Source organism: Brachionichthys hirsutus, chromosome 7 (assembly GCF_040956055.1).
Source record: "Brachionichthys hirsutus isolate HB-005 chromosome 7, CSIRO-AGI_Bhir_v1, whole genome shotgun sequence".
In the NCBI taxonomy this organism is placed as follows: domain Eukaryota; kingdom Metazoa; phylum Chordata; class Actinopteri; order Lophiiformes; family Brachionichthyidae; genus Brachionichthys; species Brachionichthys hirsutus.
The window spans coordinates 4,184,805-4,298,145 of record NC_090903.1 but is presented as its reverse complement, the minus strand read 5'-3'; the positions used below and the strand labels follow the sequence as shown (position 1 = coordinate 4,298,145).

Below are 113,341 nucleotides of genomic sequence, written 5' to 3'. Positions count from 1 at the left end.
GGGCTTACATGTCGGCGTGCGCAGCTGCACCTTTCGCTCTTCTCTGAGACGAGTGTCTTTGTGAACACCACTTAGTGAAGCTGCGATTGTACCCAAATCGAGTTTAGTTACTGTGTTGATGCAAACAGGAACTCAGCCAAGATTCAGCCGTCCAGCTTCACAGGAAAATCCTTCGGTGTTGAAGTGCAGGCCGAGCCCGACATCTCCAGGCCGAAAGGATAGTTTGTGCATTTACCTCAATGAAGAATCCATTTTAGAGGGTGAGACTAGATAGCTTCTGTGTGTGTGTGTGTGTGTGTGGCATTCCTGAACCACGCCGCTTTCATTTGGTTCAAAACGTATCAGAGCCCAACAGAGACGAGCACGTCTCTGACTCCTGAAGACATTCTTTGGAGAAACAGACCAACCTGAAAATAGCTAAAACCTCACAGCAAGCCTTCTTATCAATCTTCTTACAAACTCTGACACCGAATGGTTTCAGCGCCAAAGCAGTCCTGGGATATTTTATTTTGACGGATCCCGCTGATGATTATAAACAGGCGAGGGGATTTGTTGGATGCCGGGATGAGCTTGTTGGTTGTCGACCTTGTGAAAGACTGGCAGACTCCCGAGGCAACCTACCCTGAAAGAATGTTTGGGGGGGGGGGGGTCACCGGGATGCTGCGTCTGTATATCCATCTGTGCGATCATGTAAACGGCACATCCAGGTGATATTAACCCTCAAAGGTTGAATCAAAAGCAGGTGAACTTCTATTTAAAGGTTTGAACCCCGAGAGGCGGGACACACCCTGGACAAGCCGCCAGTTCATCGCAGGGCAACACAGTCAGAGACCTCCTTGCTGTGAGGGAACAGCGCTTACCACTGCGCCACCAGGACGCCCAAGACGGCCTCCTTGTGCCCCGCTAAAAATCCCGTTGATAACCAAAGTCAAAAAAGTAGAATTCATCCTCTCATGTCAAAAGACTTTTCAGATGTGATAGTTGACGACCTCTTGGAGAGTGACTCCTCCTGTGCATCGGGCCGGCCTGATGCAGAACTACCTAACCACACCCAGGAGGCTCCACGTCAGCCGTAAGCTGCTTAAGGCTCCGAGCTCGTCTGGGCTGAAGACACTCTCGGTGTAAGCTCCTCTCCGTGCTCCTCGCTCTGCTCCACCTGCAGCAGACTGCTTAGTCATCTCTGCTCTGCCATGTAGCACCTCCGCATGAAGGTGGACGTCAGCTCTCCTCCACCTCAGATCTGAGGTACCGAAAGGAGGACACATAACAGGATGAGCTGCTGTGAAGCTGGATTTCAACCTCGAGCTTCTCTGCTTGTGTCTTCTACGCCTGTAAACACGTCAACGTGCTCGATGTCCAAAGGCGACTGGACTGCAGAAGGCGTTTGAACCGGATCCTGCCAGACGTCTACCTTCTCTGTGGGGACAGCTTAAGGGGGGCCGGTGCGCCATGCCCACCCTGCCCAATCTCAACAGCCTGGGGAAGCTGTGCAACTCCAGCCGCAGCCACAGCATCAGCCGCGTCAGGGTGAAGCGCAAGACCTCCGTCAAGCGTATGTCCATCATCGAGGACGGCCACGTGGCTGAGGTCCTGTACCTCATTCCTAAGCAGTACATGGAGCAAATACCGCACCTCAACCCCAACGATTATTACTTAAGTGAGAGGCTGAACGATGATGCTCCAGGTAGGACATCTCTCGGTGCCTCTAAAAACGAAACGATCGCTTAATAAAGAAGCAACAAGCTCTGACTGCGTTAATGGAGCTACTCTTAGACACTTTTAATTGCTGCTGCATCTCTCTCCTTCCCGTTCCTCTGCTCCTCCTTCAACACTCGTTTGTCACACGACTGCAAGTCGTGTGGCTGCTTTGCTTTTTATTGAGTCTGCGCCAAAGGTGTTTGATCAATTGATTAGTTGTTGCTCAGAGACAACTGTTTTAATTGGATGCTATTGAGTAATTACGCCTCGCAAGAGTTTTCTATTCTGACCTGTGCACGGCGTGCAGCTGGACCATTTGCATCGGTTACAGCGGCCAAAGGACTGTATCGGTAGAAGGATGCTGAGGATGGAGCTGCCAGGGAACAGGGCTAGAGGACGACCCAGGAGACGATACATGGACGTAGTGAGGGAGGACATGAGAGTGGCTGGTGTTGGGGAGGACGATGCAAAGGACAGGGTGAGGTGGACAACTTTGATTTGCTGTGGCGACCCCTCAGGGGACAAGCCGAATGTCCAGTAGTAGTAGTAGTAGTAGTAGTAGTACTAGGAGTAGTACAGAGGCCAAAGGATGCAAAGAAAAGTTAATAAAAGAAAGTACTGACGTTTCTCTGCACAGTTATATAATTCAAACCCGTTTACAGGGCATCTGAACTGACTGCATTTCGCTAAGCAACAGTACATGAAGAAGGAACGCGGCTTACATCAGGATTACAACATGGGCATGTGGACAAATTGACATTTCCAGACTTATGCATTCGCTGACAGGGAGCCAGGGACAGTAGTAAAATCAGCATTTGCACACGCCACCGAAAGCAGCAAATCGTTTTCCAAATTAATTCTGATTTTGACTGGAAAGTGACCCTGAAACATTATTTTAATTTAATATTGTAATTATTACACAAGCTGAGTGTCTGACGACAGCAGCTAAAGATTCCTGTGGATTGTACATTGAAAATGGTGATTCTTTTTTTTAATGATTGGATATTGGAGAAAGAAATAAACTGTTGAATGTAGCATTTAATGTAGCTAACACATGAATGCCAATGAGGTGTGGCTGAAGTGAATATGGATGCACAGGGGTCCGAGCGTCTCGCAGCCCATTTTCAAACAGAGAGAAAGAAGCAGGTTTCGTCATGCCCATCCAGGGGGGCGCGTTGTGTTGAGGTGTTCATGCTGCTCATTAATATTTCATGTTCCGTGCTGTGTGTCGGCTGGATTTGTGCAAATCTGAAGTTCGCCAACCAGTGGGTAGTGCATGCTGCTCAGTGTGTGTGTGTGTGTGTGTGTATCATCCTACGGTTCTTAATCCCGGGGATAACAGCGTAGGATTCACGCAATCCGCCGTTGGTTTCCATAAATATGACCTCTTGTATTACAGACAAACATCAGTCGGGGCAATGTTCTCTCAATTCAAATTGTTTAGCATTTATCGTCAATGAATGGCGTATAATTGCTGTGCGAGCTGAGTCTGACGTGACTGTGCACGTTGTAGGTCCCTCACCAGGTTATTTATGGCCAGTCATTCTATAGGTGAGCCAAATACAGACGGGACCTTTCTTCCGCGGATAATAGGCTTTAACTGCTGGTAAACCTTCAGGATGAATGTCCAGCAGCTTCAACAGCGATCAATCCAATCAATGGAAGATGTCAACAGGCCCAATAGGACACAGCGATGGTAACAGCATCCTCGTCCTTCATTATTATTATTATTATTATGTGACCGCCGGCGTTGGTTTGTCCGTCCGTCCGTTAGCAAAATAACATTCTGGATGGATCTTGATGAAATTCAGGAAATGTTGGGAATGTTACCAGGAACCTCCTTTTCTCCTCACCACTCCTCTGTTGTGTGTCTGAGCACGAATCCAGTCACTTCCAGACGATGATAATGAAGCTTCTGGTCCCAGTTCACTGCTGACAGATGCTCTGTTACCTCTCAAATGTGTCTGCAGTGACTCTCTCTCTCTCTCTCTCTTTTTTTTTAAACACCCACTGAGTCACTGGTATGCCTCCCATTGCCCCATGAGAAGAAAATACTTTTATACAAACGTGGGCATCCAGCAGGTGGCACAGTTGACCCTGCATTGAATGAATGAATGAATGAATGCGGCCTGCGTCAGCAGTTCCAGAGGTGCTGCTGAAGCAAAGCTCTTCCTCCCCTTTAGGCCTGCAGGAGAGCAGCGACGCTCCAGCATGACGGGCGGCTCGGAGGCCGTGTGGCCTCGCATGGCTGGCCGGATGCTGGCGTGACAGAGCTGAGTTACAGCTGAATCCATATTATAAATCGTATTCATGAATAATTACGTGCGTTTTGTAGACGTGGGTAGATAATAGAGGAGGTCTAACCAAGCCGTGGAGATGCAAAGACCGACTGCGTTATAATTTACACTGCAGGTAATATGAAGGCTCGGGCGTTGGTTAGACGGGAGCGTCCTCAGCCTCTCTGTAACTGGATACACTGCTCATGGTAGAGATCAAAGTAAATCACAATCAGAATACTTTATTAATCCCAGAGGGAAATTCTATCAGCAGCAGCGCTCCACCCAACAGGACACAGCAATACGGAATTGACAGTATGCACGTAGAGCATTAATAGAAATAGTAATGTAAATATGAAGAAATCTAAAAATAAAAGCAATAGATAAATAAATCTGACCTTCTTCCTGAATTGGCCACTCCCACAAACAGAACACAATCTACTCGACGAAAAAAGGTGTGATTATTAATAACTCAAGGTGAGCCTGGTAATGATTACGTTAGGTTTATTGGCTCTAACTAGGTAACCCGTGTGTATGTGTAGTGTGTACTTATATATGTTTATATACATTTATGTATATACACACACATATACAGTATATGTATATACACATTGATACACATATACACATGTGGACAAAATCGTTGGGACGCCTCTGTTAATGAAAGAAAAACCCACAATGGTCACTGAAATAACTAAAATATAAAAAGTAATAATGAAACCTGGGATAGGCGCTCGGCTTTAAGCTTTTGAATTGTGGCTCAAGAGAATCAAGTTGAAATTGAAATCTCTAGACTGTAAAGGTATTCTGGAGAGAAATGTTCTGCCTGGTGTCAGAAAGCTTGTTGTCCTACAGGATAATGACCCAAAACACACAGCTGAAGACACCCAACGGGTAAAATCAAAACATTGGACTCTTCTGAAGTGGCCTTTTACGAGCCCTGACCTAAATCCTATTGGACATTTGTAGAGGGAGCTGAAACGCCGCGTCTGGAGAAGGCGCCCTTCATACCCGAGACAACTGGAGCAGTTTGCTCACGAGGCGTGGCCCCAAAATACCTGCAGACAGGTGCAGAGGTCTCAGTGACCGTTGCATAAATCATTTGATTGCAGTGATTACTCCAAAAGGCCGTGCAACAAAATGTTAAGATCAGGGCCTGTTTCAGTCAATGTTTTTTAATGAATATATAGATTTAGTTTTTTATTATTATTACTTTTATTAAGTTTTTCACCATAATATGTGTGGGATTATATATATATATATATACAGGTTGAGTAGATTGGAGGAGCAGCAGCAGCCACCTGGGTGCTGCAATGAGGAGGTGGCTGACACAACACGGCTGAGAGAGGGAGCAGGAGGAGGAGGAGGAGGAGGAGGAGGAGGAGGAGGAGTCAGGAGGCAAACACCATGCTGTAGCGGCGTTTTTGGGGTGGAGCACTTCTAAGCGCCTATACCTCTCTCTCTCTCTCTCTCTCTCTCTCTGGCTCTCTCTCTTCCTGCTCCTCAGTCTTGACTGGAAAGAGGAGCTAGCCACTGCTGTGTTTCTGGTGATCAATACCCAGTACGTCTGGTGCAGATGTGCCTGGACTCCAATGGTCATGGTCAAGGAAAAAGGTATTTATTTATGTGTGATGAGTGTTTGCTTTTATGACGGATGGGATTGGCTTTGCTCGTCATGCCTTTGACTGTCTGCAGTGTCTCTGGTAGGTTTAGTGTTTCATCATAAGACAGTGATCTGATCTGGATTTCTTTTTACGCGTGTCGCTTGTAAAAGAAGCCCGACTAATGACCCAGCTTGAATGTGCATCTTCAGCATAGCAGCATATTGTCTGTAGTGAAAGGCGGCTGCGCCCGTCTCACGGCCGATGGTGGGTTTGAGCCTGCTCTATTTGACAGTCAGTGTTTGTGTGAATGGATGTGGAGACACCTGCCTGCTGTAAAGGTGCATGACACCAGGTGGGTGATGATGCACATCCAGATAGCGGGTTCAAGCGGTCCAGCGTTCTGTTCATGCTGATGGAAAAGGTAACATGCAGAGAGAAGTGTAGGGAGCCACACTGCGCAGAGCTATGGTCCTGCTCTCCCTCGCTCTCTTTCTCGCTCGCTGTCTGCAGCCGTTGCCATGGCGACCATCTAAAAGGTACGCTCCATTGTTGTCAGCTGTGGCCTCATTCATGTTGTCCTGCTCAAAGGAAATAGACGATATTGTTTCCACCAGTAAGGGGTCGCCCAGTTGCGTGCGCTGGGATGAGCTGGGTGAAGTCAGGAGGCCGCGTTCCCGAGACGTTAACATTCCTGGCCATTCACACGGGCACCCGGCCGTGAGGTTTACCACTCTTTGGCAGTATGACTCATACGAAGAGGCTACGTTCTCACGTTTGTTTGTAACAAAGACTAGAAATGTCAAGAATTCTCTGCCTTTTGAGGCTTTAGTAAAGAGGATGGCAAATAGTGAGAATTTGCTTTTCATAGACTGGCTCTGTAAATATGATAGGGATCGTAAAAGGAAACTATCGCGTCATATTTTCCCATATTGGCTTCAACCGGACAGGAAATGAAAATGAAAAGTATTGATTCATAATGATTTAGGAGTTCTGTTCCTGCCGGCGCTGACCAGCAGCTTGTGTTCTATGTGTGGGCATAAAAGTATTTATATCTTTTGTCTGGAAGTATTTCTGTAATTGAAAGAACATATTCTTTGACGATATGTGTGTAGGTTTGTTTGTGTGTCTGAGAGCACACTGGTGGTTGGAGGCGGCGTCCGGCTGTGGATGAATTCTCTTGATGTGGATTCGAATGGCCACAAAGAAAAGGCCTTGGCCATCGAGTGCCCACGCTGGCAGAACATGCGTAACCTACGGCTGCCGCGTTTTCCATCTCCCACAATCCTTTTGGAAGTTTTGTGTTTACTTAACCCTCCGCTTTGCCTTGCCGACTCCTGTCTGGCTCCAAATTTGGAGGCCTTGACTTTTTCCATTCCTCTGTTAGCAGAAAGCTATGGGACTGTCTTTGACCTCAGATTCCCAGAGACCTCATCAGAAACCGGGAGGCACAGCTGAGCAAAGACTGAATTACACTTTATACACAGAATGATGAATCATAATGATGGGATTGCAGTGTTTGCATTTTGTCTACTTGCAGGTGGACGCCCTATTTTCCAAGACAGTTGGTAATTTATTGTTGCCATCTGTTAGCAAGGCAGTCTCATCTTTTCTTTTCTTTTTACGCCGTGATCTACACATGCTTCTGAGATGTGTATGCATTTCTCCAACTAGCCGGTTAATAAAGCTCCCTGTGTTAACTTTCATCAGAAAGCCTGCTGATTCTGTGTAGATGAGGCACTCAGACACACTCGTCCCACCAACCTCCAGAGTCCAGAATGGAACTCTTTCTATTGAGGCGGAGGCCTGGAGTCCTGTGCCTTGTCTTTGAAGCTCACTTACCACCCTAAAGACCAGCTAAAGCCTTTTCACAGACACGACTGTAACACACGCACACACACACACACACACACACACACACACTCATAGGCACACACTGTATGTACAGCTGGAGTGAAGGACCAGAACATACAGAGGAGCTAAACGTGGTTGTCCAGTCGTCCGTATCGGTGGTGTGAAATCTACAGACTTAAAAAACAAGAGCGAAGTGAGATTCACACGATACACATTCTGCAGCCACGCATGGCACCAGTCGGCAAACGCCCCCCCCCAACCTGGGGTCAATCAGTTTGATTATCGCTGGGAAATAAGACAGGAATGTGGGGTTCCCAAGACTTTTGTATGCGCCGCTTCTACCATCACAACAACTTCAGCAGTTCATGAAGCCCCCCCCCGCATTGTCTCCTTTGAGATAAGGGCTTGGACTGGAGGCCTGTGTTTATCAGTATTATTGTGTGCCTACCCAACAACAAGCGTGCAGCACTGTATCGTTCAGCCATTCAGAACAGATCATTGTTATAAGCCTGGGTCCCCGGGGATGAGTTATTCAAGGTCGGGGGGCCTGGTGGAAGCTGATAGCCCCCCCCCCCCCCACAATTTGTGCCCATGTTTGAAGTGCTTTGTCTGGGACGATGGCAGCGGGGCGGGACTTCATATATATTCATGAAGGGGAATGTTAAGAGCTTCTTATTATGTCTGAGTGATGAAGTGCTCCTCACACCTTCCCCCAAGCACACGCACACACACACACACACACACACACACACACCTCCAGTCACACATTAGCATGTCATGGTCGCCATGTTTTATGCTGTTTGTTCGTCATGGGTCAAACCTCCATGGAATATTTCATCCCAAACTGGTTGATCAGAATGCATTGATCTGAATGCGTTGATCTGAATGCGTTGGTCTGAATGCGTTGATCTGAATGCGTTGCGGACTGAGATGCGTCTGCGTGTCCGTTGCCCGTGAAGCAGACACATCTGCATTAAAAGAATTGCTGTGGACTTCACAGGAGTGCAGACAACTGCTTTCGCCTGCTGCCTTTCCATACAGGAAACCCTTCTGTGAGCAACTGAATATTTCATTAGATCCTTTCATTTCTCTTCTATTGTTTAATCGAAGTCATCCAATCATTGAAAGTAAGACATGTAAGGCACCAAACTCTGCAGCTTCCATAGCGAGTCCCACTCTCTCTGCCAATGGCCTGACTTTAGTCTTATTTACCAGCATGTTATGGTGAAAATCTATCCTCAGGGGATTTGAGATGGGCCTCTTCACTTCCCTCCCCCTGTATCATCTGCAGCCTTTATTATTGCCAACGCAGCTATGCTTAACCGGGTGGGGGGTGGTTGGGTTGTAAGGGCGGAGAGAGCAGCCCCCTGTCCCTTGTGCCTGGCTTTGGGATGCTCTGCTGGTTATTGTTCCCTCAGCACCATGGTTGTATATGTGTGTGTGTGTGTGTGTGTGTGTGTGCAGGCTCATCTCAGTCGCTTTATCCCCCGGTGATGAGGCAGGACAGATCACTCTGTCAGCACAGCCAACACGTCCAGCGCAGAACGAGGAATGTGAGCAGGACTCAGAAAGACTGTACGACTGTGTGTTTGACAGTATATTGCTCTGTATATATGTATATACAAATACATGCTTACCTATTTATTGCAATACGTGGCATACATTCTAAGAGCGCACAAGAGCCCCTGAAGACTCACTAATGGATTTATTTTCAATCTGCATTTTGGAAGTAAAATGACTTTGTGCTTTGTGTATTTCAGCCAGTGTACACATGATGAAGCAGAGACTCTAAGCAGAAAATATCTTACCGTGCATGAATATTAATGTTTCCAAGATAAGTGTTTAACATCAGCCCCTTTTTATGCCAAGAACAGGGATGCAACAAAGACCCTCTTCTACACCCTTTTGTTGTTTATACTTAAACGGTGGCATAACAGTGATTTAAATAATGAGTCGGTGTTCCATAAGGAAAAGAGGCATAATGTATAACCCAGCATCATCAGCATAGAACAATACTGTTAATGATGAAATGATCATTCTGGTTTTGTGGCTGATCTTAGCTTCTTTGGAGGGTTAGGGGCTTCCAGACCTCGTACTGTCTCGCCAGAACACATCTTTCAGCCGTGCCCTTTTTCCCTTAAACGGTTTGTGGAGACCAAAGAAGAGCTAAAACAGGGATCAATGCAGAACTTCCATAGCCCAGACTGATGGACACAAGTCCTAAAGCAATGCTGTGCAACGTAAATTAGATGTTTTTCTGCTTTTCAACAATGAAAAGTTTCCAGTTACAACTTGAAAGCCAGTAATCCCATTACTGCTACTGCTCCAATAGTGTGATGGACGGTTCAGTGTACAGACTGGCCTGGGTCGTGTTAGCGTAGTTCAGGTGCTTCTACACTGCGGCTAAACTTATTTAAGTACTAAAACAATTTTTGTTAATCGAAAACAATGGAACTTTGTTTTAAATCTCTCAAGGAAATACCGGCTATTACTGATCCGTCCAGGACTCTCTTATCAGTAACAGAGACCGGCTGATTGAATCTGGGGATGTGGTCATCCTGGCAGAAGGAGCAAGATGGCAGGTTGACAACAGACTTTCAACTCATTTGAAAAGAATGCATAAAAATGAAAGGTAAAACTACTTTACAACTCAAACTGTTTCAATCGATTTAAATCAGATTTACAATTTAATCTGCCATACTTACCATAGTAGTGATTATACACAATTTGATCATACTAGGTAAGTTCTGGTTTTACCACCAAATACATATGAATCTGACGATCTGACCACTTATTATTATTAAGGTCTGACCATGTCAGACCTTAAAAGTGATGCCTGTCATCTTATTGGTTGCCTGATTTAGAGTATAAAGGCCCACTTGTAGAGAGCAGTTACGCAGATGGTCTGCGTTTTTGCACGGGGGTGTGATGTCAAGCACCGAGCTGCTGAGACATCATCACAGTAGTGTGGTTCATCCAGAACTGACTCATTGTCCTGCTGAGTGTAAATCAGATCACGGACACAAGGAGACATATCTGCAGACCCACATATGACCATCTGCTTACCCTGTATCTATCGACGTTCCTTTGAAAAGCTGTATACCATACTAACGCGCAATCTAGAATACTCTGAGTGTGTATAGCACGGTCCTGGTCAGTAGATTGTTATCTGAACTCTCAGAGTTTTTAATCAAGTTTAGTCCTCCAAAGAGATAAAGGAATTGTTGTTGGATGGTTTTAGTTTTCATGTGAACTTCTGTCAGGTAAACCTCAGTGCAGTTTTACTGACACCCTTCTAGTTCTGAATTACGGCATTGCAATGGAACACTTTACACAACTAGAGAAGCCCTCGGAGAGCACAGACCTCCGCCGAGCAGCTCAGTCCCCCCATATTGGGATTTACACCAAAAATAATGGCCTACATTTATTTTATCTATATTTTAAACCATGAAAACAAACCTTTAACAATTTGATTCACATTGATGTCATTACTAGTTTAGAAGTTATTCACAAACGCAGACTTTCAGTAATGGCGGATTCTTCTGTAATGGTAGCTCTATCTTAGATGGTGTCAGATATGTTTCTAGCTTTGTCCTCGCTTTAATGGATTTCAAGGACTGCCTTTTTTCCATCTGTGTAACATCAGCTGTACGAAAATCAGGCACAAATCCCATTCAGGCAACGCATTTGTTGCACGCAAGCTGCATCGTTGCGACTCTCTGTTAGCAGACTGATCCAATAAGCCATTAAAGACGCCCAAGAGGATTCAGAATGCTGCTGCAAATTTAAACCCCAGTTCACTTTCTCACAAGTCATTAATGGTCAGACCCTGCCATGTATTAATTACTTCCAACCACTTACCCAACTCACTCTGCTCCCATGAGGCCAGGTTTCTTGAGGTCGAATGAATGTTTGATTTCATTTGGAAAGTGTCGTGAGGTAACCTTTATGGCGATTTGGCCAACTGGACTACTTCTTCTAATCTTTATGACAACTTCACTCAGTTGCTGTTCAAACAAATTATAAGTAAACTGATGCTCTGCGAAAGCTGTCCATTAAAAGCTGGCATGGACGTTTTGGAAGTTGCTTTAAGGATGAAAAAGTAACTGTTGAACTAAGTTCTCTCGGTGATTCCATTTCACTGCAATTAAGCCGCCTCTCTCTCAGCGACTGCAACTGTGGAAGTGGGATTTCAAGGTAGGCCAAGTCATCAATAATCCACAGCGAGGTCTTTCGTTGGAGACATCGATTGGCCGTGATGCTATTTCTGTGCCTGTGGTGGGCATTTTATTTTAGCCTTGCAGACTAGTGATTCATCGCAGAGCAAAAAGAGCAAAGACCTTTTCATGCGTACTCTTAGTGTGTGTGTGCGTGGCGAGTTAATGCTCCTGAATGAGGAATAATCCACTGTTTTCAGAATGGCTGATAAATGCTGCAGCATTTCCGTCCTGCATGGTGGCGGTACCGTACTGGACTCATGTCTGTCTGTGTCAGCCAGGATAAAGAGCATATGATAGCGTATAGAGATAGAGCCAGTTAATGATGGTTTATCTGTCTCGTAGAATTATGATTATGTGACATTAAGAAAATGATGTCTGAATATTTACTCAGATTAAGATCTATTCATGCGTGTCCAACCAATTTAAAATTGTCACAGAAATATCTTATATTGTGTACAGATAAGGGAATGATGCCCATGTTTTATTTATTTATTACATTAAACTTTATGCTAATAGACTGAAAAAATATTGCTAATGCATTTAAAAACACCTTCACCATGTTAACATTGTCATAGTGCGTATATATATTAGCATGTTAGCATTCGCTTTCACCTCAAAGCACATCGCCTGACTACGGACGTATAAAGCGCATTCATTTAACACCACCTTTACTGTTATCGTGACCTTTACGTGACCTTTAACATTAGCATCCCTTTACCTTTATCTGTACTTACAGCGCCATGTGACATTTAGTTATTCTGTCTCTGTTTCCTTTGAGAATGAAACTTAATAGTGAAATGGATTTAATCAATATCCTTTTAGCGGGCCATATCACCTGCCCCTTCCACCCTCGACTGATCAAGACAGACTATATTTAGGTCATTGCTCATTATCTGGGCCCTTAACCCAAAGTTGTCCTGCCCCACTAAATGCTGTTCTTTTTTTAACCTGACAGGCTCTCAGCAGTCGGTCTTTATCTCTGGTGTTTGAGTGATGCTGCAGATTTAGATCCTTGTGCAGCGCATGTCCTCAGATGCAATGTAACCCCCCCCTCCCCCCCTCCCAGTGTTATTAAATGCCATCTACCACATCCAGCAGCTCGAGTGACTCATCAGCATTGCAGTTGAATCCTAAGGGTAAAATCTCTTCCCTCTCTTGCAGTGGCTCATGCGCAGGACACACGCCATCACTCCAAAGAGAAGCCCTTGATTCAGTGCTACAAGTGTGGAGAGCCATGCAAGGGAGAGGTGCTGCGAGTACAGAACAAACACTTCCACCTCAAGTGCTTCACCTGCAAAGGTACGCTAACACAAATCCTGCAGGGAATTCAGCTGGTTGTATTTAAGGTGATGTGATGACAGCAGTAACGTGTACAGGAGGAGTGACTTTGGAGTGACAAGGATTTCTCCCTCACAGTGTCTTTGTCTATATAGTATCGCTCTATAATACTGTTAGAGACTTTATCCCTAACGTTAGGGATAAAGTCTCTAACAAATACACACTGAAATCTTTTCTTCGTTTTTTCTAAAAGTTCTTTGTTCACAAAAATCCTTATGCACAGACATACACACACATTAAACAGGTAATTTGGTTAAGAGAACAGATCGCCGCTGTCATTCCATGACTCATACACACGTTACAGGTCAGGAGTTCAGCCTGTGACGACACAGACCAGGGTTGGTTTTCTCCACGAGCTAACAGTCACCAACAGTGAAATGTGCAGTCAGAGCAACAGGGGAGTTTAGGTTAGAGGTTGGAGTGCACCAGGGATCAGCTCTGAGGCTCTTTTTGTTTGCTATGGTGATGGATAGACTAACAAATGAGGCGAAACAGGAAGTCCCTTGGAATATGATGTTTGCAGATGACATTGTGATCTGCAGGTAGAGGAGAATTTAGAGAAGTGGAGGTCTGCTCTAGAAAAGAGAGGAATGATTGTGAGCAGGAGTAAAACAGAGTACATGTGTGTAAATGAGAAGATCCCAGGGGGAAGAGTGAGGTTACAAGGGATAGAGGTAAAGAAGGTCGAGGACTTCAGGAACCTCGGATCAACAGTGGAGAGTGATGGAGAGAATGGGGACAGGAAGTGAAGAATCGTGTGCAAGCAGGCTGGAACGGGTGGTTTAATGACAAATTAATTAATATCAGAAGCCCATTTGAGCAGGTGAACCTTGAGTAGGGATTTAAATGTGTAAAATAAAGTTCTAGTATGAGTATAGAGGAGTCATATTGCATGTCTGACTGCACTGTAGGTAAAAAGATAACATTGCAGTTGAGAATTATTTTTTATCCCAATCAGACGGAGTTGGATAGGAGTAGTTCAAGTCCCTGAGGACTACAAAGTCCTTTTCATCGTCCGTTAATGAGGGGGACACATGGTAGCATGACTCATGTTCACGTCTCATACATGCGTCCTACAATTAAAGGAGCATCTAGCACTGTTAGTCCTGGAATTCCTTCTGCTCTCCGATTCATTCGTCAGCTTTCTGTTGCTACCCTCAGCGATCTCAGTCTCGCCTCCTGAACCTGTCCCGTTTAATCCCTTGCAGCTAATCCATGACTGTTGGGCCGTTATAGAGTTATCTTACTTCACCAAAGGCCCATAATAACACAAGCAAACTCCTCGATTAGTACCTAATTGTGACCTTTACAAAGTGGATATACATATGCCGTTTATAGAGCTGATGGTGCTAAAATTGTATATGCGTGTGTGCGTACACACGTGTGTGTGTGTGTTCATGCGCACAAGATGACAATTGTCAGAATACACACTGTCTTAGTCTTTGGTCTAAATTTATGTGTGCTGCCGTCAGTCTTTAATCTGTATGAGGATAAAACCCAGTCCTGCCAGGTTGACTGAGATTACTGACACTCAAAGATTATTAACAAATATTATTCTTTGGAATAAAAAAAAAATCACAAACAGCAGCTTTATTTTGTTTGTTTATATCATTCTGCGAAACACACAAAAACTGGAGCATTTCAGTTTCACCAAATCCACTTTCGGTTCCATTCCATTTTGTGAAGTGGCACGCATCTGCCGAAAAGCCGAGGCAGGTGGACGCCACAGTCAAAGGCCATCAAATCTCCACTGCTGCTTCTCTCCCGACTCAACCCTGAGCCCTAATACAATTAAAACTGATCCCCCCCCCCCCTCACCCGCTCCCATTCAACCCCAGGATTTAGTGTGATTTTGTTGCATAAGAATGATTGCAGTCATAACAAACATCAAAACATCGCCCCACAAAGCTTTCCAAAAGTCTATTACAATCCCAGACGGTCTGGAGTACATGGGTCACATGATCGTTGTGTGGTTGAAATACTGTACATCGGAATGAACGTACTCGTGATCAGAGTTTAGACAACATAATCTATACGTGTAAGGTGATTAGACGTGATCGGGTTGATTCATTGCCAAAGAAATTTATGTATTTGACAATCATCTTGCTTGTCCTGTAGGTCTAGTAGAGCTGTGACATGGTTGTTGTTGTTGTTGTTGTTGTTTTAGAAATGTTGCCAAATTTTCCAATAATCATCATTTTAGCTTGTTAGTCTGCTTGACATCTCCAACCATATCTTCCACATCATAATCGAAGACGGCCCACAGAAAGGACTGAGATTCATTCTCATGTACTGGAAATACTCCATTTGGTTTAGGCAAGAGGCGATGGTTGGGTGGAAGAAGAGCAGGACTCCTCTGTAATCATTCTAATCAATACTGCATAGATGCAAAATCAATGAAAGAGTCTGCAGCCAAGAAGAAAAGCATGGGCGCTGTCACCAACGTTGTCAACAACGACCTACGCTATTCATATGAGGGTTCAGTGCAATGTCAGACAGGCCATGTGCTATGGAACTCAATCAGGTAAAGTCATTTCATGTTTGCGTAGATGACAAGGTTACATTTGAATGGAAGGAAACGGAACCATGTAGCATGAAGAAGTTATCTTTAGAAGCAGATCAAGGCCATTTCCTGGATTGAACAATCAACAATCAACCCACTGACAGTAAAGAAGAAAGAAACGAACCCGGAGCACTAATTATTCCACAGCCCTCAATGCTCTTCGTAAAGGAGAAGGTTTCCCTGTGACTGTGAACATGCTGAAGGGTTTTACTTCATGCTCTGTTGTACTGGAAGGAGCTGTTAAAGTCAAACTTTCACTGATCTGCAGTCAGCATCCATTTCACACAGTCAGCGCGCCTCTCAGAGGGGCAGTTCTCTACATGGCCACCGGTGGGGCAGTTCACTGGTTGGATGCTGTTTTGTGTTCTATGAAGAGCACTAAAGTTGCCGATGTGTGCGTCCCACAGTTTGTGGCTGCGACCTCGCCCAGGGGGGCTTCTTCATGAAGAATGGCGAGTATCTGTGCACGCTTGACTACCAGCGCATGCACGGCACCCGCTGCAATGGCTGCGGGGACTTTGTGGAGGGAGAGGTGGTCACCGCCCTGGGCAAGACCTACCACCCCGCATGCTTCGTCTGCACCATCTGCAAGTAAGACATGCTGACCCCGCTTCATATCTGATCATGCCAGAGACCTAAAGAGTAAAAATTACATTTATGTTCGGATACTTACATTCTATGTGTTGCCAACAATGTTGATAGTGAGATACATTTGTTCAGTGGTGTGCTTCATCTGGTTGCCTGTTACAACAATGTCAGGCACTGTAGATATGGGATGCAGCCATTCAAAAAGGAACTTTAAAAATTTAATGGGACACAAGGCACGGAAGCATCTCGGTCTTCCTGACTGCTTTTGCGTTTGAAGTTGTAGTGTACATTTTGCTAAGACAAAGGGTTTCAGGTTACCCTTTCTGCTGGATGCCACTAATCGGACACACTGGCCATTTCCTTAAGCGGAACTTGATCTAAATCAGGCATGGGCAAACCATATACGGCCCGTTGGGCTATTTAATCTGGCCCGCCAATCTTGTCCAAATTGTATCATTAAATTACATTTTATTAGAGTTTTTCTTCTTTTTTTTGCCGGCATATGTCTATCATTCTATCTGTTAGCAGCATAAATAAAAAAAAGTTACAGACAGATCTTGATAAAGTTTTCAGGCAATGTTGGGAATGTTACCAGGAACAGATGATTACATTTTGGTGATGATCCAGAAAAGATCCTGGATTCTGGATCACTTTGATGTTTTTTGCTAACATTGCAGTAAATGGAGCTGTAAAATGTGTTCCTCAATATCTCGGTTGATTATTGACTGATGTTTATGGAACTTGATACAATCATGTAGGGTGGGGATCTCTATCTCAGCACCGACTTTCATCCGGATCGGATCCGGATTGCGGATATTATCGAGATTAAAAAACAAATCAAATCAACTTTCACAACAAAACAATTTTGTGTGAATCCAATTGCTAAAGGTTTGTTTTCATGGTTAAGGAATAAATATAGATATATATACAGTATAGGGAGGCTGAGGTGCTTGGCGGAGGTCCGTGCTCTCCCAGTGATTCTCTAGTTTTTCATCACATTTATTATGTTGTCTGTCACATCTGTATCATCTGAATAAATGGCTTCCTGAGGCACACGTGTTGATGGTCCTGTCATCTGAAGTCCCATCAACCAGCCTGGAAGCCAAAGCCAATAAACACTCACCGGTAGTCTTGCCGTCGGGGTGCAGCTCATTCCTCGTTGACTGACTGCTGATGTCATTGTGCTTCTAGACGACCGTTCCCCGCTGGGGACAGGGTGACCTTTAACGGCAAGGACTGCCTGTGTCAGTGCTGTGTCGAGCCCGTGTCTTCGGGACCGAAGGACGTCCTTGGCTCCAGCAGTAAGTAGCACCATTTCTATAAACACACGACCCACAACTTTTAATGCATGCAATCAAATGAGATCTAAAGTTATACAGGTGCAAGCAAAATTATTCAAGCCCCATTGTTTATGACGTTCCACTAGTGGAATAAGCTATTTATGAGCTTTTTCAAGAAACCAAATCGAGACAGCAACAGTTTAAATAGTTCAGTACAACAGCTATTACAGCTATTCCCCTACGTTTAGCACTAAATTTAGTATTGATACTACACAACTGACAGCTGCAATCTCTGAATGCTTCAACACTGATTGACCCTACCAGGGATTTCGTATGGGATTCAAACCAAGCCGCTCTAGAAGGATCCTGGACCTCTTCTGGAACAAATCCTTGGCAGACTCTGCATGGGAATATTGTCAAAGCTAAGCTAAACCAAGTGAAACTAAATCTAATATAAGATAAAAGAAGCTGAGATAAGATACGCTCAGTGATTACTGGTTGTAGCTTCACAGTGAATGGACAGATTAAAAATAAAAATAGGTGTCAGTCTTCTCTAATCCTCAGCGAAGGTTTATATTCCTCAGTCTGTCGAGGGTTAAACTACTAGTTTTAGTTCTTAGTTCTCGTCAGCTGTTCCACACAAAGGCAAAGTGTAGTAGAAAGTAATCACAGACGTCTTCTGTCGTTCAGGCCATTCCTCCGTGTCTCTGTCCTCCCGTCTGTGAATGCAGCGGTGTGAATGCAGCGGTGTTCCTTTATGAATAAGAGCAGCACAGGCTTTGCTAAATAATACATCACCCTACATTTCCTTTGCTCTGAAAAGGGTACGTGCAGCCCCTAAACCCCTCCCCTCGTTACGTGTTTCATTCTCCCTCTTTCCCTTTCCTCTCATCCTCATTCTTTCTTCCTCCTTCTCTCCCCCCCATCAGTGTCTCTGTTCACATTTGAAGAGCTTTTAGACAAGGACACCTCTGAATAAGGCATGCGGATTCTCGTCACGTCGTCCTCTCCCCTGTGGTCGCTGGCGGACTCTGTGCAGCTTTCGTCCTCTATTCATTAAAGAAGGGATGAAAGGATGATTTTTCTTTCGCAGACAACTTCTGACACTTTTAGAGCCTCGGGATCCTACGTGAATGTAGATGGAGCTTTTAGAGCCCTGGTGAACGCGATGTCGATGATAGTAGGAGGCGGCTGTCAGAACATTGTTGGGTACCCTCGATCATCATCTAGTGCCTTGGGTCATTACTAAAACATCATTGGATGCAATTATTTGTTTGTTATTATTTGTATAGTTAGTATTGTCTTGTCTTTTCTTAAATGTTTTTTTAAATGATGATATTTGCTTTTCACAGATTGTGCAGGATGTGGCAGAGACATCAAGAACGGACAGGCTCTCCTGGCGTTGGACAGGCAGTGGCATCTGGGTTGCTTCAAGTGTAAGGCCTGCAGCAAAGTGCTCACTGGGGAGTATATCAGCAAGTAAGCAACTCATCTATAATTACAGGCTTCTCCTTTCCTCCACAAGATTCACACACAATGTATTCAGAAACGTGATGCTGGGATGCGGGCATCAGAACCGGGAATCCTTTTTGTTGTTGTAAGGAACATATTTTATATATAGCCTCCTCAAAGCTGTAATTAGTGTTTTTGCCTTAAAATGTTTGACTGTTTTTCTTCTTCTTTCCATTAAAATGTCAATTCTAAGATCATCTTCTTTTGTAGCTTGTATCAAAAGCACTGTCAGCTTCTCTGGCCTCAACAGGAGAATGTAGACGTCTCATACAGATGGATTTGTTGCATTCTGTTTTGGGGGATGTTAGGTGTGTGTGTGTGGGGGGGGGGGGGGGGGGATTCGTCATCTTCTTGGTATCTGTTGTTCAGATTTGTCCTCCTCTTACAGGGATGGCGCCCCCTACTGTGAAAAAGACTACCAGATCCATTTTGGAGTCCAGTGTGAAGCGTGTCACCAGTTCATCACAGGGAAAGTGCTAGAGGTGACACACACACACACACACACACACACACACACACACACTCACACACACGCATGTAGTTTGATAATCTCCCGTATAATCCCTTCTCAGAGGCGAGCAGACTCTACATGTCTGTGGTTCTAAGACTTTTAGACCTTTCAATCCAAAATTCTATAAATATTACATAAAATAGTTATGTTGACTTTACATGGATGAGGTAATCGTTATTCATGCTGCGTGTCAGGCAGCCATTACGAAACACTTGCTTTGTAAACACAACACCTCTATCCTTGGGGCTCTCTGTCCTCCAGCCTTATGGATCTGGAGCTGAAGCCATCTTTTTACATGTCTACAGGCCCTTTGTGTGTGTGTGTGTGTGTGTGTGTGTGGGTGTGCACTCAAGGTGCGTATTTGAGTATTTATCACCCTATTCAAAGCGACACAGTCTATAACGTTGCTCACCATGTACAGAGTGCCACATCAGTGGAGATGGAAATTCAGGTGCCCTGGCAGTCGGATTGATTTTTCGGATTGGCGCTGATCACAAAAAGCAAATCCGATATTTGAAGGCAGCTCGACTGTGTCAAACGGGCAATTTCATGGTGGGTCATGTATGAACAAAAGGATCTCACCTCTTCTCTAAGTTATTTTTAAAAGGAAAACTTGCATAAAATCATCCCCGACTCTCACACAATGTTGAGAAAGACTTCATATGGGGAACGCGGTAACTAAGAGTACCACGATTTCATCAGCAGCTCCTCTCGAAATGAGGAAGAGCATCGACTTAGCACACAGGATCTGATGAAACCGTCCCTTGCACTCAGAGTTTTTGGTGTTAGAGGACAGACATGCAGCGGGGTAGAGGTACGGCACTGGGTTCGCGTCCTTTAAGTTGCAGCTTTACTTGCAGGGCTGCAGGCTTCCTTTATTCATCCTCCTCCTGTGACGTCCGCTCGGTTTTGTGCGCGCTGTGTTTTCCAGGCAGGAGATAAGCATTACCACCCCAGCTGTGCGAGATGCAGCAGGTGCAATCAGATGTTCACCGAAGGAGAGGAGATGTACCTGCAAGGTGAGCAAACCTGCAATGAAAACTCCGCCCCCGTTTAAACGTCGAGCTGAAACTGAGGAGTTGTCAAACACGGAGATGAAAGATTAGCGGTACCCTTTTGACTCACAATCTCACATCACGAGTCCCTGAGATGGAATTTTACATTTATGTATCAATTTTTTAATCTCATTTAAATCAGTGCTGAATTTTTCATAATTACATTTATTTTATAACAAACTTGTTTTTCTCCTGTAATATTAATGCCATAAAAATGTTTTAAGATTTTAAGATCAGCTTTTTTATTTGTCATTATGTTTTCACACATTTTTACCCTAGTACAACACACACATCATGCATATATATATATATATGCATAGGGGCCCCAGAGCATAGGGTGATGATTGGGGCACCCGGAGTAATTGGGGGGGGGGGGGCTTACTCAGGGTCACCTCAGCAGTCCTCTGATGGTAAAACTGGCCCCTCTCCAGCCACCAGCTCACCAGTTGTGCGTTTTTTGAGCAGCGTGGGCTATTGCTGTGAAACGTTGTATTGTGAAGAATTTCCATATTTGTGCCATATATTAATAATCAAGTTAATTAATAATGAATGATCCTGTATTGATATTACATGAACAGGAAATTGAGCACATTTTCTCTTCTTCTTTTTTTATACAGTTTTTGAAGAACAACAATTTATATTTACATAAATCAGATGTCAAATATGCTGTTCTCCTCCATCTTTCTACTTTTGCCGACTGACATGTTTTTCATGTTTGTTCTCCGTGAATTTCTAGTCCTCGTTAAAGCAAAGTCCTTCATTGATGTTTTGCACGACTTCTGCAGAAGTTATGAAGTGTTAACAACATTTTCATGAAGTGTAATCATCGGTGCGTTGTACCGATTGTACTGCAGGACCAGACTTATTGAACTCTCCTTCTCTTGATATTCAGATGTTTCTAAAATTTGAGTTTTCCTTGGAACAATGACTCTGAAGCTTTTCTCTCCTAAAGTATGCAGTCATTACTCGTAAATGTCACAGTTATCTTCAGAGGACTGATAGTGGAACGTTCCTTCTGTCATACATGCTAGCAAACAAAGATATTTCCTGATTCTTCTGATTGTGCTTCTTCTCGGCCTCCTCAGGATCGACAGTCTGGCATCCTGGCTGCAAAAACGCCACCGGAACAGAGGACAGGCACAGGGAGCGGGTAGGAGCTCCGGCATCGCTGACTCCGTTGGCCGTGACTTTGTCCTCACTGAAAGTGTCTCTCTGTTCACGCCTAAAAAAATGATAAAAAATGCGGAATATTTAACCAAGCTCAGGCTATTCCTGTTTCCTGGAGGTGTTAAACCTTGACCTGCACTTTAAGTATTTGCCTCCTGAGGCAATGCTGTGTGTGTGTGTGCGCCTTTGCATGTGTGTTTATTGTTTTTATGTATATCCACATGTTGACATGCTCACTTTGGTGTGTGTCTGAAATGTGAGTCGGGCTGGAGACGCACAAACCCCTGTGTGACGTCCTGTGAATCCCCTTTCCCTTCCTCCACAGCTATTGCCTCCGTCCCTATTTTTCCTCCAAAAAACAGAAAGGCAGGTACTGTATTCGCTATTGCCGATGACATGGCATCGACCTATGTTCCGCCACATGCATAGGACACGATGCACTCTATGCTGCCATCTGCTGGGGGGCAGCCTGCCGTGCCCGCTCATTCGCGTCATACGGAGGCCATTCTGTCCCTGTCTTCTAAAACCTTAAGAATAACACTCATCAAAAGTGCATGATGTTAAACGAACAAATTCACAGATGACTAATTTATCTTTTCTAGATCTGCATTCACCCGTTAGGTGAAAACCTCCTTTTAATTACGCCGCATTCAGACCCACAGCTGCCAGCCAAACTGTTCGTTTCCTATAAACAAGCATGAGGCTCTCAAGAGCATAAAGTCGCAGCACGAAAGCGCTCGTTCACTTTGCTCAGTTGCAAATGAATGGCCTAATCATGTTGGCATGTCATAAAACGTCATGTCATTTCAGTAACATGTAAATACAGGGCTTGCAATTCCTTTTCATCGTTCATACAGTACAGAAGCCGACTGTTAGGTGTGGAGTGTTTTGGGTGACGTGCAGGAGGCAGGAGGCAGGAGGCAGGAGGCAGGAGGCAGGAGGCAGGAGGCTGGAGGCTGGAGGCAGGAGGCTGGAGGCAGGAGGCAGGAGGCAGGAGGCTGACTGACCAACAGCTTTTTCCGTGTTTCTCCTTACAGCCTACAAGGTCATCGTCTGAGAGTATTTGTTCCAGACCCGGTTCAAGCATTCCTGGCTCACCAGGTCACACAATCTATGTAAGATGTTTTCATGGAGTTATATGTTAACTGGATTATTGTAATGCATGCTGCTGATGTAACCGGTAATAGAACCCCTGTGTGAGTGTGCATGTTTGTCTTGATTTGTTTCCCTAGGCAAAGGTAGACAATGAGATCCTTGATTACAGAGATCTCGCCGCCATTCCAAAAGTGAAAGCCATTTATGACATCGAGCGCCCTGATCTTATTACGTACGAACCTTTGTACACCACTTCCCTCGATGAGAGAGACGAGAGACGAGAGAGTGTTGGAGAGGTAAACGCAAAGACCACCATTTTTATCCTTCTACAGTACTGTGCATTAACTCTTTCAGTGCCAGCCATTTTCAGCTCAGCTATATGCTGAGTGCCAGATTTTCCAATTCCCACAGAATATTCTTTACCATGACAAAGCAAACACAGAGCATATCAAACGAAAAGATCAAAGTCTCTTCTCTCATCAGTAAAAAGAGTGTGTTCCTACCATTTTCGGTTCTGGAGTTATTGGCCGTTGAAGAGAGGCAGATTTCAATGTCAGGGTTGGCAGTGAATGTTTGGGTTATAAAAAATGCTTTAGACATTATTGGCACTGAAAGAGTTAAGAGAAGAAACAGACGATATATAGGACATATGTAAAAAAAATACAAAAAAAAACATTTGCCTTAGTTTTTCTCTAGTGGAAAGAATGCAAATAAAGCCTAATAATACATGTTGCTGATTGCATGAGATTTTCCACGTTAAAGCGAACGTTTGGTGATTGCTGAATGAACCTGTGTCCCTCACAGCTCCACACCGCCAGGCGAGAGCGTTCTCCATTGCCTGATGACAAGGTAAGACATGATGATGACAAATGATCCTGAATGGCAAAAGGAGAGAACAGAGGCTCTGTCACACAGCTTGTAAAAAGATGTCTGGGTACGGGGGGGGGGGGGGGTCTATTTAAAGCCTGTTAATGCTGTGATAATCTGTTATTTATATCTGACTGTCTGGGAACCTTTCCCTCCGTGGAGCAATCAAAGATGATCAAAATAAACTGTCTGACAAACAGAGTTATAATTAAGAATTGTTTCTTTCTAGTCCTTAAGAAACATGTCGCCAACCCCCCCCAGTGAGGTGAGCATCATTATCATCATCCGCTCTATGCAGTGTATTTCCTAGCGGTTAACGTGAGAACATGTGTGTGTGTGTGTGTGTGTGTCAGGGCTCTTATGACAGGAGGGAGCGTATCCTCCAAAGGTCCACAAGTCAGGGCTCCATAGGATCACCAGTTTATAATCGCCATGGTTACACCCCCACCTTGTTGCGATCACCGCAGCATTTTCACAGGCCGGGTGAGTCAAGAGAAACCGGTGCGTTTGTTCCTATATGGCTGCGATTGTCATTCATGATTCATGATATGTTCAGCGGTCTGTAAAAATGACTGGCGTGGTGAGTTCAGGGACCCTCCGCTCTGGCATTCTCAAGTCTGGAACTTCACCAGAAATTATTTCTGGTTTGACGTGAACGGCAGTCCGAGCTCTTGCCAGGCAGCGACCTCAAAAGTCAATTTCTGCCTTTAACAAAATCCTCCCGAGTTTGCTATTTTTTTTTCCCTTCCAAAAAACTTTCGATTTCTTGCTGTTTCTTACGATTACATCTTACACTTGATTTCTGTGTACCTTCCTTTTCTTTTGACCCTCATCTTCTATCCCCTCCCCATGCGCTTGGGCTCCTGTACCCTGCCTCGTACCCTTCCTTCCTGCAGAGGCTCTGACAGGCATGCAGAAGCTCTGCTCCTCCTTGTGCAGTAACAGTGCGGGCTCCAGAAATAGTGACTCTCGCCCCACCTCCCCTTTCAGACACCACTTCCTCCCCCATAGCCAAGGTAAGGGGCCCCAATCTACCTCCGGTCTGCTGTCCCCCAAGGCGTTGCCACCTGGGGTGTCATCTCCATCAGTGTCCCTTCCACAAGCATCTCATCAGACATCTTTGACGGACTCGTGCAGTAAAGCTCTGATTCATCCCCGTGTCGCTGCTGAAAGAGCTGAAGGCTCTTGGTGTTTGCGTTTTGCAGCTTTGCATGCACTTTACTCGTAATCCGGCATCCATCATCCAACCTGACAGCTCGGATGATGGATGCCTTTTTGGTATTATCTGAATGCTGGGATGAAATTTTATAATGTGATTTAATTTTAACATGCTGGGAGGTATTTACCTCCTTAAGGACAAGCTCTGATTGGACCCTGAACTTATTTCGACATAGCAAACATGATATAACGCTCATAATGCATTCTGTACAGCATTTCATCTCACCGCTCTAAACTCTGCTACCTTGATCTACCAAAACCAACCAGAACGTCCTCCATTCACGCAACATGCCTTTGAGACTGGTCCCGTTGGTCCCTGTGTGTCGCACCGTACCGCCTGTGGTGCCCTTTAGTGTCCCTGCTTATGTTCTGTTCTTGGTTCTTCCCCCCCCCCCCCGGAGGCACCGATCCGCCGAGCGGCCGGAGTTCTCCCCTCCCGCTTAGGCCCGACAGCCGACCGGTCACCCCACCTCTCTGTCAGACCCCTAAACATTTCCACCTCCCAGGTAGGAGCTGGAGCGCACCCTGTCACTGCTCATCCCCACCGTCTGTCTGTCGGTCTGTCTGTCTGTCTGTCTTCCATCTTTTTTTCTTTTCTCGACCACATCGAATCAGAAATAGTCTTTTACTGGAAAGAGGGTAGAAGCCCCTTTGCATTTGCTCAGTGTTGAGATGTGGACTGAATACATTTGTGTTTCATGGACACTGTTTACTCCACGAATAACTTTTCTGTCTGTATTTGACTGTTTTCAGATCAGGGGAGCAACATCTACAGGAAGCCGCCCATCTACAAGCTGCACGGTACATTTCCTCTCACAGTAGAGCCTGTTTCACTGCAAGAAGCTCAGAGAGTACTCGTAATGCTTTTCATTTTCATTGTGTTTCATTGCGTTACTGATTTCCTCACCGATAATACTTGAATTAATCAGCGTCGTCATCTGGCCATGTACTGCAGTCCCCCCGTCCCCCCCCAGTGTCAGCGTATGACGTCTGTCTCCAACCCTCGCCTGTCAGTCCTGTAGCCTGTTTTACACTTTTTCCATCTTGTCACACTTGTAATTTTACAGTCTGTCTTCTCTTAAAGTAAAACTATGTAAGTACTGGTGTCCAACACTCGGGCGTTAAAGGCAGCCTGACTGAGACATAGAAGGATGATGCACCAGTCGTTAGCTAGCCAGGATACGGGTACCTCATGTTTGGGTTTAAAGTCAGGGTCTGACTCTCGCTGGCATCGTTCGCTAACATTAGCCACTCGTTCCAAATCAAGTCAGACACTGCGGCAGCAAGCGAATGAATGAATGCCACCACGGTAACACGAGCCGCCCCATTCTGCCTCTGATTGGCTCGCTGTGATGATTTTCTTCAGATTATGTTTTTGCTGTGTTAAAAGGTTGTGAAACGTCTTTCTGTACGTAGTTGTGGTCGGTTAAGTGTTATAACATTGTCAAATCTACATTTGGCTGGTCCCCCTTTAGACGTTTGTCACAAAAACATGACGAACAAAAAAACAAGGGCGTCCCGTCACAGTTGGATGCAAATCCCAAACTGAGCAAATGAGCGTTAATTAGCCGAATGTAAAATTGTCCTGCTGTATCTATCCAATATTCAGTGACGTGAAAAAGAAAGAAGAAAGAAAATGTTTGGTCTTTTCTTTCCATATATTTAAAAAAGGATTAGATAATATTGATGAAGGATAATTATCTGTGGTTGAGACTATGACCAGACACTCATGGATCAGTTCCCATGGTTACCAACCTAGATACAGCTGCTGTAGCGCGCCAAAGCGAGGCTGCTGATGACATCATCAGATCTGCCACCTTCCCCGCTGCCCATGCTCCCTCTGTGGACGACAGCTCGCGGCGTGAGGGTGACCGTTGGCCCCGCTCTCTCGCCGTATTAGGTACAGTAGGCTCCTGATGGGCATGCTCGCACTACTACCTCCAGCAGTGCAATGAACGCCTAACTGTCCTCAGTTCTCCCTCCTCGCTGGCCCCCAGAGCTCAACTGCATCCCTGCTTAACTCCGAGTGCACGCTGTCAAGGCGCCACACCTTTAAGTTTTGCTTGCACAAAGCAGAGGCGTTCTTTGGCTTCTGTTGCTGCCATATTATTTCATGCTTGAGGTGGCACCAGTTTCACCATTTCCCGTCCATCTCCCGCCCACGACGGGCGCACTAGCGCCTTACCAGTCGTGCCACGACTGACCCGGACAGAGAAAACTGAGACTGACTTCTAACGGACTTCTTGTCCGTGTTTACGCTGCGCGCCGCTCTTTGTATTTGACGTTCCACTTAAATCTCGACATGAACGATGGAGTCATGTCAGCGCGGCCAAATATTCCAACGAGTCCCTCTGTTTTTTCTGTCTCGTCAAATCTGTCTCACATTTGTGTCCCGCCGTCCTCCCGTTGTTCATTCACTGTGTATGTTTTCCTCGCCGCTCTGCAGCCAAGAGAAGCAGCCGCGTCTAGTTCAGAAGTAAAACATTTAGTCTGTGCACATGAAGCATGGTTCCCTTGCAGATTTGTGTGTTGGATCTTCATTTGAGTGTTTTTGTATGATTTAATGAAACATATTTTTTTTGGGGGGGGGGCTGTGTGTGGCAACTGTAGGGCCAGAGGGGAGGAGACGATCCAGAGAAGAGGAGGAGGAAGAAGCCTTGAAAAGGAAGCAGCTCCACGAGGAGCATCTCAGTAGGGTCAGTGAGCAGCTCCCAGTGCGTACACAAACACACGCTATAGTTATCACCTTCATCAAGCGAGCGCTTCCTCACAACCCCTCCAAGCTTTGTATCCTTGTGTTTGTAGATTCAGTCTGGATTGGGAAAGCTCATTCTGAAGGAGGAGATGGAAAAGGAGCAGATCAGGGAGCGTCATGCACGGAGCCTCTCTGCTCAGCGCTATGACTCCAAACAGACCGACTGCGACACAGGTGAGGAGCGACGGCTGTCAGTGACGTAATATAATGCTCTGAAATAAAATTCAGAATCGATGTTAAATTGGACGCGCCTCGGCCAGTTTCTTGGTTTTGACCAAGACTTGACGTTTCAGATCCAACATCGCCCACGAAAACGAACTCTCTCCCCGGCTATGGGAGGAACGGGCTGCATCGGGTGAGAACTCATTCATAGCGTCAGTCAGAAAATGCTTTTTAAAAGATCATAGCCTTGCAGCAATGCTATAAATACTACTTGTGTTCTTTCTGATCCTAAAAAAAAGCAACACATTCTCCATTCATTAACTCCTGACTGTTTCCCCACAGCCCCAATCCACAGACTTCACCCAGTATAACAGCTACGGTGACGTGTGTGGGGGAGGCAGAGGTGAGAGCTGCGCCCAAAACGCCAATTTCACCACAGCGAGTCGGCATCAGTATTCAAAAATGGCTTGCTACGTGTTTGTAAAAAGAATCTGTGCATTTTGAAGTGTTTGCATAATGGTTGACACGACGTGTCGTCAGGGACAACAGCGTCATAGATAATAGCCTTGTAGGGAGATTTGACAGCCAACCCATTAACTGTGAGTCTCATTTTCTGTCCCATGTTGTCCTGCAGAGTTTCAGGTATGTCTCTCATCTGCTTTTTTCTCATGGCATGCTTCCTCCACCTCCCATCTGATATTTGCTTGCTCTTGGGTCGCAAGAGACACATTGCCCGGAATGCACACTGCACACTCCTGCTACCAGCTTACATCCCTGTCAAATTAATGTCTGCTGCGGGACATGTAGTGCAGCGATTTCAAATGCCCGAACATGCAAAAGTGCTGCAAGTGCAATGTCTAGTCATCGCCTCACGTCTTGTTTTGTGTGTGTGATTTACCAATGTTATGACTCAAGCTATATGTCACATTTAAATGTAGTAGAAAAACGACAGAAATATTTGCAGAACATGTAAATAAATGTCCATTCTAGGCGTCAGTGATACTCACCAGTACCCAAGCTACTTGATCCATCCAGTAGAGCTGTGCCCACTGTCATTGGTGGCCATGTTCATTGCCATCATTGCCGTGCAGTCCTCTTCCACCCTATTACATTTGTGTATGCTCTATTCTTTAGCACATTAAGGATGGCCGTGCAGCACTTGCAAGGATGGACAGGGGAGTATCTATGCCTAATATGTTGGAACCAAAAGCAAGTATCTTCTTCTTTTTGCACTGATGACAACATTGCAATCCACATAAGAAAACCGAGTCACTCGTTTAAGTGCATCTTAACATTTAGCATTTAGCAATTAATGACAAATTGACACCGAAGCGGTCCAAAAGACGAGGACGACACGAAACAATCAGCGTGGTGTATTTATCCTCGTGTGGCGGGGACATTGGTGGAAGAAATAAGGAGCTAAAAGAGTTCTTATTTTTTGGAGGTGGTTAGCATGTTGCTTCAGGAGCGTCACTCACGCGCTTAGCATGCTGGCTTCTCCATGCTCATCTGCACTTAGCGCGGACTAAAAGTGGCTGGATACTGTATGCGGCATTAAAGTGGAGGTCATCCGATGCCCAGACTGTCATCCAAACACAACTCATATCACTATATATACGGCAGAGTATATAAGACATTGTGCGTTACCGTGGTGATATGAGTTGGTCAAAGGTCACAAAGAAACGCTAGTTGCTTATTATTGAGCATTTCGCCTAAATTAACCACTTTCATTTTCCATTTTTCTTTTTTTGTACAGATGTGATTAGATATTTAGAATGAATAGCAGCACCCCAGCTTCCCAGGACTCAATCTCATGCAGATTAACATGCCCTTAGTTTGCATTGAATTACTGTAAAAGTACAGTACATAACTCCGTTTTTCATAGTTTTGCCCGTAACTAAGCTATTGCACGTTTCCACACACACACACACACACACAAAAAAAAACTTACACACACCATAGCACCCTTCATTTCCATGACAACCTACTGTACAGATGAGCTCACACAGTTGGCCTTCTGGCACATACCTTTTCTCCCACTCAGTGTTTCCTCTGTCATAATTACTAAAATAGCCCAGTATTTATTGTATTCATTATTTATATTTTTTTCTGGTGAAACATTTGCTTCGATGTTTCGAAGCCTGGCTGGTGGGTTTGACATTTTTGCTAATGAGTGTCTCCTCCCGAAGGTGTATCCCTATGAAATGCTCATGATAACCAGTAGAGGGAGAGCTAAACTGCCCCGGGATGTGGACAGAACCAGACTGGAGGTACCCCCTTTCCACCTGACTGTCCGCCATTGATACTGGATTTCTCTTCTTTGTGTAAATAACACATTACACAAATACAAAGAATGTGCAGTATCCATTGCTTCTAACTTTGTAGTGACCTTTATTATGGTGCTATATTGCTGCTAACCAGAACCCCCCCCACCCCCACCCCCACCCTCACCATCCCCTCCTTTGTTTTCTCCACCTTTGTTCTCAATTCTAGCGCCACTTAGCACCTGAAATGTTCTTTGACATCTTTGGAATGGCGATCCAGGAGTTTGACAGGCTTCCCCTGTGGAAACGTAACGACATGAAAAAGAAGGCCAAGCTCTTCTAGCATTCAGAGCAGCATGCATATACTGTACATTTACCCAGATAGCACACAGCAACTGTAATCCAGATGTAGGTTTGGTTGATTTCCTTTTATTCTGTTGTTTATTTGCTTGTTTTTTTATCCCGGTCGTAATCAAGGAAGCCTTTAAATGGACTCTTCTTTGGGCTTCCTGAGATTTGGACAGCAAACGAGGAATGGAAATCTCTTCCATGTTCAAAAATGACAAAGAATGAATGTGGAACATGGCCGTGCTATTTGGTTTGACTGCGCTTGTTTTACTTCACCTTTTGCTTTCTGTTTTCTTGTTTTTTTTCTTGCTTGTTTCCTCCTACTATTTGTTGCTATTGATTCCCGTGGAACTCTGTAAGTACAGTAGAACCTCATGGCGCCATTACAAAATGCTTGTAGCTTATGTCAGCTTTCCTCTGCTTGGGCTGAAACGGTTTTAGTCCAAACTTCAAGAATTGGCTCAGTGAGTCTTTGAATAAAAATAAAATAAAATAAAATAAAGCCACTGGAAAGCAGTCAGCTGACCCATCAACTGTTTTACTGGATCCACATGGAAAAGAATCCTCCAGGCACCAACACGTCATCAGTCGCCTTCCTCTGCCTCCGGTACATGGATGACAAAAAGGAAATGTCTCTTTCTCAGGCTCTCATAAACATGGCCACACACCTTCCCTTTACATTATATTGGAAGTACAAATATGACTATTTTAATTCCCTATCCAACATACAGCAACCAACAAATGCATACAACACCTGATGTAGAAGGCAACTGTATTTGATTCTTGCTGTTTTATAAAAGAAAACCCACACTGCCATTTGTTGTATTGAACTCTAAGCCAATAAAGCTTTAAATCACCATGAATCACGTGATCCTCGGCTATACAAGAGCAATCGACGCTTGTTTTATTTATTTATTTCTCTTATTTGAATTTCCTGTATTAACAGTGATGTCATGCAGGGTTAGAAGTCGTGTCTGATTGCATTTACTTTCTTTAAAGACTCTGGCTCAGGTCCCAGTAAAGACATTTACACTCTGATACTTACTATGAGAGATTTATGTCTATGCACAAATAAAAGAAACAACCACTTATGATGCAGTCGTTGCCCTCATAGCAGCGATGGCCCTCAGATACCATGGCTCAAAGGCAAGACGCCATAGAAGTGAACATTTCCAAAGAATGCTACCATATGTCTCGATTGATGAGTTTCCTTCATTTCTAGCGACTGTATGTTTTAATTATTGATTTGATGGGACAAAAAACACCTTTTTATTGTATAAGATAATTGATTGTGGTAAACAACATGGCTCTGTTGCCTCACAGCAAGAAGGTTCTGGGTTTGATTCCTTTCTGTGCGGAGTTTGTATGTTCTCCCTGTGTCTGTGCGGGTTCTCTCCAGGTTCTCTGTCTTCCTCCCACCACCAAAAACACACAACTTAGGTGATTTGGTTAGGTGTGAGTGTGAGCATGAGTGGTTGTCTGTCTTCCTTCCATGTAGCTCTGGCGTCTCATCCGGAATGTACCCCGTCTCACGCCCGTAGTCAGCTGGGATCGGCTCCAGCAGACCCGTGACCCGTAACTTTGGATAAGCGATTATGATTGTCTTGTCTTTAAGAAGATGAATGAACACTGTCTGTTAAAGAGCTTGCAAACTGGTTGAACATCTGATTGATGCATTCATGTTTAGTAGGGCCTCTGAGACTTGGCAGAAGCACCATGTTCAATCTAAGAAGGCATTTATTTATTTGTCTTAGGATATCTTCAAATCTTATCCTTATTGTTTTTGGAAGTAGTGCTGCTATGAAATATGAAATATCATCTCACCTGAGAATAACTGAAAAGCAATGCCATGCAAACAAATGTTGATGTTGACCTAATTACCCTAAATTATGTAAATGTAAAAACAGCAATAGAATATTTGAATATGTAGATGTGAATTTGAATGTAAAAACTCAGGCTCCAACCAACTTTAAGTTTCATACAAAACTGACTGCCAGCTGGAGAAACAGTTTGCGACAGAATATTTTTTTTAATATAAAATGCTTTCTTGGATTGATCATCTATATCTCATTTTTTTCTACAAAAAAGGGAAATCATCTTTTTAAAACTTCTTTAAAATGCACCTTCCTTCACTGAAAATTCAAAGATCTGAGGAAATATATCAAACCAGCTGCTGATTGGCTCCGCACTATTTGGTATGTCATAATAACTGCTCACACGTACAGTAAGTACCGGAAAATAGCATTTTAAGGTGAGCATAAAGAGTTTCTTCTTTCACCAGAGCAGCCTTATAAGCTCTAAACCAGGGATCACCAACCTTTTTGAAGCCGAGGGCTACTTTCTGGGCACCGATTCATGCAAAAGGCTACCAGTTTGATACACACTTCTGAAATAAAACATTTGATCAATGTACCATTAATCATTAATGATATTAATCTATGTAAATACACTGATCATGTTTAACGATTACTCACACTAATTATTAACAACGTTTTAACAAGGTAGGGTACTTGTTCAGAAGTCTTTTATTTTATACAAACTCTTGAGAAACCATGGCTCGCGGGCACCTCACAAGGTCCTCACGGGCACCGAGTTGGTGACCCCTGCTCTAAACAGACACCACTCTGCAGGTGTAGTAACAAATAGAGAAAAGGATTGTGGATAGAGAGGCACAACAAGAAAAACATGTCTGGAAAATGTCAGTGGTGGAACAGCGTGCAAAGCGGTTTGAAGTAAAATCTGCACAGACATGCCAGAATGGCCCTGAAATGTGATTACGTCATTCCCTTTGAGCACGTTGGACCCGTATGAACCGCATTCAAAGCGTCATTTTATGGTATCGGGTAATGGATCACGTCATCAGTGCATGGTAATAAGAGCTGCCACGCGGCCTCATTCTGTCACTGGGAGGATTACTGTTGGGGACACCACACAATTCCAACCAAGTAATGTTGACCAATCATTTTCTGCTCAGGTGGCAGAAAGTGAAAACAAACTTTAGAGCTTGTTCAAGAAACAAAACGCATTAAAAAAAAAGAAGATAATTAATGAACAAATAAATTTATTTCAGTTCATGTTGAATGTTGTGCTGAATGTGTGGCAACCCTCTCCACAGGAGACGTTACAAAAGCAGCAAGATCGCCTACAGACGCAAAGGGAAGCAGTGAAACACGGATTGAGAAAGATGGCAGCGCGGCAATCTGAAATTTCAGTAAGTTGTGTTCAAACTGGAGTGTTTACAAAATGTTTGTGCTGTGATGATTAAGCAGTCCTCCAATGGCAGACACCCTAATAATGACGGTGATACCGTGGTAAGGCGGAATGGTAAACTGGTTATGCTTGTCTGATTTAGAGGAAGTCCTCGGTAATAAGGGAGAGCATCATACAGAAATACCAGCAGATCCAGGCCCTCTTGGATGAAGACCTGAGCATTACCCTGTCCCACCTGGAGATGGAGGAGAGGGCTGCTGTCTCAACCCTGGATGGATTGATGGAGAGCAGCTGCTCTCTGATCCGGGAGCTAGAGCAGAACCTGGTCCAACTCACCGTGGCACTGAACCAGACTAACACAGAGCCTGACCCAGAGGTGATAAAAACTTTAACAATGGGCCAACAAATATTTCAAAAGTTTATACTTAAATGTATGCGTTATAAACAAATTTTAGGGGACAAATGCTTTTTTTCACTGACAAGGAAGATTTAACCAGATTTATCTGCTTTTTTTTATTAGTCTTTTATTTCCTCCACTGAGCTACAAACTATAGAGACAATGGACGGGTATGGAAGTACGTCATCGCTTTTATTTATTTTTTTAAAGGCAAACAACAGCTTATGTTTCTCACCGTGCTCTACCAGAGTGGTGGACCTGCTAAAGGGGACAGATCCTATCAGCGTGAGCTTTGACGAAGACAAAGCTGACCAGATCCTCAGCCTCACCAGCAGCATGCTTCAGCAAATCTGCTCGCAGACCCCGACTATCAAGAAGCTCGTCAAGAGCTGTCAGTCAACCAAAGTTTCTATAACCATGATTTTACTTCTTCCACATGTAGAATTGACAGATTATAATCCGTAAATTATGTGTCTCCAGATTCCAGCGAGGTGTGTCTGGATCCAGACACGGCCCACCCAAAACTGCTCATCTCCCCACGACATGATAGCGCCACCTACACAGACACCTGGCAAGAACTCCCTGACCTCCCTGGACGCTTTGACACCACCCTCAATGTCATCAGCTTGCAAGGCTACAGCTTTGGGCGACATTATTGGGAGATCGATGTAACTGGGAAGAGTTATTGGGAGATTGGCGTCACCTATCTCAGCATTCCCCGCAAAGGCACCGCTGAGAACTGCTGGTTGGGTCGGGGGGATGAGTCCTGGTGTGTGGAGTTCTTTGATGGAGCGTACACAGCTTGGCACGGAGGAGTACCCCATCGTTTGCCTTTTACAAAACACTTTTGTCGGATAGGAGTGTTGTGTAATTTTCCTGCAGGATTGGTGACGTTTTTCGAGGCAGCCCACATGGCGCCGCTCTACTCCTTCTGTGTAGGAAGCTTCTCCGACCGCCTCCACTTGGCTTTTTGTCCTGGTCATGAACACGACGGCTCCAATTCCGAGCCCCTTGTAATCTGCAACCCTTTGTCTCCAACCAGTGATCCCGGGATCCAAATTCCTCAGGAAAACCTTTAATATTTCTTTACTAAGACACTTTCTAATAACGTAACACTCATAAAGCCATGGTAGCAGTTCTCTGCTTTCTCAACGTTTAGTTGACGACCAGCAAGACTGAGGAGATGGCGATCGACTTCAGGAGAAGGACACTCAGTGTAAAAGTGCCGTAGCGCTGTGGGGATGAATGAGAAGGAAGTCGTGTCAGTTACCTGTGATAAGTAGCTGGCTCTGAACAACAGATGAAGGGATTATAGCGCATATTTAGTCACACAGCAGTACATATTTCACCACCTTTTTTTATTTTGTTTTTTTTGTTAGGGGTAGCTGAGCTTCCCATGCAGAGCAATCGCACCTGGTAGGCAAGAAAACAACTCATGATAAAACGAGACAAACAGTCTGCCCATTGCACTTCAACCAGAGGGTCACCGGTTCAATTCCCAGACAAAAATACGGAGTGTGGACTGGTGGCTTAACTGGTCTTACACTCTTTATGACTGTCATGCCCAGCTCGTTCAAGAGCACAACCAGGATTTATTTTAACAGAATTTAAGTGGCAGAGACCCCTGGTCTACGTTGACAATGTGTTCATCACAGACAATGCAGAATAAAAATATCTGGCCAGACTGGAAAAGGTGATTGAAAGACTCACGACAGCTGATCTGAAATATAACCTCAAGAAATGCCAGTTTGGTAGAAAGCAATTGAACTAATTGGGTTTCCAAGTTGCAGATGATCTAGGACTGTCTGAAGAGTACAGAGCAAAAGTGGAGCAGCTAGGTCCTCTGAGTTTGATCAAGTGTTTGCAGAAAGTGCTGGGATTGTGCAATCATGTGAGAGATCATTGTCCTGGCAACCAGAAATATGCTTGACTGTTGTATGCAAAGATAAAGAAACCAGAGGATATACCTTCCCAGAAATGGGAATAGACAGCTACTGACCAGGAGCGTCTGGTCTCTTGAACAGCAGCAAGACCAAGGAGATGGTGACCGGCTTCGGGAGAAGGACACTACCACACTCACTGGTGAAGCTCCAGGGGCAGGACATTGAGAGGGTGGATAGTTTTAAGTACCTGGGTGCTCAACTCAACAATAAACTGGACTGGCCCCACAACACCGAGCCAGAGTCGCCTCCACCTTCTGAGCAGACTGAGGCCCTTTGGAGTGTGTAGGACGTTCTCTGACTCTGTGGTAGCCTCTGTTGACCTCTTCTCTGTTTTCTGCTGGGCTTCTCTAAATTACATAAGATACCCTTATTAGTCGATTAGGGTAATGTCTAGCCCTCAAACTATTCCTAGTCATTAACAAGAGCCAGGATTCATAAGCTGCCCAGAGCGACGGATTTCAAGGCCTGACTCGCTCTACTGTGTGGCTTCTCTGCCGAGTCTACTTTGAGAGGAAGCTGGGCAGATGTTGTGCAGTTAGATCTCGGCGAATTGCCTCACTCTCCAGCTGAGTAGTGCTTTGTGGGAAAGACCCGTCTGCATCGAGAGACTGGCTCATTTGGACGAAGAGATGGCGTGAAACACCTCATTGGCTGAGATTGTGGGTCTTTGCACTGGAATCGTAACAACTGAGAGAACAGAGATTATGTGACCCATCTTTCTGTTCATAATACGCATATTAATAGAGCTTTTTTTTATCTTCATTGTTTATGACAAACCCTTGTAAAGTTAAACACATATTAGTTTTACTCAGAAGGGGACAAATTTCCCAAATTATATTAATGCAACAATGTGTTGAATGTATAAAGAGTTTATTTTTTATTTCAAAAAAGCACCTGTTCCTGTATCCTGATATGCACCTAGTGAATGTGGATCCAAAGTCTACATTCAAACAAACAACTGGCTCAACAAATATGCTCTTTGAGCTTTTGTCTTGCATTCGTGTATGCTCATCCTTTTTTGACATTTTGTTCATTTTCATGAATGCCAATAGAAAATGATGGCTATAATTATGAATGTGCGCCATAAATTGGTCCCTCGTTAGCTCAGCATCAGCCGTGTTCTGCATATTAGGACTGTATTGTAATCCAATATGTATGTACAGTTGAATCAATAAATCTGACTCAGCACCAGCTACGGATGCAAGACCTCCTGGTCAATCAAAGGTTAGTGTACAAACGTTTAGAGGGGTGGGAGTGATCTGCCAGACTGTGCACTCTCATTTTAGTGTCCTGGATGACTTCTGAGCCGCTGCCATCATGAACCTGAAGCTCCTCTTACTCTGCCTCTTCTTAGCAGCGCTCCTCTTGCCTGCTGAAGTATGTATATTCACTGTATATGAGATATGTTAATTGTGTACAATACAAAAATAGAGCAGCTCTTATTTACAGTATTGCAATATTTGTTAATGCATCTTACTGGGTATAAAATCAGCCTCTTGTCCAATGCTGCAGTTGAAAAGGGTTTATTTTGTGAATTTTTTGACATGATTCTTTGGAAATGTTAGGAAGATTACTATATTATTTCTTGCAGCCTCATGAGTATTTTTACTTTTTTTTTAACTTGTGTGCTGCTAATTTTTTTACTCAGCTCAAACGAAAAAAGCACAAGGAGCATCGTCGTCACCATCACCATCACCATCACCATCACCATCCCTCGCGTCATGGAGGAGGGCCTCTAAAACACAAGAAAGTCAAGTTTGAGGACATCATCAATGGCAAGTGCTTCTTTGTACTTATTTTATGACATGATAAAAATGTAGATATTAGTAGCGTGTGAATATGCAGTAAGTGAAGAATGGCTCCAGAGGACATCAAGCAACATCAGGTTTTACTGATAGATGAAACTTGTTCAACAGGTTAGGAGAAAAATGATCGCATATGAAAGACACGGGAAAATAATGCTGTTGGAAAAATATGTTTCCAGACATTTTCTTTCAGATCTTTAGAGCAAATGGTGATGACGAAGATGACGAAGAAGATGATGACTCCAACTGGCTTGATGACATTCAGGAGCCAGAAGGTAAAAGACAATGGCTACATTATACTGGAAGGTTCTCATTAACCTCCGACATCACCCCTCCCTCGCCGTCTGCTATTCAGGCCCGTGCCATCCGAACCCTTGCCTTTACAACGGCGTGTGCAAGGAGAAAGGCCCGAGAAAGTTCAAATGTGACTGTCCCAAACCTTTCAAGGGAAAGAAATGTGAAAAAGGTTCGAACAATTATTCCCTTTTAACATGCTGCTGTTTGGACTGCAGACCATTCGCATCCAAGTATGCATGAGGTGAAATGATTGTGTTGTCCTCTCAGGTCCAAAACACTGTAAAAAACACACGTGTGGGCGAGGTGAATGCGTGGTGACTTCAGACCCCCCGTTTTTTGAATGCAAATGCAAGGAGCCATTTCAGCCTCCACGCTGCACGAGCTGTAAGGAGTGTTCGATCATTCAGAGACGATGAAGAAACGCTCTCTTTTAATTGGAGGAATTATTCACTGGGAACTCTTTTCCTCCACAGTTTCAGTGTGTGAGCCCAGTCCTTGTAAGAATGGAGGCTCATGCATCAGGGAAGGTAACAACTTCCACTGCCTGTGCCCTGAAGGGTTCACAGGACGTTTTTGCCACGTTGGTAAATACTACACAACTTATTGTTACTTTCATTTAGCCTGCCCAAAAATGCCCCCCCACCCCTAATTGTGTATGAAATGTATTCTAGGCCCAAATGACTGCAGTGTGGAGGATGGAAGGTCATACCGTGGCAATGTGAGTGAGACAGAAGATGGTGATGAATGCCTCCACTGGAACTCTCAGTTCACCCTGCCCGTACAAGTGAATCCCTTCCAATCCTCAGAGGATGAGGATGGTCTTGGCCCTCATAATTTCTGCAGGTACGGGGATAATAAAGCCGTGCATTAAAATAACACAAAATATATGGCTAAAAACTCACATTTTGTGTGACGCAGAAACCCAGACGGAGACAAAATGCCTTGGTGTTTCTTGAGAAGAGGCCGCAAGTTGTTCTGGAACTACTGTGATGTGGCAGAGTGTCTTGAACCAACAGGTCAGCTTTAAAACGTCAGACTACTTTCACTTTAATCAAGAAAGTAAGGAAAAATGCTACATCTGACAAAGGAGGTTGGTTGGTTGGTTGGTTGGATTACCAAATGTATTATGCAAAAACAAAAGACAGAATCCCTGAAATGTGCCTGAAAGTTTGGGCAAGTTGAGAAAGAGTCACACCAAGACAAGAGACGGCTGCACGGACCAGTCCAGTGATGGCATCCTGGACAACACCCTCCCCCCTCCATCAGCTCCTGGTACACCAAAGGCACACTCAAACAACGCCCCCCCTTAAAAACTGAATGCCATAGAAGGTCTTTTCCTCCTGTGGCAATTAAAATAGACATTTTATCATTGTAACCTTCTATTGCATTTTATATATTTTTACTACTATACTTTTATATTTCTATTCATGCACTATGTGCAAACTGTGCAATTCGTATTTTTGAGTTTTGCTGCATGGAGCAATGTTGCTGATGGAATTTCCCTCTGGACTTGATCAAGTATTCTGATTCTAACGCTGAACCTCAAACGGAGGCACAAACGCTCTCCACTGAACGCCGTTCCACTTTCATGCTTGCTGGTTTGTGATTTACATTCACCAGCATTTAAAAAACCCGGATGAAGCAAACTCCACCAAACCTTCTGGAGGGGTGGGCGTGGTCTTGTGCTCTACCCCATACCAGTATCGTTGTCTTCTATTGTGTTCCTGTTTTCAGATTCGACTGAGACCGAATCCCCCGACCCCACGGTTCCAAAGCCCCAGCCGACAGCCGTTTCCAAACCAGTGACTACGAGACCTCCAGTGACAGAGAAACCTAGCAAGACTCCTCCACTTGCACCCGCTGATGCTACCACCCCCCCCACTGCCACAGTTCCACCAAAACCATTCTCCACCTGCGGGCAGCCTCAGCCACAGAGGACAGTTGCTCGAATTTATGGCGGTCTGAAGGTTGCTTCTGGGGCCATTCCCTGGCAGGTATCTGTCCAAGTGAGGCCAAAGAACTCCAACCAGGCATACATGCACGTGTGTGGAGGGGTTCTTATTGAGAGCTGCTGGGTATTGACAGCTGGACACTGCATGTAAGAGCAATCCTATGACTGCGAGTCTGGGGAAACCCTTTCAGGTGTGCACCTGCCTTTCAGTGACGCATGTCCTCTTTGTGTTTGAGCAGTCAGCCTGGTAAGGATATGCAGGTGGCGATGGGAGGCCTGTCACTGCATGTCGAGGAGCCAGCGACACAAACCATAAGTGTTGAGGAGGCTATTAGACATGAGAACTACAGGGAGACGCCGACATCCATTCGCAATGACATAGGTGATCCAAGACTTTTTATTTAACTTCAGCACTGATATTACTGCAAGTTTAAATCAAAGATTGCCCTCACGGCATCCTAGCTCTGTGCCTTGATCTTTTTTTAGTAAATAATTTGGATCCATTTGAATGAACTGATTTTGTTTTCATTTTTCATCCCTTTTTTTGTGGTACTTTTATGTAACATGCACCCAGCATTGTTGAAATTGAGTGAGACCGATGGAGTCTGTGCCCATGAGACCCAGTTTGTAAAGACAGCCTGTCTTCCTGATGCCCCACTGCCTGATGGAATGGAATGCACCATTTCTGGGTGGGGGGCCACCGAGCAATGTAAGACCACATACAATAAATGCAGATCTTTGGTTTTGCTTTTACTTGATCTCTGAAGGGCTTTTATCTCAAAGAACAATGTGTTCATCTCCTCAGCTGAGTTTGGCGCCATCCACCTGCTGCAGGCCAATGTGCTGTTGATCAACCAGGAAAAATGCTCCGATTCCAAAGTGTATGGCAATATGTTGGATAATTCCATGTTCTGTGCTGGTCATCTGCAAGGAGGGGTGGATTCCTGCCAGGTTGGTAGCAGAAATCTGCCCGTGTGGATCAATGCGTTCTTTGGATCACTGTGTGCACCATCACACGTGCTGCTCTTGTTTCAGGGCGACTCTGGAGGACCTCTGACCTGTAATCAAAATAATGTCAAAGTTGTTTACGGTTTGGTCAGCTGGGGAGACCAGTGTGGGAGGAAAAACAAGCCCGGGGTCTACACACGGGTCTTTCGCTTTCTGGACTGGATCAAGTCAAAGACTCAAGCATCTTCTCCGTAAGGGATCCGCAGTGTTCCCCAGCATGCCGGAGACTCGGTTGACGATGGTGAAAGTTAGCTTTCTTTTGAGGAATTTGCTTTTCTGATCTACAATGTCACTTTAAATTACAAAGTTAAATAATACAACCTCAAAAACACATTTCATCCAGTAACCTTGTCTGTATATGTTTAAATGTCCTGCTTCATTGGCTTTCCCCTGAAGTTTTACTCTTGTTGAAGCCCAGGGAACAAAACCCCCCACAAAAAACCTGATACACTGAGAAAGAAAACATATATATAAATGTGACTGGCCTGTGTCAAAGTGTCATAGTTCTTACTAATTCCATGTTTCCCAGTCATCGCTCAGCAGCTGATCTTCAAGAAGATGAACGACTGAATGTCTGACTGATCGCTCTGTTTCCGTCACCTAAACTAAATCGATAAGACAACACTTATCCAGGGATTGAGGTGTCACAATGATTTATTTCTTAGGAACTAACATGAACTACAAAAAAAACAATATTGTGAAAGAAGAGAGAAATATGAAAAGTAAACACAGGAGAAGAGATGATGGAGGAATGAATACAGAGAAGAATACATGATGAAGAAAGAGAGGGACAAACAATATATCCTCCTGAGACCCAGCCCGCTGACATGCGTCCTCTGTAACGGAGGACACATGTCAGCGGGCTGGGTCTCAGGAGGATATAAACAAGTGTACTAGTATTTCAGTTTAAATGCGAAATGTTTAACAAAAAACTCTGAAATGAAATCGATGAAATGATGTTATTTGTCAACAATTTTAAACTATTTAGAACATAATAATAAATGTTTCTATTCTTTTGAGTCAGTCAAACCAAAGAGAATCACTTCAGTGCTCCAGAAAAGGAGCACATAGCGACCGCAGATTTTGAAAAGAATGAAATGAAATGAAATGAAAAGAAACCTACGGATCATACTCTCATCTCTTACCATCGGTTTCACTCAATGTGGATGATATATGCAATGTGTGGACGCATTACGTTACTGTAATACTACTCAAAAATAAAGTGGGACCGTCCACAGAGTCGAGATGCTGCTGGAAGCAAGACTTTGTAAACCACAACAGACAGCTGGACTCAGATGTCAGAGCCAAACGTGAATCTGTTCAGTCTAAATGATATTTATTTACTAGAAGGACATTAAGACAGCCCATGCTGCACCTCCACAACACATATATGATGTGAAAATCGGCTGTTAAATGTCCACCCATCCATCCATCCATCCATCCTTGTAGATCAGATGATCGGCTCGTCTACAGCCGCTTTATCCACCTTGCGGGTCACGGGTCTGCTCAGCTGACTATGGGCGAGAGGCGGGGTGGCGACACCCGAATGTGTCGCCACCATTATCTATGTGGATATATCTAATATCATGCCAAAATATGGTTGAGGTGTAAACATCACCACACATTGATATAAAAAGAAAATATGATTTTGTTTGAGTTGCAGCTCCCAGCCAATAACAATATACAGGGAGTTAGTTTGGTTTTGGTTTACAAAACAGAAAAGAGGCGTGTGTGTGTGCGTATGTACAGGGATATCTCAGCCGATGGAAACACTCCCTCCGTGCTGATGTGGATAGAATACACCGTATGAATCTGAGCAAACTGACCTGGGGTCAAATGTGCTTGAAATGTGCTCTGAAGAGAAAAATTAAGAGATGCACACATTCTGCCCCCCCCACACACACCTCCCCCCCCCCAACACACACCTCCCCTATGCCCCCCGATGACCCTCAGGGACCCTTGATCCAAAGCAAAGTGAGAGGCTGCCTGTTCATCCCATTCACATCAATACACGGGTTCAAGACGGGGTAGAGAGGCTCTGCGCACCGCACAGAGAAAGAGTGCAGCAGGCTCATGGAATCGGCATCGTAGAAGGACAGCGCCCCCTTCTGCAGGTCTGCCAGTACACCCAGCTTTCTGACTGTCTTCCCGACCGACAGCGGCTTCTCCTGGGCATCATGGCACGCAAGGTATTGTCCATCCCCGTGATAGATGCACCAGGATATGTTGTCCACACTTGGGCCGCCTTTTTTATCAGCAGGCCCGGTACTTACACCGATTAGCCAGTAAGGTTTGTTCTGGACAATAACCTCCCAGTAGTGCTGGCCGGTTGTGAGGCCATCCTTGGTCATCACACTGTACTGGGAGTCGTACGGCTGTGGGTCCAGGTCTTCACAGACAGGCTGCTGTCTCCAGTAGACTTGCTTCTTATCCTGAGACAGTTCCACTTTTGGATGAGCCGTGTTGGAGTCCAGAACTGGAGAACTTAGATCTGCAAATATAGGAATCTACATTGAGTACACGACTACAGACTTAATGGGGTTTATTTTTGTCTGCTTTGTTATACGAACATGACCACGTTCGTGGAAAGTGCTGGGACAGAGCCACTGAGAGGTCGTCCACCAGCCTCTCGGCCGTCCTCAGCCTCTCGTGATCACAAAGGTCTCTGTCTACTTTCTGGATTGGCGCGAAAACCAAAGGGTCACTGTGACCACAATTAAAAACTATTTCAAAGCAAAAATTGCATAATAAAAAAGATTAAAAAATAAATAGAAATAGGCTGGAATGTACTCACCAACGATTCTGTGCTGTGATTTTCTGTTGAAGAGATACACGTTGTGCATTCCATGAGGAATTATTGCACATTTCACACACAGTCATACCAATTTATCATACCGTTAACGCACCTGTAGGAACCGCAGATCATTTGTCTCGTGGAGGAGGGATCTGCTGGATGCTCGGAGCCTGTCAATCTCTTTCATTTGATCCTCCATGATGCCCCTCTGGGCATCCAACCACTCTGTCATGTAAGTCTCCTCTGCGTCGACGATCCGCATCATCAGCCGCTCATCACCATCCAGCACGAAACGGATCCTGCTGTACTTGTCCGAGAGTCTCTCCCTGCAATCTGCAGCAGATTTCTGGGCGACAAAACCAGACACAAATTACGCACGCAACAAGATGGCATCTCTGCACGAGGGAAATATATTATCAAGAGATCTATCGCATTGACTGTATACCACCGTCTGTGTATACAGCGACTCCAAGTCGCTGATGGCGTGCTCCGCTTCCCCTCTCCTCTTCAGCAATTTGTTCATGGTGTTCTCCAACATGTTCTAAAGACAGAAAAACAAAATGCTAAATAAAGAAAGCATCATTCAGAAAGAAAAAGCATGCAAACAAGGTTCACCTTAAAGTCTGCAGAGGCTTCGTGAAGTTGATGAGCTTTGTGGTTTTTGTGCATGCCGACCAGGACACACAAGCAGCACACGGGGACCCTTTCCTCCATACAGAACAGCTTGTGCTCCTCCCGGTGCTCCCTGCACTTCAGAGACAGCGGATCCCCCGTGACCTCCACCACTGTGTGCTCCCTCAGAGCAGACCTCTGCCGGTGCACCAGGGCGTGAGCCTGGCACAGCGAGGCATCACAGGTCAGACAGGTCCTCACGGCCACCGACGGCGCCTCTATGCAGTGGTCACAGTGGATAGTGAGCGCGGATGATTTGGCCGCACTGCTTGGCGATGTCGCCGGCTTGTTAGTCGTCAGGTCTTTTACTTTGCTCTGAAGGCTGCCGTTTATTTGCAGAGTGAGGTCAGAGGCAAGGAATACCTGACACTCTGGACAGAAGAAGGGACCCTTACTGGAACCGTCCGTCTCCCACACGGCCTGGATGCAGGTGAGGCAGAAGTCATGTCCGCATGGCAGCGTCACAGGGTCTGTGAAGAAGTCCTGGCAGACGGGACACTTCAACGTTTCCTCAGCGGTCCCCATAGCTCTGCCTGCATCGGTTTTGGCAGTACCGTCCGGTACCTTGGTCTGCCTGCATGCTCATTAATGTTTCACAGGCCTCTCTTGGCGTGCACACAACACTCATGGGCCTCAGTGTCAGGTTGCTAAGGACGGGATGACAACGATGATGATGATGATGAATATATTTATTAGATAGAATGTTAGAGTACAAGTACAGTCAAACAGTAGCATGTATTACAGTACAAGTACAGTCAAACACCCTGTCTAAGAGGAGCATTTCAAAAAAGCCCTTGCGGTCTTGTTTCCGTTGAAAGTCCTTCGTACATAAATCATCCACAATTAACAATACAAATAAAATAAAAATAAATTACTCCATAGATGCGAAATAACAATAAATTACAATTAAAAAGACACATAAACAACGAAAGTGGACAAAAAAAAAGACAGTCCCACCACCCACCTGCAGGTGGTCGGCCCCTTCATCACTCCGCAGCTAGCCACCTCCGTTACCACCTCCCGCATCAACTTTGTCATCATCATGAGCAGGGGTCCACAAACTCCGGATAAGGCCCAACTCCACATATGGAGTTAGCCGAGTTACAGAACTGTGATGTTCTCAAAGACGCATTTAATCCCAACAGTCCCATTGACCTCTATGCTGTCCTCCCAAATGACCTATAAATACCCTAACGTAAAAAAACAAGCTATGAAGATTTTTGGCTTTTTGATCTGAGTGTCTGTACATTTCATGTTATTTAGTTGTTAGTGGTAAGATAGGACATTGTAGTGATTGTTATTTATTTCTGTTTATTTCAGAAACCACACACAGACACACAATCAGACATTGACACATACACCCCTTCTGCACCCACATATAAATCATCTTAATGACCAAGATCATTTAATTCAAATGAGGGTCCAGATCAACTCCGACGGACTCATCATGTCTTGTGTTCAGGTCTGATCATGTCGTGTGTTCAGGAACCTGTTTGGAGTTAAACAAACAATGAGAAGTTACAATGTCGGCTGGAGAAGAGGAGAAGAAACATCTGCTAATGTTGAAAATGCAAAGTGAGACTTTAGGGGAGAAAGGTTGCAATTATTGAGGGAGAGAAGAAAAAGTAACTTAAAGTAATAAGTAACTAGTTACTTTTGGCAGGGAGTAATAAGTAAAGTAATGTAATTACTTTTCCCAGCAAGTAACTAGTAATAAGTAATATATTACTGATCTTGAGTAACTTGCCCAACACTGGTCCTCAGTGTCCTGAAAATATTGATGTAACTAAGTACAGTATTTTCTCACATATGCTTACATACTTGTATTTTTTTTTTTAATGAATTGATGTTGTGGGTTCATCGATGCCCTGGACCCCATTTTTCCCCCATTAATTAAACATCATTTATAATTCAGTAATTTATAATTTCCATATTTGTATGCATGCATGTAATTCGTTGAAATACAAGTTGGCTAATGCGGGTACGCATTGTAGTAAAGTATGTGTGTTGTTGAGAAGTATTACGCGAGAAGTACCCAGTGACCGCCCATCAAAAATACGATCCGCCCCCTACGTAAAATCTATTCTAAAACCCATCTAATAAGCGAGCGTATCTACATGTCCTACGTACACAGCGTTCGTGAATAGCTCCACTCCGGCACTTTGCAGCCAACGTGGGCTGTGGATGTGGCAGCAGCGTAGCGGCGCCGGTCCGCCCGTCTCCTCCTTTTCTTGCCGTGCGTTCACAAGTGCACGTTGAATTTCCGGTTATCTTTGTCAGGTAATGTATAAAGTTAGCATGAAATTTGTTTTGTACACTTTGGTCGCATTTTCTTTCGTGTGCATTGAGCTAGCTCACGTAGCCCCTGCTAGCTAAAGCCAGCTAAAGCCGGCTAGCCTCGGGGACGTTTTGACAACTAGCTGCAGGCTAACCTGGAAACTCCAAGTTAGAGTTTGTTTTATTAAACACAGCCTCAGATAAGGGATGTTTATCAGTCCACCCCCTTGTCCTCTTCTTTTTCCGCTTATCCGCTAATTTATTGTTATTTTGCATTTGTGGTGTACTTTTTTGTTTTTTTCATTGTTATTTTGCATCAATTGAGTAATTTATAATATTAGTTTTATTGGTATTGTTAAATGTCGATGATTTATGTACTAAGGACTTTCAACGGAAACAAGACCGCAAGGGCTTTTTTGAAATGCTCCTCTTAGACAGGATGTTTGACTGTACTTGTACTGTAATACATGCTACTGTTTGACTGTACTTGTACTCTAACATTCTATCTAACAAATATATTCATCATCATCATCCGGCAAATAATTCCAACATAAAGGAAAGATAAACTCTTTTGTTGGGTCAGTGTGTCCTGATGCAACACCGACCAAACAGGCTCTGCCTCTGGTTTCCTGTCTCCATCGCAGCCCCCCCCGCCCCCCCCCAGCTTTGTGCCATGCTGACCAGACTGGCCTCCTGCTCTCGCCTGCCATCCAGAATCCGGGAAAGAAATGTCTGTCCCCTCTCCATCCGAGCATTTTCCCAGGATAAATGTAAGTAGCCACAAACGCCTCTGTCCTCCTTGATGGCTAAACTCACGGTTATTCCCGTCAGCACTTGTTGCTGCGGTAAACATTTGAGCGTATTGAGCGTATGACCCCAAAGAACACGACTTCCTTTTCCTCTGTAGTGTCCTTCCCACGTCCCCACGGGAAGTCTTTCGCCCACCGCAGCGAGTTGAAGCATGCCAAGCGCATCGTGGTGAAGCTGGGGAGTGCCGTGGTGACGCGGGACGAGTGCGGCCTGGCGCTGGGACGACTGGCCTCCATAGTCGAGCAGGTGATGCCATTGCGGCGTGGTGGATGCAGACTCCCGGAGGAAGACGAGCTTGACTGCTCTCCTCTTCGCCCCCCCCCCCCCCCCCCAATAGGTGGCCATGCTGCAGAACGAAGGCAGGGAGATGATGATCGTCACCAGCGGCGCCGTGGCTTTCGGGAAGCAGCGACTGAGACACGAGATTCTTCTGTCTCAGAGCGTCCGACAGGCCCTGCATTCGGGACAGAACCAACTGAAAGACATGGTGAACGAAACGCTCTCAGGCATGGCTGCTTAAGCTGCTCCGCCCATCTACAAATATTATGGAAATCAGTCCAGTAGTTGTTGTGTGTACTTTGGGAAATATTGAAAATGGCTATTATTCCGTTTCGTGCAGCCGCCGGTCTGTCTGGGTTTACACCAACGTGTAATGGGTTCTTGTCTGATCTCTGATCCATGTTCCGCCCCTCCATGAAGGTTATCGGTGAAGCTGTTTCTACGTAATTCGAGAGAGAAAAAAAGATCTATTTTGAAGTTTTAAAGGAAGTATAAAATCCCTCGATCTGGATCCTCACTAAGAATGGTGAAGATAACTGTAATCTTGAACCCTGGGAATTGTAGTCCACATTGAAATGGTGTATAAATACATCCCCCCCCCTGTCTTTCAGTCACTTCCCGTGTTGGAGGCGAGGGCGTGTGCGGCTGCTGGCCAGAGCGGGTTGATGGCGCTGTATGAAGCCATGTTCACCCAGTACAGCACCTGCACTGCACAAGTACGTCTTCGACTTCGCTCAAAGACCTGGAACTGTCCACACATCAGTCATTTTGGTTCATGGAGCGCCTTTTGCAGATTCTGGTCACCAACCTGGACTTTCACGACGAGCAGAAGCGGCGCAACCTGAACAGCACGCTCCACGAGCTGCTGCGCATGAACATCGTTCCCATCATTAACACCAACGACGCCGTCGTGGCGCCGCCTGTTCCGAGCAGCGACCTGCAGGGACTTAATGTGGGTACTCTGCTTTGAATGTTTTTGACTAAGTAAGGGCGCCTTATTTTTTTTCGCTGTGTGCGGCGTGCGTCGCCTCCTTTGAGGTTGTTTTACACCTGAACGGGACCCTGAAGCTTCTGTTGCGCCGTAGCGATGGATGAACCGTTATTCACACGTTTTGATTCTGTGATTTTCTGCGTCTTACCAAAGCTTCTCTTGGTTTTCCAGGTGATCAGCATCAAAGATAATGACAGCTTAGCTGCGCGGCTGGCTGTTGAAATGAGGGCAGACCTCCTCATCGCCTTGTCTGATGTGGAAGGTAGCGACGAACCGCTTATTGATGATTGTTTGCTTTGACGTTAATTATCTGAATGTGGGTTTTTAAAATGCTTCCAGTGTGTTTTTTTAGGTGGCACATTAAATATTTAATCCAGATTTCAAAATGTATCAAATATACCTCTCATTAATTGGTGTTTATAAATAGCGGATTTTGACTTCAGTCTGTTTTAACAGCTGAATGTTCTGTTCAGTGATCAAATGAACATTTAGTTTTATAACTTGATCCACTGGTCTTATTATATTAAGACTCTTTGGGCTCTGTGATGGATTAAAACCAAATTCTATTCCACAGGTTTATACAACAGCCCTCCAGGAACAGATAACGCCAAGCTCATCGATATATTCTATCCTGGAGACCAGCAGTTGATAACATACGGCAACAAGTCGAGAGTCGGCCTCGGTGGGATGGAGGCCAAGGTCGGATAATGACGGATAATGTTTTTTTTATTTTTTTCTGAAACGTAATGATGACTGATAAACTTATGCGCTGTCCTTCTCTCGGAATCAGGTGAAAGCAGCTCTTTGGGCGCTACAAGGCGGCACGTCTGTTGTCATCGCCAACGGGACGCACCCCAAAGTCACAGGCCACGTTGTTACCGACATTGTTGAAGGGAAGAAACTCGGCACCTTCTTCTCCGAAGTGAAACCCTCGGGTACGCGCTGCACCCGTACCAATGCCTTTCCTGCTTGCTGTGGTTGTTTGCGTGTTTATTGTTGACACACGCACGGCAGGTCCCACCGTGGAGCAGCAGACGGAGATGGCTCGGCATGCGGGCAGGGCTCTGGCCTCCCTGCACCCCGAAAAGGTGAGCTCCTCCCTCCCTCCCTCAGTCTCACCAGCTGAGCTCTTTATCATTCTGTAGTTTGCGAGAACATTTTCCTTATTGCGTTGAAATGACCTTTAGGTTGAGGAACTGCTGTGGCTCGTCCTGGGGGGGGGTAGCATCCACTCTGACAATGAGCAACCAACTGGAACGGCATTTATCATTTGCTTCATTGCAGTAAAATCACAATATAAATCTCCTCACAGCGAAATGACATCAATCACACCCACTATCCAGTACGTCAGCCTCCATTATATATTCCTGTATTAGTTTAAATAAGACGATTAGAATCTGAGGGAATGAGCTTTGTTCTGAGTTCTCGTCTTTGTCCACCATTCCTCAGGTTGTGTGTTTCTTTCTTCCCCAGAGAGAGGAGATCATCTGCTGTCTCGCTGAGCTGCTTACGCTGAAGAAAGATGAAATTCTCAGCGCCAACAAAAAAGACATGGAATCAGCCACAGCATCAGGTACGGAGACGAGACGATGCTTAGCTTAGCGCACGGCTGCATGGAACACCTCCCCAGGGAGCCGTCTAGCGGGCATCTGAAATATGAAATAAATGCGGCCAGCCGCCCTGCGGAGGAAAGTCATTTGGACCGCTTGTATCCGGGATATTGTCCTTTCGGTCACGACCCAGAGCTCATGACCGTAGGTGAGAGCAGGAACGTAGACTGACCGGTAAATCGAGAGCTTTGCCTTTCGGCTCAGCTCCTTCTTTACCACGAGAGATCGATACAACGACTGCGTCGCTGCAGCCGCTGCACCGACCCGAAAAGGGCAGACCACCTTTTCCCGGTGTAGAACCATGGCCTTGGATTTGGAGATGCTGATCCTCTTCCCGTTTGCATCACATTGAGCCCCGCTACAGTTGAATTGAATGACAGCCATGTCCCCCCCCCCCCCCTCCCATAGGTCGTTTTTCCCAGCCTCTCGTCAACCGCTTGAGTCTGTCGACCGCGAAGCTGAACAGCCTTGCCATCGGCCTCCGACAGCTCGCGGCGTCCTCCAGGGACAGCGTGGGACGGGTGCTGAGGAGGACCAGGGTGGCCAACAACTTGGAGCTGGAACAGATTACTGTCCCCATCGGTGTCCTGCTGGTCATCTTTGAGGCGCGTCCCGATTGTCTCCCACAGGTGAGTCCAGCCCGTCTCGTTGGCTTGTGGTCGTGGAGGATTTTGTTTCTGAACTCGGCTTGAACTCGGTTTGAACTCTGCTTGAACTCGTCTCAGGTGTCAGCTCTGGCTATTGCCAGTGGAAATGCGTTGCTGCTGAAAGGCGGTAAAGAGGCGTCCCACACCAATAGAATTCTGCATCAACTGACCCAGGAAGCGCTTTCCATTCATGGAGTGGCCGACGCTGTTCAGCTGGTAAGAACCACAACTGGGGGACATTGTTAAAACTCAGTGGAAGCAGAGTTTTCTTTTTATTATTGATCCCGTGGTGCGCTAAATTTTACTTGTGTAGGTGAGCACACGGGAAGAAGTTGAGGATCTGTGCCGACTAGACAAATTGATCGACCTGATCATTCCACGGGGCTCATCTCAGCTCGTCCGGGATATCCAAAGGGCCGCTAAGGGTATTCCCGTCCTGGGCCACAGCGAAGGCGTTTGTCATGTCTACATAGACAACGATGCCAGCATAGACAAAGCTATTAATGTCGGTAGGTGGCTCCTTCTCAGATTTAATGTACACGTCGCCAAAGAGGTGGGGCTGTTGCGTTGTCTCGGTGAGGCAGAACTGCTGAATTTAATATGCGTGCACTCACTTGTGTCTCATTCAAGTCAGAGACTCCAAATGTGACTACCCTGCAGCCTGCAACGCCATGGAGACCCTCCTCATTCACAGAGATCTGCTGCGAACTCCTATATTTGACCAGATCATCGATATGTTGCGAGCGGAACATGTAAGAAAATGCACTGACACGACATAGTTTTGTGAACAAGCCTCATCTCTTCGCAGTATGTGGACATGTCTGTATCTCACTGCGGTTCATGCACCATTTGCTAAACCCTCAGTTCTTTCTTGTCTCTCTAAGGCAGCTCCTATATACTGTGTGTATATATATATATTTATTTATTGAAAGGATAAAACCCCTTGAGATGAAACCATCTCGTTTTCAAGGGGGTCCTCAATCAAAACAAAACGGAAATAACAAAATTACAGCAGTGCAGATATGCAAAAAATAAAAAAATACTCACTCTTTACACACAAGCACACATCCACACACTCAAACAACACACACACACAAACATGCACACGTAGCTCTCTGTCAAAATAGTAATAATAGACTAAAATTGCAGTTATTACATGAGAAAATATAGATAAGATAGCAACACAAAGTTAAAAGCAATTACAAGCATTTTGAAAATGTAACAATAGGGCATTTTTAAACAGATCATAAAATTGTATAGAGCGGATGGATGATGGTAGACTGTTCCAAAAAAACTGTTATAAAAAAAAGAAAAACAATCCCTCTAAAAAGGATTAAAGATGACAATTTTTGATGGTTGATTGTACCGTTCTTAAAACCATCGTGTCGTCTCTTGGTCTCAGGTGAAGATCCATGCAGGCCCTCGGTTTGCATCCCATTTGACTTTCAGCCCGTCTGAAGTGATGTCTCTGAGGACCGAGTATGGCGACCTGGAGTGCTGCATTGAGGTGGTAGACAGCATGCAGGATGCTGTGGACCACATCCACAAATACGGCAGCTCCCACACTGATGTCATCGTCACAGAAAATGAAGAGTCAGCCGAACAGTTCCTGCAGCAGGTGGATAGTGCTTGTGTATTCTGGAACTCCAGCACTCGCTTTGCCGATGGCTACCGCTTTGGTCTAGGTGTGTACAATAGCTGGCTATCTCTGAACACTGAGAATATTTCTGTCTTTAAAAATGGGTCCGTATTAAGATTCACTTTTATTGCAGGAGCTGAGGTTGGTATAAGCACAGCACGGATACATGCCAGAGGTCCGGTTGGACTGGAGGGGCTTCTGACCACCAAATGGGTCCTCCGTGGGGAAGGGCACACGGTATCTGACTTCTCTGAGCAAGGCAGTATGAAATACCTTCATGAAAACATCCCTGTCCCCCAGGGGGGCTTCAGTTAGGTGACCCACCGAAGAGCCATCAACAGGAGTTTATTTTAAAGGTTTGTGTCTGCCATGAGGACATTAACCTCTCAGGTGCTACTTCATCAACTGTTGGTGCAGAAAACCTCTCTAATAACAGATTGCTGTTATTATTCACATGTATACATATGTGTACATGCGCACACGCAAAACTGCTTTCCTCTGTAACGTCATTTCTAAGGCAGCAGAAAAACATCAATTGCCCTTTTTTAATTTTCTAGCTTTCTTTTTTGCAAACAAACTCTTCTTAAGAATTAACTCTTAATTCTTAAGGATTGTTTTATGCAGGATTTATTTTTCTGACTTTCTTTGCATGATCATTTAATAAATATGCTGTACAGCATTATACTTCTAAATATGTGTTCTGTCTTTAAATTATTTCTGGAAAAATCTGAATCATAATGTTCCTGATCTACAATGGATGATTTTCCTTTTTATAGGCTAAAATACAATTTAATCGGATGTTAAATCTGATTAAATTGTATTTAAATTGTATTTAATCAGATCAGATCTGTTGTTATAAATGAATGCTAGTTCAGGTTCATTTCTGCAGTGGGACTTCCAAGTGCTCAGTTCAGTGCTGTATATTTACTGAAGCGAGGTGGACGACGCGGTGATCGGTTTCACCGTCAAACTCTATGATGGTAGGAATAAGAAATTAATAACATTTATAAAGAATAAATTATATTTTAACACCGATAACACAGCTGTCCAGACCGGAGACGAGCACTGCGTGTGCAGGACGTGTGGAAGTTCGAGTTGCCGGTGAACGCATCATTGATGACGTCTCGCAGTTGGGCGGGGTTTGCCGTGTAGCAGCAGAGAGCTGTACTTGTACTTCGGCTGTCATCTGTTCAGCTATTAAAATGGCAGGAAACTCGTCCTACACCATCGTGGAGTACTTCGGCGGGGATGACGGCTACCGCTGCGGGTACTGTAAAAACCAAATCGGAAACTTTTCTCACGGTAAGTGTCATAAAACAGCGACCGACTCATGCTAACGACCTAGCTCGCCCCGTCTACTAGCTGGAATAGCCACCGGTTTCTAAAGGTATAATAGCATTATCGATCCATGGGAATATAGGTTGTATCTAATCGTCTCATCAATTGTGCCCTGACGCCACTGTTGCTTTTAAACATCTGCTTTGCATTGATGAATGTTTGTTTATTATGTATTTTTTTTATTATCTGTAAAAGCACTTTGGGAATTTTATTTCTAAAAAAGTGCTATATAAATAAAGCCTATTATTATTATTATTATTATTATTATTATAATGCAGTCACCTAATGTCGCTTTGATCATTTTCAGGTTATGAACCCAGCTTTTCGACCTCGGCAACATGCCAAAAATCATCCAAACGAACTCTGCCGTAAAATAAAATCCGTTTAAACTACAGTTACACATAATTGTTTGTTTGTACTTCAATGCTCTGTTTCATTTGAGCTAGACTCGAGGTTAATGCTGTAGCCGGACCGTTCGCCTTTTACTTTACTTTACATTTAGCCTCAAGCTAGCAAAGGAGCTATCAGTCAGCAGTGGACGGGAACCGGGGCGGCCTTTATCGACCAGGTGGAGTTGCGATGACGTCATTGGGTACACTTGGTGCGTGGATTTGATTTTGCATAAGAGAGTAAGTAAGGAGTAAAACAGAGTACATGCGTGTAGATGAGAAGGTCTCAGGGGGGACAGTGAAGTTAGAAGGAATACTTCAAGTACCCATCAGTGCAGAGTGATGGAGAGAATGTGGAAAGGAGGTGAAGAACCGTGTGCAGGAACAGGTGGAGGAAAGTATCAGGTGTGCTCTGTGATAGGAGAGAGTCAGCGAGGATGAAGGGAAAGGTCTACAGGACAGTGGTGAGGACAGCCATGATGGACGGCTTAGAGACAGTGGTGAGGACAGCCATGATGGACGGCTTAGAGACGGTGGTGAGGACAGCCATGATGGACGGCTTAGAGACAGTGTCTCTGAGGAAAAGACAGGAGGCGGAGATGGAGGGGGAGGAGATGAAGATGCTGAGGTTCTCCTTGGGAGTGACCAAATTGGATGGGATTAAAATGAGACAATAAGAGGTACAGTGAAGGTTAGACGTTTTGGAGACAAGGAGAAAGAGACCAGACTTTGATGGTTTGGACATGTCCAGAGGAGAGACAGGGACTATGTCGGTAGAAGGATGCTGAGTAAGAAGCTGCCAGGAAACAGGACTAGAGGACGACCCAGGAGAAGATACATGGACGTAGTGAGGGAGGACATGAGAGTGGCTGGTGTTGGGGAGGACAATGCAAAGGACAGGGTGAAGTGGAGACACTGATTTGCTGTGGCGTCCCCTCAGGGGACAAGCCGGAGGTACAGCAGTAGCAGCTGTTATTCAAGGCTAAATTGTGTGGCGCTCTCTCTTCGCTGACCTGCATTCAGAAAAGAGTGACTTTACGTTGCGCTGTGGGGGACATTGTGTCCTGGAGCAGTTATATGTGGAGACGGGAATGTCCACTTTGTAATGCTGGTCAGATATCAGCTAATGCTAGTCTAGGTGTAGCTAGCTGGCCTGGTGACCTCTGAGCTTCATGCTAACATGTTTGAGCCTGTTCGTCCTCCCTCTAAGCATGTGGATGAAAACTAGATTCCCGTCCGTCAAATGAATAAATGGGAATGAACACGTTTTTTTTCAAGGCTTCTTGGTCGAGTCAGTTATTTTTCGGCTGGAGCAGAGCAGAGGACGGAGGCGGATTTTGAATTGGCTCACCGATAGTCGGTCCACAGGGAGACTTGTTAAGTCCATCAACAGCACGACGGCCAGACTGACGAGCCGTGCTGCTGTCCAAGCAGGTGCTCAATGGGAGGCCTTGTCCTCTGTGCCGTCCCCCAGCTGCAGAGGACAACATCTGCCCTTCTGTGTTCTGCTGGGTCTGTCATGCCTCAGCGGAGGTGAATGCAGTCGGCCTCACTATTGCCTTTTTCAATTTCCGGTTTCCTGAATAAAGCTGAATAAATAAGGCTTTTATAAAATATTTTTTGTCACACTTCTGTTTCACTAAAAGTCACTGTGTCATTTTCTCCAGGATATTTATTTGTACTTGAAAATTTCTATAAAGGAAATCATGATTATTTTGTGGCATAAAATGACTCTGAATGTATGAGGAGGTCATTTGTTTGTGACATTTAAACATACCCCCCCCCCCCCCCCAGGATCTGAAATTCTAGATATTTGCTGAGTCTTTACTCACGCTGATGAAATATTACCAGAGTGAAGATTACAATCCCTTAAATTTGGAAAGAAAAGTCTCATGCAAGATCAAAGATTTGACACATTGATCAGATTTGCTTTACTCCAACCGGTGTCATTGTTCCAAGCAATGCCAAAGCCTCTTCCCTCTGCAGGCCTCTGACCCGAGTCCTGTCCCTGGCCCACTGTGGGACCGACTCTGTGTCGTCTCCTGGTCTACGCGGGCTCAGGCTGAACGCCGTCCTCCTGGGACATCAGACATGATTCAGTTTGTTTGTGTTGTGTGAACTGATAAACAATGATTGCCTCCAGTAACTGATGGCGTTCTCGTAGATTGTGTGTGTTCGTGGTTGCAGAAGAAAAGGTCAGGAGTTGAGAAAGGAAAAACAGACGTCCCTGGGAAGCGGGACCCAAGCTGCTGTGGAAGGGGAATTAGCCTTCAGCCCACATCATCGTGACGTCGTCTTGCACTCTTAACTGGACTTTGTTTCCTTATCGTAACAGGAACAAAGGCCATTTTATGCCTTTATTTTGCATTCGATGTGACGTGTCCATCAAGGGAAGCTTTAGAATTTGTTGCTTCCTCTGCATGGGGAGTTCGTACCATGAAACTGTCGTCTTAGTTCAAATGATGCCATCCCTTTCATTGTCTACAGGGATGTGGTCTCACACCATGACGGTACAGGACTACCAGGACCTCATAGACCGAGGCTGGAGAAGGTCAGAGGCTTTTCCTTTGTAATGATATGTTGTAATTTCACATTAATATAGTTCAAGAAAAGGCCGTCTTTGAAGTTTTAAATCATTGATGATGATGACGGCTGTTTGTTTTGTATTTTCCAGAAGTGGGAAATATGTCTACAAGCCCATTCTGAACAAGACCTGCTGTCCGCAGTACACCATCAGGTAATGATAATCCACCCATCGGAATTTCGTAACTCACAAGACCGGCGAAACACAAGATGATCTATTTACAGCCGCGTTAAAGCGGATGTTAGTCTTTCTAAAACAAATGCATGCTAATCTACACTGTGGTAACAGAACCTTTGCTGCTCTCTTCAAGATGTCACGCTCCGAAATTCCAGCCTTCAAAATCTCACAAGAAAATCCTGAAGAAGGTGAATAAATTCATTTTGAAAGGGGAATTACCAAAAGGACAGCACGAAGGTGAGGAGATACTTGAACTGGTCTTTGTTTGTACTTGTTTGAATCCCGGCTCTGACTGTCCACATGTCTAAGTCTCCTTGGGCAAGGCACTGAACCCCAAATTGGGTGGGCCTGGCAGCGCCTCGCATGGCAGCAGTTGCCCACTGGAGTGTGTGTGAATGTGTGAATGTGTGAATGTGACGCCTAATTGTAAAGCGCTGTGTAGAGTTGATGCTGAGACGATGTGTTAACCTGCCTATCCCCGAGAGTGACGAGTCTAAAGTCGGAGATAAACCCAGACTCACCTTGGTGTTGGTGCTGTGCGTTTTATCTAGCAATAAAGCAGTTCTGATTGTGTGCCTTGTAGGAGAACCAATGGACTCCGTGTGTGGAGAAGCGGGTCCACGGAAACCACGCGAAATCTGCCAGTCAGAAATGAAATGTGCTTCCAGCGCAGACATTCAGGTGGCAGTAGCAGAGTCTCCAGCTCTCACAGAAGCTCATAAGGAAGATGTAGATGCAACCAGTACAGACCCAGGAACAGCAACACCAGATCTAGTTTCTGTTCCCGATGGGAGAACAGCCTCAGCTCCCAAACCAGGTGAGAGAACTGATGATTACCTTTCAACGTGCTGCTAACGGGGCAACGGTAATGTAAGGAAAGGACATCGTTATTTTCTTTGGTGTGAAGGAAATATAAGACTGGCTACATGCAGCATTCAGGCATTTACAGCAGCAGTCACTAACCTTTGTCCATGCTTCCGTGCCGTGGACCCGTCTCATGCCGGGCTAAACCTTCTATTATGCCATTTTTCTTGTCGATGAGACGATTGTCTCATACATAAAGCCTCTTCTCCGCTTTGCGCGTCACGGGAGTTGCTGGAGTCTATCCCAACTTGCGACAGGCAAGAGGCGGGGTTCAGCTGCGACGCGTCGCCAGCGCATCGGCGGGCCACACAGAGACAGGCAGCCGTTCACGCACACACTCGTACACTACAGACAATTTGGAGTAATCGATGCACCTAAATTGCATGTTTTTGGAGAACCCGGAGAAAACCCACGCAGACACGAGGAGAACAGATTCGAACCCGGTAACTTCTTGCTATGAGGTGACAGCGCTAACCACTACGCCAGGGGTAGTGGTGAGCTGTGTTAGGTGTGACGCCCCGCAACTTGTAATAACTATCAAACGATTATTACACCAATATCTACTCACTCAATAACGTTTTCTTCTGTCCTTCATGTTCAAGTTTTTTTCTCTCAAAAACACTCCAAGTTCTTGTCTTTTAATCCAGGGTTCTTGGTCTCTGTGTCGAAGTCGTTTTTGATGGCTTCATGGCCTCTTTTGCTAGCTTGTCCCACATATTAGCAGATATAACTTGTGTGAGTCACCTGTAGATAAACCGTGTTTTAAGTTAAAAGAAGCTTTCTTTTCCCAGAGGTCGTCGGCTCCTCTTCTTTCTCCTCAGTTGGCCTTTTCCTCTTTGCAAAGAAGCTCTAAAAGACGGGTTTTAAAAATTATTTTCACTAGTTCACGAGTTATTTTTTTGAGTAATGCATCACGTGACCACGAAGACTCAGGAGATTGTTAAATTGGAGAAAATCCAGTTGTTGAATGAATGAATGAAATGGAAATTTGATAAATGATTCACTCTTTCCCTGCGGCCCGGTAAGAAACGTTTCACGGACCGGCACTGGGCCGCGGCCCCGTGGTTGGGGACTCCCGATTTTCAGGAAATATCTAATCATAAAATACATTTTTGACAGTGACAAGAAAAGATGCGTGATGACGATGGAGATGAAGCATAACATTATCGATCAACGTGACAGTGGTGTCCGTAAGTGATGGGACACGCCAGTACGAGCGGAGAACGTCGACGATAGGTACAATCCTCAAACAGAAGGATGCTATCAAGAACACAAGGCCTTCCAAAGGCAGAACTATTATGTCTAAGTTAATGTAAGTCTTAGATACAATTACTGTATAAAGTTTCTACATACGCCCTGCGATGAACTGGCGGCTTGTCCAGGGTGTCCCCCGCCTCTCGCCCATTGACTGCTGGGATTGGCTCCAGCTTGGCCCGCGACCCGATAACGGATTAAGCGGTTAGAAAATGAAAAAAAATGAAGTTTCTGCATACCATCCAACTCCCGCCTCCCTCAAAATTCAAGATACTTTATTTGTCATTATGCGAACATAATAAAATCCCTCGCCCTCCCTCCTTGCACTGTTCGCCGCCATTAGCGCAATCATCTGTCTCGAAGTTAATCTCATAATAAAACCACATTTTATATTACAGTATTACTGTATCATTTATTATATCGTGTGTGTGTGTATACCTATATAGCAATTTAAAAGGTTTACCCCCCATTGTTATTAGCGTTGATTTGAGCGTTTTTAGACAGCTGGAACGGATTAAATAGTTTTCAGTTATTTTACATGGGAAAAATGTATTTGACATACGAGTGATTTGAGTTACGATCTCAGTACAGGAGCAAATTATATGCGTATGTCAAGGTATTACTGTATATTTATTTATACAGTATGCGCAAGATAGTTTGCCTTGCACATGCCGATGTTGCAATGTGAATGCTGAAGGGATACGTTGTGTTAAAAATGCTTACCTAATCAGTGTCCTTGCTGTAACTTAAAGCAAAATAACTTCCTGTTTTAGAACACTGAGTTGCTTTAGGTTCAGTTTTACATATTCAGATCATGCAGAAAATGTGATTTAATGTGTTAACATTTTATTCAAGCACATGCTTTTTGTAAAAAACTCATTATTCACTTAAAATTGTATGTTTGCTATTATAACACCTGTTTATTTAAGATCTAGCATTTTGGGGTCAGCAGTAAAGATGAGTTTAAATTTGTAGTGCTTGTTGATTTACTTTAACTGCAATCCAATAGAGACCATTCTAAGCTGAAGTACCATTATATGCCACATGGTGTTGCTGTTTACTTTGTATAAGGCTCCACTTTGGAGAAGCCTGGTGAATGAGGACAGTGTTTGTCCTGTGTTGTCAGGAGTGTGTCTGGCTTTGGCGTATCTGTAATGTTCCCCACCTTTCTCTCAGTACGGGATATCCTCATGACCAACTCACTGTGGAGAATAAATAAGACAGTAATGAGATAGTAACTCCCATTAGGCACAGGAAGTCGCACTGTCGACAGCTATTTATATTTTAGGTCATAGCCAGTATCTAATGAGAACTGGCTTCCATGCTTGTTAATCAAAAGGCAAGTGTGTGCATTGGAGCAGGAAAACTTGTATCGACACAGACGTATGTACAAACAATCAGTGTTCTTCACCTTTTACACCTGTGTCAGCACCGCGCTCTTCCTCCATAGACAGTCAGAAATAACAAGCCTTTTCAGGAGGTTGGCAGAGAGGAAGTGAGAAGGATTTACTGTGTTGATTTTTTTTTTTTTCTTCACTCCGCTCATATTTACCTCCAACAGAACACACACAGGTCTGCCTGGCCACGTCTTTCCTCTGGGTTTATGACTGGAGCGCTTCATAGCACTGGGCAGGTTCCAGTTGAGTTCTAGCTTGAAAGAACATAACGCTTCACTTGTCATACAGCGTATACAAAGCCTGAGGTAAACATACAGAGATACATATGCAATCTGGGTTTGGTTTTTAGTGAATCATGCCAGATTAAATCAAGTTAAAACTGTTGCAGTTAATCACATTTAGTCTTTCGGTGCTAAATATGTGCCACACAGATCTTTGATGTGTTCCTCCTCCATTTAAAAAAAAAAAAACTGTTATGATATGCTATTCAGAAAAAGTCACTCAAGCTCAGTCTCTATCATTGTTAACACTTCACGGCTCGGTGCAGAGTCGTACAGATGACTTAGTTTTGTGTCACAGTTGTGTGAGGCTTTTAATTGTTGTGTGGTTTGTTGGACTGGCTTCATGTTGTTCAGACAAAGAGCAATGTTTTGTGCATTTCTCCTCGTAAATGCAAAATGAGAAAATGTAGGGGTCATTAAGTCAGCCAAAATACACCATGGAAAACACAAGTGTAAAAAGGTCAATAAAAATAAAATGTTGGTTCAAGAAATCTACTTTCCTTTGGGTTTTTATGATGGTAAGAGTTGGTTTGCCATCTGTTATAGTAATTGTATATAGTTATGGTAAAATAACGTGTCCTTTGGAAAGCCCTGTTACGGGGCGTAATATATTAAAATCTTTTATTGTTGTCTCTGACCTACTACGATTCTTTAACCACAACAGAACGAACACCAAATGTATTTGTTTGCTAATGAAATGTAACGGTGGTCTAGCTAATTGATTTGAGGTTTGAATTAATTCCTTCTTCAAATAGTATGTTCTATCACTTTCCTTTACTTTGAGATTTTACGTGGCCGATGAACACTTTTGCAATGCACTGTTACATTCTCATTAGGGGCCGAGTCCTCCTAAAGATCTGATCCTAGATTTGCCTCTGTACCGTGGTATTAACTGGGGAAAAAAGTAAGGTCGTTTATCAGATTAGATTTAGGTTGATCATTGTGGCTGTGCAGTTTGTACGTTGATGTGCAGATATTTAAATGGATGCGTTGTTGCCCACTCTCGAGATTTATTTTGTAAGAAGCAGGCAATTTAATGGCTTCATTAAGTGAGTTTATATCTCCACACACAAGTACATGCAAGGAAGGAGTATGTCATAACATTGACAATTAAAAAAGTTCTAGCAGCTTTGAAAGTCGTGTGGATTTGTGAATGAATGAGTGTCCTTGCTGCTGGTGATCGAGCGTCTCGTCTTTCATAGGATCTGATTTGTAAGACATTTAAAATATATTAAATAAAACTTGACCATGATTCCAGTGATCCTCCGATTAACAGCGACCCCCCCCCCCCCCCCCACTCCCCTGCATAATACATTTTAGCTGCTTTCATTGTCACTAGCCCCCCTCTGATAGGGCTTGTTGGTTATTCAAGCGAGAACAATGCAGATAAAGCCCATCAGCTCTGGAATCACTAACATCTTTTAAATCACTTCTCTTTATAGTTTATAGTTATTTGTTGTTGGTGGTGTTGATGTTATTGCTGTTATCATTGTTAACCATAGTTATTTACCATGTCCGGAATACATGTGGGTATATAGTACGATTGATGTTTAATTCTGTTTGTGGTTGAGCTGGAGTGCCGATTGCTGCTATGATTTCTGATTCCTCTTGTCAGCAATCAGGCTTACCAACTTAACTCTGACAGAAGGAACCCACTGGGCCCCCCCTGTAATTCCTTTAGATTTGTGTATTAATGTGCGAAGGTTTACTCAAAGTACTTCAGTTCTACTCGTCTTCTACCATTAAACCCCAAGGAAAGTTTGTGAGTTGATGAGGGTGGCTGGCAGCACGACAAGCAGGAAAAAAAACACGATCATTTCCTTATTGCTCCAAACAGGATGTGGGTGTGTAAACTGTTGACATGGGATGCCCGCAGAGCTGTAGGGCTTGGCCAGAGCTTAGGAGATTTGGGGGGAGGAGGAGGAGGGTCTGAGGGGGGGGGGGGGGGGGGGGGGTAGAAGAAGGATGAGACGAGGACCAGAAAGAGGGAAACAAGAAGAGATTCAGTTTCTTTATTTAACATCATCAACCCAGAATGCATTGGGCATGCAAAAACATGGCGACCACCATGTATCAATTTATGTTGCAAACAAAATGGATTTTATTACTTGTACGAAATGTTTATATATTTTTTCCCATGTATTTACATAGTTTTAGAGCGATTTTGTAAAAAAAGCTGCGGGTTCCCTTTTAATAACCCAAAAACACACTCCAATTACTGAGAGCTTTTCAGTGATTGACTTTACAAATAGATTCAACAAGAATTCTACAAACTATACGGATGGACAATATTGAAGTAAATAATCAACAAATCCTCTAACAAATGCTTACATTTGTTGAGAAGCTCAATGTCATTAAGTTGATGTATGAACCAGAATCCAGGATCTCTTCTGGATCATCACCAAATTGAATCATCTGTTTCTGGTCAATAAGTACAATACATCAACCTGCCTTCACACAAACCGAATATCTGTTGTTATCCTTGTCACTTTGATTTGGTTTGTGGACAAAGTTAATCTACTTTCAGGTCTGCGTTTGTGTATTTCCCAGCATCAATAGCCAATACAAATAATTGAAACATCACTCCTGCCCGCAAGTTAATTTCTATTGATTGATCATTTGAACTAAGCGTGGCAAACTAGATGTAAATAATTAAAGAGGAATCACTTTTCATTTGTTTAGATGTTAACTCGGTAATTCCAGTTGAGCAGACTGATAAGCCTGTTAGAATGGAGCAAATTAAGGCTGGTCTACATTCTGTCCGGGGAGACCGCGCCATTGTACAGGATCTTCTTGACCTTTGCTCCACTGGGCACAGTAGACAATGAAGCTGGCCATTATTAGTCTCATATTTCTATGCTTCAGGTAGTTCATAAAACACCCTCTCCCTGATCATTTCTGGACTGAACCTTTTTATATAGCACCTTTCTCGTTTCTTGTTTTGGGGTTGGACATGCCGATTGAAGTAACGGGGAATTAATGCACAACCTTTAAATAAGTGGATGAGGCCTCTTCCTCTTGAACCCAAATAGATTGGTTGATCTGCTTGTACACTAACGGGCTGTTAACCACTCAGTCTTACATCATACAATAATCGGGGGGTGGGGGTGGGGGGGGTTATTAAAGATCACATATACGCAGTTTCCAGACACTTATTTGAACTATCTGTGTCAGTCTTTGGTCAAAATAGCAAACCGATGCTGCAGGACAGCGCCCCCTCTATTCTGTCTCAAACAGCTCTGTCAGAAAATCCTCTGAAAATTAACCTAAGTTCATTGAGTGCACGTACATCTTGTGCACGTTCCCCCTCTGTGACATCACAGGGGGCAAGATTTCTGCCAGACACGTTTCAGTAGGTAATTACAGAACTACGCAAACTATGCAGAATTCACTTGATTTATTTTGCTGTTTTTGGGCTGGTAGTGACCAAAAACCACCATAATAGTGTAGAAACATGGGAAAAGTGAGTTTTTCATAATATGTCTCCTTTAAATCAAGTCAAAATGCTTTTCAAAGTTCAGTGCGTTGCCATTTGTGTGATTACAGATTAACAGTAGCCTTTGCTTTGTGCAGGCGCAGGCGCTGATGCTAACCGCCCACCTTGTCGGAAAGCCAAAGATGTGAGGAAGGAGCGACGTCTTCACAAAGAGCAGATGAAAGTCGGTGGGGATCCTTCCATCGTCTCTCCTGCCCCGACGTCCCACTCCCAGAACAACCCGCCCAAAGTCTTGGAAGATTTCATCGCTGAATCATTATGTGGTAACTCTTGCCTTGAGGTGAGTAAGTAATATAAATTTAAGTGCTTTATTCTCTCTTTTTATTAATATGAAGTAAACATTTGCCTCTTGCAATGAGTACAGCTGCTTTCAGATTGAGCGTTTTGTCTCTACAATGTTCGGATTCACTTAGCTTGATAGTTTCGTAGAGCCGCCTAGCTCCAGTGACTTCACCATGTGTTTATATGTGGGGAGAGGATAGCTGGCCAGAGCAGAGTGGAACAAAACCCTCTTCTTGCCTGCTTGAATTCCGCCAAACGACAGGCACACCACACACACTGGGTTGCATTACCCTACTGATGATATTAAAACCACAGCTCAGCCAGTATGAAACAACATGGAAATTACCTCTGGCATGGTTTGGAACGATGTAGAAAGATCTTTGCCAAAGGCCTCAAGCTGTGGTCGGTGGTGTAAGCGTCATTCTTGGTCTTGACCAAAATCTGAGCCAGATGCAGTGATGAGCCCGAGTCTGTCTCTTCTGTCTCTGTACCCTTGAGACTGTAGCGGCAAGACCGACACTCAGACGACTCTTTTCACTTGGAATCATTTGTTTGCCTGCAATTACAATTCAATTTCTCTAAGTGGGCATGAACACAAGGTCATCCCTCGTGAAGGAAAGATAATCGTATGTTTTAAAAGCCAAATAATTGAGAGAGTCTCCATTTGACCCTTTTATCTGTGCACGTGGCAAGGCTGCGTCAGATTTGCGGCTAATGGACAGTTTGGCTGATAAGCAGCGTGATGGATCTATCTGATGCTGTATCTCAGGGCATGCGTACTGGTAACTGAGCAGTACAAACGTATTTACGTTTACATTGGAGTATTTTAATTCCATCTATCCAATCTGTTAAAGATATCGCTCTGCGTGGCGAGAACGATCTTCAGGATACCTCAGATATTTTAGAGAGGAAGCTTATACGTAGAAATCTGGTGTCGACGCATGTCTCTGGGTTGGCTTTGTCATCGACTGCTTACTATAAACCTGCTCGGTATTGTCATCTTTGAGGAGCCGGTTAAGTCACTAGTAGGGAGGAGAAGTTAATGTACTGCATTTACAGTCCATTTATTACTTTACTGCTACCGCCTTTCCTTTAGCCTGCCACTAGGGGTCAATGTAAGAATGAGGTTCAGAGCCCCTCAGGCACTCGTAATGGGAAACTGTTCCCCTACCATTCTCCTTTTCACTCTAGTAGACAGTGTCTACCGTGTCTACATAATGAGCTCAGAAGGCTAGTAGATTCTGTTTTAGATCAACATCCCTTTAATCTGAATATTTCTTTTGATTAAACCTAAAGAAAATCTTTTCTGAGGCTTTATTTCAGTCATTTTAATCGAGAATATTGGTGTTAGATTTCAAGGCTGTTATGAGAATCATTCAAATTTAATTTCCATGCTGTCCATGATGTGCTCAGTATTGGTTTACCCACATTATTTCAGCTTATAAAAATATATCTCAATAATAACTAAAAAATAATTAAATATGTATGGAAAACTTCTAATGTTGACCTCCGATTTAAAAGGCCCAGCATCTCTATTTGATTAGTGGATGCAAACTAGTGACATTTGCTTGTGAATCTTCACACGTCAAGATGCTTGTCTCGTTCATGTGATACGTTACTCCAAAAAATAAGCCTGTAAACTAGCGAAAATGAGTAAAAAAGCAAATGTCTTTGAAGAGCTTTTGGGGAGCCAGAAGAGGGGCGGACGACCTCCAAGAAAATAAGGCTTCTTGTAACAGACAAACCAGGAGTCACACTTAAAATGATCAGAGATATTGATTGGATATTTAACTTGAGCTTCAGAGAGCATGGTGAAGCATTGGAAATGGGCTCATACACACAATATCGTAAATACAATGCAAAGAGGCTAATGGTTATTTCTTCTGTCTGAGCTTTGTTGTAAATGTTTTTTTTTACACTCTGTTATCTTGAGTCAAGTGCATTTATTTTTTATGTCCTGATGAAGATGGACACAACACATCCTCTTTGTACCGACCTTGTTTTCCCATAAGCTCCAGTAATACTATTGATGAAAACAAGTCGGTCCTCTGAAGGAGAATTATAAAACGTTATACTGGAAATGTTTCCATTATATTTGAGATCTCGATATTCATGTGATCCAATCAGGAGAGGGTGTTCTAGTTTTATTTCTATATGCCTTCACCATCCTTTTTTAAAGGCTTATATTCGCCGCTTCTGTTGCTCTTATTACGTTGCACCGTTTCCATGTTAACCTTTGTCGGACTATATTCTTTTTGAAGGTGAGGCTAGTGCGCTCCAACCCCCCTTGTCTGCAGTTCAAAGCCTCTTTCAGTGCCTCCTACCAGCTGTACAAACTCTACCAGGTGGCCATTCATAAGGACCCTCCAGACAAACCCTCCGAGAGCCAGGTCAGAGGCTGGGGGCATAGGCCGTCCTGTTCTAGGGGATGCTCTGGGAGGGAGGGAGAGGGCCAGCAGGTTTGGGTGCCTACAGAAGCATCAGAAGGGTTTTTAATCTTACTCTAATGAAGATATTATGTTGGTACTCAGTTTTGCGTTATATAATATGCTAAAATTTATAATAGTTTCAGTATTGTCTGTATTGGAGGTGGAATAATATGAATTCATTTGCAATTAAACTTTCTTTCTTTGGAAGTGGAATGAATTTTGGCGAACCCAAATTTCTGTATGAACTGAATTAATGTGTTGGTATGAAAAAGATGTGCGTAAGAGGGGAGGGCAAAGGGAAAGGAAATGGAGGGGGGGGGGGGATGTTTCCATGCTGGAGAGCAGTGTTTCTCCAGGTGTCTGAGTTGGCCTTCCATCATGCCAGCTCTTCTGTCTGGAGCTGTGGGGTCAGTTTTTTAAGTGGAACCCCCTCATTTATCCCCAGTCTGCCCGCCCCAATCACCCCACCCTCTATAAATGTTCCGTTCAGACGTGCCCTGACAATGTGCTGACTTACCAGTCTGTGGTTAAAAGGTTGGTGGTGCACTAGCCTCATCGTCAACCTGCCCGGCAGCTCTCGGCACACTCTCAGTCTCCCGGAATCCCATTGGTTTGTTGTTTTTTTCTTTGCAATTTCCCATTTCATATTCATTAAATCAAATCAAATCTCAAACTTCAAACAGACTTTCCGTGTTACCTGTGGACTCGGAGACTGATGTGAACCCCCGACATGCTGAAGCGCTTGCATAACATTGTTTAAAGTCATAATTGTGGAGTTCTGCACTGCCCATTCCTCCAATCACCCATGCTTCCTCATCTTCCTCATGCTTCCTCATCTTCCTTGCTCATAGTCGTTGCCAGGATTTTTAAGACTATCCTCCACCTCCTTGCTCCCTTCCCCTTCCATCTTCTACTTGAAGGTGAGGCTAGTGCCCGTCAGCTTTGAGGACCCTCAATTCATGGCGTCCTATGAGCAGTCCGCGGCGCTGTACTCGTGCTACCAGATGGCCGTTCATGGTGATGATGCCAGCGAATGTAGTGAGACCGAGGTACTGCATGGCTACTATTTTTGCACCTACAGCATTGAACAACACATAATTGTTTCAGCCTCTGGACACTTGTGAGTTGTTTTACTGTAGTGTACACAACATTAGTAGAACTTTAGCAGTCATGGGCTCATTATTTTATGTTGGAGCAACTCTATTAAGAGAGAGAGGGAGAGAGTTCACTAGGTTATGCACTATGTTATTTTAGGTGAATGAGTTGTATTGTTTTATTAATGAATAAGAACTTGGAGCAGAAAGCAAGCATAGATTTACAGAGGTTACATTTTTTTATTCATAATACACAGTAAATGATCCAACAGCCCACACCTGTGTTTTGACATGTTATATATATTTAATAGAGGAGAAAATAAAGTCTAGTCAGGATGCAGAGTTGCTGGGCAAACCTGAGAGGGCCTTTTGTCCCTCAGGGCTGGAAAAAAACAGCCTCCCGCCTCCGTCCTCCTGCCAACACGCCTCACTAAATTACCGAATCCTCCAGCTCGTAAAAGGCAAGGTAATTAATAAATAATAAAAGCTGGCAGATTGGGCAGACTGATGGAGATTCTTTCCGAGTGCCATAACACTGGCTCTATTAAGGGGAATGTGCATTTGCGTGTACAGCTTCAGCTCAGGTTTGCAACCGCCCTGGGATCCAGTCAGTTCCACAGTGAAGAAGTGTGGAACTGCACAAACAACTTTTCCTGTCTGCAAAATGAACTTCTTCTTTTAATGATGGACTTTTAGGTTTTGATTTCGACTGAACCATCTGCAGTGCGGTAAAGTGGCGAATTCAAGGTCCACTAGGTGATCCTGGAGAAAGATGGAGTCTGAGTGGTTTGCCCCAGGTGTTTGGTGTGAGCACCACAGCCGATGTACTTCCCAATGCGTCACTAGTGGCAACAAGACGCAACGACTGCCTATCTTTCTCCAGAATCAGCTGCGGCGCCAATAAGTTTGACCAGATGACTCCTCAGTGTACCGTATGTTCTTTCTAATTCACTTTGACACCTCTGCCTCAGGGAGTAGTATCGAGACATGACTCTACACCCAACACATTACTGACAGGGTTCAAAGCATTAAATGGAAAATTCCAACACATTTGTGTGCATGGAGATAATTGTAGATGTCAATGCTGGTTCCACGCTCTAATAAACAGGCACACAACGCTTCCATTTTCCTGGTATTGGACTCCGAATAAGCTCTGCTGAAATGGCAGAACCGGAGATCCTGTCATCTTGCCTTGCCTTGCCCCAACTGTGGTTAGTTTATAACCGGGCATCTCTAATTATTCCCGTACAAATTTATTATGCCCCCCCCCCCCCCCCCCCTCAGTTGGACTCACCACTGTGAAACCCCCTCCTGAGTTTACAGCATTAAATTCAGGGGATTGTTCTTTCTATGCCTGTCAAGATCCTGGTTAACCGGCCTGCGCTTCCCAGAAGCTCCGAGCGCTCCGTTGTCCTGTGGCATTCATAAAGAAATTGGAAACACATGGTTGTTGGTACATTTTGGTGCTGTGCCATTCCATCTTTTGCTGCCGAGGAAAGTATTTGTGGAGGTATTCATTAATCCCTTTAAGTATTACTTAGGAACAGAATGTGGAATAGAGTCCGCCTGGCGCTGAGCCAAGTGATGGAAGAGATTGTGTGTCTTTGTGTGTACGTGTAAGCTGAATTACCTCGACAAAATTGTCCCGCCATTAGACAGTGCAGTCTCCCAGAGGAAAATGGGTTTGTTTGTTTAAGGGTGTATATGCATTTCTCATGATTGGAAGGCGGGCCAGATATTATTTCGTCCACTTCTTATCAGGGTTTCCTGAGCACACTGAAGCACATTCTTGCATTATTTGGAGACACACACGCCCACACAGTCACACTTACTGTTTTTAACTGAACTGAACTGAAGTGCTGACCCGTGACTCTGAGTTCCTCCACATGTGGCATTCATTTACAGGAAAACAAATTCTGTTCAATCTGTATTTATTCTTCATGATGGCCTCGACCAAGACCTGTGCATGGGCAAAACCCAAAAAATAAAACATGACAAACTATTTCAATAAAAGAAAATAAATTAAACTAGGTTTTGGTAAAGATTATGGGATATTGAATCCAAGCTTCCATTGTAGGCCGTCCTCTAGCTACACATTCTTTTTTATATTTATTTTTTTATTGCATCCCTACAGATCAGGGCTTTGCAGCTAGGTCCTTTACTGCACACTCTTTACAATGATCTGGTCAGTGGAAGCGGGGTTCCGTTCATATATATATATATTTTTAATGAGTGAATGCCGTCCCCTCGTCTCTCCAGTAAATGCAGCTATTTGAGTGAGTAAAGCACGATGACTAGAAATCTAGGTAGCAATTAGAGTTAAGCATTTGTGCACGAATGAAGACACAACAGCTCATAATTGAGTGTGTGTGTGGGGGGGGGGGGGGGGGGCTGCTTGCCCACCTAATCATACACAGATGGGTGTTTACTGTAGGAAAGGGAGAGCTAGGGAAGTGATGGGCTCCATGTGTTGTGGCTACAAGTCCAGGTACTCTGGACGCGAGTCCGCTTACAGACGTGCGTGCTGTTGTATCGGGGTTTGAAGGCTAGAGAGAGGTGGGATTCACATGTTTGTTCCCACGCCATCCTCATTCCTTAGACTTTCTCATGTCCTACGGTGTGTTCTTCTATGAATGGGTTTGTGTGTGTCGGGCCGGCGGGGCCAGACGGTCTGTTGTTTGTCAGTTGGCTAGGGAGCAGTCGGTCCCTGCCAGGCTCCAGGAGAGCTGTCTGGTCCTGTCAAACAGCACTGACACAGCGGTGGAAAGCTGCTGTGGTCACCGCTGCTTCTTCAGTAAGTCCTTGGTGGAATTGGAGGATGAGGGACTCCGGGGGGGGGGGCATGAACGCACTTGAACTGATCACGATCCAATCCAATTATGCATTTACAGGCAAAATTTCCTACTCTTACTTGTTTACTCAAATGATAAAGCGTGTTACTAAAAGGTCAATAGTTGCTCAGCCCCACACACTGCAGCGGCGTATACAGATGATGTCATCTAATGACTGCAGCTGTTCTCCTCTTGGTAAACCATTTGTGTGTGAATTTTTTAACAAAACTTTCATTTGTGCCCTTCAGCAGTATCACACGTAGGGGAGGCTCACTGTTCGTATTTTATTAACTGGCATAGCAGTAGTCACTGCAGTGAGGAATGGAAAATTATACTTTACTAGAATGGCTACTCGGGTGGGGGAACTTCGTTTATCGACTGCTACTCAATGAGTGCCCGGCTAGGGTATTAAGAATAAAATATCTCTGAAGGCAAAACGTAATCTAACTAAATGGACTATGTAAGGTATCTGCATGATGAAGTTGTGCACATCCAAAAAAAAAGCACTGGACAGGATTTAATGACATTTTATGACAGGTGTGCATCACAAAAGAGATTTCAAATGTCACATTTTTATGCACTTAAGTAATCTTTGCTTAGATACATTTATAAAAAAACAACAGTTATCCAACAATGGTTGAAAAATCTGTGGAGTTTCACTAATGGAACACAAGCTTATGCAATATCTGTCTTCCTTCCTAATCTTACAGTGTATTTACTAAAATTCCCAAAGTAAAATCCCACTCCAGTTTAATAGTTATTGAAAACCATTTGCTTTAGATGTGAGGGGGAAAATCAAAATGCGAGGCCCACAGAGTGCATCTTTGATTTTTTTTAATTATTCTATTGAGATTGATGAACAAGGTCGGAAAGGTCTGCCCCTGATCCAGTTTTTAACTAGAAAACGACAATCAGAGATTGCAGACCCTCGCCTCCAAAAGACTATTCGATCTTGTGAGACAGTAAACAGGGCTTCCGGATCAGAGGGGCCAAACCTGCTCTAGCTTGCTGCTCCGGAACGTACTACAAGACTCCTTCTGGACTCTTTTTCCCATCATGCCATTCGTGTCCCTCCCTCTTAAAGTGACAGTTTACAGCACAGGCACAATTCCAGATGTAAAAATAATTCTAGAATCTGGATCCAGATCCGGATCAACGCCATTCTCGGGGAGGACCGAGCCACGGACAGAACCTTGCTTGTGTAAAAATTTCAAGTCGATTGGGTTACTAGTTTTTGAGTTATGCGCTCGGACAGACAAACAAACAGACAGACAAACAGACAGACAGACAAACAGACCCAATTGCAATACCCTCGCCTCCTCTTCGGCGAGGGTGATTAGAGGTCCACCCACGCCATGCAGCTCGTACAGCCAAGTCTCCAGAAGCCCAGAGATTCCAAATTGATCTGGAAAAATTAGCTACACAACTTAAAAAGTGAAGCTTCATGAGAACTAGTGAGCTCTGCTCAACAAAATACTTATCTCTTATTTTACGACCTGCTATTGATGACATAATGACGTAACTGACTTTGCCATTCAGTCCCGTCCTGATTCTTCCTTTTGGGCCCTGTGAAGTGAAATGAGGCACACAGATGGGGTGGTCGTATTTCTCTCTTTGGTAAATCTGATCTTGAAACTGTGCATGAGTGCGCGACAGACTGCGTAAACCAAAAGCTGTCCATCAGCGCGCCGCTCCGGCTCCGCTGGTTCTCATTATACTGTGGTCTTTGCTCCCAAACGTGGACGCATGCCACATTTGTCCGGCCTTTGCAGTCCCCTCCTCTCAGATGGGTTCATTTTGGTCCGGCTCCCTCAGCTCATCTGTAAACACACTGCTCTCACAGCTAGTGCTAAAAAAAAATAAGGAACACAGGAAAGAGTAGAAAGAATGGAAGAACGATTTAATGCTTCCACAGGCAGGAGCCTCTGGTAATTGAGATCTGATGTGTTCACTCTAAGCTATTTTGGCATTGGAAGTGCTGATAATTTTAGCTGTCACTATGTCCTCCCTGGCTTAGAGCTTCAGTCGATACGCTAAATGTTTTCATTTGTGTAAATATGGTCTTCCTCTTATGACCTCATGTGAATGGTTCGGGGGGGGCGGGGGGCTCTATTTGATATGTGATATCTGAGTAGACAGAAAATAGTAAGGGATAAACTATATAGGAAAGCAACAGCGATGTGTATGGTTTTCATTTCTGCCTTTTCAAAAGAGTTGTTGACCCAGAGATCTAACTGTCTTCTCCCCCCCCCCCCCCCCCCCCCTGCTCCCTCAACAGTTCCGGAGATTTCTCTGTGATTCACCGCTAGAGGTAGGCATTTCCTTTGCCCTTCTGACAGTTTAATAAACCCGCTTTAAAGCGTCTCTGTGCATGTGTGTGTTATCTGAAATAAAGTGCCCCATCCAAAGAATGTTTTTTGGTGAAATTGCTGATTACGGTTTGAAAAAAAAAAAATTCTAGTTCCTATAGGACACAAAAAGAGAATAGGCGTACATTTATGAGTTCACTTCTTCGCGCACCATGACTTCCAACGGTCTTCGCTCTCTCTTTTCCAAAGCCCCTCTAGCTGGGGGGGTGTTAAGGGATTCAGAGAGGGTTTTTTGTTTCATATTGGAGGGGCTTTAATTTAGCCTAGTCTAAGTGAAACGGGGTGTTGACGGAGGAACATGGTGAAATGTGTTGTCCAGATTTGTGTTCAGCACAAAGTACTTCAAGCTGACCCGTCCTCTGTCCTTTTGACACAAGGGACATGCCACTACTCTTCATTGTGTTTTGTGGTATGATCCTACAACAACACGGCCTTCTGGGAACTGGTGTTGCAGTGTGGTGTCTGCACCCGTCGCTTGATGAGATGAAGCTGCAGCCTTCAGGAACGGCAGTAAACCTTCTGGGTCAGGACAATTACACCTGCAATCAGACCTAGGATGGGCACTTATTGCCGCCACTTTTATAGGACGGAGGTCCTGGAGCACACATGAACCAACTGACACAGAGACGCACTAAAACAGTCGCACTGTGTTTCCCCACGGGCCCCCTCAGGTCTTCACAAATGAACATCATTAGTGTTTATAGGAAACAAGCTTTTACCACCTCGTCAAGGCGGGCGGCCAGGCGTGCCGAAAACACACGCACGCACACACACAAACGCCCTGTGGATCGTCCTGCCTTCACCGTCACCTTCTCTCAGACGGGCTTTGTTTCAGCTCCCTCTCACCCAACCAGTTTTCATTTCTTTCTTTGTCTTCTTTTGTCTCGCCCTCTCTAAATGCGCTCTACTTCTGAGTTCTTTTGCAAGGCGTTCTGCTCTATACCGCTGCGTGTCTGGCTCCATCTGTCTCCAATCAGTGCTATTGAAATACTGGCAGACACTCAGCACACGGATCTACAGACCGTGTCATTTATCTGCTCACATGCAAGCCTGCGTTTATAAAAAAAAAATGTATGCGAACAGCATACCGGTGCTTAGAAATACAACTGCAGCTACTCGCGTGCCAGCGTCTCTGACCGCTTTGTCTGTTGCTCTGTTCAAATGAACCAAAATTGCAGAGAATTGCTGCTGATAAAAATCAGCGGTCACTGTTTCATATTTTCAAAATGTATTTTATGCACAATAACAGACACGTAAATACATTTGTTCTGGCTGATCGCTGACACATCGGCACCTGCAAAGATGAAGTCCAGCAGGAATGTAGGTGTTAGTCACTGTACTTTGAGGGTTGTGCAGCAGCTGCTGGAACAGATGAAGGTTTTTACGGGCTCTGTGGGGTGCATGCACTCATTCTGTTTCAATTTATTTTCCTTTATAACCTCCTAATGTGTCTAACCAAGGGGCAAACACTCATTTACAGGGGGTGTTGGCCAATTAGTCACTAAGTATTTTATGGCCACACCTCTCAGACTTTCTCTTCATCTGCCCTGCTGTTATTTGGTAACTCATTTCTCTCTCTCTCTCTTTTCTATTGACGTTTCTTCAGGTATAGAAAGCGAGATAGACATCAGTATGGAATGCATCAGCTGACATACCAAAGTAGTGAACACATACTGCACCATGACTCAGCTGTAAGCCAATAGAAACATCTGCAAGCTGCACATACTGTAAAACAATTCTGCAAATTTCACTTGACTGTGTTGGAGAAGTGGACATTGTTGCTTAAACACAGTCGTCACCAGTAATGCTTGCAGGACCTATTCTGTGTTAGTAGTTGTGTTTAGTTGTATGTGTGAAAGCAAGAAGGAGAGAGTCTAAAATGTGTTATTTCAAACACATGTTGTTGGTCTGTGCCAGAACCGTAACGGCATCGCCGCATCAGGGCGCCTAACAACTCGGCAAAGCAGGTTTTCACAGAAGTTATGTTAAGCATGGAAACGAGTGGTAACATGATTGGGTTTTCACTCCAAAGCAATCAACGGCATCCCAGTCATCTATAGACTGAACAGGCTGTTTATCCACAGCAGCTAGCTTTAATGAACATGTATAGCATGTGAAATAAGATGCAGAGTAAGTTTAGTAGGATTTGTGATGAAATTGAACGATCAAAGCGACCTCCAAACTCCTATTTATTGTCATCACAAAAAAATCATAAAAAAATCAATTTGTCAAGCTTCCTGTTTGTTATCGAGGTATCAGTACTGTATGGATCATTTTATTAGTATTTTTGATATTAAACTGCAATTAGTTTTTGTCAGTGTAGATATACAATTGAATTGCCTTTTCACCTGAGTCCATTAGTTCGGAGGGGTGGGGCGAGCGAGCGAGACAGACATGTTTAGGTTCGTGTGACCTTTGCCTACCTGAACTCTTGTCTGTTTATTGTTGCTTGAGAGCAAAAGAAAGAGACTGTATCACATTAATCGATGCGTTACATGAACCTCATTGGGTCCAGATCAGGCTTATATTTGTTTGAATTTACTAGAAGTACCAATGAAAACTACCTTTCAAGTATACCTTAATGTCTTTGTAACATGCGCCACGCCACCGCCACCCCATTTTATCAAGTAGGCTGCTCACATGGCCCGATGTTTATGCCATATGCGAGCGATTTGGGGGCTGCAGGAGAGGCTCTGGGTGGTTTGAAGTGTTCCAGAGAATGTTTAGATTGTTGTCACGGTGGCAAGGACACAACCATTAAGCTGTCGTCTGAGGTGACGCACAGGTCAGTCAGACGAGATCGGCCTTGAATGTGGAATGAATTTATAAACAAACGTAGCCGGCCATCGCTTCCATTGATCTGGATTGAACCATCGTTTTCATTTAATTGTGCTCAATTATCTCCCTGTATTACACACCCTGTTCACCTCGCACCCTTACTTTTTACTCCTGACACAACGGAGCCTCTAACAAAGCCGCCAGTGTCCACACACACACACACACACACAGCCACCCAGAATCCTGTACTTGCTCCAGATGTGGTGCCTGTTACCCCTCAACAACCCCAGCCTCAAATATCTTTTTTTTTTTTCTCTCCACTCTTTCTTCCTTTATTGCCTGCTTGCCAGTCACTGAGCTAATGTGCAGTAAACCCCATCATCTCTGTCTCGTATCATGTGTCTTCTGATGTGGAGCAACAGTCAGACAATTTAATCACCCGGTTACCCACACATGAAACGCAAATAGAAATGCACTCTGGTGTCAGACAGGTAATCAGACCTGAGTGTTCAAACGCCTCAGGTCGACAGAAATTATTATTTTTTTTACTAAAAAGTCTAACGGCGAGGAATGCAGAGCACAGTCCCCCTATAGACGATGGTCAGAGAACTACTGTGTGTGTGTGTGTGTGTGTGTGTGTGTGCGTGCGTGCGCCTTTATTCAGGTTTAATTTGGCCAGAATGTGGCTCAGTGGCGCAATGGATTAGCAAACTAAGGCTCGCGGTGTTGTGATAACTAGCAGTGTCTGCGCTTCTTAACTGGATCCAGATGAATGCTAGTGAAGGAGGATCCTGTTACTCGTGCACTGAAGAAAGACGCACACACACACACACACACACACACACACACATACCAATACCGTGGCAACAATATGACTTTTAACCTGAACCTCAATCCTCTCATTTGAATCCTCTGCAAGAAAAGCATTGAAGGGACTCGATTTGGAAAAACCCAGCATGTTGATCCTTCAGAAAAACGCGCGGTGTGTCAAACACTTAGCTGTTTTATTAATGGGCTAGACTCAAGCATGCGGGTCTGCATCTACACCCACATTCTTTCATGCCACATGGTGAGAGCAGACGCAGGCGTATAGGGGAAAGCTTGGCAGCGGTCCACGCTGGTGAAATGGATTTTGCTCATGCATGGTCTTTTATTAAAAAGTCCTCTCCTGGAGGGTTTCTCCGGGTCTCCCTCCTCCTCCTCACACACACACACACACACACACACACACACACACTCCCAACTCTGTATTCCTGCTCTTGCTCCACATTTGGGAGCCATTAGTAGGCTGAACGCGAGGCTACTGTACACCCCCACACATAATGTGCAAGGCTTGTCAAGGGAAAGCCCAGCTCACAACGCACCATCACACAGGTTTGTCTGTTGGTGCGTGTGTGCGCAGAAGACGGCGTAGATGTGTGAATAAAGTGCAAACGGTCTCATTAAATATGTTGTCTCTGCTTTGTCTTCAATGTTTCATACATACTGACCACGTCGCACGCCAGAGTTTGACTTTAGCTATGACTCGTGACCGTGTCCTCTCTCTGTCCACAGGCTGAATCCTCTCCAGATGGGCCAGAGGTGGGCTACGGCTCCTTCCACCAGCAGTACTTGCTGGATGGCCGTATCGTGGCGGTGGGAGTGATCGATATCCTGCCTAGCTGTGTGTCGTCCGTCTACCTCTACTACCACCCCGACTTTGCCTCACTGTCTCTGGGCTCCTACTCTGCTCTCAGGTCGGTTGCAAGGACTCAGACCAGCCACACCATCCCTTCAGTTTTTGTTTTTTAAAGTCAAAATAGAATTGTGAAAACATTTAGTGCTGGTAGAGATGATGCACATTTGAATGTAGGTGGGGGGGAAAGCTTTGGCAATGCTCTGATTATTTACCGTGTCTGAATGTGTGATTTGTGGCTCCCTTCAGAAGAGCAATTACTATGCCTCCCATTCTTCTTCCTCTCTTCTAGTCTTCTTCCACTTTAATTTGGCCTCCCCTTATCCTGCTTTCTCCTTGGTTCTTTTGGCTCCTCCCAAATGTGTATCTTTTCTCAGACTTTGCACAGTGTGAGCGCCGTATCTCTGCAATTTGTCTAACTGTCTGTCTCTTGCTTGATTGGTTGAGGCAGTGTTCCGTTTGGGGTTCAGCTGACAGTTCCACCCCCACCAAGAACAAAGCAGAGATCACACGCAAATACACTCCAGGCACACTTATCTTGTGTTTCCTGTAAAATGTAACTCGATAATGTGCGTGAGTCCTTTTAAAATCCTTCTCCACCAATGTGGGATGCTGTGTGCCTTACTCTTCAAAGTCAGTATGTACAGGTGTTAGATTTTGAGTGCTCGTATGTGGATGAATAGTCACAGGGTGGGTCGGGCCAGCAGTGAGGACGGACGGGCTCTGCTCTTACGGAGGGAGAACCCTGGTCATCATAAACATGCAGATCACTTCTGATCTTTAAAGTCTGACTCCAGGAGTTACACAGAGTGCTCGGTCTGTGGAGGAGGTTTTGGAGAAGTGAGCCAGTGGAGCCCAGGCCTTTGATCAGGTCTGGACCCTCTCCACTCTTCTTGACCCCGCTGACTGTCCAAAACTCCCAGATTGCACAAACCATAACAATTCATAGTGCACTTGGTTTCTAAGATAAGTAGCAGTCTTTCACTTTCTCTGAGTAAGAGGTTATGGAACGACTTGACATTTCATGGTTTCAGTGGTGACTTGATATACTCGATATATCGCGGGTTGTTCCACGTGCAATGTATGAAATTATCATATTGCTTGTATTGAGTACAAATTGTTAACGTAAATGTTTTAACGTATCGGTATGTAAAACTCTCTCCTGCTGCACCTTCCATGGCAACCGACCAGCACACAACCCCCCCCCCCCCCATCCGGAAATCTTTCCTGCATGCATGCATGTTTTTGTGTTGGAGAGAGCTAAAGAAAGTTACGACCCCAGGCGAGTTTACGAGTTACGAAGTTGTTCTTTGAAGATGGAGACGGAGGACTGGCTCTATCGTCTGGCAGTGGTTCGGGTTTCGCCAGGAAGACGTGGAACAAAGTACAGTTATCTGCAAAATATGCCGCTCAACCGTAGCCACCAAAGGTAGCGGTAGCACAAACATGTTTCACCACCTGAAATGATGCCATCGACTTCAAAACGAAGAATGCCTCGAGCTCCGCATGTCCACTTCTCCTCCTACGTCCTAGAAAATGTCAAAGAAACCAGAAAATACACCGAAGCAAATCACTAGCAGCATGCCATTATTTCTGGGTATTTTTTAAAAGCTTGGGAGCGCAGCAGACTGGTTTGAAATAAAAGGTTCATTGAACTTAACTTGATTGTGATCCCCCCCCCCTTTTTTTTTTTGCATGCAGATCTCCAATCCAACAGTAGGGTCTGCTTCAATCATTATACTCGTGCCATTTTATGCATCAAAGTGTGACATTTTAACATTTATATAGTGATTTAGAGGAGAAATCAGAATATTGAGATACATAACGTGTATTGCGATAAAGCCTAAAAATATCTCAATATTGATTTTAGGCCACATCGTGCAGCCCTAGTGGTGATCTTCAGTTGGTGTTTTTACCATTTCTGTATGGTCTGCATCTGGGGTGGGAGTAGAGATGGACTGCTTGGATAAATGTTTATGGAGCCCTGTGTGCAGGATCCCTTTATTATGGGAATTATGGGAGATTTCTGTTGCCCACGAATCCACGATCCTGATCCATATTGGTGATATGTCATTTAGTATTTTTTATATACTTTAAGCAAATTAGTTATAAAATAGAATAGAATAGAATAGCACTTTATTGTCATTTCACATGGTGATGCAATGAAATTAAGTACGGTCAGATTCAAATTAGTTCATGCTGATCGAATACATTTCAAGAGCTTTTGACTGGCTTGGAACATCTTAAATTTTTATACACGTGACTGGGCTTAAAGTGATCTCTTCTGCTAACCAAGCTGCTGTTTGCTTCACATCAACAGAAAATCAGTCAGACTTTTACATATTGATAATCATCACTGTTATCTCATTTTTCAGCACCTTGTGGGATGCAATATTTTAGTTAGTTGCTTTGTGTGTGTGTGTGTTTGAGGGAAGCTGTGCAGGAGCAGAGGGCTTGATAATTGGCTTGTGCTGGAGTGTCAGATGGCTGAAGAGGGTATAATGGAGGACTCAAGCTGCTGCTGCTGCTGCCATGGGCGGGAGGTGGGGGTGTGAATCCTCAATTGAAAGGGGTGCTGCACAGCATTTTGTGAATGAAGCCCTCACCTCTCTTGACCCCCTCCCAGCCTCCCTTCCCTAATTCAGGGCTGCCGGGTGCTTTTGTGAAGAGGGGATGGGAACCCAGGAACCTGGCAGCAGGCGGGTGACCTTCTAGCACCTCGCTCTAGCTGCCTCTCTTCTCCCTCCTTTTCTCTCTCTTGACCCTCCTCTTTTATATTCTCCTCCTGCTCTCCCTCTCCCTATTTGTCCCCCTCCCTGGCTTGGTCTGCTTTGTCCCATGCCTTATTTTTCAGTGCATCTATTTTATTTTAAGACCTCTCTCTCTCTCTCTTAAATTTGTAAGAAAGGGAATTCTCCCCACTTCTTTTAGGCGAGTGAGGCACAGAGGGTGGAAGGAAGAGAGAAACAAAAAGGGAGAATAAAGAGTAGCTGGAATGTAGTTATGGAATAATGAAGGGAACGGCAGATGGATAGAGGATAATAGGCTTTTAGAAAGAGGATGCAATTAAGGAAGAGACTATTGGGGAGAAGTAAAACAGGCAAGGCATTTACTGTATTTCAAGAAGCTGTATAAATCTTCCAGGTTCTAAATCTTGAATTGATACGCTCGCGCCCTTTTTACACTACCTTCTTTTCTGTTTGAGCGCTCAGTGCCGATAGAGAGAAGCCAGTTGTTTTTTGTTGTGTAATGAAATGAGACCAAGAAAAGCTGTCTTTTTAGTGTGGGAGTTTACTTCCTCTGCAAGGGCGCTTGAAAGAGCTACTACCTGCATTTATTTATATCCCCATTTCTATGCTGTTAATATACTAACCTTAAAATTTGTTTTTACACATTTTATGTTAGCTGGTAAAGTGTATTGCACTATTAATCCATATATTCACAATTTAAAAATTCAACAGGCTGTGCATACATTTATAGAGGAAACAGAAATGTCAACTTCTTGGCATTATATCCATAATAAATACGACTGTGAATAACTCAAATCAGAAGTTAATTATTTGATGCATTTAGATGACACCCATTTTACACTGTAAACTGTGATCATGATTACTATTATGGTCTGGAATTTGCAACCATGGCCTGCGGTACAGCAGCTGCATGCAGTATAAGCTAGAGAAGAGCATAGTGGAGGAGTGAGCCATCATTGTAAGAAGCAATAACAAATATGTGGCGCCTCTGACAGCATGACGACTGAGCATTTTCTTAAAGGGCCTCTGACAAGTTGTCTGTGTTTTTTCTGCTACAGGGAGATCGCCTTTACCAGGCAGCTTCAGAAACAGTCCCCCAAACTGTTCTACTACTACATGGGCTTTTACATCCACTCATGTCCCAAGATGCGGTATAAGGTATAACTCACATTGACATGTGCAACATTTTCATGTTTTTCACTATTGTATGAAGGTGATCCTCCACATGAATGGCTTAAATTATTATTATTTTTTTTAAATAGCATCATGCAAGCATTACATAAACATTCCTGAGAGCAAAGACCTCAACAGGAGACTGCCTGTTTGCATGTATAACTAATTTCCACGTGAATCTTCGCACCTACTTTCAACTAATTGCAGTTAGGAATTTAGATGTCTATAAGTATAATGATACATATCAAGTGTACTTGAAGAAAACAGTTCCCTAACTGGTTCAGCAGTGAATTAAAGAAAATATTCCCTTATATATGTTCACAGACTGATAAGAGGTGCCCTGTTGGAGATCCTTTAATACTGTCAAGATAACATGAACATTCAAATGCATTATATACAGACCCTCTCCAAAAAAATTTAATATCATGGAAAAGTGCATTTATTTGCATAATTCCATTCAAACAGTCATACTTTCATGGATTATAGAATCAGGGGCCACAATCGAAATAATTTCAAGTATTCATTTGTTTATTTTTACATAATTTCATCTTCCAGCTCATAAAACCCATGAAAACAGGAATTCAAAAATATTAGTATTACAAAAATAAGGATATATATGTGAGTGAATTAGATTGACTTAATACCAGTACAGACTGAGGAGGAGGAAAAAGAATTGAGAGGAGGAAAGACAAGGCTGCAGAAGACATTGAAGGTTGAGAAAAAGATCACTGTGTTGATGGCAACTGTAACTCAGAAACAAGACATGTACAGTCAGACACAGACACTTTTGTATGCCGCTGTCGTTGATGTACTCCGGAGAAATTTATGGCATTGTGCCACATCTTTTTTTTAATCCATTTACATCTTGATTTGGGCATGTGAGTTTGTTTTATTTATGTGACAGTGTGATGAATCTCAATCACATTGCTTGTCTGTGAATGCCCCCCCCCCCCCCCCACCCCCCCTTCAGAGGCGTTTACTCCCCGAAACCCCGATATCTGTTCTCGTGTGTCATTGCTGCATCCTGTTCTCAATGTCCCCACTGCTTCCTATTTTACCATTGGCGAGGAAGACAGAACAAGGGTGAGAAGGTTGCCCAGTTCCCACCTTTGGGCTCTCACTCTCCCACAGAAAAACACCCGCACTCAAATTCACTCTCAATACATGCACAGTGCTTTGCTGTGTTGTCTAATTTGCACATTTGTCCAAGTAGTTCATTAATGCTTCCACATTCTGTGGAAAAGTTGAAGTTGTTAGGATAGGGAGCCACTAAACTCCACTGTTATTGTGATGGAGGATTACTGGTTTCTGAATCTCAGGCCTGCTGCTTGCCTCTTTATGGTCCAAAACGCCAGCCCTTGAACCCCGCTGGACACCAGTTAAACCCCTCAAGCAGCACTCCTACTCTCATTTTACCCACAACCACCCACCTCCTCAAACCATGTCAAAATCTGATGACATTGAATTACTGTAAGTTTATGAACTCGTTGCTTGTTCTCAGCACTGTAATTTTATGTTTCTGGCATCAACAGCTGCTTTACAATGACCTCCGTCAACACGTTGTCACCTCTATCTCTAATCACTCTAAGATGCTGAACATCCTTCCCATCTCTGGGATGGGAAGGATGTTATATATATATATATATATATATATATATATATACAGAGAGAGCGCAATGTATTATATTATGTAAGACTTACTTTAATCAAAAATTAACATCTTTTTGTCACTACCGAAACCATCATGTCACAACCAAAACCTTTTCATATGTTTCGCTAGTGATGTTTTGTGCTAGTTTTTGGCATAACTCAACAATGCTTGGCACAGCATGGCTACAAAAACAGTTTTGAACATGTGTACAGAAATAGAAAACACAACATTAAGCATTAAAATCAAAAGTGCTGACTTCATTGCAGAAGTTATGTGTTTGTTGGTGACAGTCCTTACAACCACCGACTGATTTTTAGACTTAAAAACTGTAAAGGAACTACTCACCATGTGGCCAGGAATGAACAGGAATGTAATTTCTCTTCTTGGTGAAATATCTGGGCGTGTATCTAAAACCAAGCCCCGCCTACATGCTGAAACTCTTTGTGTTTCGGTAGTGACATGAAAACGTGGGACAGGATTTTTTGCATGAAAGATTTACATTTTTTAAAAATCTAGAAAATCAATCTAAAATTCCAACTACCCTTTAATAGAAATCCAAAAGATCTATTAAAATAAAATATTTAGGACAATTTCAAAAATCATTTAAATGTTATTTTCATGAATTGAAATATAGCAGTCAGAGGTTGGGACAGCCACCTCCCAATAGAAAGTGACATATAAAAGAGTATTCTTCATGTATTAAATTTTATGGTATCTCAATTTATGTTAGAATAGATCATAACATGATATTAGTATGTATCTAAGGTCTGAACAATTTATTGTTTTTTTTTAAAATATGATTTTCATTGTGGGACAGTGTGGTAAAAGGTTTTCAGCCTCAAAACATATATAATAATTGTAAAAAAATAAAGCTTACTAATTCGCGGATTTTGCCTATTGCGGGTTATTTTTAGAGCGTAACCCCCCGCGATAAATGAGGGACCACTGTGTACGTTATATAATGTAAATGCAAGCACAGTATGGCGGGTATAGGGTGGAGAAAAGGCCCAAAAGAAGAAAGCTTGGCTTTAATGAATTCTTGGCCTAGCCTGGAATATCATACGCCATGTTTATCCATGTAAGCACTGCAGCATTCAGAGTATGCCCAGAGACAAGGGTTCAGGGTGGTTTTTTTTTTATTTTTTTTTATTTTTTTTAACACATTCACACATAGGAAAGAAAATGTCACTACTATAAGCCTGACACCATCAAGACACACACTGATGTAAGAGAGTAAGTTCACATCTGGTGTGATTGTTTAAATCACGATCACTTTACCCTGCACTCCATCCCACACATTTTACTTAGTCCCCCCCCGTTTCAACAGCCCACAAAACGTACTCAGGGCTTCTTGCACTGTGATTTAATGAATTTCAATTGTCTCTTTTGAATTAAAAAGGAGTAACTGACCGACACCTTGTTTAGATTTTACATTCCTTCGCACAAGTGAATGTATGTGTTCCCAGTTGCCCATTGGTTCTATTTAAACACTGAATAAGCAGACTTTGATGATGACAACCAAGTCCCCCACTTGCCATTCTGCAGTACCTGGTTCTAATGGATCAAGTACTCTTCAAGTGTGGAATGCACACACATGTATAGATACCCAGTGGGTGAGAGTGGTGGCCTTCCATAAAGTTGTTCTTAGTGCTATTATTGTTGGCTGTGAGAATGTCTTGCTCTGAGCCCAGGAAATCATTACATTTTCCATTGAGGGGAAGGAAGAAAGAGTGAACAAAGTGAGTGAAAGGGGGGAGGAAGAGGACATGGGGACAGAGAATAAGTAGTAACAAAATGTGTGCCAAATGAGAAAAGGAGGTAAGATGAAAGGATTATTCTTTTCCCAGCATCACTTCACTGGCTTTCACAGAGCCCTTTTGCTGCAGACCCATTCCCCACAAAACAAAAAAACGCCATCAGAGGTTTCAGTGCTCTAACAACAGCCAGCACTTCTGAACATGACCAAAGCTTTTGAATTTAGTGGATCTGAAATTAAGCCATCCAGGTGTCAGTCAATGTCTGGAAGAGTATGTTAGGATATGGCTGTTTTTTCTTTTTTTTTTAATGCCTATCTTGTCACCTGCTTGCACATGCTTGGTCCTTTTTAAATCAGTTGGGCATGACAAAATGCATTTTCACAGGAGGTGCAGGATGCCCAAACCGTTGAAGTCTTTCCTCTCTGACCTTATCTCCAAAACATTTAACCTTCACTGTCCCACCAGCTCTCTAGCTTTTCCCATTATTGTCCTAGCATTCAAAGTCCCTACTCTCAATCCTAAACTCATCCATTCCCTCTTCTCTCGCTGCTCATGCACCTGTCTTCCGCCTCTTCTTCGTCTCTGTCTTTGACCCATAGTAATCCAATTTCCAGCAGTGTCCTGTTGGTTAGTAACGCTGCTGGCAGTCAATACCCTCGCCGAAGGGGAGGCGAGGGTATTGCAATTGGGTCCGTTTGTCTGTTTGTCTGTTTGTCTGTCTGTCTGTCTGTCTGTTTGTTATGCGCGCATAACTCAAAAACTAGTAACCCAATCAACTTGAACTTTTTACACAAGCCAGGTTCTGTCCGTGGTCTCGGTCCTCCCCGAGAATGGCGTTGATCCGGATCTGGATCCAGATTCTAGAATTATTTTTACATGATCTGGAATTATGCCTGTGCTGTAACATGGGAGTGTCACTTTAAGAGGGAGGGACACGAATGGCATGATGGGAAAAAGAGTCCAGAAGGAGTCTTGTAGTACGTTCCGGAGCAGCAAGCTAGAGCAGGTTTGGACCCTCTGATCCAGAAGCCCTGTTTACTGACTCACAAGATCGAATAGTCTTTTGGAGGCGAGGGTCTGTGATAGGGTTAATTGCATATTTTCAATTGTCTGCAATCTCTGATTGTCTTTCTAGTTGTTAACGCAATTCCCTGCATTTGTCTGGGCTTGAGACCGGCACGAGGGAGAATCTTATATTAATGAAGATGAATTAAGAACTCCCTCAAATGCTCTGTCTCATCTCTGCAGGTTAAAACATGCTAAAATGCTCAGAGCAACAGCTATACAGAACCCTGCAAGCATTTTGTTTTCAGTCCGGGGTCCATTTTGACATCCTATTTGTATTTGTCTGACCTCAAATTATGTGCGTCACTTGTTGCACTTCTGGTCAGATGAAGAGTGACAGTGAGTTCAAGGTATCTAGAGACATTTAAATTACTACCAACCATGCTATGTATTTTTTATTTATTTACATTTTTACATTTGCACAAGGACATTTTCATCTTACGTACTTTTATTTTTGCTTCCAAAATGATATTGCCTTTTTACATTATTTGATGAGTTGTACTGAAATCTGTACCAGTGAGCAGAAATGTTTGTGTAAAAGTGGGCTTATGCAGGTCCAGGCAAAGTGCAGCCATACCTTTCTCTCTTTCTGTAGCTCTTTTTGTTTCCATTTTTCTTTCAGCAACTGTTTTTTAGAAACCGCCACCATGCTGGTTGGGATGAAAGATTGAAAGAGATGGAGGGATAAGATGGAGCAAACTTTCCATTGATTTCATTTTGAGATCATTTATTCTAATGCTATTTCTGTGTGTGAGCAGGCAGGGTTTGTGCATAGATTTGCAGTGGCATGGATCCCATTCCTCCAATTGTCACATCTGCATAAGATGCATTAAGTCATAGTGGCTCAAACAGACAAGGTATAAAGTTACTGTGGTGGGTGCGCAGCGTTCCGTGTTGAAATTGATGCCTTTAGCCACATATTTACTGTAATAGATATTTTTCTCCAGCCCTCTCTTTTTAGGTTCTTTTCCCCTGAAACGAAACACTATTTTTTTAGAAGGTATTATTTGGTTATGCCAATATCATTACTTTCCAACAATCCTCATGTTAAAAACGTGCACCCTTCATAATAAGATCACATCCAACCAAGCCTATTGTGAAGTTTAAAAGCTAAAACATACCCCTTTTGTTGCTTTCCAGTTCTCTACACCACCCTTAAACGGGAGCCTTTCTGACAGAAACCGTTTTGTTTCGTTTAGCTCGACAGGAGACCACCAACAGCGCATCACTCGGCAGAAACGTTTGTTTAAAGTTTCTGATCGTTTCTCTTTTTATGCCTCATTGTCTCTATACACCCCCTTTTGTCTTTGGAAGATTGTGATTTCAACAAATTGTTACCAGACCATGGCGCAGTCTGGGGGCAGCCACTGTTTGGTACTTTCTAGGAGGAGTGCTGACAGAGTGAGGGGCCTAACTGAGCAAAGCTCAAGAGGTCAGGTCAGATGGTTCAGTCCTGCTTTGTGAGGAAAGACCAAACTGTGGGGGTTAGCTGGTGGCAAAAGGGTAGAAACGAGGGGTATGGTGTGAAGGTCACAAGGGATGGTGTCATGCTGAGCCGACCCAGAACCCTCGAGCTGCCAGCCTGATGTGTTTTCCTTGCCACCTTTCCTTGAGTCCATAAACTTCACCGGTATTTATTTTCAATCCTGCTCCAGCTCCGCAACTTTGTCTGGCAATACTACGTTAGCTCCTGCTAACCGCACTGGCCATGAGGGTGCATTGTTTTAGAAGTTATCAATGATCAACCTTGATAAACCTTAGTGGGGGAAAAAAAATAAGCTTGTCTCATAAATGCTGTTAGACATTTACTCAGAGTTTTGGGTGGAGGGCTTTGCAGCTAGAAGATTGTGGTGGTGTTTTAAGGACAAGATTAGTGGCTACAACTCTGACGGTAAGTCAGAAAGCTGTGGTCTGCCTCAGACAGGCGTAACAGCTTGCCTGCCCATAAAGACCAGAGGAGATAAAGAGATAAAAGTGCCCAGTCTGTGCGCTGATGCCCATAAAAGTGTTGCCATTGGTTCTCAGGACTCTGCCGAAATGTGATCCTGTAAAAATATTTTCTCCTCATTAACCTGTCATCCTTGGAAACGTGATGCATAGCCATGCAAGGGAGTGCTTGGATAGACTGGGGTGGCTGAGGGCGTTGTTTCGGGGCCCAAGGGGGAGAATTACTAGCATGAATTCTTTATTTGAAGGTGGCCCTATGGTAATGTGTTGAGCAGGGTGAAAAGGCTTTGCTGGGCCCATATTGTTTAAAGAACGGCAGCTAGCATAAATCTCCCCTAACACAGACCCCAGACATGTTCAGGCCACTCACCACTCACACCAGACCAATAATCACACGTTCCCATAAATCTCTATGAACATATTGTCTCAGACTTTGATGAAAGTCTGTCCAGCCTGCTTGATCTTCAATGTTATTTGGTGAACTGCATGTATGTTCGTCTGAGCTGTGATGTTTACATATGTCCATCACCAGCTAGAGGCCCTTAGCCTACCTATAAACTGAAAATATTTACTGCCATAAACACAATAATTTGTGTGGAACGAAAATCACACGTTGCAGATATAAGCAGGCAAAATGAGCTTCCTTCATAGGGCAGTTGGGCTTAGCCTTAGAAATAGGGTGAGGCACTCAGACATCTGGAGACATAGTCCAGGCTAGAATTGCATCGTCTTTGTGTCAAAAGAAGCAGCCAATTGAGGTCATTTGGTATTTGGAGAATTTTAAATTTTGTCCAGAAGTTGGGCCAACCCACAAAAGAGTAAGACACCTTTGCTTCTAAGTAACGAAAACTGTCTCACCTCTTTGCATACCAAACTCCCGGTCATGCATGGAGGGAGAAAAAAGCAGAAAGCAAAGCAATGCGGGGTTTCAGGAGAATTCTCTGGCTACAGTGAAGATTTACTGTGTGACCCTGATTTAGTGCATTTATATCATATGTAGGGACCAAAAGCATTACTCCTCATCTTGTGTGTTTGCAATAAAGTTCAGTTTGACAGCACTATGTGCTTAAATGTTTGAGTGCATCGGTTCACTTGTAAACGTCGTTTCCATATTAAGATACCTTTCCCCCCCCCCCATACCTTTCTCTTACCAAGCCCTCCCTCTTCATCCCCGACATCGAGCATCCTCTCAATGCTGGCCTCCTCTGTCCTGGCACTCGCGCTGTTCCTATCGCTTCCATCAGCTTGTCTCTCTCTAAGTCTTAGTGACGGTAAATACCATCCCTTTACTCATCTGCACCTAATTTACTCTCATCCTTCCTTTTCTCACACATATCTCACCCCTTATTTCTCACGACACCGATGGAAGCCAAGCTTGTCCTCCAGAGTTTCCTTCCTTCACTTGTTTCTTAAAAAAAAATATATATATATATATATATATATATTCCCATTTCTCTTTCTGTCTCTGTAAACAACCTTGTCAGAGGATTTCAGTCATCAGTTTCACCTCCATATCCATCTGAACATGCAGGCACCCAAATGAAGGGACAAAAAAGGGGATGGTGATGGATAGTTTGTGAATGAGTTGTTGACCATTTAGAAAGGAAGAAAAGCGAGGAGGACCAAATCAAAGAAGATGTTCTTTGTTTGAAAAGCCTCATTCTGGTCATTTGTCAAGCAGCTGGATGGGTCCTCACTTGGCTTTCTGGCCATTGACATTGCAGTTAATATCACTTCCTGTGGCCTCTTTATTCAGAGCAGCATGATGCATATTGGTACTCATTTGTCTGTGCTGGATACCTTTCATTATGTGGTCCAAATATCAAGACATGACATGATGAAGTTGGTGATTGCCAACTTGGCTACATTTGGTCCAGAGACTGCAGAGCTCATTATGTGTAAAATTAATCTGATGCTGTATTCAAAAGGCAGATTTTGTAAACACCTGTTTACAATAATGCCAGGACATAACCAGATCAAAATAATAGCCCATCTTGTGGCAAATCAACTACAGGCCCTCAATCACAATTGTCTGCCTTGTCACAGACATGGGATTAAATCTAACTCTGGAGGATCTCATATTAATGAGTAAATAGAGAGCAGAGCTCCAGTGAGAACATGGATGGGGTTCTAGTTTGGGTTAGCTTGAGCACAATCCTATCCATACTGAACTGTTTTTCTTCAACAAATACAATAAAACACAGAAGCTTAATGATCCTCTTATTTTAAGATCTGCCCAAGTTTGTCTTTCTTCGTCCTAAGATCTCTTTCTGCTCTTTCTGCTCTGCTTCTCGCCGCTACCCTTCATATACGTGTGTGTGTGTGTGTGTCCTGCATGTAGCGGTGTCACTCACTGTGGTGTTGAAGGAGTCTATAGGGGCGAGGTGTAGAGTGTGTGAATGCCATACTGACAGTTGTAGAACACCGTAGGTTGTTTTGCAAACGACCAATCAGCTTGTATCTACAGATGCGTAGCATTCCACCTCCATCCATCTGTTAGCGGAAGCACTTAATCCGTGTTCGTGCAGACTTTACCTCAGCCTCAGCCTGGGCCTGGACACGTTTTGCATGACGGTATGAATTCAGTAAAACATTTTGGTCTTTCTCCTTTATTTCATTGTGGAGCAAAGTAAAAGAATGCACAGAGAATGCACAGAGGGGAAAGCTGGATTTTGAGTGTATCCACCAAATCATTCTGTTTTTTATTTGTCAGAGCAGCCTTGTTCAATTTCACGGCACCCTATCCTTCATGTAAAAACATGCAGCGAGTTTTCCATATCGGCCACTGACAGACGGGTCATGGTCGGAGAGCTTGTATAGCGGCGTGTTCCATGGTGTTTCCTTTGTCTTGCTTGTTTTGAGTGCTCTATGCCATCTGTGTCCTCTTCCTCTTTTTGTCCTACATTTTAGTGTACAGCGCTTTTTGACCTCAGTTATGTATAAAATGTTGGCGTCTTTGTCCTGTAGTTTAATGTCACCAAAAAGATAAATATTATTGTGTGTTGAGATGGTGCAGCAGACCAATCCCAGGCATCGACTTGTTTACAGAGCTATCTTGACAGTTTGTTTGTTCGGAGCCATGTGGTAGAACGCAGGTCACCGATGATGGAGTCGTCTCCTCCTGCTTTCTGTTCATTCAACCCCTCACTTCTTTTTTTGCTGTGCCTCACAGCTGTTTTTGTTCAGCTTGGTTTACTTTTCATCCAAAATGTTTGGTCAAATGTAGGCTAGTACCCCTTCTTTTCACAAGCACTCCTCACAATATGGTGGCGTGTTTACATCTCCTCCTCGGCATTTCAGGCGACAACATCACACTCTCGACACAAACCATTACTCCAACAAAGAGCGATAACAGAATTAGAGGTCTGATCCAGGTTTCAGCCTGCATTCTGACCCTCAGGTCAGTTTACGACTCGTCAAACCCTTAACCCTGAAGAGTCACTGGCATCGCATGGGAATAGTGTTAAAAGCTGCAGCTAATTGGTATTTTAATTGAAAATGTATCTCATAAAATACTAAGATGTTGAATTATGTTGTTTAAAAAAAAAGCTTGAAACTCTTTACATTAATAAAGCTCTTGAATAACTAAGCCAGTCCTTCAGGGGATCAGTCAGTGATGGATTCATTGTTTTAGCAGGAAGCATAACCCTCTCTCGGTCCCTTTTGTGTTTGCCAGGGGCAGTATCGGCCTTCAGACCTCCTGTGCCCAGAAACCTTTGTGTGGGTACCAATAGAGCGATGCGTGACCCAGCTGGAGCACTCCCGCTACGCTCGGTTCAACCAGGATCCTGATGCAGGTACATCTTATTCAATTTAAGCCTTTCAATGTATGAAAGTGGAGCGAGCAGCATTTAATTTTTTTTCATGTGCCCCATTCCGCTGCATCAATTCCTTGCTCATGTACTGACCTACTGCACGCTTGCCATTGGATCTTTCTTCGTACTCATCGTTCTAGATCAGGGGTGACCAAACTAACCAAATGCATCCCGCCATAATTTTTAATTGGCTTATTTATGTGAGAATATAATGGATTGTGGACCACAAATAATATTTGCGCTTAAATATATTGTAGTTCTTAGTTTGAACACGGGGAGAAGTTATTGTTTTGAATAAGGTAGCATTTACACAAAGCAGGTACCGTAATTTTTGGAATATAAGACGTTACTTTTTTTACACGCTTCGAACCCTGCGGCTTATTCAATGATTTATTTTATGGATTTTTACTGGCTAAAATGCTGCCAATACTTTTAGCCTCTTCATGTCAGACCAATGAAATCATCAAACAGGTCACAGTGGGGCAATTAAACTATTTTAATTACATCAAACGCACTCAAACTAAATTCTTCAGATCAGTAATTTTCACGCATCGTGGAAAACAGATGAAGAAATGCAAATGATGCAGCTTTCATGTTAGAGCCGATCGATCTGGCTACCAAAGCTTGGCATTGATGGTGAGGCGTTGGAGACGGCAGCGGGAAGAACTCAAAGTGACAATGAAAGCGACAGCACTACCCACTACACCACTGTGCCACACTTGTTTCTTGTGCTTTTTGGGGGTAAAATTCGCTCCCAATAAAATTTTAATTGCTACTTGTAGAAGCCTGCGTATTCAAAGGAGTAATTCCTCCTCCTCTAATCCTCCATCTGTGTATCACACTTTCAACAACCAAGGTAAAGTGTGTAATTATGTTTTATTCTAGTATTAATGCATAATTAATGCATTTTCTGCATTTTCTATAACTAAGGTTATCTTTAAATCTACAAATTGATGATACAGCCAAAAATTATGTAAATAATGTGAACACAACACGGGAGACTCGCAGGGGACGAGTACGGAAGGTGGTGAATACCTGAACTGAACGAGTGAAGCGCGCTCGTCCAGTTAGCGCCAGCATCTGAAACTTACTGGTATCTCAAATTTATGCTCGTGTCTCAAAGCAACATTTTGCTCGCAGGTTTACTCGTGCCTCTCGAAACACTCGCAATTCAAAGTACTCGTATGTTGAGGTATTACTGTATTTCTTCATTGAAAACAAAGAGCTCCAGTTTGATTTACAATGAAACTGTTGCAGTGAGGAAAGAATACAATGTTAGACAATGTCACGTCCTACGCTGGCGCCGAACGGGAACAGAAGGTCACGCAAAGGGCAGCAAATCAGCGAGTCCAGCAACTTTGTTTTTTCTTACTTCAAAAAAAAAAAAAGAATACACTACAATAGCCAGTTATGAAGTAGCTCAACTCATTACCATACACGGGAAAACGTTCCCAGATGTGACTTCATAAAACAGTGGCTCATTAAAGTTGTGGAAAACATTTGCCTGGAGAAAATGCAGGATTTCAACAATGTCAGCATGTCCATAAATACAGTTGTGTGGTGAATTGTAGACTTTTACTTGATTGCATGTGATGAGAGTGCAGATGCCAGGGACACACACACACACACACACACACACACACAGCTGCTACATTTTTTGTGGCGAGTTGATGCAAATTTTTGCACGGATGAAGTGCTTGATCTTTGGATTCTAAAGGGAACAACAACTGCTAAGGAGATTTTCTATAGCTGTGTCCAGCAATGGCGAATCAAATGCATATTTCCAAACGCTCAACCAAAATGGGAAAACGCGTGTCTGTGATCGCATCTCTTGTTGACAAGGAAATCACACCATTTGCTGCTCCGTTTTTGATAGCCGCAGAAAACGTGGAAGAGAGTTTGCATTTAGAACTGATCGAAATGCAGCTTCTCTCCCTACCTGACCTCTACCAAAGCCTAAATAAGCCCAGGCTTCCTCTGATGAGACGGCATACAAAACGATTGGGTCTGTTCTGCTCAACGTTCTTACCGTATGTGAGCACACATTCTCTCTGCTGACTCTAAACACAGCAGATTGAGAACCAGCACCTCCGTGATGTTTGCATCCCAACCGGCAAACTTGGTGCTGACCTGCCGACTATCCTTGGAGCAAAGCGCAGCATCACTTCTCCCACTGAGCACAACGTTGTAGATGTTTTTATGTGTTCATACCGGCAAGTACTTAATAAATTCAGTCAATTAAAGTTGATGATGATTGTTTTCTTTTTACGAACTTTAGTTGATGCTTTCACAAGTCCAAATAATAATTTGCTTAAGCTTCTCTCTTTCTCTGCTTGGCTCTCCCTTTATACAGAACTATGAGGGGGGATCACCATCCTCAGAAGCAATCTGAGGGTGTCACTGAAAGAGTGACCTGCCGACCTTTTTGCAAAAAAAACAAATAAAATGAAAGTCCATTAATGCCGAGCTGTGATGGAGGCTTTTCTCTTCGAGTACACAAATGCATTAGAAGCGAGGCAGAATGCCCAACCTGTGATGAGTGGCCCAGTCCTTCGTATAGTTCCCTCGTTGGAAAAGAGCTGGGGTCGTGCACCGAAGCAGTGTGTAGCCACTGATCTGTGTACTGTGGGCTGGCAGCTCTCATCGCAAAACCCTTCTCACCCCACAAATGTTCAGCCATCATGGAAGGACCATTTTGGAAGGACCATTAGCTGAATAGTGGTAATAATTCACCGCATGCGGAAGGTAGACTGGCAGACGCCCATTGCTTGGACTGTATAGATGAGAGCTTTGTGGCGAGGGAGAGTGTTTAACAGAGTGCAAGCAAGCCTGAAACTTTTACAACGAGAGATTTGTGATCGTCTGCATAGGTGCACCGCTGAATGAGACGTTTTCTGACTCCTGTCTCAGTTAATCTTGCATTTTTGTTCTCTTGGTGGTTTGAGGTGAAAATGAAATCAAATTCCTGCGGTTCCCACAAAAGCTGAACTTACATTTTTGTTTGAGCGGAAGGACTCATGCTTCATTTAAACTGACGCAGCCCGCTGGGTGTGACCATGTTCAGCTTCAGATGGAAAAGGTCTGCTGTATGGACACTTTATTATAGCGTTATTAAATCAGATTACGAGAGGCAGATTATTGTGCATGGATGTAAATGTGTACAAGCATTGGGGATATCACAAGTGTTTCTCGTGTGCAGGGACTTGATCTTTTGTATGAATCTTCATCACCCCACAGGAAAGAGCAATGGACGGAGAGTTACAGAAGCTGAGAGGACAAGAATGTGACTGGCAGGTAGAGCGGGGCCGATGGATGGGCCGTTTCGGGGTTGTAGCGGAAAACAAATCAGATTCTTTAGCATGTTACTCTACTTCCCTGGTTTGATTTAATACGCCTACCAAATCAGGTTGTTGTCTGTTTGTCTTTGCAGTGAAGGTATGGCGTTTAAAAAAAAGGGCACTCTGCCCTTCCTAAATAATACTTCACAGACTTCCATGAGATGCACAACATTTTCACTCCAGATGAAAATCGTGCAAATATGCTTTTCATTGTTTAGTTTTATGTTTGGTGTGAACACAACAGGCTTCATTTCAGCAGATGTTACGATGTTACTTTAAAGATGTCTGAATTCAACACATTTTCCCAGTTAAAAATCAGTGACCATTGCCAAACAAACTCCAAACTCTTATAATACGTGAAAAAGCTCGGTAGAAATGTGTATTATTTCTTTAATCATAGGCATATAAAAAGGTTCTGTACAGTCTCTTGTCATGTCCATAAAAAATAGCAGCAAAGCAGATTCATATTTTTGTTTGAGAGAACTTGAACTTTGATCTGAGGCTCTTGATCTTGAAATAAAAAAAATGATTATGCTGCAGAAAGTTATGTTTGAACAATAAATTTCTACTAGAAGCGCCAGCAGAACCCCCATAAATCCCAGCTCAAACTTGTGCTCCTGCCTCAAACTGAACTGTGCTCAGATCGTCAGGGTGACTGGGGGCTATGGGGGCCGTGCTAATGAGTCGTGAAGAGACAGCCAATCTCAAGATTACACAGGCCCATCCAGATCATGCTCACATTGATTTACACGCCTGTTGCAGAGAGATTGGTGGCCTCATTGGAGTCTGACAAATGTACATGCATTATATATATATATATACACACACACACACACTATTGCACAGCACATATGCACATAACCAGAGAATGAAGTAGGGGCCGTTGCATTAACGCCGGGACCTTGTGTGCCTCCAACAGGCGACGTAATGATATGCAAAAGAAGAATAGATATACACAGCGCACTAAAATTGTCTGAGCCTGATTTGGATTATCTTTGCCATTTCTCTGTTATATCCTACGTGAATACGCACATTTGTTTCCCGTCTCTTCCCACCCTGCTATCTTGGCTTCCATCCATGCAAAGCGTAGGCTATAAGGCGCAGTGCTAGCATGACAGCAGCCACCCATCACCAACGAGCCGCCTGCCTTCTCCACTACATTTTTAGCTTTCGCAGAAGAGATTTGATATTTCTGCCACTTTGTTCTTCAGCGGCCTTTCTCCCCACTGAGCCTGATTCATGCTGATGGAGGCAGGATAGTGCGTTTTCCCCCTTAATCTGCGTCGCTTTATCCATTGTGGACAAACCCCATTTTAACAAAAATAATGCTGATAATATCCTTTAAAATCCAGGGGAATTCTTTTGTCGGCCTCTTTGCTGGTTAGCCCTCCCTTCCTGCCCGGTTCAGGATGCAGCATCTCTTTCAGGTGGACGGACGTGCGCTATCACAGGGGCTTGAACCCAGGTTTTTCAGTCACAGAGCTTCTTCTTACTACACTGCAGTTTTGGCCTTTTTCTTTTCAAAACGTAACACCCATCTTGGCTTTGCAACATTGGGTCACAGGAAGTGGTCATAACCCGGTGGCCTGCCTTTGACCAGCTTGCGGTGTCAAGCAAGTGTTTTCTAAGTTCGAGATGGATGAGAAGAGGAAGGGGGGGAGCGTGGCGAGGTGTCAAGGCCCCAGCCTCGACTGACTCTCACTCACCAACCAGCCCTCACCACTCCTCTCCCCCCCCCTGACCCTTGAACCCTAACCCTGAAGGCATCCTGACCTCAGATCGGCGTGTCACTGAATGTCCGGTGGGACTGGCAGGAATCGGGTCTGGAGCGTCTCAAAGTGATGAGGGGGACATTGATGGAGGACGGGGGTGAGTGGACAAATGAAAGTTGTTTATGTGAGGAGCGGATGTTTGGATTGCCGGGAGTAAGAGAGACGTGGACCGCCTCTGCTCGGCATAACTGTTGAGGCTTTAGAGCGTCTTAAAGTTACTTGCTGGTCTGCGTAATACATTTTACAAGGGACAGTGGGGCTTTAGAGCCGTGTCACATATTCCAGCAAACTGGTGTAACTTTGCGCGTCTGTAAGTGGGCTGTCACACTGATAAAGAACAGGAGCAGGCGGATAGCGCTTCAAGACACAACGCCGAGGACGGCTTAAGTCATTAAGGCAGCGTCCAACCTTTAGATACTTTCACTTTCCCCCCAGCAAGAGGCAGCAATTCTTCACGAACGACATTTATGCTCATTTGCAAGTTTCATTACATATTTGCATTCTTGAAAAACACATTTCCCCGCGTGCTTAAACTCAACATATGCTGTTGGTTTTCTTTTTTTTAAAGTCTGCATCAAGCATTTTACCATTATGTGACTCGGCAGATTCTAAAGAGGGAGGAAGACAGGGTGGTTAGGGCATTACTTAGCATGGAAATGAGGCTAATGCATAAAACATGGATCAGTGTGGTTTGAAAGTAACAAGAAATATATGAAAATATCTTAATGGCGCTGTGAGAAATAAGGAGCCTCGGGGTTTGTGTTTATACTCGGCACCTCTTTCTCGCTGAGTCTGAAGGTTTGATGCCGCAGTTACATGAATAGTACGTAGGTACACAACAAGTAGGGACGTCCGCATGCTGTATTTAAACATAAAATCATTTGACTATTTGAAATATTTTTATTATTCGTCAGTCTCTTTTGCTCCTGGTCGTCAATTGGGGTTAAATTGGAACATTTGGACGCAGGCTATTGAAGGGAGGAAAATAGAGTTTCTTCTTCTGCTCTTGTCGAAAGGTTTAGTCGGCGATAACATTTATTGATAAACCAATCAACATCCCGAGATCTGTAATAGTTAGTGGGTCTATGCAGATCATTTAGTCTTTTCAAGCTTCAAAAGTGTCACTTTGTTGAAACGTGTTGCGTCTTAGAATTGACATTTATTTGTTATTTTTTTAAGTTTCCCGGTTTTGCCAACCTCCTTGGGTCTGCTGGAGGTTTTTGGGGCCGTTCAGTTAGCTCACGCAGCTGAACGCTGCGCCTGGGAGGTTTCCATGCTGCTCTCTAAACAAAGGCATGCAGTTCTCCATTGTTGTCATTATTGTGAAGGGTATTTAGTGCTCACTCTGCGCATTATGGGCCGCATACCATTTCAGGACTACCTTCTTGCATGGCCTCTTGGCCCCAGCTGGGGGCAATGTTCCTGGAGGCAACGTTTTAGTGTCGGTATTTATTTAGGTATTTTTGCTCTTTTTCCATGTAGCCCGCCAGAGGACGTTTTTATTTTTTTTTAGCTCTTGAACATGCCCACTTTTGAGATAAGCAGTGTTTTCATTGGTCTAATGGGAGCTGGCAGCGTGTGACACGATATCTGATGAAAAGCTGCGCTTGGCAAGCCGGCAGGGCCCCGTAAACAACTCGCCAGCTCACACACCACCGCGCCTCCAGGTTTAGGGCAGAGGGGAATTATGGCTCCAGGGGAAAATTACTCCTCCAACGGCTTCTCGGAATAATGGCGTATCCCTGCCAAGTCACTCAGAGGTTAACGAATGAGGGGGGGGGGGGGGTTAAGCACAGTGTTTGTTATTGTTCTTCATGTGTACACTGGTCCTTATTATGTTCTCGTGTGTGAATGTTTGTGTCCAGGAGATGTTCGCGTGCTAAAAGATGCGGGCAAAGCTCTGGTGCTATACCGACGGACCATCATGCCCTATGCAGCCTATTCCTGCAAACGCAAAGGCTCCAGTGACGAGACGGAGGTGCAGCAGTACGCCGGCTTGGTTGGCCAGGACTGTGCCGAAAGGATTTTGCTATACCGCGCCTAAACGTACAGCAAGTCACACCCCTGGTTTGTAACATATGTTCACGTGCGCTGCCCACTCGTCCGTATTTCCTGCTTCTTTCGCCAATAGTCTGCCTGGTATTAGCGCTACACAATGCAGGAACCACACACACACACTGTCCTACCAAGTTCGCATGTCTGCTTTCATTTATCAATAATGTCGCCTCTTTTATTTTCAGAGCTGAATGTAATTTTTTTATCTTTGATGAAGCATCCCTTGACGCCATAATAGGGTCATTAAAACACCCCAAAGTTTTCAGGACTAATAAAAGATTCTCCTCACTAATTGTAAAACTATTTCAGTATTGTATTGTCATTTTGTGAGGTTATTAACAATTCACTCTTACAGTATAATTTTCTCTGATCTTTACCCATCAACTTGGTTCCTTTTTTTTTAAATTCTAGATACTGGCTCTAATGCGTTGTTGTTACATTGATTGTCAGCCTGGTTCTTGTACGCCTTCACACATGTCTTCACACATGTAGCGTTGCTCCGGCGAATATTTTAGTCCCATGTCGGCCTCATTACTTAAAGAGCAACGTCGTTAAACATTCGGCCATGCTGAAGATTCGCTTGCTCGGATCAGAACTTGAAGCTGGCTCCTACTACACCGTTGTAAAGACTTTGCCACTGTTTTTTTTTTTTTTTCCCAAGCAAAGAGCTTCTGTGTGTTTGTGTATTCTAGCTACATGTGTGTTTATTCACTGTTGTTTTTGATTAAAGACAATAAAGGGACTGTATCTTGCTTCGATGGAATTTGAAGCTTTATTTCCATGCTGATTAAGCAACACAACCCCAAATCCACTGACAGTGGAATAATGGAGATACTGCAACTAGAAAAGCACTGAGAGCACAGTCCTCCGCCAAGCACCTCAGTCCTCCTATATTCATTTTTTACACCAAAAATAAGGGTCTTATATTATTTAGATTCCTTAACCATGAAAAAAACCTTCAGAAATTGGATTCACATTGACGTCATTGTCAGTTATACACAAAAAGCACACTTTTAGTAATGTTTTTTTTTTTCTGGATCTATAGATCCGTAGCTTCTGATGATGCAGCAAATCCGTTTGTCCACCAGCAAAACCAGAACGTCCTCGGCCGAGGTGATTGTGCATCGAGAGTTGCTCTCACCACCTTCATTAACCACACAGTAGTAAGCCTGTGATTCCTCAATGACATGCGGTCACAGATATCTGTACATGTTGACGTGGACCAAGTGGAAGGTGTTTGATATATGAGCAGGCAGGAGATAAACGTGAATCGCCTCTGTTAACAACAATCCAGCTCCGGGGCAGACGTCAGCGCTAACTATCTTAGCTATTTAACAGATCCTATCAACAATGTAAGCTGCCAGATAATTCAAGATGTCTAAATTATGTTTCTCCTGTTGCTTTTTTTAGGCTTAGGGGTTTCTAATTTAAATGTCTTTGTATAAACCCTTTGAACCACTTTGATGCGATTAAAAGAAATGATGCGCTGTATTCTACTTTCTTTTTGGATCAGACGTCTATCAAACCTGAAGATAGGAACACAATCCGTTCCATCGGCTACTGCTACAGCATTTCATATGAATCCATTCATCATAATAATAATCCATACTGATTCCAACATCTGCTGGATTGTAAGTATGCTTTTTAAAATCTGCTTACGCACCAATGACTTTGCCCAGTTGTGTGAGTGACGCCTGTAATCCAGCAGGGCAGCAATCCATAGAAACGCATAACCATGCAACAAACTGACTTTTGTCCTTGGACCAGCGTTTGTACTGCAGCTCTGCTCTCTGGCGTGGCCTGACCCCACCACACCTGCCTGGGCGGGGGGGGGCGGGGGTAATTCTCCAAGAAGGGAACAGCCACTGATGCTGGCTAATGGCCATGTTGGATGCACGGTTTCCCTCCCATTAGCTCTGCTTTCCCTCAGATTTTATATATGCAAACACACACACACACACTCCTGGCGCTGTCATGAGCTGTTAGTCTTGGTGGACACCACTCACGAGGATTTGTGCCAGTCCTGTGGCAGACCTCCTTCGGTCAAGGCAAGAGGCCAGGACCCGTTGGCTAGTTTGTATATAATTATATAGTAAGATATAATTTCCTTGTGGGATTATTAAAGTATTCTGATTCTGATAATGACAAATGGCACAACATGACAGGGTTTGAACATTACTCTGATAAATAAGTGTCACTGCTCATGATTCTTATTATAAGTATGAGTTCTTTACTGACCGACCAATTGCTGGTGAAGTCCCATTCAGCCAGAGGTCGACATTCAGAGTATAAAGACGCCTTTATTACGGACCAGAAGCTACGGCGATGGTTCAACTGCTCATGTTTGATTTTGGCTGCGAGGATGCTAAAAGGATGGACTTGGTCATTCTGCAAAATAAAGAAGGTGGAAAAAATAGGATTGGACCCTAAAGTAAGAAAACTTAGAAAAAAAAGCTCCAGGCAACAAAATCAACTGACTTTGCTTTCTGTAACTGACCAAACACGTTTAAGTGCAGGCAACAAACATGCATGAGAAATGATGCACAGTGAACTGTTTCCTCGTGGTTCCACAATGGGCTCCTTCAATTTTAGCTACTGTAATATTTTTAATTTATTTATAGTGATTTCATGTTATGAAGTATATTTATTAGTTTGCCACGTTCGACCTGCTTGTTTTATGTCAAATGTGCTCAGTGCAAATCAATACGTTTTAACTTCTGTGTTGTGGTGATGAGAGTTTAAGTTATGCTTTCGATTATCACATGCTGTACACGAGTCGCACTCGAAGGTGCATTGAAAGAGATTGAGATGAAACTGAACGTGAACAAGGTGTGAATATCACAGGCCAAAAACATGTTGAAGTGTGAGCTCTGCTCGGGACTGAAGTTAAAGATGGACAGTGCTATAAAAGTCGATAAAAGTCCCCGTCTGATAAAAGTCCCCGTCTCAATCAGCCGCCTGCTGCATCTCCAATCCGCAGATGAATTGCGGTCAGATGAAAATGTCCGAGGCGCTGCGGAGGAGAGAGGATGCGTCAGCACAAAATAGTACGGAGAGGAAAATGAGGGAAAAAGAGCCACCGCATCAGTGCCCCCCCCCCCCCCCCCCCCAACATCAGATCCAAACTTGTGTGTGGAATTATATTGAAGAAATATGGACTAATGTTCTGCGGCCGTTCACGTAAACATCTCTTAAACGTTACCTGCTGCCCGCCGACCAGGCTTTGCTCTTAAAAGTAAATAAAGGAACGGCTTGGATCTTTTTTTCCAATCATCAATATCCCTTACGGTGGGAGCGTAACCGCTGCCAGGTGACGTGTGCAGCATCGTTCCTGCAGCATCCCCGGTTCACATCTGCAGCGTGTGAGGAAAGCAGGACTCCGCGCATCCATCGGCTCAACCGTGATGCGAGCTTCTGTTTGTAAATAGGAACTCTTTGATCTCTTTGTCTGTCCAGCACACACAAGCTTTACTTCACCGTTTTCATGAGCGGGATGGAAACACTGCCTCTGGCGACATATAGGCGAGTGTGTGTGTGTGTGTGTGAGTTTACTTCTTTCTTCCTCTGTCCAGCGTCATCTGTGGATTGTTCCACTGTGAAGCAGACGTGTTTTATTGGTGTGTGTTTGCACTGGCACCCATGCCAACCCCCCCCCCCCCCCCACCCCGGGCCAGCGGAAGCTCCCAGGCCAGAGGAAGTGACTGGCTCTTTTGTGTCAACCCCCCCCCCCCCCCTGGATTAAGTGTATTGCAGCCCAAATGTGGGCCCTTTCTCTTGGGGATTATCTGAGGGGAAGGGGTGCCCCACTCCCACTGGGGGGGGGGCTGTCACCCAGATTCAACACACCGTCACCTGATCGCTCCCTAGCACCCTGGCTAGAATACAGGCAGTGTGGGTTGTGTTTGCGCCCCTAGAGACAATGCTAAAGTGATTAGCCTGAGATATTAAAAGGCCCTAGAAAATGCATTTTGACACGGGGCTTCAAGTTGATCCGACTCGCACCAGGATGTTTAACCAGAGTGAATGGCACGAAGCCAGCTGATGTCCTGAAGTCAAGGTGAGAGGACAGGGTGTTTCCAGGTTATAGATGGTTACCTGTTCTGTGATCAGTGTAACCATGAACTATGTCTTTATTCTGGCCAGTAAATCCTCGGTTTTCTGTACAAGCCTGTTGCTGAACTAGAAGAGCATTCAGACAGCACAATGCCTCTGCCAACAATGCAAACACAAAAGCTGCTAAACAGTCTGAGGATGTGCTGATGGACTTCAGTAAACCTCATGCTACAAGCATTTATGCATAGTTTGAATCGGCAATAAGAGGATTGTGGTGTCTGTCTTTCTAGTTTCATTTGCAGAATAAAACAGAGATTGCAGACCCTCGCCTCCAAAAGACTATTCGATCTTGTGAGACAGTAAACAGGGCTTCCGGATCAGAGGGTCCAAACCTGCTCTAGCTTGTTGCTCCGGAACTACAAGACTCCTTCTGGACTCTTTTTCCCATCATGCCATTCGTGTCCCTCCCTCTTAAAGTGACACTCCCATGTTACAGCACAGGCACAATTCCAGATGTAAAAATAATTCTAGAATCTGAATCCAGATCCGGATCAACGCCATTCTCGGGGAGGACCGAGCCACGGACAGAACCTTGCTTGTGTAAAAATTTCAAGTCGATTGGGTTACTAGTTTTTGAGTTATGCGGGCAGACAGACAAACAAACAAACAGACAAACAGACAAACAGACAGACGGACCCAATTGCAATACCCTCACCTCCCCTTCGGCGAGGGTAACCAGCGTTGTGAAAGAGGTAACTCATGAAATATTCATTCATTTTCTTTAACCCACTTAATCCAAAATCTGGGTAGCGGGATCTACTGGAGCCTGTCCCAGCAGTCTACAGTGCGAGAGGCGGGCACACCCTGGCCGTTTATCTGCAGGGAGATAAACGGCCCTTGTCGTGTCTTTATCTAATGTCGCCCGCCTCCTGTTGTCTTTCCTCCTGCTCCTCTGACACTGGACTGAGCCGCTCTTTATCTCAGGCAGTCATACATATTCTCTCTGGCATTAGAATACCAACGTGTCCGTGTGAATGCAGTGAAGCAGTGAGAGTCGACGTGTCTGCTGGACACTTGTGGGAAGTTCGAATCTTATTTTGCATGCTCTCTCCCCCCACGATGCATGCGTCTTCATGAAATTCACATCTCCCATCCTCTCCGGTGTCTGTGGACGACAGAAATTATTCCCAGAAGTTGAGAATGGGTCAAAATGAGAGTCCCAACCAACACCATCCGCCTCCTAAATTCGGGCTTGGAGCATGGAAGCCGGTGCAGCCAGCGTTTACAGAGCTCTAAATCTCCCTCTGTGAATAGAGCTGTTGTTGTGGAGGAGAGTGCTTGGCATCGTCTCGGCACCCTGCTGGGTCCGGGGGGGCGGGTGAACAGAAAAGTATCTGTTTAATTAATACAATGAAGCTATGATATTTATGGCCGACCAAGGCTGCACTCACTCCCGCTCGGAAAAAATAATTTATGGCAGTCAATCCGAATCCTGTTTTTCCTCCCCGGTTCTTTTTACGGTGTTTTTCTTCATTGAGTGAACCGTAAAAGGTGAAATATCTTTTCCATGCAAATCAAGTATTTCCTGTGGAAATTCCCCGCACGTCTTCTACAAGCAATTTCACCATTAAAGCATTTACTCACTGTATTTTGTATTTTTTTTAGTTTACCAATACTCCTCAGCATCTCATTTTGCTGCTCAAGTAGAGTTTATCGAAGTGATTATTACTATTTAATTGTAAATGGATCTGAAAAGGATTTTGTGACACCATATACTAATAGATCTCTACAGGCCATGAGGATTCATCGACTCGCAGCGTCTTTTCATAAATGTTATTGTTGAAAACTCCCTTTAAACTTGTAAAAATACAGGAATCATTGCCTGATCATGCGCAGAACTGCAGGTTCCCCCCCCCCCCCCCCGGTTTGAGAACCCTCAACACACAACCAACCATTCCTGATTAGCCACACATTTGAGACATGTCAGAAATGTTTCATGCGCCTCGTCTCCGCTCCATCGGTGCAGTCAGAGCTCCTCAGACTGATAAAGGCTGTGTGGGTTCAGTTCGGGGGGAAGCGCTGCAGCATGAGGCCACGTTTAGGTGTGGAGGAAAAACCCCGAGACAGACTGAGCAATCCTGGATCCATCCAGGGATCATAGACACAAGAACTACCACCGGAACTGAAGCTGCTCCACAGCCCAACAGCTCATTAACTCTTTATTGCCAAACTTATCGTATTTGATACATGGCCTTTCAGGATTTTGAGACTTCTACTTCAGCAGTTTGACCCCCCCCGGGAAGACATGAAGTAATCGGAGTGTTCTGGCGATTACTTCATGTCTTCTTTTAGACACATCTCTGATAAAGTTGTCTTATTTTTGAATAATAATCTTTATATATACAGCAATAATAATGTAATAATAGTAATAAGGAAATACACAGTATTTCTGGCTCATCCAGGCTTTGTTTTCGTCGCTGAATGCTCTCTATTTGACTCCACTGCCCACTGGGAAGCATTTTTATTTTATTTTATTTTTCGACTAAATCCAGCAAACAAAATTAACTTTAAAAAGGTCACAAAGCAAAATAAGGCAAAAACTATTCAATTCCATTTCCAATTCAAAGTTCTGAGAGTTCAGGTAACAGCCAGTGCGTTGTTTTAAACCACAATTGTATTAAATACTTTGGTTGATGTGCTCAGATCCAGAACTGCATGCATGGAGAGCATCCATGTCTGGGGTTCTGACTTTGTGGTTGTTATATGGCGCCCGTAAATTGAACCAAATAAGGACCGTGGTCAGACATCGTGCTCACTCCAAACCCCGAAGCCTCCAAACCTTACGGCGATAGGAGCGCTTGGCTGATCCCAGAATCCCCATGTGGCCAGCAGCCAGGCCAGCCTTTATCCAGCCGCTGTGGCCCCTGGATTGGGGCCCGTCAGCGGCTTGTGGAGGCGATCGGTCTCACAGATGAATGAACTGGTGAATGCCGGAGGGGGGCAGTAGACGGCGTGTATGCGCAGGTTTAAAATGCACTCTTCATAGTTAACTCTGCACACGTATGATTGAGATTGACTGTTCCATTCATTCGTACTAATACTCTTTTTTTTTTTTACCAGTTTAGACTTCAGTGTTGCAGGCGTCCGTCAGCTGCGAAGGGAACGGCGTCTGCTTGGGGCTGCATATGAGTGAGGTGGAGGAAAGGAGGAAAGTTGTTGGCAGGAAAGATTTCTCAGAAAATATCCCCTCCGTTGGTTTGCGAGCCACAAATCCTTGCTTGTAGCCGGAGGACTCTGCTGAACGCGCAGGGGAAAAAAGAACAGGAGTAGCAAAAGAGGGAAGGAGAGGAAAGCTCTGGGCTGCCTGACAAATGAAAGGCAGATTCTGTATGATATTTTATGTCACAAATGGAAGAAAAAAAAGGAATGAAAAGGATGACAAAAAGGTTCTGCCTCTTGTTTCATTTGGCGAACCGAGGCTCGGTATCATTAGAGCCCGGTCATTACCCAAGAATCCAGAGTCAGAGAAAAGAAAAGCAGACCTTTTCCTCTTCCTCCCGGTTCGTTGTGTTCCTCGCTGTGCCTTTTCCTCTTTTCCTAGTTTGAGGATATTTTATTTATATTTCCCTGAAAGAGCCCGACACGCTGCATGGAGCGACCATCAGCCTGCCGTGCTGTCGGTGGGAGTCTGGACTGAGGAACACTTTGAAGTGCACCACTTTTAAAAAGCAGCAGATGATTTCGGGTTTGTGCTCACTGCTCACGAGGCACTCGAGTGGCCAATTGTGTCATATGAAGATGAATCTAACGCAACGCTGTGGGAGAGGAAGCGTTTTGGGCTCCAGTCACCTTATTATTAGTATTATTATTCTTGGTGAAGCGGGTTCCGTCCCGGTTTAAACGTGGAGCCTCAGAGAGCGCTCTTGTCGGTCTGCGGCCTCTGGCTTTCACTGTTCTATAAACAGAGCAAAGGAGGAAGATGGCCGACGCCACACATGTCGACAACCCGAGAAACCCCGGTGCTTGAATGAAAACCGTCTGTGCAGGAAAGCTCTCTCCGCCTGGTGCCAGCGTCACCACACAGGATGCCGCAGCTCGCGGTGGGTGGGGGGGGGGCGCGTTGGATGGCGTGCAGTTGGAGCTGAGGAGCTGTATGCGTTGTTGTTGTAAGTACAACACATTTTTTGGTGTCGGTGGATCGGCAGAGTCGTGCATGACCCCCCCCCCCCCTCGCCACAACCAGGTTGTCATCTCTGTGGAAACCACTGGCCCGAACCAGACAGTGGGACCCCCCCCCCCATATGTAGGAAAATAATTAATTATCCTTTTTACGATAACACTCCACGTGGCTCTTCCAAAATACATTTGTCTTGTCTTGAGTTTTCCACCTCTCTAACCTGTGTGTGTGTGTGTGTGTGTCGGAGGCTACCCCCCCCCCCCCCCGGATTATCTCTCCCTCTGAGAGAAAGCCTCCCCTCTCCCTCCCATCAGTTTCCTCCTCATTCTCCCTCACATCTTTGAAGCAGCTGGATTTGGACAAGCCGAGAGTCTGGCCCCGCGGAGGCGACTTTCCGTCAGGATCACGTGTCTCCAGACGAGACTGGCCTCTGCTGGATCGCCCCCCCCCCAACCCTCAGTGATACGGGGATGTCTGCCCGGTGCAAAGCCAAACAGGTGGAGAGATAAGCACGATTCATACCAGCTGTGTTGTTGGGTCTGCTCTTCTGTTCAATAGAGCTATTCAGCTAACAGCATCCGATAGCCACCTATTTTAGCATCAGTGGCAACATTAGGTCATGAAGTATTTGTTTGTATTTGTTCGTCTTTGTTGTTGAGCATCTTTTGTACTTCACCTTAATTAAAAAAAAACACGTTTGGGCTGTTTTTGAAGCAGGAATACACTTGATTGCGAAACTTGAAGACTGTACCTCATCAACCTTATGTTTAGGCTGTTTTGGGACGGGGGACAACCTGAGACTGTTGTTTTATCTTTTTCTTCAGTTCTACTCGGCATCCCAGCATTTTAGGAGACAGGGCTGTAAAAGAGCTCATTCACAGCTACAAGTGGCATTTGTGGCTTGAAACATCCCCATAAACTGGAGTTGTTACAGTTGGTTTTCAAATTCCCCTCAGCTGCTTGGGAGTGTCGTCATTTGACTGTGTCGCAGATAGAAATGGCTCCTTTTGTTGAATCTTCCTTTGCAGCCGGTTTGTTGGTTGGTTTCTTTCTTGATTAATAGCTCAGGCTGAAACTGGGAGGTTGGGTTGACCTGGAAGAGCGTAGAAATCAGGGAAAGTAGAAAACAGGACACTCTGGTGTAATCCTCATTGTGTCCCTTGAGTCATCAGCACAAATAACAGCACCTCTTTAATTCAAAAGACTCGACAAGAACTGAATTGTATAAAAACTCCACGCAAAGACTAAATGCTGTGTGATGTTGTCGAACACAGGACTGTGTCATTGTACCAGAGGGAGGGTGGCATCAGTAGTGGACACATTTAATCGGATTAAAAGCCTGATCGGAATAAAAATGCTTCATGTACACACTCAAATCGGATCAGTCTGACCCGATCAAGCTCAATCCGATCAAGATTCTATCCCGATCGAGAGGGGTGATTTATACTGATTGATGATCCGATCAGGGCGCATGAAAACACTTATTCCGATGTTTTGGTACAAACCGTCGTTACTGCGCATGTCTGTGACGTCAGCTAAATGCGTTTTTGTGCTATTCCCGGAAGCTAGTTGAAGCAGACTAAGCGAAAGACAGAACTGGTCAATATCTGAGACAAACATGTTGCCGGAGACATTAAAGGAGGAAACTAAAAGCGCAAATGTGAAAAACGCACAAAATAACACGAACGTTTCAAGCAGAAAAGGGCGGAGCAATGTTTTGTTGACAACGGATGTCACTACGGCTTCTTCTACTACTATTTCCGGCATACGTATTTGGTAAAATTGTGCATAATAATTGCGCATAATAATCAAAATATTTTTTCCGATCGAAAGTGTGATGCATGAACACTTTCCTAATCCTAATCGGATCAATATTTTTAGGGTCCATGAACACAGTGCATCCGATCATAATTTGAATCCGGACTCTGATCAGATTAAAGACATTTTGCCCATTTTGCCCCCCCCCCCCCACACACACATCTCTTGTGAGCTGATTTAGCGTGGTACATCTTTCTCTTTCCTAGAATCTGAAGGGCCAAAGGAAAAGACAGAAAGAGATCCCCTTCATTACTGGACGAGGCGGTCAGTGGCGCCGTGCCCACCGTCTGCAGCCTCCTTCACCCCCATGAGTGGACTGACAAGGGGCGGGGCTGCTGCTTCTGCTCATATTAATGAGTGGCGGGCCAGACTGTGTGGTTGTCATCATGTAATTGGGGTGGGCGGGAGCGTTGGGGAGGGCTGTCATTCAAAGCGGCTGACGGACAGACGGGCTGTGGGAATGGGTGACAGAGGTCATCCAGGGCCTTCATGGGCTAATATGGGAGCCTTTTATGTGTTTATCAAACCGATGACCCCCCTCCCCCAATCACCCCTCGCACAGGAAGCGCGCCCTGGCAGCTGAATGGAGCGATCACGTCTATAAAGAGGATGGGGCCAGGGATGAAGAAGGGCGGGGGTGAGTCTGGAAGGTGAGCTGGGGGGGGGGGACTTGTTGGTGAACTTGGGATGGGATGGAGATTCAGAGAGGACGAAGCTCGTCCGTCTTTCAAATTAACCTTTACAATATAAAACTTCATGTACTGAGCATGACTTAAAGGTGCAGCCGTTACCTCACCGATCGAATATTTAAACCCACAGGCAGCAGCTTATTAGCTTAGCTTAGCACAAGCACGAACAGATGAACGAACTGTTCAGTGCCTCAGAAAGCAAGGCCACGTGGCAGAACTTTTAAATGACACGGTTGTTATTGTTGTTGTTGTTTTACATCAGAACAAGGTTTTATTTTATTTTATTGAAACAAGTAAATACTCCAAAGGCCTTATAAAAATCTCAAACCTTTGAGCGAGAGCCGTTGGTGAAGCTTGAACTTAACGTCTTAGAGCAAATCAAAGGAAGGAAGGAGTGAAAAATGTTCTCTCTGATTATTTATTCTATTTAATTTAACCCATAAAGTCTCATCAATATTCAGAACATCTCATAAAAAGTGTCCTGGATTAGACAGGCAGCATAAAAACAGGGTTCGACATGCAAATAATTTACAAAAACTATCCTCAATATTCATCACAGCTCATTGATATTTAGGATGGAGCAGCGGCTATGAAGTAGACAGAACATTTACAGCCTGAACCCTCCGTTCGGATAGTCTGACCGGTCATCCTTCCATTCACAAAAATACTAAATGAAGTGTGAAATCAATAATTCTATTAATATATGGTGTAACTAAGACAACTTAGAAAAGGGCACACCTCAACCTGGGAATCTGTCAGGTACTTCATGCACAATGATTCCTGTAGAACCCGCCGCCGCTCATTCCACAACAGCGTTCCGCTGTGACTCGGTCTGTGGTTCGTCTGTGCTGCAACGTTCCGTTTGATGCAGAAAACACGGGAACAAACAGCGTTTATAAGGTCAGCGCCTCAGCAGGCCTGCGTGTGCGCCAGGTATCACAACACCACTGCTTCATGATGCTCTGTGTGTCACGGCCGGGCCGGTAACCAGTCAGTGGGAGGAGCTACGCAGCGAAAAGCGACTGACTCAGGTGGCAACCGTGTTCATCATTAAGGTAATAAAGGTCACAAGGTGGAGACCTTTTTTGGAGAGAGCCTTGTTCCACTCCGGTGATGGTTCTAACTGAACTCCCAACATTTCCCACTGTTCCCACTTCTCCTGTAGCTGAAGTGACATTAATAAATGTTTCCTTCTCAGCCCATCAGGCCTTCACGCTGAGCTTCATTTGAGTGTATTCAGACACCGTTTGTGGGGTTTTCCCGCTGCCCTGCAGCCAGTATAGAACAGTATTGGTAAACGGGTCATGTAAGCAATGCAGCAGAAGAGCCAGGAACTGCAGCCAGGCCAGGTGTAGAAACAGGCAGCAAAGGTGGGATGAAAAGTCCTGGCAAAAGAAAGGAAGAGAATGAGAGTATTTAACAGTGATCTCTCAGTGATGCGCAAATACGCGCTGCGTGATTTAAGAGAAAGCGTCACAGGTCGGATCCGTGCTTGCGAGAATAAAAAGCTTTTTTTTTCTTATCTGCCACCATTTAGATAAAACTCTTCTCTTTATTCAGTTTTCCGGTGGGAGTTATAGAAAACACATCCCGCCCTGACCACGACATGTGGAATAGCAACAGATGAAGTTCCTGCAGAGCTGAACATGAATCTCCCTTTTATAGCGTATGAAGCCAAACACATTTATATGGAGCTGACCCCTGACCCCCAGCTGAGTTAGGGCAATAAAAGTGAGCCGTCCTGGTTCTGTATGTGTGTGTGTCTGGCTCGGTTTGGGCCGAGCTGGTCTGTCTGGATTTAAAGCCAGGGCCCCTGTGCTCTGCGTCTGCAAGTCTGGGCTTGGGCGTCCTCCTCTATCCAGGCCGATTTATTTATGACCCGAGTCAGACCCGCTCCAACAGCCAGAGACACAGATGAGAGCATTCCTCCTCACACGAGGCCAGACTGACACACATTCACAATAAAACACACTGCAGATAAGGAGATGGAAATAATCTCCCATGGTTTGGTATCAGAATCGGAGGGCCGGGCTGCACGACCTCCCTTCTCTTTGTTCTCGCCCTCCTGTCTCTCCTTCACTAGGATCACTACTTCATCTTTCAGGGTCACTCCTTTTGGTGAGCGCCATTCTGCAGGGTCAGGGTCGTACAGTTTGATCCTTGAGGGTGAAAAAAAAAAACAGCCCCTCAATTTGAGGGCTCTGTGCTGAAAAACTCATACGGCTAAAGTTGCGCTAAAATATGTTCCTACAAACATTTTAAAGACGTGAACGAGGCAGTGCAGTGACAGAATCTTGGTTTGTAGTGGATCGCCGCAGCCCCATTAAAGTTTAACCTCAGTCTGTTAGTCGCCCGTAACCCAGAGGGAGTGGAGGGGGCGGCTCTTATTTCCACAGTGTTTGTGTCTGTGGAGGTGGGCACGCAACGGTGTGGAAATACAATCTGCAGTTTAAACAACATGTGGAGGCCATTGCTGCTCTCACACGTACTTTATTTCTTCTCTCTTTGCTGTCTTTTTTCTTTTCGCACCATATATAAAAGCTTGGTCCCGTCTTACATCACTGCTCAGTCGTCTCTGTGTGAGTGAACTCTTAAAGGAGACATATCCTGAAAAAAAAAAAAATTGCTTTTCCCGTGTTTCTACACTCACATTTTGGTGGTTTCGGGTCATTACTAACCCAAAAACTGCTAAATTAAACCATCCAGTCATTCCTGCATAGTTTGTGTAGCTCTGTAATCAAGTATTGAAACTCGTCTGGCAGCACTCTTCCCTGTTGTGATGTCACAACGGGGGGGGGGGGGCGTTCACTCCCGTGTCTGCGCTCCGAACGTCCACGCTCTACCTGTAGCTCGTGCATGAGTCGAAGATGAAGAAGAACAGAGTGGACAAAGTTTATTTTTGGTTGAAATGTTTCGGTGAAAATTTTCAAAAATGTTTTGGTGTTTGCTAAAAAAAAGTCACCTGACCAGTTACCATGGTAGCGTGCAGCTGCGCGCGTGCTTGCTATGAATCTAGTTTAGGTTTCATTTTCAGAGGCTTTTCTGATGGAGCTGTTGGAGACAGAAAAGAGGGACGCTGTCCTGCAGCATCTGTTTGCTATTTTGACCAAAGACTGTCACAGACATTTCATACAATTGTTTGGGAACTAAGTTAACTTGTGGAAAAAGAGTATAATATGTGACCTTTAAATACCAAAGAGTATTCTGAGCAGCAAACCGAGCCTCGGCTGTTTTCCTGTGGCGGACATATGAAAGAGATGGGATGGAGAGCGCTTCATGGCACCTCTCTGTCCCGTCCCCCCCTCTCAAATTTGCTCTTCCTTTTTTGTGGTTAAATGCTG

The 113,341-nt window shown here is 44.3% G+C and overlaps 6 protein-coding genes across 6 annotated transcripts; 5 read left to right on the top strand and 1 right to left on the bottom strand.

The window, feature by feature from the left end:
• The first annotated feature begins 5,566 nt into the window (after nucleotides 1-5,566).
• LOC137896087 (actin-binding LIM protein 1-like) lies at nucleotides 5,567-30,367 on the top strand. Its single transcript, XM_068741615.1, has 23 exons — nucleotides 5,567-5,588; nucleotides 12,811-12,948; nucleotides 15,958-16,141; nucleotides 17,330-17,439; nucleotides 18,771-18,897; nucleotides 19,319-19,412; nucleotides 20,373-20,460; nucleotides 21,582-21,646; nucleotides 22,701-22,778; nucleotides 22,896-23,054; nucleotides 23,563-23,607; nucleotides 23,855-23,890; nucleotides 23,979-24,108; nucleotides 25,597-25,644; nucleotides 26,609-26,743; nucleotides 27,454-27,539; nucleotides 27,649-27,772; nucleotides 27,892-27,953; nucleotides 28,103-28,163; nucleotides 28,395-28,402; nucleotides 28,895-28,969; nucleotides 29,950-30,030; nucleotides 30,254-30,367. Exons 1-23 carry the CDS (start codon nucleotides 5,567-5,569, stop codon nucleotides 30,365-30,367), a joined length of 2,070 nt encoding a protein of 689 aa, XP_068597716.1.
• A 3,189-nt stretch (nucleotides 30,368-33,556) lies between these two features.
• On the top strand, nucleotides 33,557-35,058 carry LOC137896039 (probable E3 ubiquitin-protein ligase TRIML1). The gene is made up of 5 exons (XM_068741570.1): nucleotides 33,557-33,583; nucleotides 33,725-33,958; nucleotides 34,103-34,149; nucleotides 34,228-34,370; nucleotides 34,460-35,058. The coding sequence occupies exons 1-5, from the start codon at nucleotides 33,557-33,559 to the stop codon at nucleotides 35,056-35,058; spliced, it is 1,050 nt and encodes a 349-aa protein (XP_068597671.1).
• A 2,181-nt stretch (nucleotides 35,059-37,239) lies between these two features.
• Nucleotides 37,240-41,178, top strand: LOC137895784 (hyaluronan-binding protein 2-like). The gene is made up of 13 exons (XM_068741294.1): nucleotides 37,240-37,299; nucleotides 37,571-37,697; nucleotides 37,907-38,002; nucleotides 38,083-38,193; nucleotides 38,292-38,408; nucleotides 38,498-38,608; nucleotides 38,696-38,867; nucleotides 38,943-39,040; nucleotides 39,759-40,122; nucleotides 40,215-40,357; nucleotides 40,550-40,684; nucleotides 40,781-40,926; nucleotides 41,011-41,178. The coding sequence occupies exons 1-13, from the start codon at nucleotides 37,240-37,242 to the stop codon at nucleotides 41,176-41,178; spliced, it is 1,848 nt and encodes a 615-aa protein (XP_068597395.1).
• Nucleotides 41,179-42,932: 1,754 nt separating this feature from the next.
• Nucleotides 42,933-44,974, bottom strand: LOC137896038 (E3 ubiquitin/ISG15 ligase TRIM25-like). The gene is made up of 5 exons (XM_068741569.1): nucleotides 44,393-44,974; nucleotides 44,223-44,318; nucleotides 43,890-44,123; nucleotides 43,554-43,659; nucleotides 42,933-43,474 (listed from the first exon to the last, which is right to left on the bottom strand). The coding sequence occupies exons 1-5, from the start codon at nucleotides 44,972-44,974 to the stop codon at nucleotides 42,933-42,935; spliced, it is 1,560 nt and encodes a 519-aa protein (XP_068597670.1).
• Nucleotides 44,975-47,399: 2,425 nt separating this feature from the next.
• On the top strand, nucleotides 47,400-53,345 carry aldh18a1 (aldehyde dehydrogenase 18 family, member A1). The gene is made up of 16 exons (XM_068741256.1): nucleotides 47,400-47,496; nucleotides 47,634-47,782; nucleotides 47,874-48,023; nucleotides 48,427-48,531; nucleotides 48,609-48,767; nucleotides 48,978-49,068; nucleotides 49,381-49,505; nucleotides 49,597-49,741; nucleotides 49,821-49,894; nucleotides 50,280-50,379; nucleotides 50,825-51,045; nucleotides 51,142-51,279; nucleotides 51,377-51,572; nucleotides 51,694-51,815; nucleotides 52,466-52,748; nucleotides 52,836-53,345. Exons 1-16 carry the CDS (start codon nucleotides 47,400-47,402, stop codon nucleotides 53,015-53,017), a joined length of 2,337 nt encoding a protein of 778 aa, XP_068597357.1. The 3' UTR covers nucleotides 53,018-53,345.
• Nucleotides 53,346-53,904: 559 nt separating this feature from the next.
• On the top strand, nucleotides 53,905-100,010 carry LOC137895755 (arginyl-tRNA--protein transferase 1). Its single transcript, XM_068741260.1, has 13 exons — nucleotides 53,905-54,004; nucleotides 56,917-56,980; nucleotides 57,104-57,166; nucleotides 57,324-57,427; nucleotides 57,774-58,007; nucleotides 64,560-64,762; nucleotides 67,026-67,154; nucleotides 68,114-68,242; nucleotides 73,397-73,429; nucleotides 77,820-78,001; nucleotides 81,749-81,848; nucleotides 91,960-92,080; nucleotides 99,074-100,010. Exons 1-13 carry the CDS (start codon nucleotides 53,905-53,907, stop codon nucleotides 99,250-99,252), a joined length of 1,641 nt encoding a protein of 546 aa, XP_068597361.1. The 3' UTR covers nucleotides 99,253-100,010.
• Nucleotides 100,011-113,341: the final 13,331 nt, after the last annotated feature.

Coding starts and splice junctions, on each gene's coding strand:
- LOC137896087 (XM_068741615.1), top strand. CDS start 5,567: ATGGTCATGGTCAAGGAAAAAG. Junction 23,891..23,978: donor CGCCAACCCCCCCCAGTGAG/GTGAGCATCATT, acceptor TGTGTGTGTCAG/GGCTCTTATGACAGGAGGGA. Junction 25,645..26,608: donor GCCCATCTACAAGCTGCACG/GTACATTTCCTC, acceptor ACCTAGATACAG/CTGCTGTAGCGCGCCAAAGC.
- LOC137896039 (XM_068741570.1), top strand. CDS start 33,557: ATGGCAGCGCGGCAATCTGAAATTTCA. Junction 33,584..33,724: donor CGCGGCAATCTGAAATTTCA/GTAAGTTGTGTT, acceptor TGTCTGATTTAG/AGGAAGTCCTCGGTAATAAG. Junction 34,371..34,459: donor CAAGAAGCTCGTCAAGAGCT/GTCAGTCAACCA, acceptor ATGTGTCTCCAG/ATTCCAGCGAGGTGTGTCTG.
- LOC137895784 (XM_068741294.1), top strand. CDS start 37,240: ATGAACCTGAAGCTCCTCTTACTCTGCCTCTTCTTAGCAGCGCTCCTC. Junction 38,409..38,497: donor GCCTCCACGCTGCACGAGCT/GTAAGGAGTGTT, acceptor TTTCCTCCACAG/TTTCAGTGTGTGAGCCCAGT. Junction 40,358..40,549: donor ATCCATTCGCAATGACATAG/GTGATCCAAGAC, acceptor ACATGCACCCAG/CATTGTTGAAATTGAGTGAG.
- LOC137896038 (XM_068741569.1), bottom strand. CDS start 44,974: ATGGGGACCGCTGAGGAAACGTTGAAGTGTCCCGTCTGCCAGGACTTC. Junction 44,319..44,392: donor AAGCCTCTGCAGACTTTAAG/GTGAACCTTGTT, acceptor TTCTGTCTTTAG/AACATGTTGGAGAACACCAT. Junction 43,660..43,889: donor ATGATCTGCGGTTCCTACAG/GTGCGTTAACGG, acceptor GCGCCAATCCAG/AAAGTAGACAGAGACCTTTG.
- aldh18a1 (XM_068741256.1), top strand. CDS start 47,400: ATGCTGACCAGACTGGCCTCCTGCTCTCGCCTGCCATCCAGAATCCGG. Junction 51,046..51,141: donor GTCCCGATTGTCTCCCACAG/GTGAGTCCAGCC, acceptor AACTCGTCTCAG/GTGTCAGCTCTGGCTATTGC. Junction 51,280..51,376: donor TGGCCGACGCTGTTCAGCTG/GTAAGAACCACA, acceptor TTACTTGTGTAG/GTGAGCACACGGGAAGAAGT.
- LOC137895755 (XM_068741260.1), top strand. CDS start 53,905: ATGGCAGGAAACTCGTCCTACACCATCGTGGAGTACTTCGGCGGGGAT. Junction 68,243..73,396: donor GCGAATGTAGTGAGACCGAG/GTACTGCATGGC, acceptor CTCCCTCAACAG/TTCCGGAGATTTCTCTGTGA. Junction 81,849..91,959: donor GTCCCAAGATGCGGTATAAG/GTATAACTCACA, acceptor TGTGTTTGCCAG/GGGCAGTATCGGCCTTCAGA.